General features: G+C 41.9%; 2 protein-coding genes and 1 pseudogene across 3 annotated transcripts; all 3 read right to left on the bottom strand.

Moving 5' to 3' along the window:
- Window positions 1-17250: 17250 nt before the first annotated feature.
- POLR2M (RNA polymerase II subunit M) lies at window positions 17251-28129 on the bottom strand. Its single transcript, XM_012507462.2, has 4 exons — window positions 27805-28129; window positions 25410-26054; window positions 22598-22802; window positions 17251-20281 (listed from the first exon to the last, which is right to left on the bottom strand). Exons 1-4 carry the CDS (start codon window positions 27915-27917, stop codon window positions 20138-20140), a joined length of 1107 nt encoding a protein of 368 aa, XP_012362916.2. The 5' UTR covers window positions 27918-28129; the 3' UTR covers window positions 17251-20137.
- A 16068-nt stretch (window positions 28130-44197) lies between these two features.
- MYZAP (myocardial zonula adherens protein) lies at window positions 44198-137951 on the bottom strand. Of its 2 annotated transcripts, XM_003267027.2 has the most exons (13): window positions 137746-137951; window positions 125247-125333; window positions 111598-111753; window positions 108120-108212; window positions 103932-104045; window positions 99997-100149; window positions 97287-97412; window positions 96100-96228; window positions 91829-91908; window positions 90056-90161; window positions 67923-68006; window positions 54406-54506; window positions 44198-45161 (listed from the first exon to the last, which is right to left on the bottom strand). In XM_003267027.2, exons 1-13 carry the CDS (start codon window positions 137818-137820, stop codon window positions 45065-45067), a joined length of 1401 nt encoding a protein of 466 aa, XP_003267075.2. In that variant the 5' UTR covers window positions 137821-137951; the 3' UTR covers window positions 44198-45064. The 2 variants fall into 2 exon arrangements, with proteins under 2 accessions (XP_003267075.2, XP_030670337.1); XM_030814477.1 differs by lacking the exons at window positions 44198-45161; window positions 54406-54506; window positions 67923-68006 and adding an exon at window positions 83364-83445.
- On the bottom strand, window positions 60945-61001 carry LOC115835634 (annotated as a pseudogene).
- Window positions 137952-144179: the final 6228 nt, after the last annotated feature.

The raw sequence follows: 144179 nt of genomic DNA, 5'->3' as shown, positions 1-144179 counted from the left end.
TGATGATGCCCTGTGTGTTCACAAAGATAGTATTTATCAGCAGCTATCACTTAGACATTACAACCAGCAGCATTGAGTTAATTTAAGAGAATAAAAAAGAATACAGAATCCAGATTTTAGAATGTCTTACTTGCAGATTCCAACTTCCTGCTTATTCTTTTCTCCTAATGTTATGTAAGGCAAAGTTAGAATTGGCAATGGGATTTTTCACCATGGCCCATGTGCATTCTCTCCTCTCCCTCTCCCTCATGCACACTGTCTTCTTTTGAAAACCTAAAATAAAATGACTTTAAAGTAAAGGAAACCAGGCCCTCTGTCAAAACTCACTTCCTAAAGTTTCTGCAGAGTAAGACACCTGGGAGAACATTCTAAAGATAGATTATATGATGTCCTTTTCCTTCGTGTGAAAGTGGCAAAAGACAACATGATTCTATTTTTTAGCTAACCAGATGGGGATATTTTTCATCAGCTGCACAAAAGAAAGCATGTACTAAAAGTTTCTCCTTTCCAAAACTAAATGAATTTTATCCAAATTGTTAAAGTACCTAGAACCCAAAAAAAGGGGGGACATGAATAAATGAAATTTGCATGAACATTCAAAAGAGCCCAGTGCATCTGAAGGTTGGTCCAAGCTACGATCAGATGGGGAGTTAAGACCAGCAAGGGGTCAACACTATTTATCCTCTGCTGTTCACCATGTTAATCAAAAAGAATTAAATCTGTTTTGAACTCCAACATAAAGTGAAGAAAAAGTTTGCTACAGATGTGAAAAACCACTAATGATACTACACAGTATCTTCTGGAAACTGTGAACAGATTAATTAGAAGATGTAACCTAAAGGAAAATCTCCTGTTTACTTGATTAAATCATAAAATTCACAGACTCACATAATACAACCAGAAAGGTGGCTTCCTAGCACAAAGTAGCCATTCAATAAATGTTTATCGGCTTTTCAATGAATATCTAGTCCAGCATTTCTACATTAATAGCTATCACATAAAACTGAATCTCCAGGCAAATACATTTGGGAAATACTGAGTGAAATAAAGTTAAGCAGGCTTTTTACTCTAGGACCTCTCAAACCTTTAATAAGCTAAGGTGATTTGGAATTACCATGGGAGAGTGGGTGAAAAGGGGCAGATATTATGCTGTATTTCCCAAACCCATCTGATCCCCAAATTCCGTTTTTCTCAAGATTTCTGTTTTAAGAGACACATTTTGGAACACATTGACCAGGTTCAACTCCTTCATTTTAGAAACTGGACAATGCAAATTCCAAGAAGTAAAGTGACTTGGCCAAGCACTGAATTTGCTAACAGCAAAGCAAGAATTCTGCCCCACCCCCTCAAGCTGTCACCTCCCCTCCCACACCCTTCCCCACCACCCAATATATCTTGATTCCTAGCCCAATAGCCCAGGACTTTTCTCCTCAGAGCACTTTTGTTGCTCTCCTGCTAATAGATTTATTTTTACTTCAAGTTTAGCCTAAAGGAAATACACTTTTAAAGCCAACAGTGGAGGTAATGCAGCATTACCTGGTGATGTGCCATGATAATTCTAGCACTGTGTGGTCTCTTTTGAGTATGGATGATCAAGTTACCTTTGTGAAGGTGAGCAGGGGCAAGTAGAATTCATGTTTCCACAGCACCCTTCCATTACACTTCCCTATTTTTAACTATTAGGGTTTCCCCCTACACTGTTCATTTTAAGAGGTCAAGGAATTACCTCTACAGTCTATCACATGATATGTTCATGTTCGTGAACATCCATGGAATGAATGAATGACCTAATGAACTAACCAACAAGCTGTTTGGTTAGTAGTGTTGAACTCTTGGGCTCTTGCTTTTAAAGGACTTCTCAGCTCTTTGAAGGAAAGAATGACTAAACATCAACACCAGAAGATGGAAGAGAAAACGATTTCTGTTTCCAAAGAAGATCCAGGCTGAGATAAAGGGGCTGGGCAAAGGAGCCCAGGCCGGATGACCCCAAGCCAACTCACAGGAGGTAATTTACTTTGGCGGTTTCCCAAAAAGAGTAACCAAAATAGAAACAATGCGGTCAGTTAGATAAAAGTTTGCAAATTGCTTTGTTTCTTATATTGTCCATACTTTTTAAATCTAGAATTTAGTTGGTGGGGAGACGTAATTAGGATATGTATCTAAAGTCGACAGTAAGTAATTTGGTAAATTACCTTGTTGGGAACGACTACTCTTGGAAGAAACGCTGAGCGCACAATTCAGATAGCGCCCTCTGGTGGTGAAAGCCCACAGTGGAGCGTGGCCTATGGAAATTCCTGGATGGCCACTGTCTCTTCTTAGTCCCGGATTGTGCCAATATTAATTTTATTTCAGATTTTTGACTGGAGGAGGAAATTCCTTTTAACATTAATAACTTGCACAATGCCTCCATATATAAATTCTTCTGGCAAGAAATGCGTGGGTCAAATCTGAAGACCTCTTCTGTTTGGGCTCTGGATGTGTCAAGCCAAAAATTCTTGAAAAATAAAGGTGGTTAAAAGCAGTTAGGCCAAATGCAGTGGTGGCTCAGGACCATCATCCCAGCACTTTGGGAGGCTGTGGTGGAAAGACCACTTGAGCCCAAGAGTTCAACACCAGCCTGCGCAACAGAGCAAGAACCTGTCTCTATCCAAAAAAAAAAAAAAAATTAATTAACCGGGTGTGGTAGCTTGTTCCTGCAGTCCCAGCTACTCAGGAGGCTGAAGCAGAAAGATTGCTCTAGCCCAGGAGTTTCAGGATGCAGTGAGCTATGATCACACCATTGCACTCCAGTCTGGGCCACAGAGCAGAAGACCCTGTTTCAAAAAAAAAAAAAAAAGCATTTAAGAAATTTGTGCATCATCCTACTAATCTCAATTAAGTGATCATTTTCTAAGGGTAAGTGCCTTTTTTTCCTTTCTTTTTAAGAATCAAGATAACATGAAGGGAACAGAGACACACACACACTCATGAACTCAACCCAGGTATGTGTTTCTGGGATCCAGAGAGGGGGCGGTTCCAAGAGAAGGAATGTGGCAGGACCTCCTGATGAAAAAACCCATCTGGGACTTGAGAAATCTGGATTCAATTCTTGGCTCCATTGCGAGCTCACCGCATAATTAAGGGGGCAGATCGGCTAATCTCTCTGTCCTTCACTTTGTCCTCTTTAAAATGATAGTATCTGGCCTCTCCCCTCTTCTTAGGAATGCCATGTCAGCAGATGCTGGGACTGGAACGTGGGGCCGCAAAGGCCAATTAGCTGTAGGCAGCAGGGAGCTGTGCCCAGCCCCTCCTGCCCCAGCCTGTCCCGCAAATTAATGTCTTTGGTCACACAGGGTCTGCCTGAGAGAGTGTGAATGAATTTCAGACAACTCACAGCTCTTCCTTTCAGATGATGAGGCAAAATAGCATTTCTTTTGTGCAGCACAAATTTTGTTTCATTGCATAAAATTACTATCGCCATCATGAAAAGAAGACATAATTAGGTTCATGCAGAGAAGGACCTATTACAGAAGAAGCATTTGCCCAAGAGTCAGGAAATCTGGGTTCTGTCCTGGTTGTGACAGCTGGGTGACCTTGGACACATCCACTAATAATAAGTACTGTTTGCCAGGGGCTTACGATATGCTGGGCAACAGATGAATATGAACTCATGTATTTGATGTGTCTGGCATGTATACAGTGAGTGCTCAGTAAATGTTCGCTATTAGTATGATCATCTCATTTAATTTCCTAATAACCTTATGAGATAGGTCTTATTTTTATTCCCACTATGTAGATGGGAAAACTGAGGGTCAGGGAAGTGGCTGCTCTAATGTGCCACCTAGATCCCCTTCAGGAATAAAGAATCTAATCCCTCAGCTGCTGGGAGTGCTGCCAGAGAATGGCCCTCAGCTGTCAGCCCTCTTTGAGGATTGCTTCAGCTGAAGACAGCTGGCTCCCCCGAGGACACCCATCCTCCCAGGGGCAGTCCACAGCCAGTGACGGATCATGCATGGTAGAAAGGCCTGGCTTCCTGTATTCATTTTGTTGGGCTGCCATAACAAATTACCACAAACTGGTTGGTTTAAAACAACAGGCTGGGCGCAGTGGCTCACGCCTGTAATCCCAACACTTTGGGAGGCCGAGGTGGGCGGATCATGAGGTCAGGAAATCAAGACCATCCTGGCTAACACGGTGAAACTCCCTCTCTACTAAAAATACAAAAAAAAAAAAAAAAATTAACTGGGCATGGTGGCGGGCGCCTGTAGTCCCAGCTACTTGGGAGGCTGAGGCAGGAGAATGGTGTGAACCTGGGAGACGGAGCTTGCAGTGAGCCGAGATCGCAGCACTGCACTCCAGCCTGGGCTGACAAAGCGAGACTCAGTCTCAAAATAAATAAACAAATAAATACATAAAACAACAGAAATGTGCTCCCTTGCAGTTGTGGTAACTGGAAGGCTAAAATCAAGATGTCAGCAAGAACCTGGTTGGCTCCTTCTGGAGGCTCTGAGGGGAAGTCAGTTCTATGATTCTCTCCTAGCATTTGGTGGCTGCAGGCAATTCTCTGCGTTCTTTGGCATTACATGCATCACTCCCATCTCTGCTCCTGTCTCCCCTGGCCTTCTCCCCTGCACATCTGAGGGTCCAATCTCCCTCTCCTTTCTCTTATGAGGACACCAGTCATTGGATTTAGGGCTCACTCTAAGTACAGGATCATCTGATCTTAACCTCCTTCATTTAATTACATTTGCAAAGACCAAATAAGCTCACATCCACAGGTACTGAGGGCTGGGACTAGGATGTATCTTTCCGGGGCCTCTGTTCAACCCACTACACCCCTGACAGGGAAACTGAACTGAAGGGCTGCCCAAGCTCCAGACCTCCCTGTGAGGTTGCCTGAGTCCTTTGTTGAGACCTCATCACAGCCCAGTGAGGCACCCCAGCTTCTCCCTTGCCCAATTCTGCTTATTCTTCCCTTTCACAGGTGTTTCAGGAGCTCTGCCTGATAAGTGTCTTGCACACGAATCTCCATCTCGCTGTCTGCCATCTTCGCATACCTTTCAAAATCCCCCTAAACTTCAATCTGTGACCCATATACTTTTTAAATTCTTCTGCATTCTAATTCAAGTCTGCATTATTCTATAGGTACCTCTGGCCAGATATTACCAATTTCTCCATTTCCCAGATGTCCTTAATTTTCCTGCTTCCTTCCTTTGCAAATGCTGTGTCTACCCATCTCTCCATCATCCATCCATATCCTACCCCCCGGTTCAAGAACTGGCTCTGACCCTCTCTTTCATGGCGTCTTCCTGGCCCCATGCTTGTGATTGATGCCATTGGTGCTCTCTTTGTCCTGTGGTCCTGTCTACTTCGGATAAGGATGCTGTGTGCTTGTGGCAGCTCTAGAAGGTCTGCGAGGGCAGGATTTGAGTCCAGCATGGTCTGCTGCACGTGAGGCCCAACCTACTTACCTGCCATGGTGCCTCCCAGGGCTCTGTCGCTGGTCCTTTTCTCTTCCTGCTCTGTGCTCTCCCTGGGCAGCTTTTTTTTTTTTTTTTTTTTTCTGAGAAGGAGTCTCGCTCTGTCCCATAGGCTGAAGTGCAGTGACACAATCTCGGCTCACTGCAACCTCTGCCTCCTGGGTTCAAGCGATTCTCCTGCCTCAGCCTCCCAAGTAGCTAGGAGTATAGGTGTGTGCCACCACGCCCAGCTAATTTTGTATATTTTTAGTAGAGATGGGATTTCACCATGTTGGCCAGTCTGGTCTCAAACTCCTGACCTCAGGTGATCCGCCCGCCTCGGCCTCCCAAAGTGCTGGGATTATAGGTGTGAGCCACTGCGCCTGGCCTCCCTGGGCATCTCATCGATGGGTTCACCACCTTCTTTTATGAAGGAGCCTCATCCTAAGTCACCAGTCACCACCTTTCTCCCACAAGTCAGGCTTGCCTTGCCAGTGGCCCCCTAGACCTGCCTGCAAGATCTCCTGCAGGACCACCACAGGTACTCCAAAGCTGAGTGCCCATGTCATCACCTCAGGCATATTCTCATCCTGTGAACTCCATTCCTTCCACTCTAGCTTCCAAACTTAGGAACCACAGTGTGACAGGACAACACTCATTACCGAAGGAAATGTCCAGGTCTTCCTCTGCGAATGCTGTGGCTTCTGTGACATATGAACTGGGATCAGTCTTGAGAACCAAAGGGCAAAGCCATGCCTTATGGAGGGGTTCTAGGTGGGCAACCTGACTCTTCTGTTCTCTTCCATAAAGCAGTGAATCAGAGTCAGGAGGTGGGCGGGAAGATGTTAAGATGGAACCCACCTCACAGGCTGGAAGCCAGAGGAGTAACAGTTGTTTATGTTAAGACTGTCTCATCCTTGCAACAAGCCTACGAAGGCAATACTATGATGATTATTCCCCCCGTTCAGACAGAGGAGGTTTAGAGCAGTTAAGGAACTCGCTCAGCGTAGCCCTGTGAGTAAGGGGTGGGTTTGAGCTGCTGGCATGGGCCGGTGCCTAAGTGCAGGGCTGGTGCTACTGGTGAGGCAGTGGCGGCAGAAGGCACAGTCTAAGATCAGGGAGGGTGAGCTATGGAGGGGCTCTACCCTGGGCTGTTTCTGTGCTTCTTGCCTTCTGTTTCCCCTGTTCTCCCTGATCATGAAGGAGAATACCTGTGAGAGCTGCAGCCAGTCACAGTGCTGCTGTCAGGACCAAAGGAAAGGTCCGCCCAGGGCCCAGTGTGAGGGCCTTGGTGATATGCTCTGGGTTTCTTCCCCACCCCATCCTCGCCAGCCCTCTGTGAAAGCCAGGCACTAACTGCCTGGAATTCTAACAAACAGCACAACAGCAAAGGCTGCTCAGGAAATGAAAAAGGGTGCTTGACTTAGAGAAAAACAGGCCCAGGCCTTAAGAGGGTGTGACTTCAAGAAAGCCCCTGCCTCACTAGCCCTGAGTTTCCTTCTCTGGAGAATGCTGAGATAAAATACCTATGTCAGGGCAGGCATAAGAACCAAGAGAAACCACAGATGCAAAATCATGCCCTCCACAACGAATTGCCAGGTACGTGGGAGGGGGTCACTCCACACGGAAGCGAACAGGCCCTCAGGGACATGCAGATGTGGCCCTCCAAGCTTGCCCTTCTTCTGCTCCAACTGCTCATTGTCTCCTCTCATTTCATTCATTCATTCATTCATTCAGTTATCAAACATTATTAAATGGCCTACTATGTGTCTAGCACTATTCTAGCCTGGACATGTAGCAATAAACACATAAACATCCCTGCACTCATATTCTAGTGGGGGATCTTAGACAATAAACAAACAGAAAAACACACAATTCTATGAAGACACATAAAGCAGTAGGGGGCTGTGTTATATTCCTTGTTATACCTGATAAGGTGACATTTGAACTGATCCTTGTAGGAAAGGAGGAAACCAGCCCCCCTTATATTTGGGGAGGGAATGTTCAAGGCAGCTGCATTTAAGAAATACATGTCATAAAACCGTAGATCATGCCATACATAGCGATTCTTCTAAGGAACGTGAGCAAAGTAAATTGAAAACCTTCTGGAAAGGACTCACCATTCTAGATGGCTTTAAGAATATTCATGATTCATGGGAAGAGGTCAAAATATCAACATCAACAGGAATTTGGAAGAAGTTGTGCCAGTTGTGCACAAACCCTTAGGCAGGAACACTCTTGCCATGTTCTGGCAGCAGCAAGGAGGCCCATGTGGGTGGGGCCGAGTGATACTGTCAGAGGTGCTGGAAGCGGGGGCATGTGGAGTCTTGTAAGTCACGATAAAGACTTTAGCTTTGATTCTGAGTCAGATGGGAGCCACAGTGGAGGGCTCAGGGCAGAGAAATGACCTGATCTGACTTCTGGCTTTACAACGCATGCTGGCTGCCATGATGAGACCTCGCTGTCATGTGGGCAAGGGCTGGAACAGGGAGGCCAGATCAGAAGCCCCTGCGATTGGTCCAGGCAACAGAGCACGGTAGTTTATTTGAGCATCAGATTCCATTTTTCTCAGGATTTTTGTTTTAAGACACATATTTTGGGAGATACTAACTAGGTGCAATCCTTCGTTTTAGAAAGTAAAACACTCAAATCCCAAGAAATGAAGTGACTTGGCTAATACCAAAGCAAGAACTCTGCCACCATCTTTACCACCACCACCACTGTCACCACTACCCCATTCTATCCCCTGATTCCTAACCCAAGAGCTTCCAACTCTCCTCAGAACACTTTTGTTGCAGTTGAGTTCAGAGATGAGGTCTGAACTAGAGACAAAAGTTTGGGAGTCATCAAATATAAATGGTATTTAAAACCACGAGGCTGGATGAGGTCACCAAAGGAGTGAGCATGGTAGAGAAGATGCGAGAATCCTGAGGATTTCAATGTTTAGTGATTGTGAAGATGAGAAGGAATCTGCAACGGAGACTAAGAGGAAGTGGCTGTTGAATACAGGCATATCTTAGAGATAACATGGATTCAATTCCAGACCACGGCAATAAAGCAAATATCACAATAAGGCAAGTCACACAAATTTTTTTTGTTTCCCAGTGCATATAAAAGTTATCTTTGGCCGGGCTCCGTGGCTCACGCCTGTAATCCCAGCACTTTCGGAGGCCGAGGTGGGCGGATCACGAGGTCAGGAGATCGAGACCATCCTGGCTAACACAGTGAAACCCCGTCTCTACTAAAAATACAAAAAAATTAGCCAGACGAGGTGGCAGGCGCCTGTAGTCCCAGCTACTCGGGAGGCTGAGGCAGGAGAATGGCGTGAACCCCGGGGGGCGGAACCTGCAGTGAGCCGAGATCGCGCCACTGCACTCCAGCCTGGGGGACAGCAAGACTCTGTCTCAAAAAAAAAAAAAAAAGTTATCTTTACACTATGCTGTAGTCTATTAACTCTGTAATAGCATTATGTCTAAAAAGTATATACCCTAATTTTTAAATACTTTATTGCTAAAAAGTGCTAACAATTATAATTTAGCCTTCAGCAGATTATCATCTTTTTGCTGGTGGAGGGTCTTGCCTCAGTGTTGATGGCTGCTGACTCATCAGGGTTGTGATCGCTGAAGGGTGAGGTGACTTTGGCAATTTCTCAAAACAAGACAACAATGAAGACTGCTACATCAATTGACTCTTCCTTTCACCAAAGATTTCCCTGTAGCATGTGATATTGTTTGACATTATTTTACCCACAGAACTTCTTTCCAAATTGGGATCAATCCTCTAAAACCCTGCCATGTCTTAATCAACTAAGTTTATGAAATATTCTAAATCCTGCTGGGCGTGGTGGCTCACACCTGTAAACCCAACAATGTAAGAGGCCAAGGCGGGTGGATCCCTTAAGTCCAGGAGTTCAAGACCAGACTGGGCAACACGGCGAAACCCCATCTCTACTAAATACAAGAAAATTAACCAGGCATGGTGATGCGCACCTGTAATCCAAGCTACTCGCAGGGTGCTGAGGTGGGAGGATTGCTTGAGCCTGGGAGGTCAAGGCTTCAGTGAGCTATGATCCTGCCACTGCACTCCAGCCTGTGTGACAGAGTGAGACACCCCCCCCAAAAAAAAATTCTAAATCCTTTGTTGTCATTTCAACAATATTCACAGCATATTCACCAGGAGTAGATTCTACCTCAAGAAATCATTTTCTTTGTTCTGCCACAGGAAGCGACTTTTCATCATTTCAAGTTCTGAAATGATGGCAAATGAAAACAACTGCTTCATGAGATGGCAGCAATTCAGTACCATCTTCAGGCTCCACTTCTAATTCTAGAACTAGAATTTCTTCTAACAGAATTAATAGAATTAGTTCTTGCCATTTCCATCACATTTGCATTTTATTCCTCCACTAAAGTCTTGAACCCCTCAAAGTCATGCATGGGAGTTGGAATCAACTTCTTCCAAACTCCCATTAATGTTGATTTTTTACCTCTTCCCATGAATCACGAATATTCTTAATGGCATCTAGAATGGTGAGTCCTTTCTAGAAGATTTTCTATTTACTTTGCCCAAATTCATCAGAGGAATCACTATGTATGGCACTATCCATAGCCTTACGACATGTATTTCTTGAATTGTAAGACTTGGAAGCAGAAATTACACCTTGATCCATGGGCTGCTGAATGAATGTTGTGTTAGCAGGCATGAAAACAACATTAATCTCTTTATACATCTCCATCAGAGCTCTTGAGTGACTAGGTGCATTGTCATTGAGCAGTAATATTTTGAAAACAATCTTTTATTCTGAGTAGTAGTTCTCAACAGTATGCTTAAAATATTCAGTAAACTATGTTGTAAACAGATGTGCTATCATCTAGGCTTTGTTTTTCCATTTACAGAACACAGGCAAAGTACAACTAGCATAATCTTTCAGAACCCTAGGATTTTCAGAATGGTAAACGAGCAATGGCTTCAAATTGAAGTCACCCCTGCATTAACCCCTAGGGGGGAACAAAGTCATCTCGTCCTTTAAAGCTTGGAAGCCAGGCATTGACTTCACCTCTCTCTTTTTTTTTCTTTTTTTTCTTTTTTTTTGAGACGGAGTCTCACTCTGTCGCCCAGGCTGGAGTGCAGTGGCATGATCTCAGCTCGCTGCAAGCTCCACCACCCGGGCTCGTGCAATTCTCCTGCCTCAGCCTCCGGAGTAGCTGGGACTACAGGCAACCACCACCACGCCCGGAGAATTTTTTTGTATTTTTAGTGGAGACGGGGTTTCACCACGTTAGCCAGGATGGTCTTGATCTCCTGACCTCGTGATCCACCCGCCTTGGCCTCCCAAAGTGCTGGGATTACAGGCGTGAGCCACCGCGCCCGGCCGACTTCACCTCTCTTGCTGTGAAAGTCCTAGATGGCATCTTCTTCCAATAGAAGGCGATTTTGTCTACATTGAAAATCTGTTTAGTGCAGCCACCTTCATCAAAGACCTTAGCTAGATCTTGTGGATAACTAGCTACATCTTCTACACTAGCACTTGCTGCTTCACCTTGCACTTATATGTTAATGGAGATGGCTTCTTTCCTTAAATCTCATGAAGCAACCTCTCCTAGCTTTAAACTTTTCTTCTGCAGCTTCCTCACCTTTCTTAGCCTTGAGTTGAAAAGAATTAGGGCCTTGCTCTGGATTAGGCTTTGGTTTAAGGAAATATTGTGGCTAGTTTGATCTTCTATCCAGACCACTACAACTTTCTCCATATTAGCAACAAGACTGTTTCACTTTCTTATCGTTTATTTGTATACTAGAGTAGCACTTTTAATTTCCCATCAAGAACTTTTCCTTTGCATTCACACTTTGGCTAACAGTTTTTTGCAAGGGGCCTAGTTTGGGCCTATCTAGCTTTCAATATATCTTCCTCACTAAACTTAATCATTTCTTTTTTTTTTTTTTTTTTTTTTTTTTTTTTTTTTTTTGAGATGGAGTCTCACTCTGTCACCCAGGCTGGAATGCAATGGTGGGATCTCGGCTCACTGCAACCTTTGCCTCCCAGGTTCAAGCGCGATTCTCCTGCCTCAGCCTCCTGAGTAGCTGGGATTACAGGCACCCGACACCATGCCCAGCTAATTTTTGAATTTTTAGTAGAGACGGGGTTTCACCATGTTGGCCAGGCTGGTCTCGAACTCCTGACCTCAGGTGATCTGCCCGCCTCGGCCTCCCAAAGTGCTGGGATTACAGGCATAAGCCACCGTGCCCGGCCAGCTTAATCATTTCTAGCTTTTGATTTAAAGTGAGAGACGTGCAACTCTTCCTCTCACTTTAACACTTAGAGGCCATTGTAGGGTTATTAATTGGCCTACATTCAGTATTGTTGTGTCTCAGGGAATAGGAAGACCCATGGAGAGGGAGAGAGTTGGGGGAATGGCCAGTGGGTGGGGCAGTCAGAACATACACATGTATTTATTTCTCAATTAAATTCCCTATCCGACAGGGGAATGGTTCATGGCACCTCAAAACAATTACAAAGGTAACATCAAAGATCATGGACAGACATAATAATAATAATGAAAACATTTGAAATATTGCAAGAATTACCAAAATGTGACAATGTGACACAGATACATGAAGTGAGCACATGTTGTTGGAAGAACTGGTGCCAACGTACTTGCTCGGCCCAGGGTTGCCACAAACCTTCAATTGGTTTAAAAAAAAAAAAAAAAAAAAGCCTTATCTGAGAAGCACAATCAAGGGAAGTACAATAAAATGAAGTATGCCTGTACCTCCCAGAAGTGGTTTTCCAGAAACCAGGGAAAAAATAATGTTTCATGGAAGAGGGGGATATCACCTACACCAAAAACTGCTGAAGGGTTAAGAAAAATGACTGGAAACTGATTATTGAACTTAGCAGCATGAAGGTCACTGGTGACCTTGACGAAAGCTTTTTCAGGAAAATGTTTGGAGCAAATACTTAAAATTTAAGTGGATGTGAGAGAAAATGGGAAGGGAGGAGCTGACAGTGTGATAGACAACTCTTCCAAATTATGCTTTCTTGCTACCCTTTGGCTGTTCAGGGCCCCTCCAGGCTGCTTCCTATCCTTGTCCTTCTCCTCTTTCATTTTCCATTTTCTCTCTTCTCTCCTACCACCCTCTACCCCGCAAAAAACTTGCCTGTTCCATTTACCATTGCTTTAAGCCCTACCTTCCTTCAGGAAAAAAATCATCTAATAAACTGATATGCACCGAGATATTGCTAAGAGTTGATTGATGCTAATTAGCCAGCTATACTGTTCAGACCCCAAGACTCTTGTTACCCTTGGATGCTGATAAAAGACTAAGACGTCTCAGAAGGACGGGTGAGAAGTTTCTGTAGGCTGATGGAAGTGGAACTGCCGAAGATGGAAAGGAAGAGGTGTGAAAATGGGCACATTCGAAACAGACCAAGCCAGGCAGTGAAAAGGAAAAATGGGTTCATGCTTATAAATAATGGGCAGCACATTACCCATGTTGAAGAAAATTGTAGTACCGGACCTAGATGCAGTGGTTATGACTATCTTTAAAAGCATCTATAGTTTTAAAATTAGAAACTAGATTTCTGGCACTGCGCTTTTTCAGTCATTTTGTAAACATGTGTTAATTAATTATGAGATGACTCCATATCAATCAAAGAGCATTGAACTAGGAAAGAAAAAAATTGGCTGGTCGGAACCAGCTGCCCAACCATAGCAAGTCTCCGTGCTTCTCTGTGCCTCAGTTTCTTCACTTACAGGGTTTGGAACAAATAACTAAGTTTCCTTCCTTCCCTAAAAACTGAAGATGTTAATTCAATGTAAGATTTGTTTTCTATTGCCAGTTACGGTGTTTCTAATGGTGCTTCATTTTTACCCCACTAAGAGTAACTAAAGGGGAGAAAAAAATCTTTTTTATTAAAAATCTAAATATCGACAGAAGATAGGCTTTCATTTTTACAACACAATCACTAGAAAAGCTATTTAATTCAATACAAATATATGTGGTACTGATTAGGAGAACGGATATATTTACTAGCAATATTTTCAGTCAAAATTTATAAGCACTGAGCTGAGTCTCCCTCTTTTAAGGAGTATTTCTGTATGCTCTAAATAAGGACTTGATTTACGACTCTAATTCTTTTGCCTTAATAATGTGAAATTTTTCCATATGAAGTCGGATCTCTCCTTAGCTCAATGTCCTAATTTCCCCTTGTCAAAATAGCTTTTTTAGGGAGTCCCTATTGTTCTCAGTTAATTTTAACACTAAATTAAAAGTTTCATATGGTGGTGATTTTAAAACATTTTACTTCATATGGCCAAATGTACCTTCTAAACTACTTCAATCATAATTGTTACCATCGTTACAATAAGGTTTTCATATAGAATCTCTTTTAGACCTCAAAATGCTCTATAAAGACCACACTTTGAAATTTTGTTCTCTTAAAACATACCTCATACATTAGATAAGGGGTCACTGACCTCATCTTACAGACTTAATAGTCATGAGAGTACATAACTTCCCACTGGATTCAAAGGAAATAGTGGTATTTAAATCCTAAATCTAATAATCTAATGCTATTCCAGTGGCTTACCCTCTTTTTTAAATTTTTTTGCCTTTTTTAAATTCCAAGTTTTCTAAAACCATCTGGGAAGTAATAAATCATATTTAATTGTTCAGGCTTTTATGCTGTACTTTCAGAATCGCGTCTGATTTGTGGTCTGGCTCTGGTTCAGTATTATCCAACGCTAGGTTTATTTCATCAGCCCAGTATCAAAGCTTCCTCACTTTAGCCAGAAATTAAAATAATAGCTTTAAGAAACTCCTCCACTCCACCCCCCTTTAGCAAGCAGCTAGCCAATAATGTGATTTGCCATATTTTTTAAATGACTATATGCTCCCCATAAAAGCTGGATATATAAACCTTTTATTTGGCACAGGCATTCCCAACTTTTTTTGTGCAAAGACAGAATTATTTTTGTCCTAACAACTTTAGTGTTACAAACTATGTCATTAAGCCTGGGAAGGCTAAACTGCCAGATTGACCTGGTCCTCTGAGTAAAGCCTATGACACTTTACTTTTCCTTATATCTCTTCTCCTGAAAAGTTTTATGCAGCTGACCATCAAGTAAGGAGGGAGAAGTGAAGATTCCAGCAGAGACTGAAATGATCACACAGCCGTAAGATGATTAAAAACAAAACACTGCAAATAAAAAAAATCATCAGAAGCAAAAAGCTCTCTTGTAGAATGTCACGGAGACCTGACAAACACCCCCAGAGTAATCTGAGCTCTTGTCTGGCATTAGCACGTGTTAACACCTGAATGCAGCCTTGATTTGTGGTATTCACCTGCAAGGCCATGCAGTCAAGGGCCTAAAATCTTGAGTGCTGGGTTCTTTTCTTGGCTGCCTCTGAGTGACCTTGAACAAATCACCTCAATCTCCCAGTTATAGGAAACGGAGATAATCCCACAAACTACCTTCCACATTAGCTCACAGCCTGGCTCCCCAGAGAATGCGATGTGGATTAGAGACAGGTCCTGTGAAAATGAAGAATTATCACTCCTATAGATAACTATTATATAATGAGATTAATCCTCATAACATCTTCCATGATTTAGGTTAAGCCCCAAGCTTTAGCGCTTCCTTCCTTCCCTGGACATAGTCACTTGAAAATTGAAGGCAAGAGTTCACAACTACTGCATTCATTCCATTTTCCCAGTTTAAACCTAAATGTGACTTTTTAAAAAATCCTTTCTCTTCCGTTTTTCCTCAGTCAAAACTACACAATACTTCAGGTAGTCACACTAAAACAGCATTCTGAATTTTCTATTTAACTCAAAGCAACCAAAAATAGTCATCGGCATAGAAAGAGTAAGTCTAATGTACTTTAGTCAAGGGCAAAGTTCCAAATCCCCTATCTCCTAAATTTCAATATATAGATTGTTAGAAAAGTTAATCAATGACAGAATATCAAACATATTTTTGAAAATGAATGAGAAAGAATTTGCACTACACCAAGGATTTTGTATGGAACATGACAAGCTGATTCTAAAATCTATATGAAAATCCAAAGGGCCAAAAATTCCCAAAGCACTTTGAAGAATAAGATGGCAGGCCTTGATCCAGCCTTATCATTAAGCTATCATAAACAAGGCAATGGAATATAAGCACAAATGGGTTAATGGAACTGAAGAAAGAATCCAGAAGGTAACGCAGACATATACAGATGCTTGATCTATGGCAGGAGTGCACGGAGGAGCAGCTGGGAATGACTGCGTTTGCACTCCGTAATGCTAGCACCAGGGCTGTCCAGAAGGACCCCTCCCTCACACACTCATGAATATCTTCCAGGTGGAATCAAAGACCTAACGTGAAAGGCAACATTATAAACCATTTTTTAATTATAAAGATTTTTAAAGATAAAAGATTATCTTCATGACTTCAGGACAGGAAAAGTCCTTAAAACAAGCCACAAAAGGCACTAAATGTAAAAGATAGATTTGCCATTAAAATTAAGAATTTATCAATCATCAAGAAGAGAATGAGGGCTGGATGTGGTGGATCATGCCTGTAATCTCAGCACTTTAGGAGGCTGAGGTGGATCACTTGAGCTCAGGAGTTTAAGACCAGCCTGAGCAATATAGTGAGACCCCATCTCTGAAAAAAAAAAAATAAGAGAATGAAAAATAATCCCCCAAAAGGAGAGGATATTTCCAACAAATATAGCCAACCAAATACCAATCTGATTGAATACCGAGGATCAGTCTCCAGAATATATCCTAAAAATCGGTGAGAAAAAAAACAGCTGACACAACACAATTGAAAAAGGAAAAACTCGTATGGAGTCCAGTGCAATGGTTCCTGCCTGTAAGGTCAGCTACCCAGGAGGCTGAGGCAGAAGTATCCCTTGAGCCTAGGAGTTAGAGGTTGCAGTCAGCTGTGATCACGCCACTGCACTCCAGCCCAGACCAGGCAACAGAACAACTCTGTCTCTTTAAAAAAAAAAAAAAAGACTTGAGTGAGCACTTTTCAAAAGAAGAAATCCAGTGCCCAATAAACATAAGAAAATGCTCATATGCCATTTCTAATCAGGGAAAGGTAAAATAAAACCACAATGAGGCCGGGTGTGGTGGTACACACTTGTAATCCCAGTACTTTGGGAGGCTGAGGCAGGTGGATCATGAGGTCAGGAGATTGAGACCATCCTTGCTAACACGGTGAAACCCCGTCTCTACTAAAAATACAAAAAATTAGCTGGACGTGGTGGCATGCACCTGTAGTCCCAGCTACTCGGGAGGCTGAGGTAGGAGAATCGTTTGAACACAGGAGGTGGAGGTTGCAGTGAGCCAAGATCACACCACTGAACTCCAGCCTGGGTGACAGAGCGAGACTCCATCTCAGAAGACAGAGAAAAAAAAAAAAACAAAAAAAACCACACACACACACACAATGAACATCTACTATATAAACATCATATTGGCTAAAATTAAAATCTGGCCACACCAAGTGTTGATGAATAAGCACTCCCATACATCATGGAAGCAGATGTGGGAATATAAAATTTTAAAGGTGTGCATACCTTATAACTGAGCAATTCCACTCCTAGGTACACATCGTATGGAAACATGTTTATGTACACAAAGATGCTCACTGAAGCATTACTTATAATAGCCAAAAAGTGAAAATCTCAAAGTACTCATCAAAGTGGAGTAATAGCAGTATTAATGAAATGGCACACTATACAGCAATGAATATGAATGAAACACACCACGTGACATGAATCTTATATGCAATGTTGAAAGACACCAAACACAACATATAGTATTATTCTATTTTTATGTAAGTCAAAAGTGAGCAAAACGTAAACCATATTGTTATACACATAACTGGTAAAATAATTATTAAAAGGACAGAGGGAGAATTACCATTAAGTCAGGATAGTTACCTGTGGGGGAAACAGAGTGTCAAGAGGGGACACACAGAGATTTTGGAGTGCTGGCAAGACCTCCTCTGCATCTAGTTTATGATTACACAGCTGTTGCTTTACCCATTAAACTCTGTTTTAAGTACTTATTTGTAAGTTATATTTCACAAAATTTAAAAGAACAAGGGAGAACCTGTGTACTACCAAATATTAACACCAATTAAAGCGGTAATTATTGACAGTATGGAAAAAACCCAGAAGGCCCAGAAATTGGCCTAAGACACAAAAGACACATAAGAATTTAATATTCTATAAAAATAGCATTACGAATCAGAGGGGAAATAGTTTCCCATACTGAACCAATTGGTAAACTCTTCGAAATAAAATCAAATCCCTACCTTATATAATATACCCAAATACATTTGAGATGGATTAAAAATTTCCTTTTCACCCCACACTTGTATTGATTTAGTTAATGTATATAAATAAAATTTAAATTCCTTTTAAAGACAGGTGTAAAAGTGAAATAAGAAAATACTAGAAGAAAATAAGGACATTTATCCATTCTTGGATTACAAAAATAGTTTCAAGCACATACACAAAGGTAGACTCCTAAAGAAAACAACTTCTACACTGAAATATCACAAACTATGTTAAATGACAAGGCTAAAAAAAGTTACAATATATGACAAAGGACGGACATTCTTAAGAACTTATAAGCCACAAAAAGAGCAAATTCTCCAAGCAAGTAACAGAAAAAATATGAATAAGCAATTCTCAAAAGAATGAATATAGCATGGCCAATAAACATGAAAAAAAACACAACCTTCACTAAGTAATAAAAACAAATACAAATTTTAAATGTAGTCCTTTTCTGTAATTATTCAACTTGCAAAGATTTTAAGTAGTAATTTTCAATTCTGAGTGTTGGATATATTGCTAATGGGAATGTAAATGAACATGATCTCTGCAGTGAGTAATATATATAAAGATTCTGAAAAACACTTTCACCTAACAATTTCATTTCTAGAGTGGTATCTTCTGGAAATAAGTCATTTTGTACAGATGTGATTAAGATGTTAATCATATCACCATTTACAGATTACATTATAATAAAAAATTGCTGAATAGGAAATCAATCTTAAAGTTATGGTATACCCATGAAATAAAATATCCTACAGCTGTCTAAAAAGCAAAATATTTAATATGGGAACATGTTGACAATATATAGAGCAGACTACAAAGCAATGTACATTACGATTTCATTTTTGAGAATATAAATGTATAACTATGCATAGAAAAAAAGCAAAAACACAACATCAAAATGTTAACAGAGGTTATCTCCCTAGATGGTAGGATTACAGGGAACTGTGTGTCCAGGCACATGAACTCTTCCATATCACCCAGCTTTCCAGAAATAACATCAAATTTTACGCTGTGAAATCATTTACTATTCGTTTTAAGAACTAAAATTAATGAGAATCTTAGATCAGTATACTTTTCACATTTGCTTGAGGGGGGTAAGGAATGAAAGCAATAACTACACCTGGAAGCAAATGTGAACAGTCTTTTTCAAAAAGAAAAAGTTGTATTTAATTAAGTCCCGGTAAAACACCACCTTAGCATTTGAAGTTCTAATTAGTTCTAATTGGTATTTTATTCTTCAATACTTTTAAAGACTCCAATATATTAGGCAAAGAATTTTTTGATAATGTAAGTTAATTTCTCTGGAGACAACCATATAATCCTCTAAAATGACATGAACGTTTATATATGAGACTAAAGTTTCTGCAGTCTATATATGCCTCTTTGGGGGGAAAAAGTAAAGTACTGACAATTCAATTGTAACAAAAAAAAAAAAAATGCTTTCCTTACCAAACATTAATGTTCTGTACATGAACCTATCATCCGTGACAGCAAGGAACTCAAGCCAGGTGATGCACAAGGCTGCACCCAGCTCAGTTAGTTTGGGCTTCTCCTGTACCAGATTTGCCTGAAGTAACATGAGGTTATTTAAAAAGACCTCCACCTAGGTTGCAGTGAGCCGAGATCGTGCACTGCACTCCAGCCTGGACGACAGGGCAAGACTCCATCTCAAAAAAAAAAAACAAAAAACACAAAATCAAACAAACAAACCAACAAAAAAACCCTCCACCTTCCAGCATCTACTCAAAAGGGAAGTCCTTCCTAATCAGAAGAGAGATAACATTCTTCCTCAGGGAAGACAGAAAAAGGAGAAGAGCATTTGTTAAGCATTCTCCATGCATGTCTTCCTAGGTATTTCACATCCAATGTCTCAATAACCCCATGCAAACATGCACACAATTCTTTAGACTGCTCCCTTCATTACCCAAAAAAGAAGGGAACTATGTCTTCCTAATTGATATTAGGTGCCTGGAACAACTAAGTATTTCACTGAAAGACATGTAATCAATGCTATTTGATAGGTAAGAATAAGGAAAAAAGCAAAGTTACCTCTTTTCATTTGGCTTAAAGAAAAAAAAGTATGTTCTACTATATACTAAAAGATCAGACCAATACACAATATATTGCAAAATTTTAATACCATGTGGTTAAACACATTATTCAAATATTAAACTTTTCAAGCACATGAAAGTCATCTTCTGAAAGACAAACTGGGCTTTTTTTTTTTATAACTACCTTTGTGTAACTTTATAAAATTACTTCCCTCAACAATATCTGACACTGATCTTGATACTAGTTAGAAAGTCTGATGTAAGATGATGACATCTCAACGTCAGTGATTTAGGAGATTATCTTCAGAATTCATCAGAGGACCAATCGTCATCTTCATCCCTTACTTCTCGGTATCTCCCTGAAGATTTCCCTTCTGGATTATAATTCCGCATTTTAATATTCAGTCTTTCAGCTAATTTTTGCGCTGCGAGCTTTGCTTGCATCTCCTTTAAAACAAAGAGCAAAGCAAAAAGTTACACGTTCACATCTCTTCCTTACAATTTTTCAATGGGAAGTTACCTAGAATCAGCAACAAGAGGGGCACTGACACCTCACTGAGTGCTCCCTTGGGCAATACGAGCCTGATGGCTGTGCCCTATCAGACACAACTGGGTAATGCTTCTGACAGCCACCAGCCTGCTACAGTTGAAGCTACTGAACTCCATTAATATACAACATTGCACTGAAATACACTCCTCTATGTAAGAAACTGAGTAATGAGCTTAGCACTACAATACTTATAAATACAGATGCATTAAATATGTGGGCACATGCACATGTATACACACTCACATAAAATTTGACCTATCAAATGTCAAAAATGACTAATGCTGGGGCCAGGCACGGTGGCTCACGCCTGTAATCCCAGCACTTTGGGAGGCTGAGGCAGGCGGATCACGAGGTCAGGAGATTGAGACCATCCTGGCTAACATGGTGAAACCTTGTCTCTACTAAAAATACAAAAAATTAGCCGGGCGTGGTGGTGGGTGCCTGCAGTCCCAGCTACTCGGGAGGCTGAGGCAGGAGAATGGCGTGAACCCGGGAGGCAGAGCTTGCAGTGAGCCGAGATTGCGCCACTGCACTCCAGCCTGGGTGACAGAACGAGACTCCGTCTCAAAAAAAAAAAAAAAAAAATGACTAATGCTGTCTAGATTTCTGCAACTGACAGAACCTTCTTCCCTAATAACAATCATGACTTCCAGACTTGGGAATTACATTTCAATTGCAAAATGAAAATCAAGAAATTAATACTAAAAAGCTGACTAGTCCTCTCCAAATAAAGTCCTACAGCAACTAGTATCCAATAAAAAGTCCAAGTAAATTTCAGACACCGGCAATGTATTTAAAAACTCCCAAGGACTTTACCACCAACTGATGGTAGGTGGCAATGTCATTCCTAATTCAGTTCTTCCCTTTTCTCATGCTTTCTTCAACTTCTTGATGTCCTCCTCTTCAAGCAATGAATATGGGTCAGTAAAAGTGGGAGCTATTACCACTACAATTTGTCTGCCAAAAAAAAAAATTTAAAAATGAAGGGTTTAATTCAACCTAAAAATATCTTAGGACGGGCGTTTAAGAGCTCAGAGACAATAAACACTTCCTCAATGCCACAGTCATAACTAGACAGTAATTTTAATGCACTGAGAGAAAGAAAAATGGGTTTTTTCAAAAAAAGCACCTTGAAAATGCCAATCCATGCCAAGGCTTTTATGAAAAGCCAAGGCAGATTAACGGCCTGTTTTGTTGTTTTTTTGAGACAGGGTCTCACTCTGTCACCCAGGTTATATAGAGTGCAGTGGTGCGACTGCAGCTCACTGCAGCCTCGACCTCCTGAGCTCAAGCAATCCTCCTACCTCAGCCCCACGGGTAGCTGAGACCACAGGTGCGTGCCCCAGTGCCCGGCTAATTTTTTGGTAAAGATGGAGTCTAGCTATGTTGCCCAGGCTGGTCTCGTACTCCTGAACAGCCTGGTGTTATACTAGTTGGTACACTAGTACCTGACTAAAATCTAGCTAATCAATACATAGGAAGTGAGACAGGATACTGTTCTCCTAGAGGCTAAAATTATTACTAAATACTTCTAAACTTTTCTATTCCCCTATGGTCCTTCACACTTATTTTCTCCCATCCCATTATTCTGTATACAAACTCTCAACATACATGTTTAAAGTTCAATGCAAAACACATGGAAACAAGTGCTATGCAAAATTGATTAAGTTGCCAAAAGCAGGAGATATTTCTCTCTTCACATGGGCCTGCGGATTATGCTCTGAAGCAGCGTCTCACTGTCTGCTGGCTATACAACATTATCCTCCCACTCCTTCTATGCTCTCCCCTGTACTGCAGGAGATGGAAGCCTGGGAACTACATTCTCCTCATTCTCTAACAAGGGGTCTGGGTTAGAGTCCACCACTGAGAAGCTGTCACATGAGTTTTACAAGGTGAAAGGGAGAGATGCGATGCTACTACTATCCTAACAGGAACAGGCAGGTACATGAGCTTTAAGACATGAAATTCTACAAGTCTCCCCACATTTCTTGGCAAATCACCACTTTAATGTTGAAGGTAGCTGTGATCATCTCTAGCTACTTCCTGCAGTTCTAGCAACTTTGTGACTCTCTGAAAACTAGTGGCATAGATCTGAGCTCATGGAAGCACCTAATCCCCTCTATTCCATTCCTTCCTCCTTGAACCTGGAGTAAATTCTAGCTTACGTAAGCAGCACACAACAAACAGACAAGAAAAGAAAATACTCTAAATACCTCATAATTCTGTTTCTGCTGTTTCTGAAGTGCCAAGGATTCTTCTATGGAGAGCAGCTGCGTGGGCATATGGTGAAGTGGTAGAAGCCGAGCTGCTGTGATGTCATCAAGATGCTGCTTATCCCTGCGCCGCCGCTCTTCTGAGGAAATAGGAGACCCACTCTTCTGACAATAACTAGATGAATCATTTTGTTGAAAAGGTAACCTGATGAAAGGAAAACTTGTGTTATACAATCAGACTATTTTATCTGTAGACACATTTAAAACATTCACACAAATGGCCTTTACCTTATCAATTAATTCTCCTCCAAAGGTAATAGTAAGTAATTTACCAGTATTCATTGCTCTAACAAATACGGGTGTGTTTGTGTGCATACAGGCTCTTTGCCTTTCCCTTCCTTATTCAAATCTTGTATTTCATCTGGAGTTTTTTTTTTTTTCATTTATTCAAAGAACATTCGCAAGAGGGCTTATTGCCCAGTAGAAAGAAATACACACGTAAAGTTTCAGTGCAATATAATACCAAAGGTACTGTGGCAGATAGCTCAACAAGATACACTGGAATATAAGGAAATGGCCAGTTCTAGTGGGAGACAGGGAGGCTGTAAGAAAAGCTTCGAAAAAGCTTTGAACAGTCTTGGAATAATAACTGCTTACCATGTAAATAAGGACAGAAGTGCATCCCAGCAAGGGGAGTGAGAGAAAGTACAGAAGGTAGACAGACTGAGCTTTTCTGGCTACACAGAAAAGACAGCTAGAAAGAGGGCTGGGAAGTAGGCTGGGCCCAGACTGCAATGAAGAGTTCTCCGTAACAAGTTCAGATTTCCATCTTACAAATTTCACTCTGGCAGCGGTGGAGATAGACTGGTAGTTAAGACTAGAGGTAGAAGGGGCCACAATTACAGCCCGAGAGAGATGACAGTTTTCACTTCGACAGAAGATGAAGAACAATTATAGAGATGAAGATCAAAGAAATAAGTAGGTCTTCATGGCTAGCAGATATGGAGATGAGAAAAATGGAAGACACCTTAGGGGAAGAAAAGCACGAAGGTGGTGACACTATTAGGGAATATGGAAATTACCTTGGAAAGAAACAGCAGTTCCACTTTGTACATGATTAAGCTGAGGTACCTGGGAACACCCAAGTGATCAAGTTTCATGGTTAACTGGCTATGCAAACCTAAAGTTCTGGGAAGATGTGGGATAGAGGTGGACAGGGGTCAGCCTCCAGCATCCAGGTGATACATGAAGCCAGAAGAGTATGCAGAAAGAAGAGCAGAAAGGACCCAAAGGACACTACCTGACCCCACCTTCCAACCTCCAAGCCACTTCTCACATGGAACCCTCTCAATCCCTATCTGTCCATGGCCTAAGGACTCCTCAAAGCCCTGCCTTTCCTGTTCTCCTCTAACTTATACAGGAGGTTCCCTGTCTCTTAAACTTCCTGAATTCTTGGTAGCCCTCATCACTATTCCCTTACCTCTCTCCCACTCCCAGCTAAATGAACATAATACAGAACTGAGATTAATGTATTCTTTGTTTTATTTATTGACTAGATGATGGTTCTAGTTTTCTAAAATGTCATCCTGGAAGTGAAGAAAGATACCCCACTGTACACAAGAGATTACTTGATCACATTAGTGTAGTATAATCCTGATTTTTCTATACAGCAGAAATAAAATGTTTTGAGGTTAAAATGAATGCTGGGGTAGAATTAAAGTCTAACAAAAAAGAAGCATGTTTTAGGTACTTTTCACTAGAGGTTTTCTGTTTTTCAAAGAAAGGTAGTAGTGATTTAACTTTGATGTTACATACTTGTAAATACAGTATAGGAAGGTACCAGTTACCTGAGTTGAATGTTACATTTGCTGGAAGTAAATAGCAATTATTTTCAAAAAGATTTTACTTTTCCTGAAATTTCAGAAACAAATTTATGGCAAGGAACTGGTAAGCAGAGTTTTTGCCTATCCTGCCTGAATCTATTTTCACAGTTTTTCAAACCTCTTCTCAGCTTCCTTCCCCCTGAAACTGTTATTATTATGTAGCTTAACTCTTTTCCAAGTGTGTAAACCTTGGGTCCTCGTCTAGCTCTTAAACTCCTTGAAGAACATGGTATTGTATTACATTATACATGTATACATTACAGTCATGTTTTTAAACTTGAGATTTAACATCAAAAAGGCAAAGGAGTTTAAGAATCTTGACTTAATTGTGTCCCCACAACACCTGCTGCCTGCTTACATACAGTGAGCATGCAAATAATTTTTGCTGGAAACTCATCAGCTCCTACAATTGCTTTACCCTTACTTCACAGACGAATCAGAGAGAGTACACTTTAATAGTACACTGTACACTAAAAAATGGTTCTGAAAAAAAGAAGTCATAATAAATTCTCTCCAACTCTGTGTTTATTATGAAATATTGGCTAAGCATCCTGAAATTTAATACTCCCCCATGCGCTATTTAAGATCTTGTCGATTATTTGGTTTCAAAACTAAATATTTTTCAACATGAATCTTCTACTCCAGCCAGGCTGGTCTCAGTGTTTCCACAATATGTTCTTTCCTAACTACAAGTAGTTCTCATACAAAGCCCACAGAACTTAGAGCATTCTCCTGACTTATTTAAGAGAAAAGGTCTTATTATATTGCCCAAGCTGGTCTACAACTCCTGGACTCAAGCTGTCTTCCCACCTCAGCCTCCTGAGTAGCCTGGGACTACAGGCAAGCACCACCACACCCAGTTTCTCATAACTTTTTGAGTTTAACAAATATCATGTTCCTGTTACAGGCCTGTTTCCGATGGTACTTACACATTGGTTTTAAATTTATGCAGCTGGGGCACTGGGTTTTTGGCTCGCATTTCTAGCACTTCCATGTAATGAGGTTTCTTCTGAGTCCCACTAGAAAGGCCTGTCAAGTTCTTAGTACTGGCGTTTTCTTCTGACTGTTGTTCACCTTGGTCTGCAATGGTGATCCTCTGTAACCTGTCAATAAACAGGTTGTCAAAGCTGCTGGAGGTATCTTCTGCTTGACTTGAAACACGATGCTGCGGGTGATGCTTAGTAGCTTCAGATGAAGGTGGTACCCTGTCTCTGCTGCTGGAAGCTGGGCCCTTATTCACTGTGTACTCAACCTCTGAAGTCTCTTCATCACCTTCAAGAGCAGGACGTCCAAGTCCCTGGTTTTGTGAGGTTTGAGATGACTTGATGTTATCTACAGAGGAACACCCAGGAACTAGTGATGAAGTATCAAGTATCGGGTCAGAATTCTGGGCCTTATCTGTACCCACATGAACTTCTGCAATTGCTTTTTGCCTTAGCTTACAGTCTAAACTAACAGGATGAAACAGTTCACTTTTTCTTCTAACTTCTTCACATTCTGCAATGGCAGCTTTCAGTTTGGCAAAAGAGTCAAAGATCTTTTTACCTTTGTCGGGCAATTTGCAAATGAATTTTCTGTCAAATGGAAAAGAATACTATTACATTACAGCCATTTTTTTAACTTGAGATATAACATTAAAAAGACAAAGCATTGTCTTCAAAGAAAAGCTGATTTTTAAGTCAAATATCTAATTTCTAACTGCACCAAAACAGGAATAAAACAAATAAAATGGTCATTATCCAAATAGTCCAAAAAACAAGGGAAATGCAGGAAGAACAGGGAATATATGCCTCATTTGTCTCAGCAAATTAGAATTTCGGCAAAAGTATTTTAAGCATATAATAATCACATAAGACATTCCAAGAACCAGAGTCATTAAAGTGCAATCTCCAAAATTTGGGAATGGGGTGGAGTGTGGGGATGGGCCTATTAGGTCAAAACTACTTTCATAATAATATTAAGATGTTATTTCCCTCTCATTTTCTCACATGGGTACAGTGGAGTTTTCCAGAGGCTACATGACATGTGATAACATCATTGTTCTAGAATAGAATGTGTGCTTGTGTATGCTTATGTTTTAAAGACTTCAGCTGTATTTCTGATAAGTAAATACATTTTGCTAGATAAAACACATAAAATAGCTCTTTGGGATGTCAATAATTCTTAAAGTACAACGGAGTCCTGAGACCAAAAAGTTAATTCACTGCTATACATTCAAAACCTGTTCTCACAAGGTCAAAACACGTGTCTTGATCTCAACCAATTATTTATTTGTCCCTTTTGCTGGATGACAGAGTTCCTTTTCTGATTCCCTTTTCTTTAACTATACAATAAATGGAGAGAAAAAATTACACCTTACGTCCTGTTTTTTGACACTACATTCATCCCCACAATTTCAACTATTAACAACACTCTACAGCTGAAATTCCTGTTTTCCATATTTTTCCAGGGTTCTCTCTTTCTTGAGCCTCATGACTACTTCTCCAGCTTTTAAGTGTTTGGTTTTCGATTAACCAAATGTCTGTCCTGCTCTCCTCTCAACTCTGCACACCCTAAGTAAAATCAACCTTGGATCTATTCTTCTCCCTGAATTTTCCTATTTTTGCTAGTGGTCTTCCATATAGATTGGAAACTTCAGCCATCTCTGTCAACTACATTTAAATTAGTCCATGATTAAAAATTCTCCCAATCCCTTCCTAGCTCACTTTCTTATAACTGTCTCGTGGGGAGCCTCTCTGAAAATATCCTTCTACTGTCTTCTGCTTTTTATTCCTTCAAACCATCTTTTGCAACAAGCTGCTGAACAAAGCTGCCTAAAAAACAAAATCACTTTTATCACGTGTCTCCCTTGCTAAAATCCGTTAAATCAGCCAGCTGAATAAAGGTCGAACTTTCCCGGCCTAATAAACCCCTCTTCATATCCCACTCTTCCCATTTCCTACGGTGCCTGTAAGCATAGAATCCAGAGATGAAGCTGACAATTTGTTATGGGTTAGGGGTGCGGGCGACAAAAGGGTTTAGAATGCAGACTCATGGAACCACCACAGTCCCCGGGTAAATAAAACCAACGAGGGGCTACTAACTCCCTGCAACGCTAGGTAGCCGTTCAGTCCGAGCCATCCTCGCAGGCATACGTGACTGGCCAGGAAGAGGCACAGCTCTGCGGCAGCAAGCCCTCCGTCCACTCGCCCGCAGGACTGAAGCGAATGTGACTGAGTCAAGGTCACCTTCCAGGGAAGGGAACAGAGTGCGGGAGGGGAGGGGAGCGCCCAGGGAGCTCGAGCTGAAGGAGCCTGGCGGAGACTCCGCGGAACGCCAGCTTACTCGTTGCGCAAAAGTCTCTCCTGGCGCTTCAACATTTCCCGCAGCTCCACCAAACTCCGCTGCCCCAAGTCCTCGGGAGCTTGGGGCTCGAAGCCGCGGGGCAGCGAGGACATTCTGCGCGGGCTGAGGCTGGCGCGGCGGCGGGCACTCGGCTTCCTCGGCAGGCCCCGCTGCTAGCGCCGGATCCGCGGACGGCGGTGACTCCGGGGCACGAGCGGGAGTCGCCATTTTCCCGGAAGAACGAGGTCTTCTTCGAGCCGAATCGAGCTTTATTGAAATACCGGAAACAAACACGGACAGGGAGAAGGGGGAGTCCGCAGGAGCGCTAAAGGGCGGAAGTTACGTCAGATGACGCCGGCGCCTCGGGTTGGCGCCTTTTCTCCTTGTGTGAGCATTCATGCGGTCATCTGCTGTTCATCGGTTTATACACAGTGTTCAGCGCCGGCGTGACTTCACCAAGCACTATGTGTTAGTCAACAAATAGCCACGTCCTCTGTTATATTTGGGGTTTACAGAGTTGGCGGGGGGACGGGGGGAGGGAGAATCAAATTATAATATAATAGTAACGTTGGGATGGGCACCTGGGAAGGTATCTCTGAGAAGTGAAATTCAAGTCGAAACTTGAAAGATGAGTTGGCCATTAATAAGGTAGAGGAAAGTGCGGGACAGGATTTGGTAGACTCCGGCCTGTGCCTGGTGCCTCCTAACTCAGCTTAGCGATGTCCTGAAATTGTTAAAGTTGGAAGATTCCTTAGAATCAGCTATTCTTCTTGGGTCTCAATGCATTTGGAGAAGGACCTCATTTGTGGCACTGCCTCAAGCATTGTTAAGACATTTGGTGTTTCTGGCTTCTGCCTGCTAGGTGCTATGGCACTCCCAAGTCATTGCAACGATCCAAAATGTCTCCTCCAACATAACATTTCCAAAGGCCCACAAGAGGTGATGAGGGAGTGGGAGCAGCTGTACAAACTGGTTGAGGACCTTTTCTAATTTTCTACTTTGCCTATAGAAAAACAGAGGCATGAAAACTGAAATAAATATTCCCAGCACACAAAACCAGTAAGTGACAGCACCAGATTTCAAACCCAAAAGCCCAGCCCCTTTGCCAACACACCAATTTGAAAATCCCCTTCTTCACTTTAGGCCTATTTCCAAATGTGTAAAATTGTTGAAAAGACTTCCCCCTTCCTCCCCCAGCTGTTGAGAAGAAGGCAGCTTAATAGGTATTGGACACAGCTTTTACCTTCTTGTTATAGTTCAGCTACCAGAGGTGCATCCCAATGGAAAGAGTAGGAAGACATGCAGTCACAGCAGATGTCACTTGGGAGGTTTGAACACCCCCATAACCTCCAAAACCACCGCCCTCCCCCGATTTTTTGATATAGGAAATTGAAGTTGTCTCAATCCTGTGTAAGATGCTATATAAACACAAGCAGCTCTGTCCCAAAGAGACAGAAGATCTAGGTAAACTCCAAAGCTATTCCAGGGAGCACAATTGCAACCATGTATCTATCCCCCCAATCTGGTCCATTCTGATCAGATTCATTAATATATCAAAATAAGTTTTCTCTGTATAAGACTTGCTTTCAAGGACGTTAATAACCCGCTCCAGCATTGGCTGAATGAGAAATAGGTAAGGTCCTCGAGTCAGGTGGTTGTCTGTGGTACTGACAGAAAAAAAAAAGACTCCGTAAAATGTTGAAGAGATGTATTCTGTGCCAAATATGAGTGACTATGGCCCATGACACAGCCCTCAGGAGATCCTGAGAACACGTGCCTAAGGTGGTCGGTGCACAGCTTGGTTTTATACATTTTAGGGAGACATGAGAAATCAATCAAATACATTTAAGATAAACATTGGCTTAATCCAGAAAGCTGGGACAACTCAAAGCAGAGCGGGTATGGGGCAAGATGGGCTCCCAAGTTATAGGTAAATTTAATTTTTTTTCTGATTGGCAATTGATCTAAAGGAATGTCTAGGTTACCATAAGAAGTTGTGGAGACCGAAGTTTTATCATGCAAATGAAGCCTCCAATTAGCAGGCTTCAGAGAAAAGAAGCTGTAAGTGTTTATTATCAGACTCAAGGTATGTGTTGATATTAAATGCTATGCAGCTTTTCCTGGACTCTAAAAGAAAGAAGGGCATAATGAGGCATGTCTGACCTCCCCTTCCCATGATGGCCTAAGCCAGTCTTTTAGGTTAAATTTGGAGGACCCTGGACTAGAGGAGGAAGTCCAGCTCATCATGTTCAAATAACAAAAAAAAGCAATGTGGAAGGCTGGGGCTAGATCTAGCAGGGCTTTGTAGACCAGGATATGGAGTTTAGATTTTACCCTAAAAGAAATGGGAAGGCACACGTGGTAGACAGCCTCTAGGATGGCCCCCAGTGTCCCACTCCAATGTAATCCTCTCCCATGGAATGTTGACTGGACTTAACTGACTCACTTCTAATAAATATGGTAGAAGTGATGAGCATCGCTTCCCAGATTAGGGAATAAAAGATTTGAAAAGACAGTTTGCCAAAGAAGATATATAAGTGAAAAATAAGCACATGAAAGAGGACCAGTGTTATTAGCCATTAGGAAAATGCAAATTAAAAACACATGGAGAAGCTGGGCATGGTGGTTCATGCCTGTAATCCCAGTTACTCAGGAGGCTGAGGTGGGAGGATTGCTTCTGCCCAGAAGTTCAAGACCAGCCTGGGCACCAAAGCAAGGTTCTATATCCAAGAAAAAAGAAATAATAAAATCACAATGAGATATTAGTACATGCCTACCAGAAAGACTGACCATTCCAAGTGTTGTAAAGGATGTAGAGCAACTGGAACTTTGATACACTGCTAATGGGAATGCAAAATAGTACAACCTCTTTGGAAACCAGTTTGGCAGTTTCTTAAAATATACCATTTGACCCAGCCATTCTTCTGCTAGGTATTTACCTAAGAGAAACAGGTAAATGAAAGCATATATTAATAGAAAGGCTTGCACATAAGTGTCATTACAGCTTTATTTGTAATAGCCCAAAACTTGACACAATCCATTAGTAGGTAAATGGATAAACATGTTGTAGTCTGTCTATATAATTGAATACTCTGGTACATGCAACAACTCTGATGAATCTCAATTATACTGAGAAAGAGGCCAAGAAAAAATTACACGCTGTATGACTCCATTTACATAAAATTGTAAAAAATACTAACTCATCTATAGTGACGGAAAGCAGATCAGTGATTATCGGATGTTGTGGGGTGGCAGGGATAGGCTGGGAGGAAGGATGGCAAAGAGGCAGGAGGAAACATTTGGGAGTGAAAGGGATGCTCAGTACCTTAATTGTGGTGATGGTTATATGGGTGTATTCATTTGATAAGTCAAAACTTACTTCTAGAGATAAAAAGAGAAAATTTAAAAAACTTATTGCACTGTATACTTTAAATATGTCCAGTGTATGGCATGTCAGTTATACCCCAATAAAGCAGTTAAAAGCTGCCCCCAGCTTCCACCTGCCTTCTTTTTTCAGACATACGCTTCCTAAAAGAATTGTCCACATTCTCTGACTCCATTTCTTCACCATCTTGCAAGCACCATGGATCCCTTCATGGCTGTCAGATTCAAGGAATATGTCTTAGTCCTTCCCCTTCTCACAGCATCTGACCCTGTTGAGCACTTTCTCCTTCTTAAAACTCTCTCTTACCATAAATTCCAAGGTACCAATCTCTCCAGGCTTTTAAGCACAGGAGTCTTTTGGGGTTTTGCTCTGGGACTAGAATTAGAGTCAGGGTAAAGGCCTTACCACCTGAATGTCTCAAAGGTTTCTCAGTCTCAACCTGTCCAAAACTGAATTTGTATTTCTCTCCTTCAACCCTCTCTTCCTCTCTTAAATTCTGACCTTTTTTTTCTTTTTTGAGACGGGTCTTGCTCTGTTGCACAGGCTGGAGTGCAGTGGTATGATGTCGGCACACTGTAACCTCAGCCTTTTTGGCTCAAACAATCCTTCCACCTCAGCCTCCATCCCAGGTAGCTGGGACTACAGGTGTGTGTCCCACACCCTGCTAAATTTTTTTAAAATTTTTTTGTAGGGACAGGGTTTTGCCATGTTGCCGATGCTAGTCTTGAACTCCTGGGTTCAAGTGATCCGCCCGCCTCGGCCTCCCAAACTGCTGAGATTACAGGCATGAGCCACCACGCCCAGCCTTTTTTTCTTTAAGAAATTTAATTTTGCTTCCTTCACTTGGATTACTAATGTGGGAGACATTAGTGTCAATGTACAAAGTCTGAAAGTGTTCAACTTCACACTTGTTGGGCCTCTCAGCATGAGAGATGGCCTGACCCCCACATGGGGATTGCTGGAGGATGAGGGGGTGGGGCTGTTATGGGGCAATGCAGAAGCATGTCCAGCCTCTATGCCTAGACTTGGCCATAGTGACAGTGGGCCAAGTTGGGGGGGTATGCAGGCAGCAGAGTGATGATTAGTGGGGAGTTAGTACCAAAAGGGCATTTAAAGGAGAGGCTACCCAGAGATTTGGACCATATGAAGTCAGTGGGAATAAAGATCAACAACAAGGGAGCCGAACAGCATCATTCTTTTGGAAAAACTAAGACTTCATTGATGACCAGACTTTAGGGTTAGAGAGCTGACTGAGGAGGGGAGGAAGCTAGCTTTTGCTTTGGCCCTACTGTGTGCCTGGCCTTTTAATTACATTTTATTAATTTTATATAATTGTTGCAACAAATAGACCAATGGAACAAAATACAGAACACCAAAATAGACCCATGCATGTATGGGAACTTGATTTAAGATTTAAGATTAGTGAGGAAAGAGTGAATTTTCATAAATAGTGCTAGAGAGATTGGTTGTGTATATGGGAAAAAGTATTAATATAAATAGTTTCCTACTTTCAACAGACATGAGGATTAATTCGAGAGGAATTAACTACTATTTAAAATTGAAAAATAATGTTTACAGAAAAACATTTTAATGATCACAAGTTTAGGAAGGATTTCTTAAGACACATTTTACAAACTTTACAGGAAATAATTTGTAAATTAACTACATTAAGGCAAAAACTTCTGTAGTGTAGAAGGGTAAAGGCTATTATACATATAAACAGCAAGCTGGCATCCAGAATACAAAAACTCACACTTTACAAAAAGAATTCTTATACATCAATAAGCAAAACAAGTCAGAAAAAAAAAAGGAAAAATACAAATAGTTCACAGAAGAGGAAACTGGAAAAACCAGAAAACATGCTTTAAAAAAGGATCCTCAACTTCAGAGAAATGCAAAGTAAAAAAATCTAAAAAATTCCAAACTCTTTCTGATTGGAGAAACAGGAGCTCATGTGTTACAGAGACTGAACTGGCAGAAACACTTAGGAAAGATATGCAGTCACATCTAGTAAATTGGAAGACGTGCCTACTCTGCAATCCAACACACAGCCTTTATGTACTAGCTTTCCTAAGGAAACTCTGTGTATGTACCAAAGAAGACGTGTGTCAGAACATTCATTGCCACATTGTTTATAGTGGTAGCAAAAATTGAAAACTATATCAATTAAAATGAAGGAACAAAACCTACAGATATCAACAAGGTTTAATCTCCAAAACCTAAGGTTAAGTGAAAAAAGCAAGTTGCAGAACAATACCATTTATTTTAAGATGAATAACATGCAAATTAATACTGTATATTTCTTTTCTTTGTCAGATTTATTGATACAGTTTACATGTAGTAAAATCCCCCTTTTTTAGTGTACAGGTCTGAGTTTCGACAAATGCATACAGTTCTGCGACGACCACCATAATCATGATATAGAACAGTTCTATCATCCCCCGCAAAATGTAGTCAGCCTCTCCACTGAACCCCTATCCCTGGCAACTACTGGTTTGCCCTCTGTCCTAGAGTTTTGCCTTTTCCAGAATGTCATATAAGTAGAATCATACAGTAGCCTTTTGAATCTGGCTTCTTTCACTTAGCATAATGGTTTTGAGATTCATCTATGCCACTGCAGGTATCAGTAACCTGATCCTTTTTATTGCTAAGTAGTGTTGTATTCTATAGGTGCAGTACTCCATTGTAGGGGTTTGTTTATACATTAAACAGTTGAAGGGTATTTTAGTTGCTTTAAGTTATTGCTGATTATGAATCAAGTCACTATAAACTTTGTGTATAGATTTTTGCATGAACATAAGCTTCCGTTTCACTTGGGAGTGGGATAACTAGGTCATAGGGTAAATGAATGTTTCTAAGAATCTATCAAATTGTTTACAAAGTATCTATACCATTTTGCACTCCACCAGCAATGTCTGAGGGTTCCAGTTGCTCAACATCTTCATTGACACTTGGGTTTTGTTTTTGTTCTTTGCATTTTTTTTTTTTTTTTTTTTGAGATGTAGTCTTGCTCTGTCACCCAGTCTGGAGTGCAGTGGCATGATCTTGGCTCACTGCAACCTCCGCTTCCCGGGTTTAAGTGATTGTCCTGCCTCAGCCTCCCGAGTAGCTAGGACTATAGGTGCACACCACCACCGCCGGCTAATTTTTTGTAATTTTAGTAGAGACAGGGTTTTGCCATGTTGGCCAGGCTGGTCTTAAACTCCTGGCCTCAAGGGATCTGCCCACCTCATCCTCCCAGAGTGCTGGGATTACAGGCGTGATCCACCACGCCCAGCCTGTTTTTGGTTTTGTTATGTTTTGTTTAATTTTAGCCACCAGCCTTCTTGCTCAGGTGCTCAGGCTGGGCTATTTAAGAAAGATTACAGAACTTGCACCAAACATTTTTTATGGTATCAATCATGTTTGTAAAGGAGTGTGGAGTACATTTTCTCCGTGAACAAGTGATACGATCTATGAGAGCTGAGGGGAGTTGGCTGGAAAGGAAGAGATGGGAACCAAGGGTCATAAAGAAGTATGAAGCAAATTCTATTTTCTTTCATGATTTTTCTTGGAAGCATCCATTTGAGAATGGGACACACTGATTTTTTTCTCTTTTTTGAGACAGAGTCTCCCTCTGTCACCCAGGCTGACGTGCAGTGGCACAATCATAGCTCACTGCAGTCTCAAACTCCTGGGCTCAAAGGTTACTCCTGCTTCAACCTCCCAAGTAGCTGGGACTACTGGTGTGCACCACCATGCCCAGCTGATTTGTGTGTGTGTGTGTAGAGAGAGATGGGGTCTGGCTATGTCGCCCAGGGCTGGTCTGGAACTCCTGGGCTCATATGATCCTCCCATCTTGGCCTCCCAAAGTGCTGAGATGACAGATGTAAACCTCCATGCTTAGTCACATTCTGAATTTTTAAACAAACCAAAACAATGGCCATAGCTAATGAAAAATTACTTATGAATGGTACACAGAGGACTTTATTGAACAATAATGGCTGACATCTGTGTGTCATTTTACAAAACCATCCCTTCCAATCAGTCCCCCAAACTGCCTTCTCACACTTTGCAGGGGAAGAGACAAGAGCTAGGGCCTCCTGACTTGTTTGCCTAGGGGCTACATTCACCACACTACCCCATGTGGCCCTCAGTGCAGAGCTTCACAGAGAAGTGACAGGAGCCTGGCTGGTGAGGAATGAGGAACCAAGGGAAGGAACTGGAATTGGGTATGAGAAAAACAGTGAAAAAAAGGAAAGAGAAAGGAATTGGTAAAGAGGGAGACGAAAAAGTGGAAGGGGCAATAAGAGGAATCACGTTTCTCTGCACAGAAATCAGAAACATAAAGCTCTAAACATAAGTCCTTAGGAAGTCACAGATACATTTTTTGTTTCCCTTCCAGCTCTAAAATTCCATACTTCTACAAAATGCCACATTTCGCCTCTTTATATTTCACTGTGATCCCATGGCAACAAAAGATTTTCCTCAGCTACCCATGGGTTTAGGCCGTAAAGTGCCTGCACTCCACACTAAAAGTAAATTCTTGCATTAGTTATCCAAGTTGTTTGAAATGAGGAACCAAATTTTTAGCTCGTATCTCCCTTTTTATCAGCAAATAGTAATTTAAAGCCATTTGCCTGGGCTATGGTTCCCGGGTGACAGACTATGGCCTATTAAAATTAATCCTGACAGAAGATCCTTGCTGCTTTCTCCAAGCCCATTCAGGCCATTGGTTTATGAACAGGATGAACAGACGGCCCATCCCAGAGGGGTTGAGGGAGGAAGCACGTTAAAATGGCTGCCTGCATCTTTGTTTGCTCAGCTGCCTGGAAAAACTAGGACTAAGGGAAATGGGATTAATCAAGGGGGCAGTTGCCCATGGGAAAAAAAAAAATACAAAGACTGTGGTGAGAAAATCTCAGCCAAGTAAGGTTCAAGTTGGTGGAAAAGAACCCTTTTCTGTTAATACCGTCACATGGCTGAAGTGTTTTTTAGTGACGAATCTCCCATTTCAGGCCACCACTGTGTTTTATGATCTTGATAGTGTGGGAAGACATAGTTTTTTAAATTATTAAATGTTTGGTACTCTGAAATTTCATGTAAGTTTACTTTTTAATGAATAAATTTAATGAAGATTGCTGGTTAGATATGTGACCAACTGAATTTTGATTAATAAAACTTTGTAAGATTTTTAAATATGAAAAAACTCACAAATTGGGAAAAAAAATCCTTGAAAGAGCACATGATCTTTGACACAGACTATATAGACATTGTAGCTAAGGCCCCTCCTCTCAGTTAAAGACATAAAATCTTAAACAAGATTAAAAATATCTTCCCCTCTCCTTGACTTATTTTCCTTCCCTTTGACACATTGAGTGAAATTCCACCAATAAGAAGATTATATGGTGAACAAAGATCTTCCTTTGAGAACATAAATGATCTATTAGTCATTTACATGTGAGTATTGTTTAGTTCCAAAAGGCTTCCTCATAACAGCCTAGCTGAGGTGATGACCTACACTCAAACAGTGAAATTTGTTCAGAAGGGAAAGGGAGAAAATGGAGAGAATTTTGAGTAATCTGAGAAGAACACACCAGACAGACTATTACATCAGTGAGTTTAGGATAATAGGAAGACCCCAGAGTACTCATCTCTAGGATTTGGAGAGTATGTAGGGCAGGAAAGTAGGAGGATATCAAAGCCAAACTTTGCTTAGAATTGGTTCAAATTCTATGCTGGAGGGCAGAGTGTCCTACACTTAAATGGGCCTCACTGAATGTAAGTCTGGCTATAAAAATTATTTAATTCATAAAATATCAGATAAACTATGTTTACACTTCCTTTGCGGTGGAAGAAAGATAGTCTGCACATATATTTATAAGAAAACAGAAAAGGAGGAGTGAGGTAATTTGCAAAGTCACTACAGGATGAGATTTCATAAGATCCTTTCAGGTTTCACCAAGGAGGTAGTTGTATTTTTAGTGGATGGAAAGAACCGATTTCTGCTACAGTGTCAGCACACCATGGCTCTCACTATTTGGAGTCTGATGTACATCAGAGGCCATGAAATAAATAAACCAGTGATCAGCAGCAAGCTAGAGTTAGAGAAAACCAACTAACCCCTCTCCTCTCACTAGACCTGGCCAAAGGCAGTGTCTGGTCACCTTTAATTTCCATCTTACATGAGAAAGAACACAGCTCTGAAAATCATCAACATTGGGGATATGGAGAAGAGTAAGGGATGTCCATGAAATATATAGAAGAATTATTCAGGAAAAAAAAATCCTCAGTAATTTTCTTCTTGAAAATTGGGAGGAGATAATAGTCAAGCATAGTGTATAGGACAATAAAAGCAATCCAGATGAGAGAATGGAGGTGGTGGTAGTAAAATTTGTCAACCCTCAACAATGTTTTTATGGGGCAGGGTTTGTGGACCACTAACTTTGTGGCAAGTCAGTTAACTCTTCTGAACCTCAGCTTCCTCCTACTTAAAATGAGAGTATTGAACCAAAGTCCAAAATGCCTCTCAACACTTAAGTTATATGATTCTAGGATGATGAATGTTATAATACATTCTCTGGCAACATCTGCATCTATTTAAGCTCATAAATGTTGAGAAGAAATATTTGGTATGCAGTCAAACCAGGAAGCAAGTAGCTGCCTTTAAATAAATGCTCACCCAACATTGCTGGAGCCCCAGGCTTATCAGCCTTTGCTGGACTCCCATAGTTGTGCATGTCTTGCAGCCCTGGATAATGTTTCCCATCACCTAGAATTCTTGGGCTCCATTTAATTTTTATATCTAATGGATGACAGCTCTGAGTAATTTAAAATTGTTTATAAGGTTAAAAAAAGTGAAGTTGTCAAAATAGTAGAAGACAGGCAAACTATTGTGAATGATGTGGAAGGGCATCACCTCAAGCAGACTGAAGAAAGTTAGTATGAAGGAATACTAATACTCTTCATAATATACAGAAAGAAAAACATTAGATAATGCAAGTCAGGGGTGGCAAATTGTGGGTCTTTGGCCACATTCAAACTACAGATGGGTGTGTTTGGCAGCACAGTGTTTTTCAGACTTAGCAATTTGAGTGACTTTAGGATAGGCATGTTCTTATAGCCCAGGGAAGCATCCTCCCCTGCTCACATCAGCTACTGGTCCCATTATCCTACCCTTCTCACCTGTAGGCAAACTTCTTGGGTACCAGGGCATTTGAATTTGGGTGCAGGAGGCAAGTGTAAATAAAACACTTAGCCCAACTCTTTTATTTTCTGAGGCTGCAATTAATACCATAGAAACTTCCTAGATTACTAGTAGAAGATACATACTTGTTACAGGAAAGCATTCTTTACTTCTCCATCTCAAAGTTTTTATAAGGCCTTCTGTGTTTTAAGAATCCTCGCAAAAAATAAAAACTTTCACATTTAAAGCAATTTTAAAAAGAATCCTCACAAATGGTTCTCAGATAATTCATGAATTAATGTTCCTCCAGATTATAAACTTCATCAAGATTACAACTTTTTTTTAGAATCAACTGTAAAAATTGAATTTTTTTTTTTATTTCTACCTTAGCATGCCCTTCTGTGAGGACTCAGTCTTTTTGGAGGAAATAATTCCTTTGTTTTATAGTCAGAGATGCTCTAGTCAAAAGATATAATCCTGTCATTTGGAACAATTCCTAAAGAATTGTTTGCAACCATCTCAAACCACATATAGGCATAGTTTTCAAAGCTTGATTAAACACTTTTATCTATTTTTAAAAAGCCATTTTAAAAACATCAAAGAATATTATGAATCTTTATGATTATCATAGAAAAATTAGCATCTTTACAGCTACATTTTATGCTCTAAATTTCATATTGGGGATTTTGTAACAAAAAAAGGATCAACTTAAGACAGCTCTATTTTCCTTCCCTTTAACACCCCAAAAATGTTTACATAAATTTGTGGGCACCATAAAGATATTTTGTTTTAAGGTTGGGCTACAAAGTGATCAGTTAAGTTTTTTTTGTTGTTGTTTTTTGTTTTTCAGTCTGAGTGTGCTTTGTTTAGGAGGTAGCAAGTTAAGAGGAAAGGGGAGAATTAAAATATTTGCAAGATGTCATTAATCTCCAGCAAGAGCCTAGAGTTGTTTTTTTCCCCCCACTTCATTTCAGAACTAATCCAGCTTTCTGTTATTTGGCTCAGAAAAGTCTTAAATCTGTAATAAGAGAGTAACTTCCTGTTCTCAAGAGTATGGCTGCCAAAGAAAACATTTACAAGAAAAGTCCCAGGGCCAAAAAATTGCCTACTAATTATTTCTCAACCCCCCTCCCATGCCTAAATCAGGAAGGTGAATCCTGTAAATGCTCTATGTTAAAACTTGAAAAATTAAGAGAAAACCGTCAAGAACCGTTTGCCATTTATTTATAATTTATTGCATTCAGATTACATCAAGTTTATGGCCCTTGGGCACAAATGAATGTTTCTTATAATATTTTGTTTGGAATCCCACAAAGATTATACTATACCTTTACCAAAATACACTATGGAGGTTTTTCCCAGTCCCTTTAAAGCTAAGGAAGAGAAGAGCAGTCGCTGACATCCAGGAGCCAACCTAGTGCTCCCAGCTTGGGCTGCAGTGTTGCTAGGAGCTGGCCTGACACAGCAAGGGCTTGATGTTATCCTTGGTGACCTGTCTATTCAATGCAGTCCCAAGGAAAATCCCAACAGCCATTTTGTAGAAATTGACAGACTGTAAAATTCATATAGAAATGCAAAGGACCTAGAATAGCCCAATCAACTTAGAAAAACATAATTAGAGAGCCTATGCTACCTGACTTCATGGCCAATGATAAAGCTACAGCAAACAAGACAGCACAGTATTAGTGTCAAGATAAGCAACTAGATCCCAATATAACAGTATAGAGAGTATAGAAATAGATTTATGCATATATGGCCAATTTATTTTCAACAATGGTACAAGGGCAATTCAGTGGAAAATGGGTAGTCTTTTCAACAAACAGTGCTAAAACAATTAGATATCTGCATGCAAAAACAAAAGGCAACTATATTTTTCACACCATGTATTAGTTATCTAATCCTGCCTAACGAATTACCCCAAGCTTTAGCAGCACTCACCTTCTGGTCTCTTTGCTTCTGTTCTCTCTTTTTTAGCAACACATCTTTAGTCTCCCTTTTAGGCCTTTCTTTCCCTGACAAAGTAAAATAGATTATTCTTAAATTCACATCTAAACGAAAGGAGATACAGTTTATTTAACCTCCTGCTTATCCAGTGGCATTTCCCTCACTCCTGTTGGTCTTCTGCACAATTCCATTCGCTAGTATTCATTAAATCTCTGTGTCCAATAAGAAGAAATCCTTGGGTTTGCAAATATTCTTGGTGCAATACTGGCTTCCCAATAATTACTAGTAATAGTAGCAGGGATCAATTATTGGCATGTCTCTGATGAACTGCTAGGAAATTTGTCAATGCTATCCCATGATCTGTGCAGCAAGCCTGGGTGGGGGATGCAATTCCATTTACTTCATCGAAAAGGCTGCATCCTGGGGCACGGAGCCGCAGAGTGCTATAGTGACCTGACCAAGGAGGTATTGTGATTTAATGGCAGACCTGGGATTGACTCCAGGCCTCCCACCTGTGTTCTGAAATCAGACAAGTCTGAGTGGTTTCAGACAATTTTCACATCTTTTTGAGTTTCAATTTCCTTATCCATGAAATGGTGGTGATAACATCTTCCAGGCAGGACTGTTGTAAAGACTCAGTGTATGTGTGCTGTGTCCAGCTCAGTAACTCCTGGTATTCTTTACTTCCCCAAAGCCGAGGCTTTTTCTGGAATACTACTCATTTGTAGGTTTCTTCGTGCTTATCAAGGTTTACAGTGGCTTCCCTCCAAATGACTAGTGTACCCCTTATGGGACATGGCCCCTGAGGAGTTTATGTCACTGGAGAGATAATAAATGGACACAAAGATTGGTCATGAGATGTAAAATTAAAGAAGGGGCTGAAAATAAGTTCCCCTGGGATTCAGAGATGGGGAAGATCAGGAGGGCCTGGACTTGCTGGAAAAGATTTTGGAGACAGCAAGGGTCTCGAGGTGCATGTCTTTGTCTTCCAAGCACCTGGCATGTGCTGGGTGAACTGGACTGGCCCTCTCAGTCTGGCTGTCAAGAAGAGCACCATGGCCCAGTGGGGCCTGAGCCAGGACCCATTCCTGTCACCTCCACTTCTTGCCCTGGTGACCACCCTAGAGTTCCTGGAGTAGGCAGATGGCATTCACTGGGAAGAAAGTGGGTGCTCAGAGTGCACACATGGACCGGCTCAGGAGTCAGCCTTGGTTGGTGCACCCTCCAAGCACTTCCCAAATGTTGATCCTCTCTCCCAGGCTATCCCTGAAATAGGGGGCATGCCCCACTCAGAGTCAAACTGCATCTTAGGCATGTGGCCTGAGTGACAGGCTCTTGATGCTGGCTCACTAAGTGGCAGGCCATCTCTGATTCCTGGATCCTGAGGAACACTTGCTCCTTCTGAGTCCATCCAGTTTCCTGTCGGCTGCCCAGGCACTCTCTGGGCCCTAGGGACACCTCCAGGCCCACAGCTCACACCTGCATGTCCCTGAGTTCTGATACCCACAGGCAATATGCTGAAGGAACTTTGTTCACCACCTGTTTGGGGGGCAGATCTGCCTAAAGAAAGCCATGTTATACACTCTGTTTCTCATTCCTCATGTTGGCAAAAGAGTCAGGAAGTCACATTCTCAGCCTGTTAGTGAGAATTTCAATGAATTCAAATTTCCATAGGCCATACTGGGCCATATGCACCAAAAGACTTAAAGTGTGCACACCTTTTGACCAGACAATTCCTCTAGGAATTGATCCTGAGAAAATAATCAGGCAAGTGTGCAAAAACGTGTGCACAAGATGGTTCATCAGAGGACTGCTGAAGAAAAGTAAAGACAACATCCAAAATTCCAACACTAAGGGATGGGTCAAATAAGTTATGGCACATCAAAAAATGGAATCCAATTACCTATAAGAAGCAATGGTGTAGATTATATATATAGTATATATATACTTTTTGCTTACTTTATGTATATGTATATATTTCTATGTATAATACATATATATACTTTTTGCTTACTTTATATGTGTATATATATACTTTATACATATACATATAGCATATATACATATACATATATACACATATATATACATATATACGTGTATATATAAAGTAAGCAAATTTGCTATACATATAAAGTAAGCAAACACTATATATATAAAGTATATATATAAAGCAAACTATATAAAATGTGTATATATTTGTATATATATTTATATATATATAAAGTAAGCAAAAAGGGGCTACAAAAGTATGTAATGATAATGGGTAGCATATATTAAGTGCTTATCATGTGCCAAGCACTATTCTAAGAACCATGCAGGCATTAACTCATTTACTCTTCACACCAACTCCATTAGGAAAGAACTCTCACAGTTCCAATTTTACAGGCCCTCAGACAGGTTTGTGACTTACTCACATGCACACTAGTGACTAAGCTCAGGTAGCTGACTCGAGTGTTCCCACGTTCTTAAAAATCACACGATTCCGCTTCTCAGTATAGTGTTATATTTATTTTAAAAACAAAATGGGGGGGGTGTGTTTTAAAAGTCTGGAAGCACTGGAATGAAAATATTAATTGGAAGATTATAGGATGTTGTTTTTATTTTTTAAAAACCCTTTACACACACTGCTGCTTTCCATTTCAGGGAGATAAATTTACTATGAAATGTTAGAGTTCATTCTCCCAATTTTATGTAATACCCCTGCTCATGAAGAGGTTGATGAATGTCAGTCCTTTAGACGGAGGGTTGGGGGGCACTAGAGTTAATGTTAACAAAGGATCTGGAAGGATTATCTCTCAGTTTCTTTCAGTTTCAGTCTGTACAATTTAGGAACTCTCTTTAATAGTCTTCTTGAGTAGTTCAAATCATGTTTAGAGTTTTCCATATGTTGAAGATATATTTTAAAATACAAAGGCCCGAGCTGTAGAATGGTCCCTGGTATTCTTTAAATTTAAAATTACTAAGTTTTTCTTTTCCTTGCTTGTTTTAAGAGAGAGAGAAAGAAGTGAATGTGGAAGTATTGGCAGAGTAGTTTTCATTTCTACCTTGGTCTCATTAAAATTGACATTTTTTAAGTCATTGCATTTCACTTAGAAACTACTTCCAGACCAGTTTCTCCAGGGGGATGGGCTCCCAGAACCCTCTGCCTCTCTCTGAGTCCAGCTTCCCTATCTCCTGGTCCTAAGGACAGCTTTTTCTCTAAGTGCTCCTCCTTGGTGGCTGCCACAGAGCATGGTTTTTTGCTGCTAGAATACCTCCAGTGGTGAGACTCAACCAGCAATCAGCAGTGCTCTAAAACCTCCAGAATGACAGCAATCACTGCCTATGTGCCTGGCAGTGCCCAGTCCCTATGTGGGAATGACCTCATGTGGCACTCACATCAGCCTATCAAGTAGGTGTGATGATCCGAGGTTTTTAAAGGATGAAACTAACATTCAGAGAGTTTTGATGACTTGCCCAAGGTCCCACAGACAGTGTTTAAATACAAATTTCGCTCCCAAATGCACATTTTCCTCTTAGCATGATTCTGACTCACAGTGATTTATCTAACTGAGTTGCTTTGCTTTCTTACTTTTTTATTTCTTTGGTTTTTTGGAAGAGGAGACAGTAAGGGGTGGGAGGTGTGAGGAAAGGTTTAAAAGTAAAATCTATTTTTGTACTTTGTGATCATTAATGTACCTTGCTTTTTCCACATGATGTATTAACTAAATTTCAGGAATTAAAAAGACAGGCCCCCCGCCCTCCCCCTGACACACAGAGTCAATCTTATGGCTTACAGATGCTTGTATGGATTATACTGCCTGGAAGATCATGTGATCTGACTTTGACACTCATTCCAGAGCCTGATATGCTCTCTGCCCCTTCTACATGGTCATGGATGAAACACAGAGACAACATTAGTAGAACAAAATATATGGTATTTATTAAACACATGTGACATAGGTTATAATATCAAAGTAGAGCATGCATGAACAGATGATTCATTCGTTTAACAAAAACACCAATTGATACTGAAATCATTAAATGATTAAATTTCCATGACATATAAAATTCTCTTTAAGTTAAAGTGAGAAAGAAAAAAAAATCGCAAGTTGAATAAATACAGTGATTTCAGCTGGTCCAATGAAAGCATAAGGCACAAATTAAACCAAGGGACTAGCGCATCGGAATGAAGCTTGTCTGGCCCACACAAGTCTCTCACAGCGGCTCCCACGACCCTGCACAGATGCTTGGGACCAAGAGGAAAGAGCACCTGCAGGCTGGGAACCCTCCCTTCCAGGTTCAAGTTTTGGCTGGGTGCCCATGCTCCTTGTGGACAGGCCTCTCTGTACTAGAGAAACGCTGCCTCTAATACTTTTACGGGTAAACAAAACCTTCATGCTCTATCAAACGATCCTGGCATGAATAACATGAAACTTCAAATTAATGTCCTTTTCCCTCCCAACAAACATCTAGCAAATAAAATACATTGTGAGGGAATCCTCCTGATAGGATTTCAGTGTCTACAAAGAAAACAAATGATGACGCAGTACAGCAGGGTATGCCGGGTGGGTGTCTGAAATATGACCTTGTATATCCCTCTCTTACCTGCTCACTCCGCCTTCACTTTCCTTCCTGTCTTAGAAGTGGATCAGAGCCTCAGCGATTTCCATTCCAGCTTACACTGTGTATAGGGGAAACAACAGTCACCCTTCCCAAAGGATTTGAAGCCACAGGGTTCCAGAGCTTTTGTCCATCTGTAAAAAGTGTATGCCTCTGAGTGCCTAAGTCAGAGTTTTCTTCATGGTTAACTCCAGGACTCTTGTGTATGGGGTGTAGTTCCTAGAAGGCATCACAATTTCACGAGTCCTGCCTGTTTGGCTGAGAAATGAGAAAAGGCAGGTCAGGAAAATGAAACAAAACCCCCCATATGCTTCACATGGTAAGACAACTCTAGAAAATGGTGTTTAAGTGCTTAAAAATAAAAAGACAATAATGCAGCTTAATATTTCATTTAAATATTACAAACAGGCCCTGCAATGGACTTTATGTTTTCCCAAATTCATATTTTGAAATCCTAACCTCTAAGGTGATGTATTAGGAGGTGGGGCCTTTGGGAGGTGATTAGGTCAGGAGGGTGGAGCCCTCATGAATGGGATTAGTGGCCTTATAAGAGAGGCCCCAGGCCCAGCGTGGTGGCTCATGCCTGTAATCCCAGCACTTTGGAAGGCCGAGGCAGGGGGATCAACTGAAGTCGGGAATTCATGACCAGCCTGACCAACACGGAGAAACCCTGTCTCTACTAAAAATACAACATTAGCCGGGCATGGTGGCACATGCCTGTAATCCCAGCTACTCAGGAGGCTGAGGCAGAAGAATCGCTTGAACCCGGGAGGCAGAGTTTGCAGTGAGCCAAGTTCATGCCACTGCACTCCAGCCTGGGCAACAAGAGCTAAATTCCGTCTCAAAAAAAAAAGGAGAGAGGCCCCAGAAATATTCATCATCATCTCTTCTGCTATGTGAGGACACAGCAAGAAGACACTATACATGAACCAGAAAGCAAGTCCTCGCCAGACACTGGATCTGCTGGCACCTTGGTCTTAGACATCCCAGCCTTCGGAACTGTGAGAAATAAATTTCTGTTGTTTATAAGCTAACTAGTTTATGGTACTTTGTTATGGCAGCCGGAACAGACTACAACAGGTTAAAAATAAAAAAGTTATTTTTAACAACCTGTAAAGGTTGTACTAGGCATCCATCGTTCAGAAAAATATGAAACATGCATTCAAGGGACTTGTCACCTGGTGGGAAAGATATGTACATAAAAAAATTTCATGTACTGTGTTAGGAACTATAACAGAGACATAACAGCTGTGCTGGGCATTCTTCTTTTGTCATTCAGCCTTTCTCTCCTTCTCCACCCTACTCTGTGGCCCGGAAAAGTCAGCATCAAGGGGCTCCCTTGCCCTTCAAATTCAGTTCCTTTTGGCCTACTGCAAGGTGGTAGCAGGGCATCAGGGAATGAGAGGACAAAGAGGTCAGGACATTTTCCCCTTCCCAGCCAGGCTGCAGCTTGGTAGTTGGCGGCATCCCTCTACCAGGGCCCATAGCTACAGCTCCCCAACTTGTTCTCTTCCCCAGCTTTCTCCCCTGCCTCCTCAGGCAAGGGTGGTAACAGCTTCCACTGTCGCTAGCTCCAGAGCTTACCACTGTCCCTTGTTTATTTCCCTTAAAGTTGCCCAAACATCCACAACAGTCCCTTCAACTAACTCTCAAGCCTCCCTTCCTGCCATGACCTGAACAAAATAAGCATAAACACATGGTGGGAAAATTGAGGGCAGAACAATTTAGCACCACCAGGAAATTCACATCGGGAAATTCACACAGAGAAGGTGAATCTTGAAGGATGCCTAGCATTCATCAAGTGGACAAAGCGGGGATGGGAACTCCAGGAAGAAGGGGCAGTATGTGTAAGGCAGAGATGGGTGAGCACACAGTTTGTGGATGTGGAACTGCAAACCGTGTGCTCCTTTGGAACGACTGGAAAAAAGAGTTCACAATGGAGAGTGGCAGAAGATGAGGCCTGGTGGAGAAGGGTTCCATGTCCCTGGCTAAGGAGTTCAGAAGGGGACAGGGAACTACAGCATGTTTTTAAGGAGGGCCATGATCTGCTCATATTTTTATTCTAGCAAGATTCCTCTGGTACTATCAAGGGTTGACTAGGGAAGGATTATTCTGAAAGCAGGTCAGTTAGAAAATTCTTACTCTTCAGGAGGTGAAAGAGAGATCATGAGAACTTGAATTCTGATGGAAGCACTTGATGGGAAGTGGCAGGGAGATTTTAGGGAGACATTTGGGAGTTATAGTTAACAGGATTGGGTGACTAAGACATCCCATTTCTTTTACCTCCTGGACACATAACACATAACTCAACTACATTTCCCAGCTTCTCTTGCCATTAGGTGGACCATGTGGCTAAACAGGCAGAAATGACTTCTACTACTTCCAGATTTAACCCATAAAAATCTACATAATCCCCCATGCTGTCTTTCTCTGTCTTCCCTTTTATGTAGAGCATACAGGTGGAGAATCCAGGAGGACTCCAAAGCTCAGGCAGGGTCGCTAGATGGAGGAATTCCTGGGTTCCTGAAAGACTGTGGAGTGAAACGTATACCAAACGGCCTTAAACTGTGACATGGGAAATTAATCTTTACCATGCTAAGCCACCAAGATCTATGGGTTCTTTCAAATGTCTACATTCCTTATCCCAACCAACACAATGACAAAATGTGTACATGAAGCCTAAGAGTCGAATCCCTTTCCCCTAACTTCCCATATCCAGTCATTCACCAGGTGATAGAGGATGTATTAAAAGCGTGGCAGGGGGTGTATTTTAAACTTTCCATGTCTCCCCCCAGGAGATTCTCCATATTCTCCACCCAATCCCCATATACACCTTGAACATCACTATTATAGAGGCTTCTGACACCTCCATAGCTTTTTTTTTTTTTTGAGACCGAATCTCTGTCTCTTGCCCAGGCTGGAGTGCAATGGCATGATCTCAGCTCATTGCAACCTCTGCCTCCCAGGCTCAAGCAATTCTCCTGCCTCAGCCTCCCAAGTAGCTGGGATTACAGGCATGTGCCATGACCATCTGGCTAATTTTTGTATTTTTAGTAGAGACAGAGTTTCACCATGTTGGCCAGTCTGGTCTTGAACTCCTGGCCTCAAATGATCCACCCAACTAGGCCTCCCAAAGTGCTGGGATTACAGGCGTGAGCCATTGCACCAAGCCTCTATAGCATCTTACTGCACTTATTGGTCTACACATTTGTGTCCACTGCTAGGTATAATTTCTTTAAGGGTGAAAGCCACATCTCCATCATCTCCATGAATCCAGCAGCTCACAGAAGCCAGCCACAGAGCTATAACCCCACATATGAATTACAAAGGAAACCAAAGGTTGGAGGAGTTTCAAGAAGTAAGTGGTCCCAGTGTCACCTGCCACAGAGAGCAATCCATGAGACCTGGTGATCCAGGAGGCCCCAGTGACCTGACCAGGCAGTTTACTAGAGTGCCAGGGGCAGAAGCCAGATGGCTATTTGTGCCAACTCCTGTGAAAATTCCACATAACAGAAACAGTCTCCAGTGACGATATCCTGAAACCCCATAAAATGCAGAAATATTTATAAAGGTGAACCTTCTAGGGTTCAAAAACAGGTTCTCATATCCCGATCTTTTAAAAAAGAAGTGGGGTATTTTATTTTGTTGATCACTAGGAAACAACAGGATTTCAAGAACACAAATAACCTCAACCACAAAACTGAAACCCAACCATTTGCCTTAACACATTTAGGCTATTGTTAACCTTTTATTAATCAATAAAGGGGCAGTTCCCCTGGGGAAAACAATAGCAGAATCAGCAAATAAAGCTTTGACAAAAAGCTACTTTGTGTTCTGGTCTTTGCAACAGAAATACGAAAATATAAGCATTTTAAAGCACTTACTACGTGCTGAGCACTTATGATCATGGGGAATATTTTTCATCAAATTGTACCTATTAAGACATAATTGATGAAAACCAAGTTTGCTGGTTTGCTGGAAACCAAGTTTCACTACAGGGAAGAATAAAGAAAAGTCACTTTTCCTTTCGTTTTTGTTTTTTCATTTTTCTTTGAAAATGAAGGCTAGATGACCTGAACTTGTTCTCAATGGCTTTAATTAACATATATCAAAGTTTTCAAACTAAACTCCTGAGTCTTTAAATGTACACATACATTTGTGTGTGTGTATATGTGTGTGTGTGTAAACTCCTGAACCCACAGTGAGTCCCCTCTCACCCCTTCCCTTTCCCTCTCTCTTTACGAAGAGTTCCTTGGTCACTAGAAATTTATGGAAAACAAAGATTAGATGAAGGAGGGGAAGAATTTGAGGAGGAGAAAGTGAGGCAGAGAGATGGTACTGGGTAGCTTAGACAGTCTCAGGCAGGCTGGCAGCAGGAGGAATGGGAAAGAAGGAGTCAAGTCATGAAAGAAAAGAACAGCACAGTATGAGTGAGTGAGTCAAGGAGCAAAACAATTCTCTGACTCAGAAGTGACTGCAATATACTGAGTTTAGGTAGCTGGGAAAGCAGTGGCTCTAGCCACAGAAATATGAAAAGGTGGGGCACTTCCACTGGACATTCTATGCCTGTTACTTCACTTAATCCTCTCGACAAGCTTCCAAAGGGATTGCCACCAAAATCATCCTTTTCAAGATGAGAATCAAGGAGGGTAGGAATTTGCGAAAGCTGCAGATACAGCAGGAGGCAGACTCAGGACCCAAACCCAGGTCTAACTTCCAAGCCAGGATTCTTACTCACTCCTAAGAGGAGTGGCTTTGAAGAAAGAGATGGCGCACTCGGCCATGCAACGGCAAGTATGAAGACCAAGCAGACACCAGCTGGGAGTGCCCAGAAGGCTGTGGGAAACAAGGACTTGTATTCAAGAGAAAGGTTCACACTTCTGTGGCTCAGCCACAGAGAGGAGAGGTGAAGCTGTGAGACTGGATGCAATCTTTGCAGGAAGTACTGGAACCAAGATAGAGCCATGTGGACTACCATGGGAGGGTCCTGGAGGAGGAAAAGAAGCCATCAAAGAAGCTGGAGAAGGACAGAGCAGGGAGATAGGTGGAGAACCAGGAGAGAAAAGTCCTGCAAGGGTAAGAAATAGGCTGAGGAATCCTTCCTTTCTTCTTAGGAAGGATTGCCGAATGCTACAGAGAGATGGCTCCATTCAACAAATATTGAGTGCCTAGTATGTGCCAAGCACTGCTCTAAGGAGGTCCCAGGGAGAATGCAATTAGTGAAACAGATGAAAATCCCTGCCCTCATGGAGCTCATATTCTAGTGAAGAGACAGAGAGAGAGAGAAAAAACACACACACTCACACAAAAAGAGGTAAAACATAAGCAGGAATCACTTCATCCAAGGCCTTTATTAAATAAATCATGTGATAACACTGATCACCTGCCTACGTTCCTCACTTGGTATGTATCTTTCACTTATTCACCCAACAAATGTTTATTGAGCATCAACTAAATGCATTTTTTTTTTTGAGACGGAGTTTCACTCTTGTTGGCCAGGATGGAGTACAATGGTGCGATCTTAGCTCAACACAACCTCCGCCTCTTGGGTTCAAGCGATTCTCCTGCCTCAGCTTCCTGAGTAGCTGGGATTACAGGCATCTGTCACCACACCTGGCTAATTTTTTATTTTTAGTAGAGTCGGGGTTTCTCCATGTTGGTCAGGCTGGTCTCAAACTCCTGACCTCAGGTGATCCGCCCGCCTCAGCCTCCCAAAGTGCTAGGATTACAGGTGTGAGGCACCACGCCTGGCAACTAAATGCAATTTTTTTTTCCACGCAAGACAAAAAAAAAGTAGAGCAGCTCTAAAAATGCTATTAGCAGTAGCACAGCATGTAACACTTGCAGTTGTACAGATGAGTGAGTAGGAGAAGCCATGCTATTCTACAATGAGACAAGTGCCCCATGCCTGCAGCATGCAGGGGCCGCTCTCAGGTCTTTGCTGACAGAGACCTTATCAATCACTGGGCCTCCCAGAGTTTTACACAGTGTCTAGAGGGGGTGTCTAGAGAGTTTAACTGAAGAGCCCAATGCATACTGAAGCACTATATACTTGATCAGGCTATCAATCCATTTCATAAAATCAATGATTACCACCAATAAAAAGTTAATGAAATCATCTTAGCATACTCAAATTTATTTATATTTTATACAGTGTTCTACACAAAAAATCAGTTTGGGTTTAGTTAATATTAATAGTAATAGCTATTAGTTATTAAGTGCTTAACTCTGGTCCAGTTACCATGCTAAAATGCTTTCATTTTTATTTTTATTTATTTGAGATGGGGTCTTATTCTGTCGCCCAGGCCCAGGCTGGAGTGCAGGGGTGTGATCTTGGCTCACTGCAACCTTTGCCTCCTGGGTTCAAGCTATTCTCCTGTCTCAGCCTCCCGAGTAGCTGGGATTACAGGTGCACACCACCACGCCCGGCTAATTTTTTGTATTTTAGTACAGACAGGGTTTCACCAAGTTGCCCAGGCTGGTCTTGAACTCCAGAGCTCAGGCAATCTACCACCTTGGCCTCCCAAAGTGCTTAGGATTACAGGTGTGAGCCACCATGCCTGGCCTATTTTTTTATTTATTTCTTTTTTTTTTTTTTTTTGGTAGAGATAAGGTCTTGCTATGTGGCTTAGGCTGGTCTTGAACTCCTAGCTTCAAGGGATTCTCCTGCCTTGGCCTCCCAAAGTGCTGGCAATACAGGTGTGACCCACCATACCCAGTCTCTAAATGCTTTATGTACACATTTTCATTTAATCTTCAAAGCAACCCAATGAGGTTTGATATTATCCCCTTCATTCTTATTTTAAAGATGAAAGAGTTGAGGCTTTAGAGAGATGAAGTAACTTGCCCAAGGCTGAGCTCAGCTAGCAGCTGGCTGGGCAGGGAACTGGACAGCCTGAGCTTCCCTGACTGTCCCACACTGATGAATTCCTTGTAGGAGAAGAACAGGGAGTAAGAACAAAACACTTCTGCATAACTCAGGCTTAATTCAATGCTTGTATTGGTCTAAAATATTCTAGAGAAAAAAATCTAAAAAATATTCTGGACAATACCATGAATCTTTTATTAATTAGATGCAAATTTGGGGTCCAAGTATGACCCAGGAATTTTGTTAGAACATACACACCACCATTTAGTAGCTCTCCATTTATTACATATTTTCAAACTACACGTGTACTGCACCAAGACTCAAGAAGGCCTGGTTCTAATTCTGGCTATGTGGCTTCCAGTGAATCACTTAATCTCTCTGAGCCCCAATTCTGGTATCCATAAAACATGGGGATTAACTAGACCGGGAGTTCCAATTTGTTTTTGCCCATAGAGCTATTTATTCAAACAGAATCTTACTTGGAATCCAACAGACAAAACAAACTAAAAGTTGACTTTCTCAGGTTGTTTTGGGGAGGAAGAAGGGTCCCACGGGCCAGCCCCTCACTAACCCTCCTCATCCCCCCGGGCATCCAGAGGCCTCTCCAGGAGCCCCAGCTCAGAGTAAGGCAGTTCCAAGAAGTGCAGGTGGAAGGGCACTGCCCTGAGTTACTGAAAGATCCTGGGCTCCTCCCCACCCAGACTTGCCTGGCGCCTTTCACATAGTAGGCACTTAATAAATATTTGTGAGGAAACGAATGAAATATTATTCTGCCTTTTCGGAAACAAGGATATGTAGTTTTCATTTCCTCTGCTGATTGACCTAGGTAGTTAAACTGCTAAGATGGATCCTGGGGGAAACCAAATGTTACATTTATGGAAAAGCTGCTTTTAGATACTGAAGTGGCTTCCAAGTTCACCATGGCCATAAGTTAAGGGTCTGTCAGCACTTCCATTATGAAAACCGCTTTGTGGTTTCATAACTTAGCCATAAAAGTTTGCTTCAGGCTATACTTGGGCATTCAAGTTGAAAAGCTTGTTTTAAGCCAAAATGTGGGAATTAGAAAACAAACAATTTATTGGTTTCAGACATAGTTTTGTACCGTCTTAGCCAAACAAGATTTATTATGTGGGCAATTAGAGTGGACTAGGCCACTTGGCTTTTAAAAAATACAAAAAGGGGGGAAATGGCCAAATTTTTTATATTTCAAAAAGGTCTCTGAACACAATTGATCATTCTTTTTGGTTATATTTTCATACAGGAAAATATATCTCATTATGATGAGATCCAGAGTCTATATATATATATTCAACATTTTCTGCTAATTATATCAGAAAGATAAAAAATGCCTTTTTACTAGAAGGCAAGCAATGTAATTGAGGACATTGTCAAAGAAAGAACCTAATGCTGCTTTTGGTAAATTCTTTGAGAATGGCAAGTGATTCATTTTAATTAACAAAAATGACAATGCCAGTAATAAATAAAAATTAATAAAGTAAGGAAAGGAAGCCTTATTGTACAATGTTAGAGCTGGTGGAGACCTGAGAAGTTACCTAGTCAAATCACTGACTTTACAAGTTGAGAAACTGAGGCCCCATTGAAGACCTGTCTGAAGGCATCCTGCTGCTGGCTGATAGGACAAGAACCAGGTATTCCACACCCCAGCTTGGTGATCGGCTCGTCACTACTTCCCACCAGCTGTAACCACTCAAGATTCCAGGATTCGACATTTTTCTAGACTACTATGTCCAGCAAAGCACACACAAGTGCCCCTGTTCACACAAGAATCCACCCTCCTGCACACAGGATACCAGGCATTTTGTGACTTTGATGACCTAAATCACAAGTCACATGTCATTAGCATCTTTGCTGTAAACTTGTTTTATGTCCTCTTGAGGCCAGGCACAGTTGTGAGCACCTGGAAATGGTGCGTTAGTTATCAGAGGCAGGTTACTGTGTTACAGGCTCTAACGTCACCAGGAAGAGACACAAGCGTGGAAGCAGCTTAACAATGAACAGGTCAGTCCTCTAGCTCAGGAATGTAACTGAACAAACCAGGTTATAGTTATCACATATCTGCTGATGACTCAAGCAGATCAGGTATTTATGAACTGGATCCAGTGCTTGACAATACCCTGTTACAGTACTGAGGAACAGATGAATTTTGTTCAAGGTTTAGATCCTCCCTCTTGTATATCACTAAAGCACCTTGGATGCCCCTCTCACACCGTTATAAATGTCTACCTACATACCTGTCTCTCCCTCCAGACTGTGCTCTGGGGCAAGAACCAAATCTCATTCCTCTCTGTTTCATAACTGTCTGGCACAGGGAAGGTACTAACAGCATTAGTTGAATGAATGAAGGAAGGAAGGAAGGAACAAATGTATGCACTCACTGACAGGGCCCATCTCTCTCTAAATGGCTTCCCCAGGTCTCTCCTTTGCTGACCCCTCCACCCTGCACAATGCCTCTGTTCCTACAGAAACCAGTCAAGCCCCTCAGCAGCCACCACTTGGCTTTGCAGAAATATTTTTGATAGGAAGAATGCAATTCTGCTAAGAACAGCCCAGTAAAGTATTTTCTTCAGCCAAAGAGGAATTTAAATTTAAAAAAATCAGGAAATTCCTAAATACCTGGGTAGAAGATCACAGCCCACTCCAATCTCTCTGGTTTCCACTTCGGTCTTGGCCTGGGTTTCTATTAAATAGTCCAACCTGCTTTGTAGTTCATTATTCTGGAGATGAGAAAAAAAGTTACTTTCAGTAAGTCAAATATGTTCCCCCCAGATATGCATGATACAATTTATATGTATTATCTGATTTTGCCCCATGACATGGGCAACTATCACAATGTATTTACAGAGCATCACTTACACAATAGTTGTTGAAGAAATAGATTGACCGAATGCATACAAATGGCTTTCTATGCATGTACAGACATGTGCATCCAGTTTTACATAAATGAAAACAAAATATTGTAATCTATGTTATAATCTGCTTTTTCAGCCACTAATTTGTTGTAGCTATCTTTCCATCTTTATTAGTTTTCTTTTTATGTCAACAAACTATTTTAACTCATTAATAGTATTCCATTGTATGGATACATTATTTAACTAGTCTCTTATTGATGGGCATTTAGATATTTATCACGTTTTTGCCATTATAAATAAGGTGCAGCCCAACTTTTAACACCTCCTCATTAAACTATAAAATGAGCAAGTCTGTTAATTTAATTTAACAGTGGGAAATACCTCTATAACTTAATTAGTATTTCGTAGGTGTGGAAAATTCAGAATCTCACACATATAAAGTAGAACAAGCTCCTTGGGATTAAAATTCACATTCTGAAAAGTTTTTTTTCTTTCGGCCACAGCCAAACATTACATAAGTTAAAGATTAGATGCTCAGCAATTGGAAATTTGCCTTATGGGGGAAATGAAGGACAAAGAAGCAAGAGATACTGAAATGAACATAGACAAAGAAGTCGAAGATACTGAAATGAAAATAGACAAAGTGCTGGTGCCTGAAATCTGAAGGGCAAAAACACCAAAAAAAAAAAAAAAATTCAGAAAGAAGTGAACAGTGATCTCTGCGTATTGAGATTCTGGGATGCTTTTTAAAAAGTCCTTCTATATATTTTTCAGTAACACCAGACTAAATGTTCATGAAGCAGTGATCATATCTATCTTCCTGGTTGTATTCTGAAAGCATGGCATGCAGCAGATACAAAATAAATATTTGCTGAATAAATAAATTTATAAATGATTTTACAATGAGCATTTTATTTGCATAACTAGAAATGAAACCGTTTGTTCTTTTCTTCTTTAAGTTGGAGCTGAAGCTGAGGCACTATTCTAAGACACTAGGTAACACAAGTAAGTTTAAAAGTTCTATGGAGACAGAAGCTCATTTGTTTTGAAAGAAAGAATGTGGGTTAAACATTCAGTAGCTCCCGCTCTGAAAGGTTGATACCAAGAAGCAAAGTATCAGTTCCTGTGAAAATTCATGTTCTGTACAATCTAAAAGTCAATGAATCCCTTCTGATAAATAAGAAATGGTGTAAAGGAAGAGAATGCTTTCCAGATTCCTTAGCAGATGACACGCTATGACAGATCGATGGGCTCTGAATCTATCACCTCATCCCCAGTATGGAAGAATGGTGCTGGCTTATTCCCAGAGAGTCATCAGCATTCTCACACACACACACACACACACACACACACGCATGCACACACGTGCAGAGAGAGAGAGAGAGAGCTTTCCCAGCAATGTCTGGACTCTCCAATTTATAAGAAAAGAGAAAGGCAGAAGATGCCTGCCTTTGCCGGATGCTCCAGTAATACCATCGCCTTATCCCTTCTTAGTGTAAAGACTTTAATCATAAGGATTTCACAGCATGCTGGGTCTAATACCTATAGGTAGGGGGCCTAAAAGACAAGGTTAGCAAATATGCCGCAACTGATACACAGTGAATAGTGGACAAGTGACCCCAAATCCTTTGTTCTATTTCATGGGAACTCTGTGTGTGCACAACAGACACCCATAGAAACAGAAATAAAAAATGTATACTCATGAGAATATAATGCAATCAGTAGAAAAATTATTGTATATCTACTATACATCAGGCAGTGAAATTAGGTAAGGGAAGAGTTAGAAGTTAGAGAAATATGGCATGATTTGCAACCCTTGAGGAGCTTGGTCTTGGGGGAATACAGATAACTGAGCAGCAAATAATAGAACGATGTGCTAAGTAACATTACAGGGGGATCCACAGAATATTAAGAGGGAACTCAGAGGGGACATCTGACTCAAAATGGGGAAAGGGGTGGAGTTTCTGGAGTTAGGCAAGGGAAAGAGAGTAAGAAAAAGCAAATGAGATGAGTATTCCAGAATTGTGGAAACACACTAGGTTGAGAAAAGGCACCTTATTGCATTACACAGGTGTGTAGAAGTTAGTTAGGAAAGGCTATGTATGCCACTACAAGAAGTTAGAAATCAATCTTACAATAGCAAGGTCAGCACCAGAATTTATTTTAATCACCTGGCTCCCAAGTGAAAGTTGGATTGGAGGAAAATAAGACTAAAGACAGCAGGAAGGCCACTGCAATTATTCAGCTAAAGAGTGGGGGCTGCACTTGCAGTAGAGAGGAGTATGCACTCAACACGCTGATCCTGCTGCAAGTCACAGCTGTACATTCTGAATAACAGATTAAAAACAACTAATGAGATCTCTAGAGAAGTGAACAAAGACAGGCAAGTTTTGGAGATGAGGTGAAACTTGAAGCATGTGGCAAGTAGTTCTCTGTATTCTCTGTGTTTTATTATTTTTCTTTTTGCTGGCAGCTTTGCCCTGAGAGCAGCACAGTCACGGTGGTGGCAGTACAGATATAGTAAAATATTAACAGAAAGATCATCTTTCTGGGGGAAGAAACCAGGAGAAGGATGCCAGGGCTACAAACAGTAGGGGAGAAGGCAAAAGAGGAGAGTCAGAGTTGGGGGAAAACACTAAATTCTTGTATATAGACTCAGTTCAAGTCTCTGGTAGACCACTGAACCATGCATGTCTGGAGAAAACTGAAAGAAGTTTTCAGCTAATGTTTAAAGAACTGATCTGAGATCTGCCATCACCGTCACAGAGAAGCAGGATGTAGTTGGGTCTGGCTAAATTCATTGCCTTTTAAAACAAGAACCCAACAAAGCACTCACAATGTCCAGCTTATAATCCAAAATTATGTGACATACAAAGAGTCAGGAAAATATTACCCATTCCTAAGGGAAAAGAGAATCAACAGACACCAATCCTGATATAATTCTGATGTTGGAATTTTCAGACAAAGACTTTAATGCAGCCATCATAACAATGATCAGTGAGACAAAGAAAAATATGCTTACAATTAATGAAGTAGTAAAAAAGAAATAGAGAATATAAAAAAGAACTAAATGAAAATTTTAGAACAGGAAAATACAATACCTGAATTTTTTTTTAAAAAGTCACTAGATGGACTTAAGACTAAAGATGGTAAAGGAAAAAGTCAGTAAACTTTAAGATACATTAATATAAATTATCCAATTGAAAGTAAATGAACAAAAGACTGAAAATAATAAATGGAGCACTGTGGAACTGTGAAGCAATTTGAAAAGCCTAACATACGGGTTTTTTAATCAAAGAAAGAGAGGAGAGGAAAACTAAAGCAGAAAATTACTGTAAAACATAATAGCTGATAACTCCCCAAATTTAGTGAAAGACATAAATTTACAAATTCAAGAAGCTCAGTAAACCCCAAACAGGACAAATTCAAAGAGAAACACATTACAGTTAGACTTCTGAAAACCACAAATGAAGAAAAATCTTGAAAGCAACCTGTTACATATAGGGGCATAATCATTTGAATTACTACAGACATCTCATTAAAAACCATGGAACCCAGAAACAATGAGTACCAAGAGAAATAAACTGGCAACTTAGAGCTCTATATCTTTCAATAATGAAGGCGAAATAAAAACCTTACTTTTAGATAAAAATAGCTAAGAGAATGTTTTACCACCTGGCCTGCACTACACAAAATTCTAAATGAAAGTTCTTCAGGCTGAAGAGAGACGACATCAGAGAGAAACTCAGACCTTCAGAAATAGAGTATATATGAAAGAATCTAGTTTCTCGTAATTTCTTTAAAGTACATATGATCGTTAAAGCAAAAATAATAACAATGTATCATGGTTTTATAATGTATACAGATACAATACATATAAAAATTATAACCACAGGCACAGCAGTAAATGAACATATATCATTGCAAGACTTCTACATTTTACAAGAAATGGTACAATATTATCTCTAGGTGGACAGTGAACAGCTAATGATGTATACTGCAATATCCAGAGTAACCACCAACATATTAGAGAAAAGAGATACAGCAAAAATGCCAATGGATAACTTAAAATGGTATTTTTAAAAAATTGAAATAATCCAAAAGGCAAAAAGGAAGAACAAAACAAACAAGCAAGCAAAATAAGCAAAACAAACCAGAAGGAACAAACAGAAAACAAATAATGAAATGGTAGCTCTAAATCCAATCATATAAATATAATTAAATATTAATAAACTACATACTCCAATTAAATGGCAGAGACTATAACAATGTATAAAAAAGCAAGTCCCAACTATTGTCTATAAGAGATGTACTTTAAATACAGAGATACAAATCAGTTGAAAGTAAGTGGCTGGAATAATATATATCGCGTAAACAGTAATGGCTACATTAATATCAGTTAAAATAGATATCAAGACAAAGAGTATTAACAAAGGTAGGGACCAACATTTCATATTGTAAAGATCAATTCATCATCAAGACATAACAAAAATGTGTATATACCTAGTAACAGAGTTTCAAAATACATAAAGTAAAAACAAAGAAAGAAAGAGACAGCCTAAAACCATGGTAAGGGATTATAACACCTTTCTCTCGGCAATTGATAGGACAATTACACAAAATCCAAGAAAAATGTCAGTTATCTAAACAATATTATCAACCACCTAAACCCAATTGGTATTTGTAGAACATACACAACAGCAAAATATATATTTTTTCACAAAAATTTAATTAAAACTATATGCTGAGCCATAAAATAAGTCCCAATAAATTAAAAGTTAAAACCATACAAGCTGTGTTCTCTGACTATAAAAGTATTAAATTAGAAATAAAAATAAGATATGAACAAAAATTTCAACTATTTGGAAATTAAATAACCTGCTCCTAAATAATCCATAAATCAAAGAAAAATCTCAAGGGAAATTAGGAAATATTTTGAACTGGATGATAATAAAAGTACAGTATATCAAAGCTTGTGGGATGCAGGTGAAGCAGAGATTAGAAGGACATTTATAGCTTTAAAGGTTTATATTAAAAAAGAAGAAAGGTCTAAAATCAGTGACCTAAGTTCTACCTCAAGAAGCTACAAAAAGAAGAGCTAAGTAATCCCGAAATAATTAGAAGGAAGTAATGAACATCAGGGCAAAAGCCATTAAAATAGAAAGCAGACACTCAATGGAGAAAATCACCAAAGCCAAAAGCTATTTTAATTATTTTTAAACATCAACGAAAATTGATAACCCACTATCTGGTCAAAGAAGAGAAAGAGAAAGACAGACAGAGACACAGAGTGCATTAAATAGGGAGAGAAAGAGGGTACAAATAATCAATATCAGAAATTAAAGAGACATTAAAAGTAAAGAACTGGGCATCTGTGTAGAAAAAAAGAGTATTGATACCTTTACTTCACACAAAACCCAAAAATCAACTTAAAATGGATCATCTAAATAAAAAAGTAAAAACTATAAAATTCTTAGGGGAAACCACAGGAGAAAATATTTGTGACCTTGTAGTAGGCAAATATTTCTTAGGACACAAAACACACAAATCATAAAAGAAATAAATGGTTAATTGAAAACCAAAAATAAAAAATCTCTTCAACAGGGCCTGGCATGGTGGCTTATGTCTATAATCCCAGTACTTTGGGAGCCCGAGATGGGCAGATCACTTGAGCTCAGGAGTTTGAGACCAGCCCGGGCAATGTGGTGAAACCCATCTCTACTAAAAACACAAAAATTAGCCAAGCATGGTGGCATGCACCTGCAGTCCCAGCTACTCAGGAGGCTGAGAGGTAGGAGGATAGCTTAAGCCCAGGAGGTCGAGGCTGCATTGAGCCAAGATTGCACCAGTGTACTCCAGCTTGGGTGACTGCACAAGACCCCACTGCAAAAAACAACAACAACAGCAATAACAACAACAAAAAAAATATATGTATATATATATATGTATGTATCTTCAACAGATATCATTAAGAAAACAAAAAAGTAAGTCACAGGATGGGAGAAAATGTTCATAGTACATATATCTGACAAAGGACCTGAATCCAGAATATATAAAGAACTCTTCCAACTCAATAGTAAGAAAACTAAAAGCTCAATAAAATAATGGACTAAAGATTGGAACAGACACTTCAAAAGATGAAACTTATAAATGGCAAAAAGCATATGAAAAGATTCTCGAAAAGAAGAAAAGATGCTCAGCATCACCAGTTGACAAGGAAATGCACATTAAAACCCCACGAGACAGCACTCTATATCCCCTAGCATGGCTCAATTTATTTTCTTTTGTTTTTATTTTTATTTGGGGGGCTTTCAAAGCCAGAAAACCTGCTAGACAAATTCTAAAAGAGCTATAACACTGAATGGCTAAATTTAAAAGGTTGGCAATACTAGGTCTGGGTTAGGATATGGAGACACTGGTACACTGAAACTGCTGGAAAATTAAAATACTACAACCCCTTTGAAAAACTGACGGTCTCTTAAAAAGTTAAACTTACACCTCCTCTTACAACCCAGCTATTCCACTACCAGGAATTTACCCAAGAAGAATTAAAACTATGTTCACATAGTGAGTTGTACTGTAATGCTCACTGCATTCACAATAGCCCCGAGCTGGAAACAACTCAAATGTATTTTGTCAGCTGAATGAATAAACCGCGATATATTCATACAATGGAATACCACTCTGCAACAAAACGGAAGGCATACAACTTAGATGAGCCTCAAATCGTTATGCTGAGTGAAAGAAGCTGAACGCAGAAGAGGGCATGCTATATGATTCCATTTCTAGAAATGGAAATCATACAGTGGATTCCCACTAAATGGATATCTGTAGTGACCAAAAGTGATAAAAAGTGACTCACCACCTCCAAAAAAAAAAGATGAGGAATTGCCTAGGGATGAATGGAAAGCTGGGTTGCAAAGTGAAACAGAGAATCTTTGGTGGGGTGATAGAAATTCTATCTTGATTGCAGTGGTTATTTCATGGGTATAAACACTGTCAAAACTCCGTGGATTATACGCTTAAACAGAAACACTTACTTATGTAAGTTAATAAATAACAGAGACTTATTTATGTAAGTTAATAAATAACTAAGTTGATAAGGTAAAAAATAAAAGATGATGAGAGCCTGAACATGGGCAGTAAGAGGAGAGTTAGAGAGTGTGGGGCAGATTTAAGAAAAACCTTTAAAAATTAAATTAATGGATTTGATACAATAAATCAAGAGTATCTGCTTCTTAGTCTTGCAGAATATGACTACAGTGGAACGACAAAGAATAGCCTCAGACTGCTGCCTGGACTGTGCTACAAAAAAGATTGCTTCTGGGATTGAGAAGCAAATTCCATGGTTCTCCTGCTTTCAAACACCACCCCCTTGTGTTTATATGTGTAACAAATACCAGCCCGATGGCTTGGGAGGCACATGTGCCTTTCACGAAGGGAGAAAATGTGCAGCACCTCTGGACATTTTTTGGAAATTATGTCATGAATGTTTGGCGGTCACCTCCCCCACCATTTCCCTCAGGCCCAGAGGTGTGGGCAGCTCGGGGGCTGTAGCACATACACTGAACGTGTGTTCCATAAAATGCATGTGGGGAGCCCAGTGCCTGGTGCTGCCCCTCCAACATTACACAGAAAAATTAATAATAGTCCCAGGAATGCATAACAGACACACTGAGAGGCTCAGGTGCTACACAACACACATTAAATGCAGGATGGACAAAACCAAGATATTTGACTCCTTTCCTCTGACTTTTGAATTGAGCTGTAAGTGTAGTATATCCGACAGAGAAAAGTGTAACGAAATCTGTTCAGAGTTTCAGAAAGCTTATGAAGATAAATGCTTGCAATGTTATTTTAAGAACAGTTTCTATATTGGAAATGGAGAATATTTCTTCTTCTCCAGAAGTTGAGCTAATAAAAAAATTGTTTGAAAAAAAGAAAAAGAAAAAAGAATGGGCATATTTTTGTTATCAGGAAGATTTTCTTTTTCACCTTTATTTTAGAATCAGAGGGCACATGTGCAGGTTGGTGACAAAGGTATATTGTGGGATGCTGAGGTGTGGGGTATGACTGAGCCCATCACCCAGGTAATAAGCATAGTACCTAATAAGTAGTTTTTCAGACCTTTTCCCCCTCCCTCTTTCTCGCATCTAGTAATCCCCAGTGTTTATCGTTCCCATGTTTATGTCCACTGAACACCGCATGTTCTCACTTATCAGCGGAATCAGGAAGATTTTAAACTGGTAGATGAAAATATAGTCTGACAGGGCCAGGCTAGAGCAAGCTTTCAGGAGTCTGCTGTGTCGTTTGGATTTGGGGCAGCGGGAGGAGGGAGTTCAAAATCTAATGAGTTTAAACCCAGGTAAGCACAAATGATGAATCCAGGGACTAAAATAATCCATATTCTCTGTTTTAAAAGAAAAGAAGGGTTCTAGAGTGTCAGCCGTGACCTAGGAAAGGGTCTGTCCTTTTCTCTGAGCCAAGGATCAGGTAGAGGGTGTTCCCTTAACTGTTTGTCTAGGATCCTAATATGATTTCAACATTTCAACAAAGTTTTCAAACATTAAAAATGGTAATAATCTCAGAGTTGATCTAAGCCTTCTCCCTTTTTTAAAGATGAAGTAACTGAGCCCAGGTTGTTGGTGGCATGATTTGCCCAAGGTCATGCACAGATAATGGCAGAATGTGAGTCAGAACCGAAGTCTCCAAAAGGTTGAGTAATTAAGAAACAATTAACATTTGTCCATCTTTTGCACTGTGCCAAGCACAATTCTAAGTGTTTTGTATCTATTATTTAATCATAAAAAATTTCTTTCAAGTGGGAGGGATTATCCCCATTTCACAAATGGTGAAACTGATGCTCAGAGGGGTAGAATTACCTGCCCAGAGTTACTCTGCTTGTAAGCAGAGGTGTCAGGGTAAAAACGCAAAGCCCTTAGGTATAACTGCAGGGTTATATAATACTAATGGTGCGCTAGTAGATTTTTGACAATAAAATCCCTAGGTTAAAAAGCTCTGATTGTGACATATGTCAATTTCTGTGGTGTAAAGACCTCCTCCACAGCTAATTGCAAGTGACCAACATGACATCCCCGAATGGAGACCTGAGAAGTGATGCATGGCTTCTGCTTTCATTAACCAGTATGAAGCAGCTCCAGCACAGCGCTGGATATGTCATGCAGTCCTGAACCGTAGCTCAAGAAGGAGAACAGCTAAAATGTTCTTGGGGAACAGCTAGGAACTGGACTAACTGAGGACATGTGTAAGAGCCAAGGCTCTTCAGTCTGAAACTAAGGGTTGCTTCTTTAAAACCAACAGCATTGTGGCTAAGAGGAGCACAGGCATGATCAATAAATCCCCAAATACTGCCTGGGCATGGAGCCAGAACAAATAATAGGAGTAATGACATCATACAAGACCATCAGCTTATGACACTTAAACTCTAAGACTTGATATGAATCCCAAACACCTATGAATTCTGGAAATATCAGGGGCAACTGCTAAAAGAAGCTGAAATATTGCCAGCCTATAAGATTCACATCCAGCCTCACCCTCCCAGGATGAACCTTTCAGGTTGCTGCAGGCAAAGGACTTTTGGGCCCTACGGCCTGCTAGTAGGACCTGGCCTGTCCAAGCCCTGCTCATGTTCACCTAAAGGTGAAATTCTCTTTGTTAAATTATCACACAGCTGAGTTTGATGACAGTCTCCAACTTTGAGGATGAGCAAAAGAGAAAGAGTGATTCATTATGGGACATAGCTATAAATCTAAAATATTTATCAATGACAATAAAAGAGTCCCTGCGACCCAGGCAATTAAAGAAACAGTAACACATATGGCATTTACCAGGAGCCAGGTACTTTTCTAATCACTTAAGTATTAACAAATTTAATCATCATAACAACTCTATGGAGAGGATGCCATTTCACAGAGAGAGTTCCTGTTTACCAATAAGCCAACTAAGGCATAGGACAACTAACTTGCTCAATATCACATCACTACTAAGTGGCAGAGCTGAGATTTGTACGCAGGTAGTCTGAGTCCGGAGTCTGCAATTGAGCTCTTAACAAATGTAGCTACTTATTAATAAGATGGGGAGCTACCAGATTTATCTACCAAAACTTTTGTGGTTTCTTTTAGGAGGTATTAATTAGTTATCTATTTAAAAGTTTTCTGTGTTATGTTAGAAAGAATAACAAAAGAACATGTAAGTTAGGTCACCCCAGGACTTCAGGGCCTGGAGAAGGACTGCTCAGCATCCGTGCCGTAGGGCAATCAGGTGGAGAGTTGGGAAGCAATGTGGCAGCATTAGCGATCATCCACAATTAGCAAGGAACAGCGTCAGCAGAGTGTGTGTAAATGATCAACTAGTCTGAGAGCCAAAGAAGAAAACCAAGTATTTGAATGTCACCTCTGATCTCCTAGGAGAGGAGATCTCTACATGGCCTAGCTGTGTATGATGAAATATTGATAAAGAATGCATATGTTTTTAATAGTGCTAAAGACAGTGATAAGGAGTCCTGTGTTTGAATCACCTTGGAAGAAGCCACTGAGGGTCCTGTGACCCAACCAAGAACCTATGTAACCCACATCCTCTAATCTTAGCAATTTGGAGAAGGTATCCTTTCTCTTTTGGATCTGAAAGATGACTGCACCTGTCTGAAAGGTGTCAAAATGATGTTAGCCCTAAGAAAATATTGAAAGAAGTAAAACAATGGCCCCAGGAAGGTTTAAAAAAAAAAAAAACAAGAACAGAAACAATGACAAAATAAATTAAAACCCATGATATTTAGTATTTTAGAATAGGTTTAAGTCTAAATGTATTATCAAATCTTGTCATTATGCAACTTATTTTGTATATATTGTCTGCTGTTTAAGGTGGATGTGTGAAGTGGCCAAAAGCAATTAGCCATAATAAATTTGTATTGGAATTTAAATAGTTTCAGGGAATTTAATCAATCAAATTGATAATCATTATTGATATGCTCAAAAAAACTGGTTTTCAAAGTCTTGCTTATTAGATAGACATAGCTAACGCTGCCACCCACCCCCCTACATCCTCTGGGCATTCCTGTTTCCTAACAGGCCACTGGTGATTCTTCATCTGGGGGCTTCCTTTGACCACTAGAGTCTAACTGGCTCTGCCAAGGGCAGGCTACAACTGCCACAATCCCCCAGAGCAGGCCTCAGCCAATGACTAATGGGGAGTTAGTGGATAAATGCCCCAGCTTTCTGGCCTTTCAGTAAGGAAAGCTCAGGCCCACTTCCACACCATCTCCCAGAGATCCCCAGCAGGAGTGAGCCTCAGCTGTCCTCAGGGCAACCTCCTTGATATGGCACCGCTGTTGGCTCTCTTCCCTTCCCTGTCTCATTTTCCCCATTCCCCTAGTGGGGCTTCCTGAGATCGCCTCCCAGATAAACTATCTGGACTCCACATTTCAAGGTCTGGAGCAACCCACACTAAGGTAAGAGATGAGTTTAATACACTGAGCATAAACAAACACAGCTATTTCTAAGATTACTCCCCATGTGCAATATTCCCTTGGACATTTAAGAATCTGCCAGCAGGAGAGCTTGCTTTAGCAGCACAGCCAGAGGTGGGGGTGGGGGGCACTGTCTTGGGGGACCTTCTGCCTCTCCTGTCAGTCTGTCTTTCCTCTCTCCTGTGACTGCCCTCTCTTTGGACACATGGGCTTCCACTAGGGCACTCATTTTCTGACTCTTACTGGGGAAGGTGTGCTTCCTCCCAAAGGGAGCTGCGATTTCAGAAAGGCATCTTAGAAACAGAAATGTTCATTCACAAGGCTGGCACTGAGCCAGTGACTGTGGAGGGGAAGACAGGAGTGGAAATGGGGAAAATACCCATTTACTCAGCTTCAAAAGACAGAGACTCTTGGGCTTTGAATCTGGTACCAGGCCCCTATGGGCCACGAGGGACTTCCGATTATCACTGCTGTAAGGCACCCCCTAAAAAACAGAGTAAACGAAGGCTCAGCTCACCACCCACTCAAACGTGGTGGTTCAGAGCTTAGGCTCTGGATCTGGGCTTACCCATCTCTACTGTAACCTTGGGCAGACTTCCTAATGTCCTCGAGCCTCAGTTTCCCTATCTATAAAAGGGGGAAAATATCATCTAACTCAGAGGGCGTCCTTTTCAATAAAGAGGGAACAACAATAATATGTTTAAAATTATTGAGTGCTTAGTACATGCCAGGCACCTTCTATACATTCTCATTTCACTGTCACCCACACATAGCACAGTTATGATCCCTCCTTTATAATGATAAGAAACTTCCCCCACATCACCCAGCTGATAAGAAGCAGATCCAGGGTTCACACTTGGGTAAGTTGGATTCCACTCTTAACTTCTGTGTTACACAGAACATATCCAAAGTAACTAACAGTGCCCAACACACAGCAGGGCTTAATCAAAGTTTTTTCTCTTTCCTCTTACTTTATCATTGTCTGCTGGGCTCTCTCACTGGGGAAGGGCTATAACGAGGAACACAGACAAGGACAAGTGCTTGGCAAACCAGCTTTTCACGAGTCTCAAAAGGCAAAGGCTCAATGCCAAGCTCTTAATAAAAAACCTTCAGAGTAAATAGACTTTGACTTCTCCTTGTAAGGTTCTTCCAACCCCATAATTTTCTTCTCTGGAACCTATACAAAATCCCCCAATGACTTTCGAAAAGCCAGAAAGTCAAGAATACTAAGCATCTGAAAGTTTCAGGTAAAATTAAGTCCCCTCTAACACATCTTCACTCGCTGTGATAGGAGAGCACTGGATTTAGGAGTCTTTCAGCCTGGCTCTGACATTTATTAAGCTGGGCAACCTTGAGCAAAACCACCTGTCTTCTCTGTGCCTCTGTTTTCTCATGTATTAATACAGAGATAATAATCTTAGTCTTGCCTTTCTTAAAGTTGCAGAGAGAATAGTGTAAGGAATGTATATGAACATATCTCACAAATTATAAAGCACTGGACAAATGTGGGGAATTATTAGTGCTAATCAACAGCTTATCAGGCTTGCTAGGATGATTCTTTAATAAGAAAAACTAGAGCCAAAAAGCAGAAGTCAGCAGCAAGTGGAATGAGGGGAGTCCGATGGTAAAGGAAAAACAGCTGTCAGAACCTCATTTTCAAGGCTGGCACTTAGCCCTCAATCAATTTTATAAGGCTGGGAAATAGCCATATTTTTAATTAAGTGTCAGCGGTAGGCTTAGCAACGTAAAATTTAATGGTAGGGAAGACACCAACTTAAAGAAACACAGATTCTTACCTCTCCTTCTAAGAAAGATATCTTTTCTAAAAGCTGCAGTATTAAGAGCTGTTTCTGTTGCAACTTTTTCTTTAATGATTCAATCTAGAAAGAAAGGGATGGAAAATTGTTAATCAAAAATGTACAATTGTATAAGTACAGGTTTATCAACTGGAATAGATGCCCTTGGTTTTCATTTACTTTTATTTCTATTTCTATTTTTCCTCATTTCCAGTGGGGCTGGATGGTTTTCACTGAAACAGCCTGCATACTGATTCTCTGTGTTTCATGGAACAGTATTAACATGAGACGCTCCATGACAGGGGGATTCTGTGAACAGGTGAGCTTGGGGCACCAGACATGATTTTGGAGTCACAGCTCATTAGCTTTGATTAATCCAACATTTCCACACTGATTTTGCTGTGTAACCCTTTAAAACATCCAGTAGATCTTCCAGAGAACATGCTTTGGGAAATGTAGATACAACTCTCCAAAAAATGATTATTCAGCTTGAATTTATAGGGCAGGCTGCATTTCAAACATTTGGCTGTGTTATTCAATGCATTCATGTTTATTCAACCAAGTGTCAAAAGTTGGTTTGAAAAAAGGATCATTAGAAGTCTCATTAAAAGTGTTGAAATTCAGAGAACCAAAGACTCACGTGGCCCAGAGTAAGCAAGAAAGGCTTCCTAAAGAGACCCATCTTTGTTTTTGTAATATATTATATCTTAGACTACTCTTTGTTTTCCAATCATACATCATGTCTCCCTAAACAAACCATAGCTTCCCTGAAGGCAGGAACCACAGTACTCTGTACCAGGCCATGTTATGCATAATAGTGGAAACAGTATATAGGATCATTAATAACACATTAACTTTCCAAAAATCCTGTATATTAAATTTGTGTGCTCACAAAATTATTTTAAAAAATCACTCTGAGGCCGAGCACAGTAGTTCACTCCTATGATCCCAGCACTTTGGGAGGCCAAGGGAGGGCGATTGCTTGAGCCTAGGAGTTCAAGACCAGTCTGGGCAACATAGTGAGACCCTGTCTCTACAAAAAATCAAAAACTTAGCTGGGTGTGGTGGTGTGTCCCTGTAGTCCCAGCCACTTGGGAGACTGAGGTGGGAGGATTGCTTGAGCCCAGGAGGTCAAGGTAGAAGTCAGCTATGATGGTGCCACTGCACCCTAGCCTGGGTGACAAAGTGAGACCCTGTCTCAAAACAAAACAAATTTTAAAATCCTTCTCAGTGCAAAATGACACCATTCCTATGGAAGTGAATCTAGCAGTATCTAGAAAAAGTACATATGCATTAACCCTTTGACTCAGCAATTCCATTTTTAGGAATAGATGCCAAAGATACACTGGCCAAAATATGAAATGATATGAACAAAGGATTTTTGTTATTTTAGGAAACACAAAACGGAACTCCATCAATACGTGACTGGTTATACAAACCATGGTATGATGGAGGTCTATGTAACCTTCCAAAAAATGCAGAAGATCTCAAAAAACACTGACGAAGTGTATGGCAAGGTAGACAGTATACTCGCTTTGATGTAAAACAGGTGGGGACACATGAATGCATATGTATTTGCAAAAGAAACACTGCAAAGACAAAATAAACCCTAATTATTAATAAACAGTTACCAATAGGGAAAGGGAAGAACTCAGGTGAAGGAGACAGAATAACATAAGTTATTACATAGGTTTAACTTTGAAACCTTGTTACATAGGTTTAACTTTGAAAGCATATTTTATAGATTCAAAAAATAAAATGAAGTCAAAAAGAAAAAAGTGAACCCTAAAATCTGAGAACAAACTGAATTGAAGAAACGATGTATATCAAATTGGTGCGAATTTTTTTTTTATTTTTATTATACTTTAGGTTCTAGGGTATGTGTGCACAATGTGCAGGTTTGTTACATATGTATACATGTGCCATGTTGGTGTGCTGCATCCCTTAACTCGTCATTTATATTAGGTATATCTCCTAATGCTATCCCTCCCCCCTCCCCCAACCCCATGACAGGCCATGGTGTGTGATGTCCCCCTTCCTATGTGGTGAGAAGTAATAATCCAAGTGTTGTTAGAATACAGTAATGTGACTCAATATTCTTAGTGGATTATTAAAGATAAATAGAGCTACAAAGTAATCTCTCATTCACTGAGAAGATTGTTAGTAGTAATACTGAAGTTATTTTGAAACCCTTTGATATATATTGTAGTATCACCATGTTTGGAACCAAGATTTTTACTGTAAGAGAAAGCAATACAAGTATGAAATCAAAGAAGTAAAGTTTTGTTCAATTTAAAATGACAATATCAGTATGAATTCATAATTTTTATTTTCTTTTGTAAAATATGTATCCCTACTCTATCTACTGAGAAAACTTGGAAACAATAAGAACATAATATGTGCAGATTGTGGTCTCTAAATAGCATTCCCCACTAAAAAAACACAGGACATCTTGGTGGAATGGCTCATTTCAGGGGACAAAAAAATAAACCAGATGGACCTGAGATACCTTGTTATGCCTGAAAACAAGGACATGAGGTGTCTCCCCTTGGGCCAAGGATGGAACATTCTGAACATCAAAAATAATAATGAGTGTAATTGAGTAAAACACATGAAATAGATAGATATTAAAGAACATGAGTATTATATTTCTTTAAAAAAAAAACAGTAACAGCTCACTGGACTCCAATGGATGTAAAAAAAGGCATCAACTCCTTACTTGGAAAGCAGTTTGGAGGAAAAAATAAAGCATCTGTCTTGCCTTCTTTGTTCAGACTGCATTTTGAGATTCTAAAAAGCCCTAGTTTTACTTGACAGAATAATTCCAGTTAATCAATGGCCAAGGAATGACAGAATTAGAAAATCACAATTTTGCAATTTCTATGAAATAATGGCTTCAAGCATCCATCATCAGTAGATTAAACCGTGATGGTAAAAGCTGATGAAAAAAACATTCGATCATGTTTTGGGCTGTCACCACTTGACTCCATTATCAGCCTTGGCATCACCCAAGGTGGAACAACCAGGCATTATACACCCCAGAAGTGATACACGATGAAACACACAGCATCACCCATGAAGTGTTCTTGCCTTTCCGAAAAGTTGAAACTTGATCTAATCAAGCTTCTAGAGCTAACAAGGACAAAAAAAGTCAATTCCAGAATGTGAACATTTTTACAAGACAACTGATTCAGTTCTTAGGTAGGAATAAAAGTAGTCGGGAGAGATGGGGGCAGCAATGCTCTAGATTAGGAGACTTTAGAAACATAACTAAATGTAAACACCATGTATGCTGATTGGAACAAAGCATCAGAAGAAAAGACACTTTGGAACATGTTATTGCAGGTTGGTATTTAATAATAGCAAGGAATTATCATTAATATTGTTAGGTGTGATGATGGTGTTATAAGTATGTAAGAAAAAGTCCATATGTTCAGAGATGCACGGTGAAGTGTATAGGAAACATATGCAGAATGTCTGGGATTTGCTTTAAAATACTGCACAAGAGGGGAAAAAAGAGGTAAGGAGTAGCTAAAGCAAGTATGGCCAAATCTTGCTATTTGCTGAACCTGGGTAATGTAGAGGGCTCCATCAATTATTCTCTCTGTTCTGCGTGCATTTGGCATTTTCATTATCAAATATTTTAAATTTTACATGGTTTCAAAAAATGTAATCCTCTGACATGAAAAGTAAACCATACAAAATAGAACAGAAACACCCGTAAGAAAAAATGTCCAATGTTAATAATAATTAAAGACATTACCAATTAAAAACAGCAATGGTTACCCTTGACTATGTATTAAATTTGCCTAAAACTATTGACTAAAGAAATGAGTATTGGCAGGGCTGGGAGGGACAGCTCCTCTCCTGTGTTGCAGGTGGCATTGTGAATTAGTATGACCCTTCAGGCAATTTAGCAATAAATATTAAGAGCCATAAAGCTGTTCATACCCTTTGATCCACTAATCCCTCTCCTGGGAATTTATCCTAAGGATATAATTCAAACATAGGAAAAAGCTCTATATATAAAGATGTTCTTGCTCCCATTATTTATAATAGAGAGAAAATGGAAATAACCTTAATGTCTAGCACTAAAGGAATGGGTAATAAATTATGAAATATCAATTTGATGGAGTATATTACACAAACACTAAAAACAAATATACTGCAAAATGGAAAGTTTACAAAAAGCCTCAAGGGATAGAAAAGCAAAAGTTTACAATGATGAAAGTAAAAGCTGGAAGAGAAATTGGATAAATGAAATACTTCTGGGGTTGTGGTAGGGTTAAAGTTTGTTTCGTGTAAACTTCCTTCCATTTTTGTAGAAATAGTTTCCAAAAATTACTGTCATGGTGTGCCTTTTTCATTCCTTTTTATAGTATTAAGATTGTTACAGTTAACTTTTAAAATCTTTAAACGAAAGGCAAAATGGAACTAAAAGGTTCCAAGAAAGTCAGGGGTAATATTTAATCAAATGATGTAAAAAGTGATTTCAAATACACTCGTTTCACTATCTCTGAAGAAATCAGAATGGCTTGTGAGGCAAGGAAAGCAAGAGAGGTGGTTTTAAAACACCTTAATGAGCAGCTCATAGTAAGATATTGAGAGGATCCTACTGGTCACTGTCCCCTAGATTGTAGTTTAAAAAATAAATCAGTGAATGGTTAATACATCACCTAGAGAGAGTGCTGTAGGGAGAAGGTCTCTAGAATTCTCATGAGAGAGCAGAGGGCTGATGGCAGTCTGGAGAGACACTTGGTTCTGGGGAGAAGGAGCTGGACAGGAGTAGGACTTGAGGGTGCTGCAGCTTCTAACAAGGCTCATGGTTTTCAGCAATGGTGCCCCAAGAAGCAAATATGCTACTGTGCTAAATGAATGCTGTCTGTGCAGATTTGCTTTTATCCTGGAACATCCTTACAGAAACATCTTTTCTAGTATATTCTGTGATCTGAATTGACTTGTTCAGTTAAGAGCACAAAGGATGCTAAGGCTGGCAGAGTCAGTGCACTGCTGGCCCCAAGGGGTGCCAACCTTGAATCCCAACTTAGTCTCCCCAGTGGTCTCCCCTGAAGAACCTTCCACGCCTTTCCAAAGTGACGCACTCAGCTTCTAAAATAAGTAGACTCACATGATCCTGGGTTTGATAGCCTCCTAGGAACATCTGACTCTCAAGCCTTTGGTTCTTTTTTTACAATCTTTAAGTCACACACTTGTGTGGCTGGTATTATTTCTGACTACTAACTTCAAAGAACTTTGAAATATTGTCTCTTGTAGCACCTAGCACATGACAAACACTCAAAAGGTAGCTACTGTTATATGATTACTGATGTTTCTCCTTTCCCAGACTGTGAGCTTCCCAAGAGTAAAGACCTTGATCATCTTTATATTCTCAGATAACAAATGAATGAATCAACAAATCCATCCAGCCATTCCTAAACAATCCATCCCATAGACTTCAGAGGAAAAATTGTCTGGATCAGATGCTTGGAGGCCCAGTTGGGCCAAGATGATCTTGCTAAACACATGTCCCCAGAGCAACCCCCAAATGAGGAGCTACTCCAAAATCCAGGGTACCATATAGCTGGTATGCAAGAAATCCATTAGGCACCTTTGCTCTCACTTCTTGATGCATTAAATGTTTAAGTTTGACCTTCAATTTACAAAGCTGCATTTAGTTCTAGCTGTCACCAGGTGGTGGTAAATGACGCAAGTTACTAGGCTCAAATCAGGGCATTAAGAACTGAGAAATTAGAAGCACTCATTTTCTGGATCTCACCTATTTGATTTATACAAGAACAGAATCTTGCAACAGCTAAATTTAAATATGAAATAGTAGGCCCCCTTATAGAACAAGGGGAAAAACACATTTTCATAAAATCTGGGACCTTTTAACTGATGTTTGTTAATAGCATTTTTTCTAATTTTTGTTTTGATGAGTATGTTTCTTTGTAACTCAGACTAAATATGTGAATATGTGCCTTGCAGCCCCATCAATCATGTAGGATGTTAGTCTCTTAGAATGCAGGCCAGTTTGATATTTAAGGAGGGAGGGGAAATAAAAGTTCTTTTAGTTTCTTAAAACTGATCATGGCTTTTTTTTTTTTTTTCACATTAGCTACAATCGAGTTACCTGCATAGGTGGTTTGCGCTAAGTAATCATCCTTAACCATAGCCACACGCTGGAATCCCATGGAGGGAGCTTTTACAAAATACAGATGCTCTGGCACCAGAAATGCAGAATATCTCACTCTCCCAATTAAAAACTCCCTACGCTTTTAATGTTCAAACTCACTAGCATGGCACGGGAGGCCCTTCCGCTGTGCTCCCTATTTTCCCACTTTAATTTCATGCCCATCCTGTCCCTGCAATGAACCCTATATTCAGGACACTCCATCCTCTCAGCACTGCATGAACACACTATGGTCCCGCCTCCAGGACTTTGCACACACAGGCTGGTGGCTCCATTAGGAATGCCTCCCTACCCTTCATCCCCGTTTCCACCCGAAAAACTGCTGCTGTCACAATCTACCCACAGTCACCTAGGCCAGCGCTTTCCAAGTCCTCCAGGCTGGCCTTGTGTCCCCCTCCTCTGTGATAGCTCAGCCTTTGAACCACCCCTGTTAGGACACATCACAGTTACTGCCATCCTTGGTTGACTTTTTTCCCTTGTAGTAGACCCCAAACCCACAGGGAACAAGTGTTTAGTGCATCAATTATCTCATATAAAAGATAACTTCTCTCAGGAACTGAAATCACCTTTGCCAATCTGCACATTTAAATAAAAACTGCTTTAGAAACAGATCACTATAGTTAAAAAAAAAAAGTCCCCCCAATATGTTTTGAAAAGAGCTTATATGTCAACCAGACCCAAGTGAAATTGTACAAAAATGTAGTATGGTTCTGTTATGGATTCAGTGAGGAATCCACAGCTGGAAGTTGTGAGGCTTCTCAACTTCCTGGAATTTCTTCCCATTAGTAACATGTACAGTCTATTTCACATCAGAGGACAGAAAATGAGATGGCTCTAGCATTGTAGTCATGTGAGTAGCACTCAATTGTGCAAGACTCATGAAACATAACTCAGTATTGAACTTGGAGAGAAATTAATGAAGAAAACACAGCAGCAAGTAAGTATTAAATACCAGACAGCGCTTGACATGGGCTGTTGGGGTATTTTCTTTCACCAGCTGGAAAAAGATAACAAACATGAAAAATGCCTTATGTAAAACAGGAAACACACCAATACAGAGCATACAAAAGGTGCACATCACTTTGATTACGTACTGGGAGTGTCATGTGTATAATCAACTCCTCCTCCTGCCCCCTCTTACTGATAATAGGAGGTAGGTTAAAACTGACGACACACTTAGCAGTTTCCCACTAAAACAAAGGAAAACCAGCCATGATGGTAACAGAAGATGTCACACTAAAACTTGATCAATCTCTCACAAATGAAAGGCTAGCCAAAGGAGGGGAACCATTAAAATAATTAACTGGGAGGCCATTAGGCTGAGGTGGCTCCAGTGCCTTGGGTTCTGACCTAAGCAAACTGAAACCCATCTCAGAATGAATCGTCACAGCTTAGGAAAATGAAATTTAAATTTAACCAATCAGAAAACACCAACTAACCTCTAAATAGGGACCTTTTTTTTTTTTTTTAGACAGCGTCTCCCTCTGTAACCCAGGCTGTAGCATAGTGGTACAATCATAGCTCACTGCAGCCTCAAACTCCTGGGCTCAATGAGTCCTCCCACCTCAGCCTCCCAAGGAGCTAGGATTACAGGTGTGATCAACTGTGCCTGGCTAATTTTTTAATCTTTTGTAGAGACAGGGTCTCGCTATGTTACTTAGGCTGTTTTCAAACCCCTGGCCTCAATCAATCCTCTTGCCTCAGCCTCCCGAAGTGCTGGGATTACAGATGCGGCCTAAGTAGGGACTTTCTGCTTTAACCAATCAAATATTTTCCTTGTCTTGCTTCCATAAACGCCTATTAAAGTTTTTCTCTCAAGCCCCCTAGGTGAAGCCCTCAATTGCATGTGGCCTGGTGCTGCCTGCTCAAATAAACTCTTCAAAAATAGAAAACGAAAAACAAAACTGATGGTCACATTTAATCAAACTGTTTAAATCTTATAAGGAAAATGGAATTCAGTATTTTAAATCCACATTAAGTTTATTTTATTTGAACATTTATTTGACATTATTGTTTATTTTATTTAAAATTTGTTTTATTTTGTTTTCATTTTAAATAAATGAAGCCTGAGTGAGCTCTAGAAAATTCCATCCCTGACCTAGTCAGTTCACCATTTCCCTGGATTTCTATGGGGGAACTTCAAGCTATTTCCTTGTGAAATTGTCAAATTTTCAAATAATGTAATGGCATAAACTTCCCCTGAAATAAACATTTTAAATTATTTTATTTGAAATTTGTTTATAATGTTTTCATTTCATTGTTTTCAAAATCAGAGTGTCGGGGCTGTGTGTGCTTGCACACATCGCAAAACTCAACCACAGGTTAATAAATATACCAAAGCTCCCCAGCCAGCCACCATCCCCAACACCCCTGCTTTGTTATTCCTTCTCGTGGGCCCTCATTTATAGACATTCTACTTAAAACGGCTTTAACGAAAGAATAGTTCATTTTCACATTGAAAATGTTATCAAAGATGTATAACTGCCAATCAAAGCATCTAATCAAAACGAGATTACTAGGGCTATGAATTCTAGGTCAAAATAGAGGAATATGATACTTTATTGTGAGTTCTTACAGCCTTTCCAGGGGAAATTGATGCCATCACATTATTTGAAAATTTGAAAATTTTCAAGGAAATACTTTGAAGATCCCCATTATTGTTTTCAAAACCCCTAGAAATCCAGGGAAATGGTGAACTGACTGGGTCAGGGACAGAACCTTCTAGAGCTCACTCGGGCTTCAGCCGTTGTCTCCCTCTGCCTGCTCTTTTCCTGACAGTGCCATGTCTTTAACCCAGTCTCTTGATCCCTCTATGATCTGGCAAACCATTGTTTCCATTTCCCTTAACAAAAGAGGAATTATGTCTGATCCCCACATACCCACTGTGACTATGAGAATAATTGATATTTTACACTCTTCCTCAGAAAAAGTGTTTTATTTTTGCATAGCATTCCTTAATTCTGTTTTGGAAGTCCTGCAACATTGTAATTTCATAGTTACTATATTTTTTAAAGTGCATTCTCTTTGATAAAACCACCACAAAATGTAAGAATAAAAAGAATAAAGCTCAGCCTCTTTTTAACAACAAAAAAAAATAATGCATAGAGAAATATGACAAGATCAGAATCTGCCCTGCACTAATGCAGCATGAAAGAAGAGTTTAATAAGGATGAAGAAAATGGTACATTATCTCATTTGGGGGGATGTAAGGGAAATGAATTAAGGCCACAACAAAATGAAACTGAAAAATTGCTAAATGAAGCACTGAGTGGGGAAAATGAAAAATCAATGAAGGAATGGAGGGAAAAAGGTACATTTTTCATCTTCATGATGCTTGATTGGGTTTGTGGAAATTCATTTTCAATTAATGTGTCTTGTGGCATTCAGCCAGGCTAGATATGAACATGGCACATATTTTGATCAATTTTTTCCTATTAAGTTTGAAGTAATATATAATAATAGAACTATACCATTCAAAAGGATCGGTTGCAACTGGGTTCTGAGGTAAAATAATGTAATTTGGTTTGATTTCTATCTTATATTAAAGATAACCCAACTTCTCCAAAAGGAGAGGAGGAGCACTCTGGCTCCCCCGGGTACCCAAACATGACTTGGCTGTACAAATGTCAGGGAAGGACAGTTAAACTGCTTCCCAATCTGAGCACGTTCTCTGAGAAGGAAGAAAGGAGGAGTGTGCAAGCTACCAGGAACTTTGCTGGCTTCGCTCATGATTCTCAGAAACAACCCTATGTGGTTATCCCCACCAGACCATGAAACGCAGGTGCCAAGACTTTCATCATTCATTCATTCCCTTCACAATCATCCGGATGCTCATAGGGCTGAGATTAAGACCCAAGTAAGCATCTGTGAGGGCAAGGCCCAGGCTGTCCTATTCACACCACACCCTGTTCAGAGGTTTGCTTGCTTCCATCCTCCCAGTGATGACAACCTATGGCTGCAAAGCTGCCCTGGAGAGTTGGCAGGGCTGGGAGGAAGGTTGACATGTGATATCTTCTGTCACAAAGGATCTGCTGGGGCCCTAATTCTTTAGGCTGTTCTTTTTTTCCCTCTATGATTCAAGAGGAGGCAGATGGAATGGAGATGGGGAAGAAGCTTATTTACCCCTGTGCTTTTCTTGATGAATTCAGTTTCAGAGACAAAACACCAAATCCTGAACAGGAGTGTCCAGGGAGAGAACTGCTTCAAAATCATGTAATACATATATATGGAAGCCCCTAGCTCCACATCTGGCACAAAGCTGATGCTAAAAAATTGCATTTTGGAAGCTCTTCCTAAAGTTCAAGTGCATGGAAAGTGAACACTCTCTAGCACTAGCCAGGGCTCTCCTTGGAGCCTTCTTGCTGTCCTCCGTGCTCCTCTCCCCTCCTATTCACCCAGCATCCCCTGGCCAGAGGTACCACTCTGGAGCTCAGATCTGATCAGGCAATGGGGAGCCATTGAGGAATTATGAGCAGAGTGATGAAAGACATCCTTCTTGGCTTGGTGCTAATAAACCATCACAATTGGTGTCAAACTATATTTCTACCCTCTTCATTTCTCACTCCCTCGTACCATCCAAACTAGATGAATGCTCTGTGAACTCACCCTGTACTTTCTGGTCTGCATGTTTTTGCTTTTATTTATTCTATATCTTGTCTGACATGTCCACCCATTCAATCTCTGCCCAGAAAAATTCAACCCATCCTACAAGGCCTGGTCACACACTACCTCCTCCCTAAAGACTCTCCACCCACATCAGAATTAGTTTGTACTGGCAGGAACTGTGCTAAGCATTTAGCACACATCACATCAGTCAATCCTTACAACTACCTCTTGAGGAGGTAATGTTATGACCATTCCCGTATTATTGATAAGGAAACTGAATCTTGGAGAGGATAATTTGCTCAAGATACAAAGCCTAGTCAGTAGCAGAGGCAGGATGCAAAAGCAGACTGAATTTACTCAAAGCCTATGAACTTAACACTAAGTTTCCCAGCTTCTGTGTTTCCAGCACCAATGCATTCTGCCTCAAGTTCAAATGAGTTTACATGTCAGCCAGAAGGTCCTCTGAGAGCAGGAAATCATGTCCATTTTTGCACTCAGGCTCATAAGAGGCTCTTCTTAAATGTGTACCAACTGTCCCATAAGCTCCCCATAAATTGTACCTGGCTCCTCCTCATCCTTATTCCCACTCTTAAGCCCAAGGAATGGGTTTCCTTCAGTCTTCAGCAGAGGGGCAGGAAAACAGCATTGTTCAAAGACAATGGCACAGGGGAAACAACTCCAGCTTAACAAAAGTGACATGAAAAAAATCAGTATGGCAATGCTATTAGAGAAAGAAGCTTTCCGTGAGCCAAAAATAAAAGGAGTCCTATTCATATGATACACAAAAATAAATTCTACACGGATCATTATTTGTCCAACAAATATTTATTGAGCAACTATCATTTGCCAGTGACTATCCCAGGTGTTAGAGATACAACCACAAACAAAATAGATACAAGTCCCTGCCCTCATGGGACTTACATTCTAGTGGAAGGAAACAGGCAACAGACAAAATATACATGCAAAACAGATAAATAAAGTGCATGACATATTATTGGATGATAAGTGCTATGGAGAAAAACAGAGTAAGAAAGAGGATAGAGGGGACGGATGTGCAGGTTGTAATTGAAGACCTAAAGATGAACAATTAAACTTCAAAACTATTACAGAAACTATCTTTGCGTCAAACAAGACACACAACACAGCCAAAAAGATTAACTTTACTTCTGCCAACATTAAAAACTTACATATTATAAAAGATACCACAAACAAAAAACATTGACTAGGAGAAGATAATGGCACCCAAATAGTTTTCCATAAATGATTAATATTGATAAGATGTAGAGTTCCTAAAAGTCAGCTGGAAAAAAGAAAAACAGCCTAATATAAAAATGTGCAAATGATATGAACAACCATTTCATAAAGGAGGAAACTTGAATGGCCAATAAGCTTAAGAAAAGTTTCTCAACCTCACAAGTTTCAATAAGTAGTAATCAGGCTGACGCAAATTAAGATGAAAACAATGAGATGCCATTTCCTAACTGGCCAAAATTATAGTCCACACAGTGCCGAGTGGTGGTGAGCATTTGGAAAATCTGCCCTCTCACATGTGACTGGTGGAAAGGTATGTGCACTGTGGGCAGCGATTGGGCAACATCTAGAAAAGGTGAAATTGTGCCAATCCCATGCCCTAGCAATTCCTCCTCTAAGTATACTTCCTAGTTAGAGAAGCCTGGAGACATGTTGGTATTGTTTGTAAAAGAATAAAAATGTCTATGAATAGGATAAATAAGTTACAATATATTCAAATAAAAGAATATTAGCCATTGAAATGAATAATCCAGATCTATATGGAATAACAGCAAAAAGAAAACTGAGAAATAAGTTGCAAAATATGTACAATTTATTTTTAATATTATAAATTAAAATTTATGTAAAATTTAAAACACAAACTAAGCCACATACTAATTTTTTATATATATACACACAGTAAAATCATCAAGGCATGGCCTAGAGACCAAATTGCCTCTGAAGAAGAAGAGAGGGTGAAAGAAGGAAAAGGAACAGAATCAGGGACAGGTAAAAAGAAAACCTCTTCTTTATCTGTGATGTGTTCTTTTATTTAAAAAAAAAAATCAGAAACAAATGTGCCAAAATGGCAACATTGGTTAATCCTAGAAGAGCGTACGTGGATTTTTTGTTTTTATCATTCTCTACAACTTTTTGCAATTTAAATTTTTTTCCAATTAAAAGTAACAAGAAGAAAACAACAAAGGCTGGCTTTGGAGTCACAGATCTGGGTATGTAGCGCAGCACCGTCATTATTTGCTGAGAGACTGCCAGCTACTTATTTTTTAAGACTCTAAGCCTCAGCTTCCCATGCTTAAAAAACTGGGCAAATAATACCTTCCAGAGATGATTGACATGGGAATGTGACATCCATATGCATAGCCTTGGAATGAGAGAAGCATTTGTGACTGGTAGTGACCCAAACATGAATTACTTAGCCTCACATAGTTTCTATGGCCAGAAACTGGGCACCAGGTGTCTGAGAAACAGTTTAAAGTCAATTAGAACAATTTCAATAAAGAGAACATAGGTTCAATGACATGTCCGAAGAAAATAGCTTTTCCCTTGAAAAGACAATTTGTATTGTGAATACAGTAACGAATACCTGTCATAGAATGAACCTGCTTTTTTTAATAATACATGTAATACATACAGGAAAAAGGCTGCCACAGTTGTGCTCTGATACCTTCTAAAAATTGACATTTTAGATAAAGTGTCTAAGATTTTAAAATAAATAAGTGAATAATACCATGCTAAACACTAGAATTAGAAACTATAACATTGTCATTTATGATAAATCACTCCTGCCTCAAACTTTTGAGTAGCACCTCCTTTGGGTGGGGCGTGAGTGGCCATGAGACAGAGCTGTAGCCTTGGAGTCCAAGGCTAAGGATCCAGTTAAGGGAGGAAAGCGGTGGCGGGGCAGGATTTGAGCACATGACTCAGGTTCGACAAGCAGTAAGTCAAGTTCACACCATATCACAGTACAGGCAGGAAAGAGGTGAATTGAGGGGCACCAGCAAAGGCAGACAAGAGCAGGTTGAGGTAGGTCCTGCAATGCAAGGAACCCAGATCTAAGAAGATCAACAATGAGCCTAGGACCCAGGCCCAGGGCCAAGTGCAGGAGGCGTGGAGGGCATCCACTTAGGAGGCACTCTCAGGCTATGCAGTACTCTAGGAACCTCACTCACTATCTGCTCCAGAATAAGGCCTGCCTGGCCTCCAGGTACTGTTCATAGCCCAAAAGAGAAAAGAAACTCTAAAAGCAGAAGAAAGCACACCACCTTGAAAGTGGGACTCACAGGAGTGACCCATTTTCTCTAAAGGTCATTGCATTCTCTTAATTATTTCCTTTTTTAAAACTTGGCAATGAATCAATGCTGCTAGAACAAATGCCAGTGACTTTTCCACCAGAGACTTAAAAAAACATTACAGCAATAAAGGTATCCCTGAAAAACAGTGTAGGTAAAAACACTAAGCTAACATCCAGATGAGATTCTCAAATCTGCCTCTGTCTCCCTAGTGGAAGTCTGAAGATACAGCATCGTATCTGGGGATCTGTGTCTAAACACAGCACCATGCACAGGTGAACAATATTAACAGTTAATTACTAATGTGGAAAAGTATTCATCTGCTTCTTTCCCATCCCCTGCCTCCTTGCTTAAGCTGGGCAGAAGCATCTAAACGAAAGCCAAGGCAAATATTAGCAAGAAAGCATCTTCATGCCTGCTTTGCCATGAAGGAGTGATAGGCGTGGAGAACTAGCCAACGTCTGAGGTACACTGGGCCTCTGAACGCACTCACTCCACGAGCCCAGTCTCCCAGCTTATGTAGACTCATGCCACCCATTGCTATGACTGCAGCTACTACTGCTAGTTCTCAGCAAAACTGTCATGTTCTAATAAAACACCAATGCCTGCAGCAATCTCAAGAAAGACCTCTATAAAAATAAAACATACATGAAGGATGTTTCAGTTCAACATATTTCAGCCAAATAGATTTCTCTTTATCAGATACACTCCTTTTCGTGAAGTTGGTTGAACCAATTCAGGCAAAATGCTGATGGTGACAGAAGCAAGCTAAACTCCTCTTAGAAGAGTCCTAAGATGAGTATTGATATCCATTCAGGAAGGACACCTTCAGGGCCACCTCCCATATACAAATAGAACCAAACCACATAGACACCTGGCTGCTCCTGTACTTTCTGGGGGGTGATCTGGTGGGAGCACCTCCTGCCCAGAGCACTAACATTCTTCAAGCTCTCTTCCCATCTCCTTAGCAGATGTCTTTGGCAGCTTTTCCATAAGTAAGGATTCATCTTTCAAGCCTCCACCTGGAACTTTCTGAATGGGTTTTTCAGTAGTCTTTTTCATTGCAGTTCCTTCTTCGACGTCTACTCAAGTTCCTAAAAATACTCTGTGGATCTGTGAGTTCTCTTGACTCTGCAGTTTGAGGCTGTACAAGTCAGGGTGACAGTGTGTGGGTGTTTTCACAAACAAGAGCCCCACATGGTCAAATTTTCCTTTCAATAGTATGTCCTTCCCGTTTTGTTCATTGGCTCATCATAGATAAATACCACCTCTTCCCAGCAGAGAGTGTACAAGTGTTCTTCTAATCACGAACAAGAAACGAATCGCTTCCAACCCAGAGCAGACTACCAATTTATCATCTTCCAAAGAGCCGGAGACTAAATCTGGAGAAGAGCTCGTGCGACATGATCTGGAGACAGTTCAATTGAGTGGATTAGGTTTGTGGGCTCGGTGCTATGGCTCCTTTCCCCTACCCCCATTTGGCTAATTACCAATTATGAGAAGTACGTGAAATCCTCTAAACATAGGGCATTTAGCAAAATGTACTTTTGTGTGTTGCACATTTCAGCACACCACACAACAGTTTTGAATTAAATTGTGTGCCAGCAAATGACTGAACCATGTAAAAAGGGAAGATACTTGCGATGAAGCAAATTTAAATTTTAAAAATTGCTTTTTATATAAATGTTCTTGTGAAGAGACTGATGGCTAAGCTAGAAAACAGCACAGAGCACAAAAGAGAAGAGAGAAGTATACCCAAAGATTGAATGTGGCCAACAAGACTCCCAAAGGGAAAGATGAAGGGCAGCCCTGTGCATTGCTCTGGAAATCAACATAGCTACTTTTGCTTTTAGTTCACTTAACTTTAGGTATACACAGCAGAGTCCATTTACAGGTGGTAATAATAACAGCCACTAATATTTATTATTTCTTATGATCCAATTAACATTCTGTGCATTTTATACATGTCATCTCATTTAACTCTTACAAAAAATTGGGTAGATACTATTATTAACCCTATTTTATAGACAAGGAAACTAGTAACTTTTCAAAGGTCCACAACTAGTAGATGCAGGTTTGTCTGATGCTAAAGTCCATGCTCATTGCTATTTTTCTAGACCATCTTTTGTTGTAGACACATAAAGGTCTCTAACTGGGTGCATGTGGATTTAGGGACTAGTAATGTAAAGCCTTGTTTGGCCAACTGGCTAGAGAGCCAGATACTCAAAGCTTCAACTCTCTGAAGAGTTATTACTCATCTATTATTCTCCCTGACCCAGTTTGTTTCCCCCAAGGAACTGCTGCATTATGACTACAGCATCACTCTTTAAAAAAAACCTAAGAGATGACCATTAAATACTTTGAAAATCATTCCTTAGGAATCGCAATTAATATTCTGCTTTGCCTTGAACTTGAGAAGTGGTCATTGCTAATATAATTATTTCACCAAGATTTTTTTTCTTCTCTTTCTAAAGGGGTACCACGTGGCCAAGTGTAACGTCTTCTGTATAGACAGAAGTGAATAATTTAAAGCAGGGCGAGGCAGACACGTGCATACACGCACAGTTGGAAGACGATCCATGAGAATCGCTCTTAGTCTCTGTTAGTGGCAGTCCAGCTTTCAAGGACTTAGGTGGATTGGATTCTGTCCCTTTAAGTTTCTATTATCTATTTAACAAGCATACCTCCTCCCACCTTAGTAACATCTCTCTAGATGGGTCTAAATAGCCTTTGGGAAGTTTGTATTATCTGTATACCACCAGGCCAGTACAGCTATTAAGATTAGGCTGTCAGGCCAGGTGTAGTGGCTCACACCTGTAATCCCAACACTTTGAGAGGCCAAGATGGGAAGATTTCTAGAGGCCAGGAGTTGGAAGACCAGCTGAACAACATAGCAAAATCCTGTCTCTATAAATAATAATAATAATAATAATAATAATACAAAAATTAGCTGGGCGTGGGTGCACGTGCCTATAGTCCCATCTACTTGGGAGGTTGAGTGGGGAGGATCACTTGAGCCCAGGAGTTGGAGGCTGCAGGAAGGTATGATTGCACCACTGCACTCCAGCCTGAGAAACAGGGCAAGACTTTGTCTCTAAAACAAAATAAAAAACAAAAAAAGAGTGAGCTGTCACAGAATCCTCCCAGGACCAGGGGCTGGCAAGAAGTGAAGGTCCCCTGACAGTGCCCAGAGAGTCACAGACTTGGGTGCTCCTGGTCCCTGGTGACTGTCTCCCTGGCTTGCTTTCTGTTGAGCCCTTCCTATTGAGTTCACCAGCAGCTTCCCGCCTCAGGCATAGGAGCTTCTGAGGGATGCTGGCCAAATGCATGAACCCGAAACCCAGCAAGGAGAGTCAGGCCACCGCTCTGATAATCCAGGACAGCGATTCTCAATCCTGGATGCATATTAGAATCACTTGTAGAGTTTTTAAAATGAAACAAAACCCAGTGCTCAGTCTGCCTCCATCCCATCTGCCAGGTTCAGGCAAGTCTTAAAGCTCCCCAGGTGATTCCAATGTGCAGCTTGGGTGGAGAAGCACTAATGAGAAAATCAATTCCTTGCACCTTTGCACTTATTAAACATCTCAATTATAGCAAAGTGGGGTAGAGTGCAATTGCTTTCAGCAAAAGAAGTCTAAAGAAAATGCCTCCTCTGCAAATGAAAAGAAACTCCCTTCAGACCCTGTTGGAAGAAACATTTCCTATATCACAAATGGCAAAGGGAAATCAAAAGAAAGACATGATAAAATGAAAGGATGCCTAATGGCTGCACTGGGAAATAGCTAAAAAAAAAAAAAAAAAAAAAAAAAAAAACCTCTTAAGAAATTACTGTTTATTCAGCTGAACAATATCCCTGCCCATTGGCAAAAATGTAAACCCACCCTCTTGGAAGGCAAATAATTTATTTTTTCCTTCAGATCACTTTCCCCTTGGCAGGAGAGCTGCTTTGGTTGGCAGCAGGTGAGCCATGGTGAGAGCAGGTAAAGAGGGTGTGAATGACTCTGTGGACTGAAGAAGTCACACTCAAAGATGTGTAAGCAGAGGGGCACTGTGGGGGCCTCAGGATGCTCTCTTACTTTTTACACTCCTCCCAGCTCTCCCAGTGCCTTTCCTGGCAATCTAAAGAATGCAGCTTGATTCAGGACCAAAGACCAATCCCAACAAAGCTTTTCAACAGGACAATAAAGGCCAAAGGCAAGACTACCCTGGAACTCGGGTGACACCAGTGGGTAAGATCCGTGCCAGCAGGGCCCATGTCTGCATGACTCCCCACTGTGTACCCAGCCCCAGCATGAAGCAGGTGCTGGTGGGTATCTGCTGAATGGATGAATGAATGAATTTCCCCTTGAGGGCTTTTTATTTCCAATCCCTTGGCATTTTTCTGTATTTTCTGGCTATAAGAGGCACACGTGGGGCTTTTTTGGCTTTGTTTTTTCATTTTTATCAAAGCCAGAATCAGCTGGAAGAACTAGTGATGGGGGAGATACCCAACCCCCTGACATCCATAACAGGAGACTTAATTCAGAAGAAAGACCTAGCCTAGTGAGAGGTACTTGGTCCCATATTTCACAGAAGACGTTTTGTGTTGTCTTTTCTCAATGAACTTGACCACGTAAGATAGGTACTAATCCTTCATTTCAAAAGGGCTCACCCCACCATGAGCCCTTCTTGCATAGTACAAGTCCTACTGTCTCCCACCATGGAAATCAAGTCATTATTAAGCTAAGGATGACAAAACTTGGGCCAGTTACTTTTTATTATTTGTTATTTTATTATTTATTATTACCATGATAGAATGATACTCCACTAAGGTGAGAAGAAACATGTTGCTTAACATTTTAGGATTCCCAAGGATCTCAGTAGTAATACCTGGATATTTTGAGCTAAACAAAAGAAGCTCATCATTTAAAAAAACTAAGCTTCCTCATGGACATTATGGCCAATATGATACCAACAATGGATGGAGACGAGACTCCCATCCATGGTGAAAGTGAGGCTATGATGAAGACGAGCTTCCAGACCCATGTGAGGGAAGAAAAAGGGTCCCTAATATCTGCTACACTTAAAGGCTGCCTATATGCCTGGGGAGCCAGAGTTCACAGATGAAAACATACTTCTCTTCTAGAGTCAGAGTTCAAGATTCATTTCAGAAGTGGCCAGTTCAGTAGTCGGGATTTTTCAAAATTTGCTCCAAGTGATCTGAAGTGATTTAGTTATGACTTTGCTGATTTTGCTCATTATGCAACATAATGATAAGGCTGAGCTCACAAAAACAGGCACAGCATAGTAAACAATAGAGAATTCTTTATATGATGAACAGTTCACTGAAGTCACCAGACTTCCTCCACACAGTCTTTAAGGTTACAGAACACAGAATTTGAGGAGGAACACTAGAGAACTTCTAAATCAACTTCTTACTTTGTAAAGAATGTACCCATGATGAAGGGCTAAATGCCTTACCAGTGCAGCCAGTATTAGAAATGTTTTGTTTTGAATGAAGAGCTGCAATTTGCCTTTGAAAGTGACACTTTGAAAGTGTCACCCAGTGGTTCTGGCCTGGCCTTGCTTCACAGTACAAAATAAAGACATATTCCCTCATGTTTTCTAAGATGTGAGTTCAGCTCCCATCTCTCCTTGGGCATGACTTCCCCAGTTCCCTGAATTATTCAGGTTCTCAACTCCTTTCCAATGTGGTCTTGTTCTTCTGAATGTGCTCATCTGTCCATGCCCCTTGACCATGTTTCTAACTTTTAAAAAAATATATTCACATAAATGGCTATGGCAATTGAGATTTTAAGCTATTCTTTTCTTATGTAAGTTAATGTAGTATGCTGGGCAAACACAAACTTTCTAAATCAGGCAGTAAAAATTATTAGGAATAAAAAGTGTCTCTCTCTCTATTTGTTGTTGGTGGTGGTGGTGGTGGTGGTCTACATTCACTGTTGAAACCCAGCCAGCCCCTATGGGGTGCTAACTCTGATGGCATCCTAAATTTTAGCTGGTGATTTCTTTCCAATGACTGGGCCTTCCAGACCACAGACCACATCAAAGCTTAGAGAAGCTTATCTGGAAGATATGAAATCACAGGTAGAAAAAAGCAAAGCATGGACAGTGATCTTTATATGCATCCCTACACACACACATATACATATGTATACACATATGTATATATGTATGCACATATGTATGTGTGTGTGTATGTATGTGTACTCCTTCACTCCCTTCAAATTGGTATGTTTGTTATATTCTGGAAGTAAGTTAGGAAACAGAGAATTCTAAACTTCTTTGAAAGTGTCTTCTAAAAAAACAATGTCTCTGATTCTGGTACAGCCTTAACCTCTTACAGGTAAGGGTTTAAATGAATCAGAAGCCAACCAGTATGAGGTTTTATTCAATAGTTCCCTAATGATTAGATACAAGAATGACACAGACACCCCCCTGTGGTGAGGTGAGAGAAATGTAGTGCTCACAGTTAAGAGACTCACATGGGGGAAAATAAGGGATGCCCTTGCCCCAGACTTCGTGGGTGTGAAATTCAAAAGCAGGAAAACTATGCCCCAACAGCCAAGGCTCACTGAGATGCTAATTGTGGCAAAGTGATGCTTTTCCTTGGAAAACACACTCCTGGCATCTACCTAGTGTTGACGATAGGGCAGGATCTCCCTCCCCATTACTGTCATGGGCAGTGCTCCTGCCTGGATGCACGAAAGGATTGCAAAGGTGTGTGCATGGCTTCCTCTGCTATTCCACTGCTCCCCAGAAACTTGTGTGTGAACCAATATAAGATGTACATGATTCAACACAGTATAACTGCACTTCTCGTTTGCGGACAAACTTTTATCTAATGTATATGTTTATCCTACACACAATAAATAAGATGTCCCTTCCCATACTCACAATTCTCTGATCTTAACCCCACAACATTAATATCCCCAATATCTTAGAGACTAATAAAATAGATACATTTTAAATCTTCCATTTGTCTGTCATGTACATGAATTATTTATTAGAAGTAGATATGCTTTTAATTTTAATAATTCATTAATAAAACATAACTTTTTAAAGTAGTACTTTAATATAAGTAATATAAGGAAAATGTTTTTTCATTTTTCCACTGCCAACCAAATGTTTAATTAAATTGAAACCTTTTCTTTTCTTTGCAAGTTAGAGAATTAGACTCAAGGGAATTCTTATAACCCTGTTAGTACTAACTGCTCTTTTTCTATCAGATTTTTCCATCGGGTTTTTTTAATTGAGCAAGAAGAAAACTACAATAATATGTGATTAGCTTTACAGAGCACGGACTTTCTTCTTTGGAACATCACCACAAGAGAGGCGGATTATATTGACACAAATTAAAAAAAAATTTGTTCCTCTTAGAGAAATAGAAATGTTCAACTTACCCGTTTTTTCATTTAGAAAAGAATAGTAAACTATGCCCATACAGTAAATGTATAGCTTGGTTTCCTGTTACAGAGACAGTTAGGAGAGAAAGGATGGTGGCAAAGGAAAAGGAAGAAGAAACAGGACTGGGAGAAGAGAATGAGGAAGGAGGGAGAAAAAAAGAGAGAAACAGACAAGGAAAGGGAATGAAAGACAAACCCAGAAAAGGATAAAGGACAAGAATGGTAGCCGAGAGAGACAGACAGACGGCTGTGGAGGCAGTGCAGGGACCTGGGCTAAGTTCACCCTTCCCATCACCCCCTTGGGTCCCCCTGAGCTGTGGGTACCCACTCAGGCTATCACTGTCCTTTCACAGTGGGTGAGCTTATGAACTGTACTTTCCAGCTTTCTTAACTGTAACCCTTTGACCTGAGGAAACCCCTCTTTTAGGGGCATCATCGTCATCAGTCCATGGGGCACATGTGGGGAAATCCCACTCTGGGCCTAGATGGCAGTGGCCTGAGCACCTCGGCTTGTGAGCCACAGGAAATGGAAAGGCAAGGCAGACTTGTTCTGGGGATGCTTCCCCACCACAGGAAGCAATCCCAGGCCTGTGACCTTTTGCAGATGCTTACCTCCTCGACCATCTGCTTGACTTTCTTCTGCTGGCAATGCACCATGTCATCTAGGTGTCTGATCCGCTCACGGAGGCTGGCTGATGCCTCCTCCAACTGCTGATACCTAACACAAATAGGAGAAAAAAGCAAATGAGTCCTAAACCAAAGCAGCAACAGCAGTAGCAACAGTCACAGCTTTAAAGAACATTGCCAAGAAGGCCAGGCATGGCGGCTCATGCCTGTAATCCCAACACTTCAAGAGGCCGAGGCAGGAGGACTGCTTGAGGCCAGGAGTTTGAGACCAGCCTGGGCAACATGCCGAGACCCCCATCTCCACAAAAATAAATAAATAAAAATAGAAAACATGTATCTTTTGGGGAAGGTTTGGTAAAAAAAAAAAAAAACTGTAAATTTAAAAAAAATTTAAAAATACTGCCAAGAACAAGAAATCAAACCCTAAGATCCATTCTTCTTACTTTATGTGATGACCACACAAAGTAGTGTGATTACTAACAAACTACCACACCAGAGGAGCACAGGACTATTTTTCAAGTTCCCATTTGCAAGTTTTATCCCATATAAGGATGATTATTTTCCAGGGACTGAGAGATAATTTTTTTGCACCATTTACAGATCTGAGAAGCTCTCTGTTTTGGGGGGTTAGTAACATATTGGAACATCCAGTAAATTACTTTGATGGGGGTACGGGGAAGAAGGGGTCCAGCAACACAATAAAATATCTGAAATCAATGGCAGGGTACCGAAAAGTCTAGAATCACTGTTGCTCTCCATATCCTTTATTTTTGGCAAATGTGGGACAAGCTGAAAGACCTTCTCTACATCCAAACAGAGCAAGCCACATCACAAAACATTTCATACTTTTGTTTTACAACAGCACAACTTATTCTCCAACATTGCTTGGACTCTTCAGTTCTCTGGGGCCGCTGGGGCTGGGCACCAGAGGAAAGGTCTGGTGGTCTAGTTCCCGTGCCCCATCTCTGCCTCAGCACTATGTTAATGACTAGCAAGCCTCCTATAACTTTGAAAACTCTGAAATTGCAAATGAGGAAGGAAAAATGGGTATTTTTTCAGCACATACTATTTGGCAGGCAGCAAGCCCAACAGTTCTCTTAACAATAGCAACCTAGTGAGATGGGCACTGTTATCACCGTCATACCCATCTCCACCGTTTAAAGATGAATTTCCATGTGGCACAAGCATGACTCAGGGAGGTTAAGTCACTTGCCCAAAACATTCAAATCATCTCAACCTTGTTTTCCTTCACTAGAGACCCCTGAATGGCCTCTCTGCATTTTGATTTCTAGAAGAGACAGCGTACTATTCCGTGTTTTTCATGTAGGGCTTTATATACTCACTGCCATAGGATAATGCAAGGTTTTACTAAGCAAAGTTTGGAAACAAAGAAAGATGTTTTAAAACTGGTTTCCAAAGCAAATGGTATTAGTCACAGTTGATGAGTTTTCTCATCAACAAGGTGTATCCTGTGGAGTTCAAGGCGATGGAGAACATTAATAGACTGAACTTTTGCACTTGTGAAAGTATTTGATGTGTTCCACTACACTAACAACCAGCCATGATCTGCAAGATGTGGCTGGAGGCTTCCAAAGAAACTTGTTCCATATTGGAAACTCTCAGCCCAATGTTATGTATGCTTAAGTCTGTAATAAGGGACAACCACACAAATGAAAATGCAAGGGTCAAATGAGGTCATAAAAACACAGCGTGTCCACAACCTAAATCCATTACAAGACCAAAGGCATTACATCTCACCTTTCCTTGTCAGAATCAGTTAACTCCCCAGACATTTCTGTTTCATGTTCTAGGAGTTGAAGTTGCAGTTGATGACGTTCCTAAAACAAACAGAAACTGATATTTTAATCAATGGATCCCAAGTTCGACAGAGAATGTCTATTTAGCAATTCTAGCACTAAGGAGTCCAAGTCTACATGACAGCCCCTAGGTTTTACACACTTGCTCAGCAAAGTCCAAACAAGGCTCAAAACTGCCAAGTCTGTTGTTGTGTATTTATAGATCTATTTATGGGTCAGAGACAAACATCCCAAATAAAACCATTCGAGATTCATTTTCCAAAGTATTCCATCAGCCCAGGCACAGTGAAAATTTATAGCTCCAAATAATGATAATCAATACTTTAAATTGGTGGCTTGTGATACTGCAAAATTCTTTATTATTTTCTGAATCATCAAGAAAAGAGGCTCTGGAATTCTGGCAATATCCTATATTCTAACCTGTGGTGTTTACACAGGTGTATTCACTTGTAAAAATATGTTGTGATCAGAAAAATGGCCCTCCAAAGATGTCCATGTCCTGATTCCTGAATCCTATGTGTTATCTTACATGGAGAAAGGAACTCTGCAGATGTGATTAAGTTAAGGATCTTAAAATGGGGAGATCCTGGGTTATCCAGTTGGGCCCTTCTAAGGAGGAGGCAGCAGGGTTAGAATCAGAGGGAAGGAGCCTGGAAGATGCTCTGCTACTGCCTCTGAAGCTGCAGGAGGGGGCCACAAGCTGAGGAGTACAGGTGGCCTCCAGAAGTTAGAGAAGGCAGGGAAGTGCATTCCCTTCTAGAGCTTCCAAAAGGAATCCAGCTCTGCCAACACCGGGATTTTAGGACTTCTGACCTCCAGGAATGTAACATAATATATTTGTGTTGTTTTAAGCCACTAACCTTGTGGAAATTTGCTATGGTAGCAATAGGAAACATACGTGCACCAAGCTGTGCACTTTGTACACTTTGCTATATATATGTATATTTAGAGGTTTGCCCAAAAAAGGAGTCTGGAATCATTTCTTTGGACAAAGCTGAAAAATGTTCATAAAAACATGGTTCCCGTCATAACTGAAATTGCACTAAAAATACATTACAGATGTTAGCGTTAACAAATTTCCTTAAAATGGAAGTTTATCAAATCCCACTCACTAACTGGGAGATTATTTTACTTTAGGTCCTTCTCTAAGAACTAATGTTCCTCATCTTTATGTTCAGAAATTCCACCCAGCAAACTCTTACTAGCTACATAGATTCCAAACCTCTTTTCTACCAAATTATTAAAAGCAAATCTTTGAAAATTTAACTGCCACAACTTCTGAAGCTGTAAGCAGTGGTATATCAAGAGGTAGGCCAAAGGGGTGGGGAAGCAGTCCACCTTGAGCAGGAAGAATATATTATCTCTGAAATATTTTAAATAACAAAGGTAGATCAACTTTGACTGGGGTTTTGTTACTGTTTTTAAATCTCTACAGCAAATGCACATTCTTATGGCCTGGCCTGAGCAGAACATTCCTCCTGCCCCTATGTGGTTGGAAGTTTTACATTAAGCCCTGAAATAACAGTGATAAAAGCTTTCACAAGTGAATGCCTCCCTCCAAAAAAAAAAAAAGAAAGAAAGAAAGAAAAAGGCTGTCATAAAGTAGAGCAAGTTCTAACTTACAGCACACTTTTAAAATTTGTTTTAAATTGAGGTTCAATAAATCTTAAGTGCACACTGCACAATTATTCTTACATTTGTAAACACCTGTGAAACCACTGCCCAGATTAAGGTATAGACTATTTTCTGTTCCCCAGAAGGGTGCCTGGTAGAGAACACTCCTTCAAAGATTTTTACTGATCAGAAAAAAAAGGTGTTTGAAATACAATGCCCAACAAGAGAAACAGTAAACTAAGATATACGGCAGAGAAGCCATTCAAAAGCACATGGTTTGTCCTTGAGCAAAATCCAAAACTGACAGCAGGATACGTACACTGCCACAGCCCTGCCTAGGGACATGCCGTTCACGTAGTGTGAGACAGGGATTTGGCCAGATTCCTGCTCTCAAAGATTTATCCCTGAAAAGGAAACAGCGTAAATTGGCCTATCTAATCTCAGTTCAATAAATAGAGCATTTCTCTGGCCTAAATGGAAAGGAAGATTTAGAGAAAGGACAATAAATTTCCAATCACTAAAGAAGAAGCCAACACCACTTGGGGAAGGTTTTGTGTTTCCTAAATGCTGGCAGGGAGGGCTGGCCTTACCAGCTTCCTGGCTCTACCTGTTCACCCCACATGAGGGTTCCATATGAAAATCAGTTGTGAACGACAAGAAACTTTCAGAACCTCAAGAGTACAATGAAGATAAGCATAAAATGGGTTGAGCTAAAGACAACCTGACTCTGAGGGCAGACACCTAGGCAACCTCGTAACAAAGTAAAAATCATAGCCACAAATGATTGAACCCTTACTATAAACGAGGAACCATGCTTAGCACTTGGCGTGGATTTTTCTCATTTATTGCCCACAAAAGCCCTAAGAATAAGAAGTTACCATTATCAGCATTTTATAGAAGTGGAGACTGAGTTTGGAAAAATCAAGTAACTGCAAAAAAACTAGAAAGAGACACAAGATTCAAACCCCCAGGCTGTCTGATTCTAAAGCCTATGTTCGTAATCACCACCTGTGGTCTCTCTGTATGATGGCGTCTCCCCAGACCACCCCGCTATGCTGCCTGCTCACCTTGCTTCTTTATGCTGCAGGAAAACCTGCCGCCCAGAGAGACAGCATCTGAGTTAACTGGCATCTTCTGCTGTTATAGGAGGTCAGTAATGTGGGAGGAAGCTCACCCAAGTTCTTTTTTTTTTTTTTTTTTTTTTTTGAGATGGAGTTTCACTCTTGTTGCCCAGGCTGAAGTGCAATGGCACGATCTTGGCTCACTGCAACCTCCACCTCTCAGGTTCAAGCAATTCTACTGCCTCAGCCTCTTGAGTAGCTGGGATTACAGGCAAGCCACCACACCAGGCTAATTTTTTATATTTTTAGCAGAGATGGGGTTTCACCATGTTGGCCAGGCTGGTTTCGAACTAGTTCACCCAATTCTAGAAAGCCCCCTTGTTGCCCAAACTTCACCACCACCCGCTCTGGTCAATACTAATGTTAGTCCTGACTAAGCCAATCATCTACTCTTCAATAAAAGATGGAATTCTGTTTTCCCAGGGAGTAGAAGTGAGATTGTAATTGACTCTTTAGTTTGCCCAAGTCTCTCCCAATTAAAAAGCTAAAAAGCTAAAAAGAAGCACCCAGTGAGCTCTGAAGCTCCAGAGAACTGAATTTAATGCAGTTCCCATAGTGGTGACACCTCACCTTGTGAGGGGACAGTAGAGGGGCTTATGCTGCAAACACCTGAGGTAAAGCAACCTCTTCTAAGCATCGCATGAAGCCTGATAGTGACCTTGCTCTCACTGTCCCTCCTCTGCCTCCATCATCAGATTGGAGATTCTCGGCATCCCGAATGAGTCACAGGGTGCTAATAATGTCAGGGTCTTGGCAGGTCACTGCTCTCTGCAAACTCATATGCAGCCAGGGAGCCACCAGAAATCAGCCACAGCCTTGGCCCTGAACTCCTGGGTCCAGAAGTCAGCCGTCACCTGCTAAAGGTCACCCATCCTTTCTCTTCCTTCTCTTCCTTCCTTTCCTCTTTCGTTTCTCCCACCACTTCCTCCCTTTCCTCCACTTCCTACTTAATTCCTGGCTTCTTCTCTTTCTCTAGACAGGCTTCATTATCCTAGCTGAGCTCCCGCCTTCCTCAGGTCCCCCCACCCCACTCATCAGCCTGCTTACGACACCTAGAGAAATGGGGCCTCCCCACTCCCTCAAGTCCCCAGCGTGTCAAGGAAAAGCCAACCCTTGAGACACAAGCCCCAGAAACAACAGGGTTGTTGTGTTGATGTAACACCTAAATAGGGCTTGATAATTCAGTGGATAAACTAAGCTTATGCCTGGGGCACCAGCAAAGCCAGGCTGCTAAAATATTAATTTTTCTAAAGAATCTCACAAGTAATATTTTTAAAAGCATTAAAATAGTTACCATGGGAAAAATGAGAACTTTGTTGGACTTTCTTATACTTTATTTTATAGCTTTGTCTTTTTTTTTTTTTAATCACAAATTTGGGAGGTGAGAGGAATCCATATCCAGGGCTTCTCGTATCTCAGATGGACCTGCAGGGAAAAGTTTGGGCAAGTGGGCAATAGGCCCAACGCTGTGTCCTACCTTTTCCATGCGCTCAATCAGCCTGTCCAGCTCCCCGATCCTCTGGTCTTTCTCCTCTAGGCTGATCTCTGCCGCTTGCATCTTTTTATTGGCTTCTTCAATTGCTTTCAGAAAACTATTGGTTTCTTCCTGCAAAAGAAATATACTCTCGTAAGTACAGGCATGGAGTACCGAGGCTACTCACCGGGATCCAAGCAGCTCTGGCCTTGCTAGATCATGATTTCTCTTTAAAACATGACCTTGGAACCTGAAAGTGTCTCACAGATCATGAACTCAACCTCATGGTTCTGGTTCTCACCTATGAATAAAGATATATCGTGTGGCTGGTTAATGGGCCTCACTACTTTTTTTTCTATTTTTTCCCTTGAGTTTTTATAGCCAAAAGGTGTAAAAGAGGCCTACAAATGTTTGATAACATTGAGTAGGTGCTCAGAATGTCATTGTATTAACCAGAAGTGTTAAGGGAATTAGAACCAGATCTGGAATTGAATGCAGAATTCTCAGATCCTTCTCCCATAATGCAATGCATCAGCTCATTACTAATAAAAAAATCTTGTCAATCATCAGAACATGTATTAAGCCTCTAAGGACACAGATGAACCAGACATGGAGTCCCTGCCTTCAGGAACTTATAATCTCCTGGAAAAGACAAGATGTGAGATGCACAGCCCCACTCTAATGGCAGGTATAAAAGAATTCCACAGTAAAAGCAGAGAGAGAGTGAGCTTCCTAAGGACAGCTAATACTTTTGGCTCCATGACCGGGAGAAACTGCATGCATGGAGAGGGTGGCATTTAAGGTTTTTAGGGAGCTTAGGCAAGAGCAAGGACAGGGAAGGAGGAAATTTCAGGTAGAGAGAAGCAAATGGAGGGAGGGAGGGCACAGCTGTGGGCAAGCCCAGGGTTTGCTTAGATGCTGGCAAATTGTCAGATGAGCTAGAAAAAGGTGTGTATTTAGAGACAGAGACAAGGGGCTATTCTGAGCAGGGACAGGGATGAATAAAGGCAGAGGGGAAGAGGGGAAGAGGGGAGGGGAGTGAATGAGCAGAAGAATAATTCCTTGATCCCTTACCCACGGCCGAGTCCACTAACCCACCTCTAAGAATAAACACTACTACGTAAACATCACCAATAATAATGAACCAACAACTCCCTGTTAGTTAACATCGGCAGCTACAACACACACACCAGAAGAGCCTCCTTCTCGGCACTGTGCTTCCTCTGTTCTTCCTGCAGCTTCTCTTCATACTGGCTGTACAGCTTCTTGGTCATCTCTCGCATCACCTCAGCATTGGCTTCTTGGGACGATTCCACCTACAAAGAGACTCATTTCAGAATGACAGCTTTTGCAGGGCCCAGGAGAATTGGCAGCTTCCAGTCTGTGCATTTCATGTGGGGACTCACAGAGGCAGTGAGCCCATCCACTGGGTTCTGCAGCAGAGAGACGCAGCAGGACCTAACAGGGAAAGGGAGGAAGAGAGGTGAGCAGAGCCACAGAAAAATAAAAAGTGGCATTTCACATGAATTTTGGGGGCATTCTCAGGACAAAGGTATGTTCCACATGAGTGACTTTTTCAAAAGGTAGAAACTTATTTCTCTAAGCAATCTCATCAGTTGCATTGGCCAAGGCAATTTCTAGGTAAGACCAGCTAAGCTCAAAGGAGAAATCTGGACTCACCCTTTCCACACGTTTGTCCTTTCCTAAACGTTGCTTTTGGAAACATTCCAACCTAGCGTGGGGAACACTAAGCTGGCACCCCTAGTGCTGAAGCAGGCGTGGCTTAGGAGGTGAGAAAAAGTCAGTGGAGTTGCAGGTGGGCAGGGCTTAGGTTGGTGGTGGCTGGTGCTTCCTGTTTGCCAGGCCACGTCCTCACACACAGACTTCCTGCTATTGATTTTATGCTGCAGAAGGTTTGCGGTCATCCCCTCCTTCCAGGTTATTGCCTATTGCAGAGAGCTGAGTTTGCTGCATACCTAAACTCTGGAAAAGGGAGGCATTCTTCAAACTCAATAGGTTACATGATGTTTATTTCCAAGATGTGACAGGTCTCTCTTGACACCCTTGACTTCTCCCTTCTCATCAGTGGGCAAGTGTTGGCACCATGAAGTCCCAAAGTGGAAAATCCTGAGCAGAGCTTATGACCAGCTGAGAGAGACCCTGTGTGCTGTGAGCTCCATTTGCAGTGCACGCACAGCTTGCTGGAAGGGCTCTGTCCCTGGAGGCCCATTCACTCTGCATCCAGGTCATGTAACATACCCTGAGTTCCTGAAGCTTTTTTTTTTTTTTTTCAATTTGGGGAGTAAAATATGAGAGTAGGAAAAATCTGTTTAACTCCACTGTCAAGATGAAAACAAGCATCAGTCTCTTAAACAGGCAACTGTGGGCTGGAGTTAAGGCCCTGGACTCCAGGGAAGCAGCCAGATTGCCAAGCAGCCTAATGATGTCCCCAGATGCCTGGTGACAGGCCACCTCTGGAACCAAAACGACTGAACAGGACACTCACATAGAGTGGACACTCAATAAATATTTGTGGAATGAATGATTGAATAAATCCCCTAAGCTGAAAAAAAATACTTAAATCAGCAATTTCAGGCTTTTTTAGTAATATAAACTTTTTTCACCCCCAAAGTAACTCTTACTGAGAAAGGCAATATATAGAAAAGAAGAACTGCCCTATTAGAAGTGAACATAGAGAGGAGATGATCTGTTCCATGTCTGTGGCAGGTCAGGTGAACTGGCAGCAGATCCCCAGGGCGGCAATACAGAGACTGGGCGGCGGACTGGCAGCCCCTCCTCCCCACCCAGCCCACCCCTGTGAAGGGGCCCACACTTCCCAGTTTGTCTCCCTAACTAAATTACCAATGGTACGAACTTTCACTCCCTCACATATTCTGCTTTGAGCAATAAACTATGTGGATACGCTACCCATAAGATAGCCTAAGTCTCTGCAGAGCAAAATTTTCAAACCACAGACTTACATAAAAAGGAATTCATCCAAGATACAATTTATTAAGTGCCCTCCAGGAGCCATTCATGGATCTGCTCCTGTCACCAGGTAAGAAGTCTATCCAGGGTTTAAATTTGGGAGGGCCACTAATGCCTCTAGGGCATTAGAAGTCCAGCTAAGGAATGCTCCCAGCCTAGGGGGCCAAATGGGACATTCCCCAGTGCCCCTAGTCACCCACCAATTTTCTTCTTGAGAAAATTGTACTTGGGGTACAGCCCAAGTACCAGCTAATTGTGTGCCCCTCAGCTCTTTATTGTCAAGCCAAACAGAAAGGCCTTGAGACCTCAAAGAAAATCTATACAGTGAAGAGAGAGATCTCCAAGGCTTCTGACATCCCAGATCTGTGGGCATCCCAAGCGTCTTCTCAGTAACATAACAACAGCACCACAGTGAGTGTCTAAAGAGCCCTTGAGGCCACCGGAAGCCAAGAAAGGCATGCCCAATAGGGGCATTTATGGAGCAGCCCCAATCTGGGCCGAGCATGGTGGCTCATGCCTATAATCCCAGCACTTTGGGAGGCCAAGGCAGGTGGATCACCTGAGGTCAGGAGTTCGAGACCAGCCTGGCCAACATGGTGAAACCCCTTCTGTATTAAAAATGCAAAAATTAGCTGGGTATGGTGTCACATGCCTGTAATTCCAGCTACTCAGGAGGCTGAGACACAAGAACTGCTTGAACCCGGGAGGTGGAGGTTGCAGTGAGCCATGATTGCGCCACTGCACTCCAGCCTGGGTGACAGAGCGAAACTCTGTCTCAAAAAAAAAAAAAAAAAATCCAATGAAGAAGAGAATGGAGAAAAGGAAATGGAAAGGTTGAAGATGGGAAGAGAAAAGGGAGAAGTGAAGCGGAGAAAGGTTCATAGAAAATAAATCTAGGCTTTCATACTCCACCTTCATTTTCAGCAGCTGGTTTTCAACTTGTGCTACCTCCAACTGCCTCTGCTTTTCCCTCAGCTTGTCCATGGATGCTTCATACGTCTGCTGCAGATTTCTGATTTGATCCTTAATGTTGCTGTTTTCCAAAGTCACATCCACAAGGGTTTTCTGTGAGGATAAAAATAAAAACAAAACCAGATCGGGTGGCGTGAAAACACATGGGCTGCGCCATGCGCTGGGGCATCCCCTTATCATTAACCACTGGGGTAGCTGTCCTAGGCTACAGCAGCTGCCAGTCTGGGACCCTGTGTTATGAGGGACTGCGGGTCTCCCATGGTGGCCAAGAGGTCTGCCCCTGTAGCTTGGTGGGACTGAAAGCCTCTCCCATACCATCCCATAGCTGCTGTCAACACCACTTGCCACTGCTTAGGATGGATGGAAATGGATTAAAATGAAGTCCTTCCAAGGAAAAGTGTTATAATACATCATTTCACATGGGAAAAAAAACAGATTTAAAAATAGTAAACATAGTACAATCCCATTTTGAAAAATATGTATAAGCATTGGTTCAAATATATGTTTATGCACTGGGGGGAAAAGACTAGGAAGAAATCCGAAAGATAGTTTTCACTATGTGATAGGGCTATGGATATCTATTTTCTTATTTATTTTTTCTGTATTTTCCAAATTGCCACAATGAAATCAGAAAACAAAATATGAGCTTTATAGAATAGAAATATTCCTCTTTTTATTCTTTTTCTTTTTTGTTGTTGTTTTTGAGACAGATCCTCACTCTGTCGCCCAGACTGGAGTGCAGTGGCGCGATCTCGGCTCACTGCAACCTCCGCCTCCCAGGTTCAAGCGATTCTCCTGCCTCAGCCTCCCAGGTAGCTGGGACTACAGGTGCCTGCCACCACACCTGGCTAATTTTTGTATTTTTAGTGGAGATGGGGTTTCACCATATTGGCCAGGCTGGTCTCGAACTCCTGACCTTGTGATCCACCTGATTCGGCCTCCCAAAGTGCTGGGATTCCAGGCATGAGCCACCACGCCCGGCCTCCTCTTTTTCTTAAAAGAGCTATCCCTCTGCGCTCCTAGACTGCCTGCCAGGATAGTGACAACATGACTGAGAATACTCGCATACCTGCAAACATTTCACCTTCCTCCCTTAGGCAGAGAAGGGAAGTAATACAGAAGTACTAAGGAACAGAATTTGGTAATGCAGACAAGTGATTTTTGCTCCAGGCCACACTGAAGCAAGGATGTTTAAATCAATAGTGTTGGCCATGCGTGATGGCTCATGACTGTAATCCCAGCACTTTGGGAGGCCGAAGTGGGAGGAGCACCTGAGCCTGGAGTTCAAGACTAGCCTGGGCAACTACAAAAAAAATTTAAAAACCAGCTAGACATAGTTGTGTGTACCTGTAGCCCCAGCTCCCCAGGAGGCTGAGGCATGAGTATCACTTGAGCCTAGGAGGTTGAGGCTGTAGTGAACTATGATCACACTGCTGCACTCCAGCCTGGACAACAGAAAAAGACCCCATCTCTAAAAATATAATAAAAAAGAAAAAAAAATGGTGTTGCTATTTACTGCTTTGGTTTCTACTTGGTTAACTCTCCTTAGAGATAAATGGCCTCCACAGAATCCCTGCCGTTGGAAAGGTGTCTTCTACTATGTCCTCAGTCATCTACAACTTCACATTAGAAGATGTGAAAACCCTGGTGTTGGGCACTGTTTCTAACGCCTCTGTGCTCTTATCTAGATGATCAGTCTCTGAAGCTTCTTCAATTCCTCAGCCTCTACTTTGGACAATATAAGCCTTTCACTCCTAAACCTACTTGAATCAAGAAAAAGAATTTCTGAAGGAGGTGATTAGATACTAAAGGAAATACTGAAGCCATTTGGAAGCATGGAGGCACAGAACATTTGAGCTTCAAGGGGCTTTAGAAACCACCTAGGCCAGCCACCCACTCCCCCAGCCCCACTGACTTCACAGATTCTACTCTTATATCCATACAAAAACCTACACTCTGGCCCAAGAGACCAGGATTCTTCTAATCCTGGCTCTGTCACTAGGTAGGCATCTTGCTCATGTCATTTTTCTCTGTTGGCCTCAGTTTGTTGATTCATAAAACAAAGGGATTAGAGATCCTCTCAGTTCTTTCTAGCTCTGACATTCTATGGAATCAAACCAAGGGTCTGGTCTCCCTGTCAGTAATAATGAAAGTGGATAGAGTGGGCCAGTGGAAGAGGCTGGGATCTTGCATGAGGAAGAAGCCAGCTCTCTTCAGACTCGGTCCACCAGGTACCCGAGTGGTCCTCAGCATCAGTGCCTAACACCATGCATCAGCCCTCTTCCTCTAGCAGGTTGAGTTTCCTGCTGTGACATGGCTTCTCCTTCTCCTTCTCCTCCTCCTCCCCCCGCACCTCCCCTCCCCTCCCCCTCCCCTTCCCCTCCCCCTCCCCTCTCTCTTTGTCTCTCTCTTTCTCTTTCTCTGAGCGGTTTTAGCTATAAGGCTCCTTTGGCTGTCCAGGACTAAGAGTCTGCACGATAACTAGGAACCAGTCAAGGTGCCTGGGTCAGAGCTGGCCCAGCTCAAACAGCTGACCTCTGCAGTAAATGCCAGAGTGTTGGCCAGATGGCAAAGCAGAAGAATTGCCAGAAAATACTGGCAAATATATTTTTTTTTCTGGGAAGAAAAACCAGAGATGTAGTACAAATACCAACTAAGTCTGAACTCAGGTGAGATAAAGCCCTTGCTGGTGGGCTGGGAATGAGACGGCATCCAAAAGGGGAGGAAGGGAGCCTTGGCAAGCCCCCCCGACCACAGGAGGAAGGAAAACAAGGGCTACTGAGCAAACTAGACCCAGTGGGGCTTGGCCTGAGGCCAGGGGAAAGCTGGCATACACTCAAGAGAGCCAGGAAAAGGGTGGGACTCAGAGGCCCCACCAGAAATGGGCATCGCAGACAAACCCAAACACGAGGCCACCCGGACCCACTCCAGGACAGTGGCCGAGACTTGCTGTTGTCATTGCTGCCATACCAACTGTTATCAGAGAATTAGGGGAAGTGGAGAATCCCAACATGAAAATGTATTTATCTAATAAATTACTTATATAGAACCAGAAAGGATTTGAAATAGCTTTTGGAACTTTTGAGAGGAGGGTAAAAAGATAAGAGCCAAATAAATTTGGAGGAGAGGTAAAAACTATTGTCCATATATTTGGAAATGAAGACCAAGGGAAGCTATTTCAAATACATATAATGCTTTGTTTTGAACATATTCAAGTTAATTTGCATGTTAGGGGACTTGTAAGAGTAAGAATGGGAAGCACTTGAATGGTTAGCTCCTAGTAAATCAAATCAACCAAGAAAACAATCCCTCAAAGTGAGATAACAACATACATTTTCACAAATAGAAGATACTGGGTCTTTCTGTTTCCCTGTCTGCTACTACAAGATGTGGAATATCCACGATTCTTTCTGATACAAAATAATTTCTAATTATAAAAAAGTGTTTACAGGCCTTTTTTATATTGCTTGCCATGAAGGAGTACAGATTGTCTTTGGTGAAGTCTCTGTTATTCTGTGATTAGGTGGCACTTCCTGTGGCACTGGGGCTGGAGGAAGAGGGCTGATGTGCAGGGTTAGGCACTGATGCTGAGAACCACTCGGGTATATGGTGGAGCAAGCGACATCTCTCACACTAAACTCAGGGTCTAAATTCCCTTTTCAGTGAGAGCAAAAACAAAGCCTTAGAGTCTCAGCTTGGAAATGCTTCCTTCAGTTTCCTTCACTGTCTTCTGGGCACAGTCTTTACAGTGGTTCTGCTTAAAGAATTCTGAATGATGAGATGAGGATGTTCTGTGACTTATTTTTCTACAAAGGCACAGGCCCCACTCCTGATTAAGCTGGGTTGCCCTGTCACAGCAGTAAGCAGATGAGTACCTGCAGGCCAATGGAATCCGACGCCAAGGCTGAGTTCATGGCATTAAAACTATCCAGGGCAGACGACTGGGTTTGGATGTGATTCTCCAGATACTCCTGCTGAGCATGGGAAACCTGGACAGATCGAGGAGACAGTCACACAAAATCAATCCCTACACGTTCATGACAATCTTCAGCTAGGCTGGAACTTTCTTCTGTTAGAAGCCACATCTACTTCAACAATATCTAAAGTAAAGCTTTAAATTAAAAGTCAACATCTGCATGACCCAGAGAGAAGGGCAAGAATCATCTTCCTTTGGATAGTGTTTACTCACAGACCCTCGCTTAGCCCTCTCAACAACACTGTGCAGGAGTCAGAACCTTGTCCTCTGCAAGGAAGAAAACAATCAGAGAGGTTATGTGATTTGCTCACTGTCAAACAGCTCAGAAGTGGCACTCCTAGAACTAGAACCCAGTTGAAATAACTTCTGCAACCACCTTGCTCTTTGAGGTCACCATGGAGAGAATATGCTTTGGTCTCACTCAATTCTCAAGAGTTGTTTTTGTAATCCCACCACTTTGGGAGGCCAAGGCAGTCGGATCACCTGAGGTCAAGAGTTCGAGACCAGCCTGGCCAACGTGGTGAAACGCCATCTCTACTAAAAATACAAAAATTAGCCAGGCATGGTGGCGCACGCTTGTAATCCCAGCTTCATGGAAGGCTGAGGCAGGCAAATCGCTTGAACCCGGGAGGCTGAGGTTGCAGTGAGCCAAGGTTGCAGTGAGCCAAGGTTGCAGTGAGCTGAGATGGCGCCATTGCACTCCAGCCTGGGTGACAACAGCGAAACTCCATCTCATTAAAAAAAAAAAAAAAAAAAAAAAAAAAAAGAGTTGTTTTGTTGCTGCTGTTGTTGCTGCTGTCTTTGTTGGGTGTGTGTGTTTAACATGTCTGAGTCAGAAGCCAGTCTTGACCTAGATATTGGCAAGAGGCTAGATACAATTAGGACTGAGGATAGAAGTCCCCAGGAAGGCCCCCCATGTGGCCTCTGGGAGCAGCAGAAAGCAGCCCCGGCACAGCAGAGCAGGAGGTGCACTCTGGGGAGTGGAGACAAAATCGAAGCAGCAAGCCAGGCCCAAGAGCATGTGGCAGCTTTGTGTTCAGCAGTGTGTTTCAATAGCAATAATTTAGCAATCTTAATCTGGCTGCAGTAGGTAGGATGGCATGGAGAAGGAGGAGACCTGTAGGCAGACAGACATGGTTTCTGGGACAATTCTAGCATGAGAAAATGAGGATGTGTAGGAGATGGTGATGGAAAGCAAGGAGCAGAGTCTTGTTTATGCATCTATTGCAAATCCAATTCTTTGGCTTTGATGACAGTCGTTGGTGTCTGACAGTCATGGCAGAACGACTTTCCATAAGCAGGTGAGAATTTCACAAATGTCCTCCCACATGCCAGTGGGAATGGGCTGGGTAGATATGTTTATGTAGCCCCACTCCTATAATCAAGAAAGGGGGAAGGGAGACACATTTACATAGCCCCACTCCTATAATCAAGGTAGTAGGTGTTACTTAGGCACTCAATCTCACAGCCCAGCCATAAATTGAACTCTAATGCATGACCATTGTAACTGCCCTTCTTTCCCACAGATATTAATTCTCATGGAAGGTATGTCATATAGACAGGGACTTTTATCTTTGGGATTATTAATAACAAATATTTTTAAATGTCCACAAGCTTTAGCTTGGCTAAACTAGAGGAAGGTTATTTTTCTTAAATTTTTGAGTAGGTAATACACTCACATGGTGCAAACATTTAAAAAGTATAAAGTTACTTTATATTTTTATAAAAAGTTACCACCGTGCTCAGTTACCACCCTGCCCATCCCTGCCTCCCAATTAGAAACAGTTGTTAGTTACTTTCTGCATTATCCTTTTAGTAACTTTTTGTGCACATACAGAACAATCCTAACATGTTTATCTTCTCTTCCTGTTTTATACAAATGGTAGCAAAATTTTCCTACATATTTTCTTGCATCTTGCTTTTTTTCACCATCTACATCTTTCTGTATCTCCCCTTCAAGGGCTTACTTGCTTTTTTTGTTTTTTGTTTTTTTAAACTGCATATATTCTATTGTAGAGATACATAATTTATCTCACTTTCCCTTTTTTTTTTTTTTTTAAACAGGATCTCACTCTGTCACCCAGACTGGAGTGCAATGGCACAATCTCAGCTCACTGCAACCTGTGCCTCCCAGGCTCAAGTGGTTCTCCTGCCTCAGCCTACTGAGTAGCTAGGATTACAGGCCTGAACCACCATACCCGGCTAATTTTTGTATTTTTAGTAGAGACAGGGTTTCACCACATTGGCCAGGCTGGTCTCGAACTCCTGACCTCAAGTGATCCACCTGCCTCGGCCTCCCAAAGTGCTGGGATTATAAGCGTGAGCCACCATGCCTGGCCACTTTCCCCTTCTTAATAGACATTTAGGTTTCCATTTGTTTTACTATTACAAACAATGCTGCAATAATTAAGTCTATCCTTATGTCTTTCCTCATATGTGAGAGTCTATCTGTAGAATAAATGCTAGGAATACAATTGCTGGGTCAAAGGATCTAAGATCTGTAATTTTGATCGATAATGCTGAATTGTTCTCTATAAGACTAATAGCAAATTGCATTTTCATCAGCAACCCCCTTGTTTGCCCACAGGCCTGTGAACAATGTCCTGACCCACTCTTGCACTTTGGTGGGTCTAATAGATAAAAATTATATCATGGGATGGTTTTAACCTGCGTTTCTCTTACGATGAAGTGAGGCAGAGCATCCTGTCATACACAAAAGAGCTCTCCATCTTTCCTTTAGTATACATTACCTGTTACAAATCTTTTGCCTATTTTTATGAGTTGTAGCCTTTTTCTTCTTGATTCGTGGGGGATCTTTCAATATTCAGAAAATGAGCCTATTATCTGTGATATGAAGGACAAATAATTTTTCCTAGTCATTTGACTTTGACATTTTTACCAGCAGGAGTTTCTCATTTTAAAGCTGTCAAAGTTACCAGTCTTTCTTTTCATGGTTTTGGGATTTTATGTCATAATAAGAAAAGGCATTCCCTTACCCCAAGGGTATAAATGAATTCACACATATTTTTCTTCTGGCACTTTTGGGTTTTATTTTTCACATTTAAATCTTTGATACATTTGGAATTTAGCCAGGTATAAGACTTCCAACAGCACATAAGTTTTCCCAATAGCACATATTGACTAGTCCATTTTCCTTCCTTTTTTGAGATGCTACATTTATCATGTATAGGGGTACATTTCTGGAGTACTTTTTATTGATGTTTGTCTATTTATGTGCCACTATGATACTGTTTCATTGTCTGAGGCTTTTTCACTTTCTTTCAACATTTAATAAGGCTACTCCCTCTCATTGCTCTTTTTTCCCATTATTTTCCCAATCTTTTTATTTATTTTCTATATAAACCTTAGAATCACCTACTCCACTTATAAAAAACAAAATCTGTTGGTCTTTTTATTGTGTCATATTAAATTGGTACAGTAATGTGAATCTTATGATGCTGAATCTTCCTTTCTAAGCACACGGTGTTTCTTCCCGCTGATTATAGTTGACTCCTAGGTATGTAGTATTTTTCTGTTGATGATATTTTGAGAATTTTTTGTATATTGAAACCTCTTTGTATATTATATATTAATTTTATATCCTCTGTGTGTGTGCATATAACATTTTACACCCTGCTACAAATAACAAATTCTTTATTTGTTTGTAGTAGTTTTTCTTTCATCATTTCATGTTCACTTGAGCTTTCCAGGTATACAATCATATAGTTTGTAAACAGTGATAGTTTTACATCTACCTATGCCATTTTTAAACCTATATGTTTATTTCTTTTGTTTGGCTAGTATGTCAAGAACAATGTTAAATAAGAATAGTGATAGCTGGCGTCCTTGTTTTGCTCCTGACTTTGGTGAGAATGCTTTGAATATGAATAAGATTATTCTTACCATAAAAATTTCCCTTTAGGTAATAAATTTCATTCTGTGATAAAATTTTCTCAGTTTATTTAAAATACAATTCTATTGATAAAGAACACGAGATACTCTAATATCTTTAGGCGCTAGCCGCTGAGGGACCACTCTGAGCTCTGCCATGCCTCCCTATCTCCAAGCAACTGAGATAATGACTTACTGATAGCTCCTGGGTGAGCTGTCGAATCTTCTGTCTCATCTCATCATAGTCTCCATACATTCGCTTTCTCACCTTTTCCAAAGTGGCTCTCACCTGTAGCCCACAAAGATAGTAGTTAGAGATCAAGCCACAACATCTTCATACAAGATTTCTAAAACTTTTAAGAAACTCTAAAGAAAGAAGGAACCCAGCTGGGCGCGGTGGCTCAAGCCTGTAGTCCCAGCACTTTGGGAGGCCGAGGCAGGCGGATCACAAGGTCAGGAGATCGAGACCACCCTGGCTGACATGGTGAAACCCCGTCTCTACTAAAAATACAGAAAATTAGCCAGGCGTGGTGGTGGGGACCTGTAGTCCCAGCTACTCGGGAGGCTGAGGCAGGAGAATTACGTGAACCCGGGAGGCGGAGCTTGCAGTGAGCCAAGATCATGCCACTGCACTCCAGCCTGGATGACAGAGCAAGACTCCATCTCAAAAAACAAAAACAAAAAAAAAAAAGAAAAAGAAAGAAGGACCCCACATAAAAATAATCTTAAGAACAAGACAGGAAATTAAGGGAGAAGGTCACCCCCAACAACCAGTTAGAAACTAGTTAGGAATTATCCAAATAATTTATATATATATATAATTTTATTATGTATATATTTTATATACATAATAAAATATGTAGGCATATATTAATATAGAATATATTAATATATGCTAATATTATATATTAATTACATAAAATTATATATAATTACACATAACTATCATAATAAATATTAATTAGCCAAATTAACTCTGAAGAAAAAATGGTTTGTTGAAATTCACCTATCACCCTCAAATGACATTTGGGCAGTTTTGCCCTTTTCCTATCACGTGTTTTTACAAGTAGAATGTGTTTTAACACTCATGGCTAAGAGGACCAAAGAAACCAAAAAGCAACCTCTAACTTTCCCTCTATCTGCTCTGACTGCCAAAGAGCAACTAAATATCTGGAATGGAAGCAAGTAAAATATGAACCCTGGGGAGCCCATAAATTTGAAAGTCAGCTCCTCAGTAATCACCAATAACACGCAAGGCAGTAAATATAACAAAAGTTCAAGTGATCCCCAAAACCCTTGTTTACACAAACGCTGTTCAAGTTTCTCTACAGTACTACTTTCAGAGGGCTAGCAGGACCTTAAAAACTTTAAAAACACAACAAAAGACCTTACAAACAGTCCCTGTCTCCTCCCTTCTTCTGGTGTCCCTAGGATGGGGAAAGTACTCAGGAATCCTCAGATAGGGCAGGAAGTCTCAAGGGAGTTTTCTCCAGCACACTCCAGAATTTCTGTTTTAGGAAAGGCCTAAAGATAGCAGTTTGGTTAGAATTTAAGTGTTTAAGACATAGTATTGGAAGGCTTAATTTTGAAGCACATTGTTTTAAATTAGACAGCATGTTTATTAGGGGTTACCAGATATTGGTGGAGATTTGAGGGAAGGGAGAGTCAAGACCCCCAGACTTCCCCATATGAATTCTAAAAATAGAGTCTACTTTCTTGCCATGAAGTACAAACATTTTGGGAAAATGAGGTTAAAAGTACAACTTTTCATTCTAGGCAGGCAGAACGGCTTTCATGTCTGGCCCTGAGCTGGCTCTTGTGCTGCTCCCAGTGGTGAGTGGGTGGAATCTTGAGCTGCGTGTCCCTCCCAAAGGCAAATACTGCAACGACCAGGCCAGGGATGGAACTGAAGCCACCTATGGCAGGAGGGACCTGAAAGTTAGTTTTAAGTTGCAGATCACAGTGGAGGGTGGTAATTCCAGGTCACGTGACTTTGGCACATGTCTTCCACGGCTCAGGATTAGCCAACATCTCCTCCTGTCTTTGTATTGAGCAATTTGGAACTCTGGACTCTGTTTAGAAGGTTACTAAGGGAGGAGCCATGCCTCTGGAGCATTTAAATGAGGAAGGTCTATGTATTTCCTTGAGAAAAAAATACAAGAAAGTTAAAATGTCTGAGCTATTCTTAACAGGAAATTCAGGAATTGAATATTCTGAATGGTTAAAAATTATGTCTGGAGGCCAGGCACAGTAGCTTACACCTGTAATCCCAGGACTTTGGGAAACTGAGGTGGGAGGTTCACTTGAGTCCAGGAGTTTCAGACCAGCCCGGGCATCATGGCAAAACCCCATCTCTACAAAAAATTATCTGAGGGGTGGCACCCACCTGCAGTCCCAGATGCTTGGGAAGCTGAGGCAGGAGGATCACTTGAGGCTGGGGAGGTAGAGGCTGCAATGAGCTGTGATTGTGCCACTGCACTCCAGCCTGGATGACAGAGTGAGACCCTGTCTCAAAAATATACAATAAAATAAATTTTAAAAATTATGTTTGAAAGGTGGGATAACTAGGAGTTTGAGGTTGGTGGCTGTCATATACATTATGTATATGCGTGTTAATTTTTCTGGCTTTTCCTCATATTTTCTGCTAAGCATTTATTATTTTTTAAATTCAACAAGAAATGTTACTTTTAAAAACTCACACAAAAGCGAAGACATCGTGAATTTGCATCTTATCTGAAAACCCACAAAATAAAATGGGGCTCACAGAGCTATGTTTTTAACCTTAGGTATCAAAGCCCAGCCAACCCCCACAATCTCAACATGAGGACTGAAGCCTGCACAGAGCAAAACTGACTTGCTGGGCCAGACACAGAGCTGGAGCTCGAAGCAAGGTCTGTGAGCTCACAGGCCTGGGTTGACTCCCTGGCCCCACACTGCTTCTTACAAGCACTTTCTAAGCCACAGGTCTGTAATGTGAGTCCATTAGTGTCAGAGCAGCCCATCTCCTCTTCCATATAAGCTGGGTGGTTTGGTCAAGAGGGGAATTAGTCAATCTAGTGGAACACAGGATGGAATGAAAAGAAATGGAGAGAGAGAGAAGAAGAAAATACTCCAAAATGTTAACAATTGCTCTAGTTGAATGGTGAGATTATGAGTGATTTTCTTCATACATGTTTGTATTTCCCAAATTTTTTCAAAAGAACATGTAATTTAAAAGACAGGAAATAAACTATTAAATACAAGGAAATGGCATTGATTGGCTTGGTTGGACAAAGTCTATTGTGGTTGACTTCCTAGCATTTGTGATTGATCTGAATCAGCCACAGTCTTCCTATTCCTCTTGCCCGGGATGAATTTGGGACTGTTAAGTGTAATATAGAAAAACCACTCAAGAGCCTCCAAACCCTACATGGAAGGAGGAAGCCATCTGCTCTCGTGAGTATACTTACCTAGTAACATCCATCCAGCAGAAGCTCAACCTTTCCTTCCTTGCAGATTTACATCTGTACTTTAACATTACCATGAAGATACACAGAAACACTTCCAGCCAAAATGATAACACTAAGAATTCTCTCAAAATGCCTTATTACATTCACTTCAATGCTTCCAACTCCATTCTCTTGCATGCTACAAAAAGAATACAGATGGGGGGCAAAAACTCTTAAATGGCTCACATCTTTGATGTAGTTCATCTCTTCTTTCAGCTGACTGGTGGACCACCCATACACCACCATTTCTTTCTGCTGATTTTGATCTGATCTTCGCACCACACCATAAACAACACCCTGAGGAAGTTTCCTGGTAGGTTCTCCATTGCTCAGGTCAAGATGCTAAAAGAAAGTAGGAAAAGAGAAAAAGAAAAATGACTCTTTAGGCCTCATGCAAACAGTTGTAACAATGGGCCCACTGTGTATGATTATGCAAATTGTGCCCAGCACTCATTGCCTGGCAGTGGAGATGGAGGGAGCAAAAATCCCACCTGGTCTCTGTTCGCCAAGGTGATTTAGCATAGGCTTGGGCTGCATTTACCCCAGAGAAAGAGCACCCTTTGCTAATGTCTATAAGGGCCTGCCCACTCATCTAGGAGTAATTCCCACAAAGATACCAGATGGACTTGCGTTGTCCTAGTAAGAAGAGCAAGCATTTGAAACCTCATGCTCTTAATAATGCTGTCTTTCCCCTTATCCCAGTTTCTCCATATGACTTCAACCTCATCACTAAATACAATGCACAAAGTTGAGGCTGGCGGTCAACTAGTAGCCAAACTGTCCTCTGAGGGTAAGGCTGGTCCTGGGGCCAAGTTCTGAGAAAAGGGGGTAGTGTTAGTACATAACTTGTTGTGACCATTCATGAAATATTTCTGAAAAGCCAGGAAGAGGTGGTGTGACTTCAGCCCAAAAGGATCCTCCCAGTCCTGTTGGCTGGTTCTTAATTCTTTCAGTTAAAGTTTTGGTCATTGCTGAAATGCAAATACCCTTGAGAAACAGTAACATGTCCAAGCCTTAACACACTTTTATAGAATGAAGGCTTAGCAAGCAGGAAAGGGGGAAATTAAGATTTGTTGAGCACCTACTATAGGCTAGAAATATTCCTAAGCACATTTAATGTTCACAACCACTCTATGACACAGCAATTGTCCTTTCTGTCCTTTCCACTTCATAGCTGAGAAAACTGAAGTTCAGTGAGGTTAGGCAACTTGCTTATGGACACACACCTACATTTAAGCCTGGCTCTGTGATTCTGTCTGACATTAGGCACCTCCCCATACTGCAGGCTATGTTTAGATGCAGGGGGACAGAGTAGGGGCCTCCACAACACGGAAGGGACAGAAGTAAGAAAAAATCCAGGATCAAGGACTGGGACTTCAGACAAACTGGCCTTCTCCCAGTTTTCCCTGGGGCTGACCCAGGTACCTCGACAATCCCACAGCACAGAAACCCAAATTCCATAAGGGTAATTCTGCTGTCCTGCTAACTTTTCAACTGCCTTTACAAAGAGATTCTTGCCATGTATTCACACACACACACACGCACAAAACAAAACAAAACAAAACAAAAAAGAAACACTTTTTTTTTGAGATGGAGTTTCACTCTGTCACCCAGGCTGGAATGTAGTGGTGTGATCTTGGCTCACTGCAACCTCCACCTCCCAGGTTCAAGTGATTCTCCTGCCTCAGTCTTCCAAGTAGCTGGAATTACAAGTGTATACCACCACATGGGCTAATTTTTGTATTTTGTTTGTTTGTTTTTGAGACAGAGTCTCACTCTGCCGCCAGGTTGGAGCGCAGTGGCGCAATCTCGGCTCACTGCAAACTCCACCTCCCAGATTCAACCAATTCTCCTACCTCAGCCTCCTGGGTAGCTGGGACTAGAAGCACGCCACCACGCCCAACTAATTTTTGTATTTTCAGTAGAGACGGGGTTTCACCATGTTGGCCAGGATGGTCTCGATCTCTTGACCTTGTGATCCGCCCATCTCGGCCCCCCAAAGTGCTGGGATCACAGGCGTGAGCCACTGTGCCCAGCCAATTTTTGTATTTTTAGTACAGACAAGGTTTCACCATCTTGGCCAGATTGGTCTCAAATTCCTGACCTCAAGTGATCTGCCTGCTTTGGCCTCCCCAAGTGGTGGGATTACAAGCATGAGCCACCTTGCCTGGTCCACAAAATATTTTTTAACACGCAAAACTTTAATTTGCATTTGAAAATCATTCATTGTGGCAGAACAGTAAGTACTTTATGATCCCATTCATTCAGAGTTTGCAAAATCAAAGAAAGGTCTACAAAGCTATGTGATGATGATTAACCTTACAGGTCTCTAAGGAAGGAACCGTGGGTGGGGTAGGGGAGCCAGAGATCAGGATGACTTTTGCCTTTTTCTTTATACCTTTCTATATTGCTTGCTTTTTGTTTTGTTTTGCTTTGTTTCAATGTAAGCTTTTTAAAAAGTCAGAAAATACTACAACCATTGCTTCTTGTCCTTCTTCCCACACTTGGGAAGAGATGGGATGCAAGGGGCTGTGATTCCTTGTACTTGCTTCTGGTAAACGCTTTCCCCTGAGTCCCTTACAGCTGGGTCCCAAAGGCACTGATGTTATCCTTACATTTGTGCTTAAGTTTGGGTAACTGAGCTGTTAAATGGTTTGCAGCAGAGTCACAAGCTGGCATTAAGTTATCCCCAATTTACTGGACATATAACCAGGAAGAGGAAAAGCTCTAATGAAACGCCCCAAATACCAGGAAACAAAAGCAAGATCTTTCAGTCATGGACTCCACCCAGTTACTAAAAAACAAGCCGATGACAACACAAGGCTTTGGTGAAATGCATTTCTGCAAAGCAAAGGCTTTCAGAGGTGGACTGGCTTGCAGGAAAACTCAGGTGGCCGGACACAGAGGATCCTGCCCCTGGCCCAGGCAGGGAGATGAGGCCGCCACGGAGTGGGGAAAACACAAGCAATGCCAGGAACAATGAGGTCTGTGGAATACTCCCGAGTGGCCCAGGTCTCAAAGTTGTACACACAGAAAGAGATCAAGATACACTGAGTGAAAAATCGTAAATTTCAAATTTTCATTTTTTGTTTTAAGACTGTGTGTTTGTGTATGTAAAACATCTAGAAGGATGGAATCCAGATCCCTAACGATAGTTTCCTCAGGAAAATGAGATTTCACTTTTTCCTTTATGTTCTTTTGTAGACTTTGAATGTTTTTTGGCAAAAAGAAAAAAGCATTATGTTTGAATTGATCATTTGTGTAAATGTCAGGGTCTAAATAAAAGGCCCCCAGGAAGGGCATGGCCCCAGGACTCTACCCGCTGGGGAGCAGGGCCATCAGCACTGGCCACGCCAGGGCAGAGGACTCCTGAGGCAGCCCAGGGAGCTGATGGTCCCTGACAGGAAAAGTGAAGAAGAAAGTTACTGAAGAAAGAGGAGGGGGAAGAAATTTGTTGTCAGCTGATTTTATTATATATAATATATAGTAAAAGATATGTTTTCTTTAATCCTCACAATGACCCTACTGTGTAAATAGTATGACTTCTCTTATTCCAGGGTAACAGCCTGCAAGTGCCTGCCTATGTCTTTCCAAAATGGAGTTCTTTTTTCACTACAATGCTACAGTCAGGAGAGGAACTGGAACTCACGTCTCCATGTAGCATCCCAGGGTCTCCAGCCGTAGGAAGCCAAGAGCCTGCCTTCAGGTCCCAGGGCCATTTGGAAGAGGCAGGCCCAGGATGGGGGGCTCTTTCCACTTCCCCCGCCCATCCCCAACCCCACACCTGCCTCACTGCCTCCCTTCTGTTCCTTTAAGAGCCAGTCTCCTTCTTGTTTCAAGGTAGTCACACGTGCTATTCCCTTGATCTGCACTGCTGGGCTGAAATGTCGCTTCCTCAAGAATCAAGAACGCCTTCCCTGACCCTTCAGACCCCTGAGGCCTTCTCGGTCCACTCTCACAGCACTTCCCCACAACACTCACCACAGCTGCAGCCCAGCGACTATCGTTGTACGTCAGTATCCTTGTGTAGGGAAGGCCTGCTTCCCTATCAACTGTAAATTCCAGCAAGTCCAGGGCCTACTTTGTCTTCTTTTCCACCGTAATTCCCAGATCTAACAGTGACTGACGTGCAATGAGTCTCTCAATAAATATTTGCTGAATGAATAGGGAACTTTAGAAGTTGGGAGAGGTCTGGGAATTACTCAGGGTACATAAATATGGTCCAAATGAAGCAATTACCTGTTATTCTTCTTAGATGGAGGAACAGACAGTTAATGTTTACCCCAGTCACAGCATGTATACCCAGAAAAGCTGCTAGGAGCAGAGATGGCTATCATTTTTATAAAATGTCAGTATGCTTTTGGTCAAAAACTGAACACAGGGAAAAAAGAAAAAAGCTGATAGGTTGAGCAAGATGTTTGTGGCTAAATTTCTCTCCTCTTGTATCCTTTAAAATACCTCCCAATAAGAAGAGTATTGATGTTTAGGCAGAAGAGCATTATGATGATATTAAGAAACAGTCTCTTTTTAGAGAAACATGCTGAGATACAAATGATGTATATTTATTTCCTTATACAGCGTGGATGTAGATGAGGCAGGATTTGCCATGTATTGAGGTTGCCGGTGCTGGAGAAATGACCAATGACTCATTACACGATCCAGTCTCATTTTGTATGTTTGAAACTCTCCAAAATTAAGTTTTTTAAAACCTCCTTATGGCCAGACACGGTGGCTCATGCTTACAATCCCAGCACTTTGGGAGGCCAAGGCAGGCAGACTGCTTGAGCCCAAGCATTTGAGACCAGCCTGGGCAACATGGTGAAAATCCATCTCTGCAAAAAATGCAAAAATTAGCTGGGTGTGGTGGTGTGTGCCTGTAGTCCCAGCTTCTTGGGAGGCTAAGGTGGGAAGATCGCTTGAGCCCAGGAGGTTGAGGCTACAGTAAGCCATGATCATACCACTACACTCCAGCCTGGGCGACAGAGCAAGACCCTATCTCAAGAAAATTAAATTAAATTTAAATAAAAATCAAAAGCCTCTTTATAATGCTACTTGGTATTAAAAAAACAAAATTTAAAAAATGTACTCTAGACCTATTAAAAGCCTCCTGGGCAAGAAACAATACTAGACAAAATCTGCTTGAAAATAAAAGGCCTGGCCAGGTGTGGTGGCTCACGCCTATAATCCCAGTACTTTGGGAGGCCGAGGCGGGTAGATCACAAGGTCAGAAGATCAAGACCATCCTAGCTAACACGGTGAAACGCCATCTCTACTAAAAATACAAAAAAATTAGCCGGGCATGGTGGCGGGCGCCTGCAGTCCCAGCTACTCGGGAGGCTGAGGCAGGAGAACGGCAGGAACCCAGGAGGTGGAGCTTGCAGTGAGCCGAGATCACGCCATTGCACTCCAGCCTGGGCGACAGAGCGAGACTCTGTCTCAAAAAAAAAAAAAAAAAAAAAAGAAAAGACTTAATAAATGTGTAGAATAAAAAGAAAGTTATTACAAAGAAGGAAAATTGACTGAAAGGGCATTCCATACTCCCAACACATACGCAGAATCTCTGGATTAAGCTGTTCCCTGTGAGTACTCACAGCTTAAAATCTACCTACAGGCCCCATACTACGGCTGACCTCCCTAAAGATACATCTGGCAGCCAGTGTCTTAGAAAGAAAGAGCAGCTACAGAAAACTAACTCCAGCCTAAATTCTTCTCCTGAGGGATTTACTGGCCATTGAAGAGTCTGGGTTAACAAGGCCAATGATTATTGTCCAAACCTTAAATGAGAAGATAGGATCCTACAATGCAACAAGCTCCACAAAGCCAGGGACTACATGTGCCTTATTCACTGCTCTATCTCTGGTACCCAGCATAAATAGATGCTCCATAAATACATTTTGAAGGGAAAAAGAAAGATGGAATATTTGGAGTATACAGTCATCCTTGACATGGAGGATTAATCTGTGCCAAAAAAGAAAATCCCTTGGTCAATCAGCGTTCTTAGGGGAAACAAGAGCAGAAACGCAGCTCAACATACACCAAATTGACAATAGCAGACTAATACAGCCAGTCCCCTGCCCCACCGGCCAGGAGGGGCAGCTGATCACACATCCTGGCTGCCAATATGATTGAGAAGGGCCATAATGTGACTCGTGTGACTCCCAGACTGGAAGCCAAGTTATTTCCAAAACTTCTTACTTCAGACTTCTTTTCTCCAGCCAGAGGGCAGCAGCTAACCTGGGACTGCTGAGCACAGAGCCACTGGGTTCCCTGCCCATCTTGCAGGCAGAGGCTGGCACTTCAGGAATGTGCTCTGGCTTGTCCAACCTGTGTGTCTATCTCAGCAAATTATTTGGCCCAGGTCATTACTCATACTTGACACTGTTTTGTTTTCTTGGACAAAAATGAACATTACCTCTGAGCCCGAAGGGCCTTTCCACAGCCTGGGAAATAAATATTCTCAGAAAAACTGAAACCTTTGGCTTATCAAAATACTTGGCCAGGCACAGTTGTGTATGCTTGTAGTCCCAGCTACTTGAGAGGCTGAGACAGGAGGAATACTTGAGCCCAGGTGTTCAAGGCAATCATGTGCTATGATTGCACCTGGGAATAGCCACTGTGCTCCAGCCTGGATGACATAGTGAGACCCTGTTTCTAAAAAATAAAACTAATTTAGTTATTTCTGACAGTCTCACAGACTGAATAGTGCCTACTTCCTAAGTAAACTCAGGAGAAAAGATCACTTTCAAAGCTGAAGATGAGAAGGAAAAGGAAAGCTTCTAGCCAAGCAGAAGTCCCAAAGACAGTGGCATTTGTAATGATAGCAGCCTGATAGGAGTACTAGTGTACAGCTAGTGTACAGCTTCGATGCAGACTAGTGTGCAGCTAGTGTACAGCTTCAACGCAGACAATAGTTGCTTAGGCCTAATAACCCCCACGGAAAAGGGAAGAATACATGGGAGAAAAAAAAATCAGGAACTGCTTTTCTGGAACCCAGGGGTATAGTACACACCTTAGGTAACCTTGACTGATAAAATGTAAATATCCTAAAGAGAGTTTCTCTGATAGGAGAAAGCACGCAAGTCAATGTTCCCATGGCAACATGGCCCGTCACAGACCTGAGTTGGAATTGCAAATCCACTATCTACTAGCTGCGTGCCCCTGAGAAAGTTACTGTCTGTACTTTAAAGAGCTTCAGGGTCCTTAACAGTAAAATGGGGATCATACCACCAATTTCAGTGGGCAGTCTAAGGAACACACGGAATAAAATACACAAAACACCTAGCGTGCTAACAGCATACTAGTAGATACGGGGAGTTTCTAGTATTGGTGGTGTAGTTTCTTTACATTTTTGAGTACATGGGTTCCTACTCAACTCTACATGTCTACCTGAATGAGTCTGTCTGTCTGTCCACCCTCTTCTTGGTCTTTTTGCTGTTCTCATTACAGTTGTCAAATTGGCTCTGACAGCGAAATAGTCACCCCCAAAGTGGCCTTGGTTTCTCTTCATGGGGAGTGAATCACAAAGTCTCAGAAGGTTAGAAAAATGGAAAAGAGTTGTATAGTCCAGTGGGTTTTCAGACACTATTCCCAGTTCCTCCTCCGTGTCTGACAAGGTTGTAGGGTGAAGAGTTGGGGGCCTGCTGGAGGCAGCCAACATAGCCCTGATCTTATTTCACCTCCACCCACTGCACCTTGACTGCTTTACCAATAGAACTTCCACATTTACCAACGTGAATAAAGGAATGTTTGGAAAAACGCTGGCTCTAGACTAACATTTCTATTTGCTAGAAGAAGCAACAAAGACCCCTAGAGATGACCTGACTGGCCCAACCACCACAGGGGTTCATGAGGAAGCCGGGACTCAAACCCTAGGTCTCTCCCCATCCTCCAGGGGCTGTTATCTCTGAGGGGCACACGGAGTCCCTGGTGTGCTGTCACAAAGGGCAGCCCGGCCCCCACCTGAAGCTCTGAATCATGGCAGCACACTCGCTCACTTGGCAACAGCCCGCGAGGTTGTATAAACAGTCACGCCAAGGACGAGAACTCAGCAGGCTTATTCATCCAAGGCTTTTAAAGGAAAGAGGACTATAAAACCTACTGGCAAGGACTTCCTCGTTTTCAATATTTTATTGGGTTATGAAAGTTCCCAACTCTACATCCATACCCACGCATCTGCTCTCTCTCTCACTCAGCATTCTCAAAGATCTAGAGAGAAAACAACTTCTTTAAAAACAACAGGTCACTGAAGGACACCTCCAAAGCTGGGATGTTAATAGCTATTTAAAACAGTATCTGCCTCAAGCTATTTTATCTATTTGCAAAGGACTTTACCATCATAAAGACTCAGAATCAACTCAAATCAGATTCCCTAAAATTCAAGTGTGCAGTGAGGCCCTGATTCAATATGCTAAGTCTGCAATAGCTGGTGTGGGTTCTGTCTCTGTGTATGTGTGTCCCTGCATATACACATAGGAATCTGTTGCACATGACTATGGATGAGAATATGGATACATAAATTCACAGAGTTCTTTGAAAACAATAGGTACTTAATTTCAAAACTATTACCAATTTTAATTTGAATGTTCAGCATGTTTATAAACATTATATTCTACATTTATCAATTTCTTAACACGTAATTTGTGCCCACAAACTAATCAACATCCTCCCTCCCATATTATTAATGATTTTTAATGTTCAATATTCAAATAAAAGCCCACAGCTAATTCATCTGAGTTGTTACAATAATTCAAGGTGATTTCCTCAGAGAACCTGTTATGGGTTGAATAGTGTTCCCCAAAAAGATATGCTGGAGTCCTAACCCCCAGTACCCAGGAATTTGACCTTATATGGAGAGCAGGTCAAGTTAAGATAAAGCCATTAGACTGGGCCCTATTGGTGTCCCTATAAAAAGGGGAAAATCTGGACACAGAGACATGAAAATGCCATGTGAAGATTGGAGTGATGCTGCCACAAGGCAAGGATTACCAAGAGCTACCAGCAGCTGGAAGAGGCAAAGAAGAATTCTCCCCCTGGAGCCTTCAGAGCGGGCACCACCAGCACCTTGATCCCAGATGTCTGAACTCCAGAACTGTGACAGAATACATTCTTGAAGCCATCTCGTTTTTCATGCTTTGTTGTGGCAGCCCTAGGAAGCTAATATAAAACTCAATCATCGTAATCAACAAGCATTCATTAAGCACCTACTATGTGCAAGGCAGAGACCTAGGCTTTGGGAAGAGAGAATAAAAAGACTCAATCTCATTTTTCTCTGTGTGTGTATGTGCCTACATATATGTTATACAAAATTTTGCAAAAATATATATCTATGCCTATGTGGAGTTCTTAGCAGCACATGGCTAGGTGCCAAGTGAAAGGGGCAGCCTGGGTGTCCTGTAGGTTAAGGGAAGAGTGACCACCACAGCACATGGAAGTCAGGGAAGTTATCAGAAGGGAAGTGGGCCTTTAGCTGAGCCTTGAAGGACAGGGAAGACTTGGATAAACTGAGACATGGCAGGGAAGGGACTCCAAGCATGGCTAGGGCCTCAGCAAGGGTTATGAGGAGGGAAGAGATGCTATGTGCTTGGAAAATAAAGACAGGCAGCTTCAGGCAGGAGAATAACTCCAGAAGGTCTAAGGGGGTAAAAACAGAGACCCAGGGCCACTGGGTTTGGCATTCAAAGGGAAGAGATTCAGCGTTTAGTCATTACCTCTTTAATCCATATTATAAACCAGACACTGTGGTGCGCATTTTGCATATATTAGCTCATTTACAATTTGAAACCAGGCATCGTCATGTCTACTTTAAAGATGAGGAAGCTGTGCATTTGGGAGCTCATCTGTGGTCAGCATAAAGCAGTCTCGGGGCAGTTGATGTCTCCTGAAGGACTAAAAGGAACAGGCAGCCAGGACATCTGCCTTAGGGCTAGGAAACCTCCAAATATACCCCACAAACCCTTGACTCCATAAGAAGGTGCTGACTCTGTTGTAATTGCATCAAGCAGCCTCCAAACACACCTTTGTGGAAATGGGCAAAATACGCCATCCACAACACACCCACATTAGGAGTAATTCCTTTCTCCAATGACTGGAGAACAGCAGACGGAAGAATGGCCCAACTGGCAGCAGCCTCTATGCATGGCCAGCTGTCCCATGGCATCATGGCATCCCCGCAATATTAAACACCTTCCAGAACAGTGTGAAAGACTAAGGAAGGCCCAGGCTGCCCTCAGTCATGTGCAGCTCTAACAGGGCCCTGGAAATCCTTGAGAAGTCTCACTTCAACAGAAGTCAGTCGGGCCATTTACAACTTTCTACTCACATATCTGAGCCAGCTCCAATCCCCTGGCCTTTGCACACAGAAGACGCCCCTTCAAAGGAACCAAAGTCATGTGATCAGGGAGGGTCATCCAGAGTTTTGGCGTCTTGCAATTCCATGGGTTCCAAGGAGGGGAAGCCATGTTGAAACCACATCCAAGGAAGTGGCCCCTACAGAGTCTCCTCACCGGTGCATGGCCCTGGCCCTCAGTGACTCATGCCAGGAACCTGGTCAGGACATGGTGATGAAATCACTCAGAGCAGCCTCCCAGTTACCCCTAGAAACTTCAAGGGCTGCCACCACCCAAGGACTTTATCCCTAGGGAAACAACAGCCCCACCCTCCTCCCCTCTACGCCAGTTCTTCTGCAGTGAGTCACCAATGTGCCACACAGAGGCACCTAGACTGCATGCCTAGTCCATCTGGTGTAAGAAGTATCCTGGTGCATATGCTATCCCAGCAGTGCCTGTCCTGTGCTCCTCAGGGCCTTGGAGTTCTCAAGCAACCACAGGAGGGTGTCTGGGGGCTGAGGGGCAAAGGGAGACTGGGAGGACTTGGGCCCCCGTTAGCACCACTTTTGCTTGGTTTGCATATGAGGGCTCAGTAAAACATTTTGATTTTTTTTAAAAAAGAGGGTCCTACTGACAAGTTTGAAAAGCACTATTCAAGACAAATAGGCAAACTGGCACACAATTTGTTGACTCCACTCGACACAGCTAAACACACGAGGCTCCTTCCTTGGGATTACTTGATTCTTCTTCAGTGGTTACGGACCCTCCAGGGTCCTCCAGCCCCTACCGCCCCAGTTTTGGCACTCAGAAACCTTTCACATACATCTCCTAAGGCATGAAGCTTGGGTCTAACTCCAAAAGACCATATTCCCCAATTCCTCTACCGTCTGTACCAAAAGGCACAGCCACCAGGCCCTTGTCCTGTCCCTCACTCCAGTTTAGGCCACTTCTTCAAAAAGTGTTCTAAGCAGCTCTGAGCACCTGGACACAGCCCAGGCCCATGTCTTGGACCAAGCCATCAACTCTAAAAGGGACAGGCAGGGAGAGGAGCAGTGAGGACAGAAGGGGACACTCCCTAGTGACAGATGGCCCCACTCAATCCTGCTCATCAGCAGGGGTGCAGTGGCTGAAGCCTGACCACTTCCACTCTCTGCTTAGGACTTTTACTCCCAAACTTTGTCTTTGGAGAATGTTCAAAGCTACAGAGAAGCTGAAAGAGCCACTCAACTACATGACCATAGTACCATTATCACAAGAAAATTAACATTTATTCAACAATATGTAATATATAGTTCATATACAAAATTGTATAGTCATCCCAGTGTATCTTTTATATAATTTTTTTTTGCCAAGATCTAATCCAGGTTCACTCATTACATTTAATGTTATGTCTCTTTAGTCTCTTATCTGCAACAAATTCTCATCTTTTTTAAAAATAACATTGAATTTACTGAAAAATTCAGGCCAATTGTTCTGTAGAATGTCCCACATTTTGGTTTTCTGTTTCCTTATTATTAGATTCAGTTAAACAAGTTTGGCATGAATATTACATATGTGATGTTGTGCACCTCTTAGCTGAATCACCTCAGAAGTCATGTAACATCAGCTCGTCCCACTATTGGTGAAGTTAGGTTGGATTACTTGGTTGAAATGCTGGCTGCCTGCCTACTCCACTGTGAAGGTACTGTCCCTTTAGAATCAGTAATCCATTGGAGTGATACTTTGAGAATATCCTACAATAATCTTTCATCAATTTATTTTTGCATCTATTGATGAGTATACCTGGAGGTTACAAAACAAAGATTTTCTGAACTTATTAGCTAGTGTTCTGTAAAAAAAAAAAAAAGGAGCCTTCCCTTTTTTATCCTCTCATCTTGCACCTCTCCTCCTCTTCTCCAATTATTACTATAAATATATGAATTTTTTTAAATATTTAATGTGTTATAACCCACGACTGTCATTATTCTTTTTGATGCTCCAGTTGGTCCCATTTTGGCCAGTGAAAGCCCATTCAAACTGGCTGCTAGGTCCTTTACTAGGACCCCATTCGTCTCTGAGTGGCACCTTATTTTCCAGAGGTCCCATATCCCCCTCATCTTTTCCCTTCTGCAACCCAGAACTAGCTGTTTTTCTGGATCTTTTTGGTGGAACTCATCCACTCTTTTTAGGCAGATCGGCAATTTTACTTCTTCTCACCTTTCTCTAGTCAGAACTCCATTTTCCTTTCTCTTTACTTCCTTTCCCTGGCATTCATCATTTGCATCAGCACAGGCAGCTCTCTGTCCTTGGTAGAAAGTGGGGAGGAGAGGGCAAGGAGAGACAGAGACCTACGGTAAACTTAGGGACATTATCAAACACTTAGCAGTCGATGAGAAGCTTTTTTATAGTTGACCACATTAGTGGTTAACTCCAAAGCAAGGCTTGTATTTCAAGAGGTCACTATGTCATGACTCCACTTATGAAATTTATATCATTTTATTTTGTTTTATTTTATAATCATATAAAATACATGCTCAAGAAAAAGTACTGCCTACTTCCTGGCACCCCTACCCATTCTTTTACTTTGTCTCCATCAGCACTTACCACCTCCTAACCTCTATAAAATGTACTTAATTATTTCATTTACTTCCATTCTTGTCCCACTAGAATATAAGTTCCGTGGATGACAGATTTGGTTTACTGCTTTGTTCACTACTATACTCCTACTGTCTGCAACAGTGCCTGGAATACAGTAGGTGCCCCATAATTATGAATGAGTAAAATGGGTCAGCCAGGACCACAGACCTAGAGGTCAGCAGGACCTCCTCTTTATCCTTTGAGCCTCCAACTTCACTGTCACCTCCCAAGCAGTCAGTTATCCCCTTCTCTGCGTTGCCAGATTCCGTCTTACAGGGCTGGATCCTAACACCTGAAATATCACATCATCATTGTCTCACCCAGAAAACTGCAAATTCCTCCAAGGCAAGGACATACTTATCTTCATGGCCTCAGCACTTAGCACAGGAGCTGGCACAAAAATGTTTGCCGAATGCCTCCTACCCCCAGCCAAGAAAGTGCCCTTTCCCCACACCATGCTGCCTGCCAGCCTTCCCTCTCTTCTGCGGGAGCAGGGCCCCCGGCTGCTGCTCCAAGCTGCTGAGAAAGGTTCCAACCCCGCCACCTGCTCACAATAGGCCCTTTGACGCAACTGGATTGGGCTGTTTCAGGAAAACCCACGTTCCCCACCACAGCACCTGTCACTAAGGCCAGTGTCCCTGCAGCTTGAAGGCAACACAAAGCCATAGTGTTCACCAAGAAACAAGAGCAGGGCACGTCGCTGGCAGAGCCGGCTAGGGAGAGCTCTCTGTCTTCTGGGAAGATGGGAGATGAGGTGGGAAGGTTGAGAGGGCCTTCTCCTCAACAGAGGTGCAGACACTCAGCCTCTGGGAATGGCCTGGTTAGGAGACGGGAGAGTGGGTTAAGGGTATAGAGGCTGGAACTTGTTGGGGCTTTGCCTCAGAGATACCTTACCTGCTCTTTTCTCTCAATCTTCTTTTCACTTTGCTCAGGAACTGGACTCTCAGGAGGTACGGTCAGCCGTAGTCTGCAAACATTTGCCTAGAAGACAGGGAAAGGAGAAGCCAGTTAGGAATCGGCATTTGGGGCAGAAAGAACCAGATGACCTTGGGCTTCTCACAGCCCGTTTCCCCTACTTCCAATGGGGAACATTGCCCTGATCATACAAGAGCCATACAGGAGATAAGGCCAGCCTTATCTTCACAGTACCAGGCCAGCCTGGTACAGCACAGGCACCCACCACCCTGGGGCTCAAAGAAGGAAACTACCAAATCACTTGATCTATTTCAAACATTTCTTTACCAATGGCTCAGGTTCCATAACAATATATATAGAATGATCTCATTTCATAAGTATAGGCAAAAATATAGTTAGAAGGAAAGAAGCCAAAATAAACACAGTGGATATCTCTATTGGGAAGGGAGGGTGCTTTCTACTTGCCTATATATTTAATTTTTCTACAATATACATGTACATGTTTAATCACAACCTTTTTCAAAAAAGTCCATATACCTACGTTCATAGCAGCATTATCCACAATAGCCAAAAGGTGGAAGCAACCCAAATGTCCATTGACAGATGAATGGATAAACAAAATATGATTTATACATACAATGGAATATTACCCAATATTAAAAAGGAAGGAAATTCTGACACATGCTACAACATGGAGAAACCTTGAAGACACTATGCTAAGTGAAATAAGCCAGTGGCAAAAAGACAAACACTGTATGATTCCACTTAGATGAGGTACCAGGAGTAATCAAAATCATAGAGACAGAAAGTGGAACTGTGGTGGACAGGGGGTAAGGATACAGGGAAAGTTAGTATTTAATGGGCATGGAATCCCAGTTTGGGAAGATGAAAAAAATCCTCGAGATAGATGGTGGTGCCAGTTGCACAACAGTGTGGATGCACTTAATGCCACTGAACTATACACTTAAAAGGGGTCAAAATGGTAAATCTCACAAGTACATTGCCACAATTAAAAAAAAAAAGCTGTCCCTGTTTGTTGGACACAGACTAAAAGCAAGACAGTTAGCTGGAAAGGCATAGGAGAAGAAAATATAATGCTTATGAGTTTTGGTAAGACATCTGACTCTTTAATTAGCTATGCCACCATGAATATTTGTCACTAGTCACTGAGATTCTCATGTCAGTTTATTAAAGGCTGCCAAAAAAGTTCACTGAAATATTGGATAAAGGTTCCTAAATGATTTTTTAAAGTCTAAATTGCACCATTTCTGTTAAAAATAAAAAAGCATTATACCATTCAGTGAGAGAAGCTACAACTTGTGTGATTTATCATATTCTGTTGACAAAGGGTGACTAGGAACAAAGTCATTTTCCTACTCAACAGAGGGAAAAATGGACTACTATAATCCGTAGTATGAGGAGACAATAACAGTAATAATAGTAATAGCTAACCATGTATAGGCACCTTCTAAGTGTTTTACAGTTATTTATTCATTTAACCCTCACCACAAACCTATGGTAAGAGATTCTCTTACCTGCCCCGTTTTTCAGATGAGGAAGCTAAGCCTCTGAAGGGTTACATGGCTGGGAAATGACAGAGCTGAGATTTGAACCCAGGCAGTCTCCTGGGCTTGCATTCTTAGCTCTTATACTCATGACCCCCATCACATGCCTGAAATGCCATATGGGCTCGATTCGCGGGAGTGCTGTTTGCTCCCTAGTATGGGTTGAATTGCATTCCCCTAAAATTCATCCATTGAAGTCCTGACTGCTTTCCTGGCATCTCAGAATGTGATCTTATTTGAAGACAGGGTCTTTATAGAGGTAATCAAGTAAAAATGAGATCATAAGCGTGGCCCTAAATCAAAATGACTGGTGTCCTTATAAGAGTGGGAAATTTGGGGACAGACACACATACAGGGTGATCATCATATAAACATTAAGATGACCCATCAACAGCCAAGGAGAAGGGCCTGGAACAGACAGTTCCTTCATAGACCTCAGAAGAAACTAACCTTGCCAACACCTTAATTTTGGGCCACTAACCTCCAGAACTGTGAGACAAGAAATTTCTGTTGTTTAACCCACTGGTGTTGTGGTACTTTTCATGGCACCCCTAGCAAACAAATCTTCTCCACCCCAACCCCAGTCTGGTTGGCAGGTTCACAGATCTGTACTGGTCCACAGGGTGGCCTCTGAGCAAAACCACCCTGCAGCCTAGAAGCCCAGGGCTGGAGGGAATGTCAAAAATCTCTTGAGTTCAACCTGCCCACCTATGAAGAAAGCCAACACCCAAAAATGTACCTGACAGGTGGCACCAGCCTGTTCATTTTCCATGAACAGGTTAGGGAGCCCAGGTTTGGGACCCATGTTAGCACTTCCACATACACCATTGCTGCCCTCCAAGGTATTGCATTTTGCTACCAGGCACCTCTAACTTCCTGATCTGAGCTTACACCAGAATTTCTACCTAATGGACCCAGGGTTGTCCTCGGACTGCAAAATAATTCGTCTTTCTCTAGACAGTCCTCCTGTCCCTTGAACCTCCTTTCTTCTGGACGAAACAACCCCAGTTCTTTAAATCACATGACTTGGTTTCAAGATCCCTCTCCATCCTCATCCTCCTCTTGGCAAGCATCATCCCCCAGGGACCCCAGAATCAGATGTGGCCTGACCCCCAGGGCTATCATTGCCTCTTGTGTGGCCAATTTTGCAAGCAACCTTCAAAGCTCACTGTCAGTCATGTTGGCCAAAAAGAAACCAAGCCATACTACCAGGTAGCTCTCTTTCCTGGTGGGCAACAACACTGATGGGAATCTTGAGTCCCTCCAGAGAAAGGCAACTCTCTGGCTCCAGGCCCCTCAGACTGGTTGAAACCAGTCTGACATTTGCACAAGCATCAAAGTGTAACTCAGACCACATAGACAATCCAAACCTGTGGTGCTTATCAGTCTCCTATTATGCTGGGTCTAGTCCATGCATAATTCTGCAAGGAAAAGGAAGTCCTTTTCTCCTGCACCACGCCCCACACACACACACACAGACACACACGAGTGTGCACACACGTACATATATGCCTATGCACACACACACACATACACAGGCTCCAACATCTACTAGCTGTGTGTCTATGGGAAAGTTACTTAATCTCTCTGAATCTCAAGGGTAAAATGGGATAAAAGGAGAGTGTCACATAGTAAGCCTCTATGAATATTAGATATTTTTATTTTTATTTGATTATTTATTTATTTTGAGACGGGGTCTTGCTCTGTCGCCCAGGCTGGAGTGCAGTGGTGCAATCATAGCACTGCAGCCTCAATCTCCTGGGCTCCAGTGATTCTCCAACCTCAGACCCCCAAATAGCTGGGACCACAGGCATGCGTCACCATGCCTGGCTTATTTTTTAATTTTTGTAGACACAGAGTCTTACTATGTTGCCCACGTGGGTCTCAGACACCTGGGCTCAAGCAATACTCCTGTCTCAGCCTCCAAATGTGTTGGGATTACAGGCATGAGCCACCGCACCCAGCCAGATATTTTTACTATTATCTAGATATTATCATCATTCTATATGCTTCAAAATGAAACAGACCTGCTTAGCCTCACAGCCCTGTTTCCATGAAAATAACAATTTGGTCAATGAATCAGAGACATTAACACTGTAAGTGATGACTTTCAGTTGGTTGATTATTTTAGAGGGGTAATCCTTAATGGTCATAATTTTCAGAAAGGGGGTCCCATGGGTCCAATCACTCAAAAGTGAGATGGTCCCTCCCCTGGCTTGAGCCCATTCTTCATCTGCCCATCTACATTCCTCAACACACTTCCTATGATGAGCTGGGCAACCCTTATATGAAGCTCTCATACTGAGCAATACCCTGAGGTATACAAAGCCACAAGGTAAACAGAATGCATAAAATAAAATGAACTTGTAAAATAAAACATACAACTTCAAAGACATTTGGCAGTTGCAGCAGGTGCTTGAGGCTACTGCAGCACCCTGTCTAAAGTTTACTCTTGTCAACAGAGGTGCTTTGATCAAAACATTAAGGAGCACAGCTAGTTTTTCTTTAATAAATACTGACCCACTGACGGACTGGCTGTTCAGGAGCAATTTAAACCCAGCTTAGAACAGAAACACACATCTTCCTTACAAGATAGCCAAATCTATGGTCATGGGGAAAAATGAAAGTTGCAGAACAAAACATTAAGAATAATCCCATTTTTATTTTTTAAATATACCCTGATAACTTGTGTAGATGTAGGGGGAAAACATTCTTAAGGAAACAGATTTCTGTGTTGGTGGCAATGATGTTAAGTATATGTAAGTTTTTGATTAAAATAATAATAGTAGTAATAGTAATAACAAAGACTGGGAGAAAATATGTCGGAAAGAGACAGATCCAGAAAGAGATTAATCCTTCCACAGGACTGCTTCAGGAGCGGCAAGGGGTACATTCTAAAGGTCTAAAAGGTACTCCGAATCCCTAACAGAAGCACTAAGGACAGTAACCCCTGAACCACCCATAAAGTTGTCCGAGTACAGTCTACCTCCCTCCATTCATTCACCTTTCGCAATCTCTCCATGGGAAAATCTCCCCCTGAGTAACATCAAAGCAGCACTCCTTACCTCCGAGCATTTGATGAGGCTGATCTCCATGGTCTCCTGAAACTCAGATACACAATCTCCAGAGCTGCCCCAGGCTTGGCAGTGCCTGAAAGGCAGGTAGGGCACTTTATTCCCAGGGGTTCCCAAAGCAGCTGGTTCAGGGCTTGTGTTATGAACAATGCAAAGAACTGCATCCTACCCTGAACACCACTGCTACCGAACCAGCTGTCCCTGGGGGCAAGGGTCCCTTCCAGGAGATCAAAGCAGGAAGCTGGACTCAGCATACTTTATTACTCAGTTACTGAGCACCCACTACTTGCGAAATATTTTAGGGACTATGAGGGTACCACAATGGCAAAAAAAAAAAAAAAAAAATAGCTGTGCCTCCAAGGAGTACATAATCTAGGAATATACCCAAACAAGGCAATCAAGAACACTTGGAATAACCAATACAAGGTGTAGAGAGACAGGATAGCTTTGTGGTTAAATCATAGTGGAAATGTACTTCCTGGCTTCCAATATTGGTTCTGACACCTACTAGCTTTGAGATCTTTGGAAAGCCACGTAGTCTTCAGTGCTTCCATTACCCTAGTTGTAAAACAGAGCTAACAATACTGTACCCACTTAGGAATGTTGTGAGGATTAAATTAGCTAATGTGTGTAAAGAGCTTAGGACAATTTCTGGCACGCATTAAGCACTCTGTAAGCATTCTTTATTATCATGGGAATATAGGAAGAAGAACACTAATCTTAATGGGAGGTGGGAGTATATGGGAAAGTCCCTCAGGAGGGACCCTCAGGATACCATTTGAGCTGGGTATAGAAGGACAGAAAGGACTTTACAGGTCAGTGAGGTTTGGAGAACCCACCATCTTAACAACAACAGACAGCTATCAGGCAAGACGTTCCAGTCTGTGCCAAACGCACAGATGTTGGAAAGTTCCAAGAATAAGAACCTGCAGCCTAAGCCTGGGTAGGAAAGGCAAACAGACAACCAGATAGGGGCTGAACTATCAATCTACGAATGCATGATAGAGAAGCACTGGCTCTAGTCAGAAGACAATGAGGAGCCATTCAAATCTTTGGAGGAAGAGACTAACATTCAAATCTGAGTACATTTCAATAATCCAACTGGTCATTTTTCAGTGCCTCCTGTGTTCCATGCACCACACAATGGATGGAAGGGAAAACACAGGGGGAGTGATCAAGTAAGCTTTGTACTGTCACCACTTTCAGAGCCCCTACAGTGCTTAGCACAGTATCAACACATGATGGGCGCTCGCTCAGTGTTGGGTTTTGTAGTTTTTTTAGGTTGAACTAAAACAAAGTAAGAATATACCTGAAACTCCCTGGAGTGCCTTGTACTTTCTTGAAACCAACCCCGCTGGGAGGGATATCAAGGGAGGGACAGGTAGCATTCAGGTTTCCTCCACAAGAAAAAGCACAACAAAACCCTTTTTGGCAACTCAGGGCCCCTGGGGAGCTACACGGGTCCCCTCGGGCCCTGTTTCTGACTCTTTTGTGGAGACGAGGGCCTGGGTCTCACTTAGGGGGTACTCTGCGGATCCAGTATCATCATGCTCTCAACTTTGGGCACCTTGGCTCACCCAGGGGAAAAATATCTATCTCAAATAAAAAGGGAGTGGAGAAGATGATTCAGGGAGGTGACAGGGGTTTGCCAAACAGTTTACAAACATGGATTTCCCTAAGGAAATTAGCCAAGTGCATTTACATTTCTCTCAGGCCTGTTCCACTTTGTGACTGTGGGTCCCTGCCCAGCTCCCCTTAATGATAAAAGGTGGGGCCCTTGTAAGTGGGGCTGGGGGGAACAGACCCCACACTCTCTGCTCAGCACAAGTATCAAATCCCAGGAGCCTGTAGCAGGCTGCATGCGGAACGGTGTATGCCCCATCTAGATTAGACCTCTTGGCTCTGCTGTGGCCCTGAACTTGCAGCCCAATTATCTACATCAGGGTGGGGCAAACTTTTTCTCTAGAGAGCCAGACAGTAAATATTTAGGTTTTGCAGGCCCCTGCAAAAACCATTCTTAGCTCAGAGGCATACAAAACATTCCTGCTCTCTGTGGCTGTGTTCTGTACCAGGCACACAATGTGCCCCAAACGCCAAGATCCAAAGAGAAAACACAGGTGGATGAAGGCACACAAAGATGCCAGTGTGACTTGGAGTGTGAGGACTCCCCCGCCCTGCCCCACCACCACTCTGCCCTTCATCCCACAAGGCCCAAGGGACCTTTCTGCAACACTGTCCCAGGAGTGTCTACATTTCCAAGAAAGCTATAGAAGGGAGTAATGCTTAAAGAAATATTCTTAGCCTTCCTGCACATTAGAATCGCCTGGGAAGCTTCCTAAAAAATATTCATGCTTTTCTGTACTTTAAGATGTTCCCATTTAATTGGTTTGGGATGAGGCCTCGACATGGCTATTTTAAGCCTCCCAGTGGTTCTGTGTATAACTGGTTGAGAACCACTGACTGAACCAAAGGGATGAAGCTCCAACTGTGCAGCAGGATGAGGCAACTCGAATATTTGGAGGACTTCCCAGAACTGTCAAACTCCTCACCTGGGCCAGCATTCCCATGTATTTGTCACCCATTTCCTGCCCAGGTGGGTCAGAGGTGAGGGGATGGATTTAACCCAAAGCTTCTCTTCCTGTTTTTCCATTTGCCAATTCAATGTTAACCGTGGCTCCTCTAAGTAGGACCTGGTGATATTTCTGTTTTTGAGTGCCTATTCCACCAGGCCTGGGGAGGGGTGGTTCCTAAGCCCTGTCTTCCAGTAGGTAATCATAGGTAACGCAAGTAATGGTGGCATGCACAGGCCTCTAGGGGAACACGAGAAGGAGGGTTGAGGTTTCAGGGCAGGCTTCCTAGAGGAGACAACCCTTATCAGAGGAGAAACATGAAGAAAAGCAAAGAGGCAAGGAACAGCATTGAAAGCTCAGGGGAATGGCAAACGATTCAGAATATCTGAGAAGAGTACATATAGAGAGGGGAAACAGGACAGGCACGGGCCAAACCAGAGGGCCTGGATGCTACACTAAGGAGTGTGAACTTTTTCCTGGCAGTACTGAGGAGGCTCTTGAAGCAGACAAGTCAGGAGACTAGATTTAGCATTTTAGAAAGATCACCCTGGCCTTTAAGAGTGAAAAAGAGCCAGGAGTGTGGTTGACACTTAGGAACTATCACTCACCAAAGAGGGAAAGAGGTAAACACCACCGTATTGCTCTTCTATGTGCTGCAGAAGTACTGGAACTCCGTAAGACCATAAGGCATGATAAGTGCTGAGAAGTATCTTGGGTTGAAATATTTAACATGGTCTCTAGTTAGTCAGCCCTGGGCCCACAGCTCCTTGAACTCAATTAGACAAGAACATTTGAGGCTAATTGACTTCAAAGTCTTCCCCAGTGACCAGGGCTTAGTGACACCAGCCTCCAGGTCTCTTGTTCAGATATGGATGCACATCATAGGTAAACTACAACAGGGACCTCATATGCAGTGCTCCATCAGTGCTCCCAGAGACAAATGGGTCAAAATCACATTCCATATCCTTTGTAGAAAAGCCATGGGATCTCCATAAATGTCTAGGGGAAATCAAGTTTCCTTACGAGTCTCCAGAATTCAGGTCTGTTCATCCTATATCAAATAAGGCAAGATGAAAGATCAAAAGCATAGAGCTGGGCACTTCTTTTTCTGAGCCCACAGAGGTTTAAGCCCTGCCCTTAGCCCAGAGGACACCATGGTTCCAAACCCTCACAACTTAGCCCATCGGGGGCTGGCTCAGGAGGGCCCTGTGAGCAGCCAGCCTGTTTTCTGGGTGCAGCAGGATCCACCTCCCCTTCCCCAGTGGATGCTGCAGCCAGCTTCCTTCCACCAGATGTCAAGGGTCCCACAACATCTGGGTCCCTTCCTCAGGACCCATGGGATGATAGAGAGCTTATGTGCACAGATGTTCCTGTCTCCTGGAAAAGGGAAGTGCGGTAAACACCTGTCTATCATTCACAGGCCAGCTAAGGAGAATTCTTTACTTTCAGCCAGTCAGGCAGCAATGGGACATAGGAGAGGGACACATTAGCCAAGGAACAATGACTAGCAGGCCCATTCCAGTGTTCAACAGAGGAAGCCTTTGCCAAATAGAAATAAATATCAGCAAGGGCAGGCTAGGAGATAGTCCTATCCTGTGACCTTGTTGGTTTTGTTTTTTTTCTGTGCCAGTGAGGGGTCACGATACCAGCAACACCAGCCAACAGTCTTTTATTATCAAGAGAGCAAGGTGCTGGAGAAGATCCTTGACAGATCTATCATTCCACAGCCCGGGATCAGATCAGCTCAGCCAAAAATACTCGGCAGTAAGTATTGTGCCGAAAAGTCGGTTGTGTGGCCTGGTTGTGTGCTTTGTGGGGAAGCCACAAAGCAACACATGCCTTCCCCACAAAGCACACAACCCAGCCACACAACCAACCTTCCATTTCAAAGGCCCATTTAGCAAGACTAACTGGCATTTATAAAATTCATTTCAAAAGCAAGAAGCAAGGTCAATATTTTTAAAATTGTTTCCCCCCATTCCCCAAGGTCATCTTCTGGCTGTGGTTATTCTCCAGTCAATTTGTCTTCCTGCTGTTGCCATAGATAAAACTATTTTTAGTGCACAACTGGTTTGAAGGGAGTTTTTTTAATTTCACAACTTCTGCTGGTTGGCATCCATAAATGCCTTTCAGAGCTTTGTTTATCAGCTGACGGAAATTACTCTCTCCACCTGTTTGTTTTTTTTTCCTTGAGAGATGATTTCAGATAAGAAGGAAATACAAATTGCAGGTGGCAGCCACTGAACAAAGGCTAACTGGTGGCAGTCCAGCCAGCCACATAACCCTTGGCAGCTGGCTTGCAGGAGTCTCTGCTCAGTGTCAGCTGTCACCACCACTTCTGGTTGGCTTGAATATCTGGACCCACATAGGCTGGTTTCCCCTGCAGTTTCCAATTTGATGAGCTCTTTGGATGAACCAGAAATACAATTTTAATGGCTAACATGTTCAAGACCATCAGTTGTCCACCACCAGAGAGGAATAACAGAACAATACAGTATTTACTGAACAACTTTCAATGAAAGGTACACTTCCAATGATTATTTGGTCTACAATTTTATTTTCAGGACATCCTGTTCCTGCATTTCTAAACAATAGGCATTTTGTCCCAAAGCAGGTCCAATTTACCATCATGATAAAGTAGTCATGTGTCACTTAACCGTGGAGATGCATTCTGAGAAATGCATCATTTGATGATTTCTGTCGTTGCGTAATCATCATAGAGTGCACTTACACAAACCTAGATGGTATAGCCTACCACACACCTAGGCGATATGATATAGCCTACCATTCCAACCACTGTCATATATCCTGGCTGCTGTTGACTGAAATGTGTTTATGCAATACATGACTATATATGCCAAGTATTCCATTGAGATGGTTATTTCCTCCTTTCAGTATCCCAATAATGTCAATTCCCCTACAAATTCCACTCATCCTGCAAGATTAAACTCAAATATCACCAGTAGGCGGGGCGGGGTGGCTGATGCCTGTAATCCCAGCACTTTGGGAGGCCAAGGCAGTTGGATTACTTGAGGTCAGGAGTTCAAGACCAGGCTGGCCAACATGACAAAACCCTGTCTCCACTAAAAATACAAAAATTAGCCAAGCATGGTGGTGTGTGCCTGTAGTCCCAGCTACTCGGGAGGCTGAGGCAGGAGGACTGCTTGAACCTGGGAGGTGGAGGCTGCAGTGAGCCGAGATCGTGCCACAGCACTCCAGCCTGGATGACAAAGTGAGACTCTGTCTCAAAAAAACATACCTGTAGTGAGAGGCCTTCCCCTGATGCCTCAGGAAGAACCTTTATTTTAGCTTCTACAGAACTTTGTAAACTCTTCACCCCACTATAACCATCACCACTTTGTTTGATGTTAGTTTGGGACAATGTCTGCCTCTACAGGTAGGGCGGACCCCAATGCCAGCCCTTTACCACACAGAAAAAGGTTTATGAATATTCAATAAATCAATTAATCAACATCTCACAGCTTCCCACCACACACACGATCCCCAGCACACACACAGATAGTACCTGTAACATCTGCAAATCATGAGCAGAGCTAGAAACCATAAAGATGGGCAGAACCCTAGACCCTTTAGATACCTTCTTTCCAGAAACAAGTACCAGTGTACCCAGGACAGCCCTGCATGGCCTGATCCCGAGCCCTGAGTTCTCCAGTCCAAAATATGTCTGCCATTTTATTCAAAAGGCAAAGTCTTTTCAAGAGTGTCACAATGTGCCCGACACCAAAGCACCTACAATTAAAGAAATACTCCAAAGGAAATGGTTGACCCAAAATCTTCAGAAATGTTATTCGGTATAATAGTCACATTTGTATCAACCCACCGTATTAGGTTAGGTACCCCAACTAATCCCCACCTCTGGAAGGGAAGTTACAGAGAATTTCATGCAATTCATGCAGTCTGGTCACAGATATGATCCTCTCAGGGCTCAGGGTTAGCTTTTCAGTGACTTCATTCTTTCTCAGTTGCAATTGTGTTCAAATTGAGAAAGATTTCCATAGAAAAATATAAACACCCAACTTAGAGTAAGGCCAGGACTGTGGTTGGAAACCCCCTTGGACCCAATGTAGATCTTATTCTATGATGCTAATGATTGGACAACTGGAGTTCTGTCAACCTTGGGCATGAGCCGACTGATGGATTCTGGGGGGGGGAGTGTGCGCATGCACGTGTGTACACAACCTAAGTGTCTGGTAAGTGCACACACACACACACCCCTCAGAATCCATCAGTTGGCCCATGCCCAAGAGTAACACATCTTTCTTCTAGAGCTAAAGAAAGACAGCTTATAAGGTGACCACCACCACTCACTTAAGGCATGTAAAAGGAAACAAGCAGGTCCAAGACCTACACGCAGACAGGAGGACCAGCGAGGGTTTTGCTTTGGACTTAACCACCTGTTTAAATCTTGAGGAAACACGATAACTGAAGTCTCAATCAGAGCAAAGAGGTACCAAATGATAAGTATTGAATATTATGATAAATGGAAGAACTAAAAAGCCACAAGCCAAGCTCCTGGCAGTTGCTCTAAGGCGTTGACCCTGTTAGAAAGATGGAGCATTTCTTTTACAGAGCATCTGGAGAGATGGGAAAAGATGCCACAAAGATCAAAAAGAAACAGCACTTCCAAAGAGAAACCTTCCCTGGAGATGCTGTCCCGGGATTTCAGTGCTGCCATTGTCACTGTGCTAATATTTAAATCAGACAGAAGAAAGTGGTTTACATAAACCGGAGTCCCACACAGTCGGGCTCCTGGGCGGCCGGCTGCTGTTCTGGTTTGCACAGTGGTGCCCACCTTGGTTAACCCCACTCCAGAATTACCCTATCACTAGTGGACACAAGTGACCCCGTCTTTCTTTTAATTAATGGAAGAAGGAAAGTTTGAGTTTTAAATACATTCATTACTTTTGGGTCTCAAGGTAGGGACACTGCACAAATGTCTTCCTTGCTTTTTAAACTTGTGCCACCAATAAACTCGGCTTGACAGAGAGGCAGGAAGGAGAGGAAATCTCTGGGAATTCCATAAAGTCCCCTAAGCCCTCTCCTGCCAGCTGGTGGGCCCCCTGAAACCTCAAAAGGAAGGGTCACTGCCAGAGCCGGCACAGGACCTCAACTCACAGGGAGTTGAGCCTAGGGTGGGGCGTCGGGGCCAGGTGCTGGTTCCCGAGCTTTCCCATCCCTAGTCCCCTCTAGAGGGGGCGGCCGGAATGGGGGAACGGGACGGCGGCGGCTCCCGCCTCCAGCTACTCACCCTCCTGCTGGGCGCCCCGGGCGTCCTGGCGGCGCCGCCCGAGAGCAGGGTGACCGTGGACGTGGAGCGCAGCATCCCGCAGCGGCGGTCGGTAGCGGGCTGGACGCCGGCGTTCCTCCAGGGCCGAATAAGCGTGTGGGGCCCGCCCTGCGTGGGGGCGACGCGGGACGGCGCCAGCTACTTGCAGCTCCAGCTGCACCGCGAAGGCCCGGGGGTGGGGCCGGGGGTGGGGCCGGGGGCGGGGCCGGGCCGGGCCGGGCCGGGGCGGGGCCGAGCGCGCTCACCCGACCCGTCAGGCTGCATTTTCTCCCGAGGGCGCCGACCCGGTTAAAGTTGAGCACCATCCTCTCCCAGGGCGCTGCGCCCTCCCAGGGTCAGTCCCAGGACAAGAAGGAGCCCTGGACAGCCTGGACGCCCACGCCGTCTCTGTCCCCCGCAGAGTTGAAGTCCACCTGCCCATTCAGTCTCATGGGCAGGAGACCCCGGACTGCCCCCTACAGCCTCTGCACGCCCTCGGATCACTGGGACCCTCACCCCGTGTCATTCATTCAGTATTTCCTGAATGCCTATTATGCGGCACCGCCAGCAGCCAACCCAGTCGACTGGCTCTTGGCCTCGGAGAGTTTGCAGTCTGGTGGGGATGACAGGTGCCGTGCTATGGTAGAAGAGAAAATACCGTGTACTACAGGAGCACACAGCCAACCTCAGAGGAGGTGATGACTAAGCTAAGACCTGAAATGCAAGTAGGAGTGGGCCACATTGCCCATATTTATTCAATGATTACTGTGGGCTTGCCTGGCGAGCACTTTGCGTGTGTTACCTCATTTAATCCTCACCAGTGCCCTTTGAGGGAGTCACTGTTGTTACCTTGTATCCCCATTTTGCAGATGAAGACGTTGACTCACCTAGGGATTGAGCAACACAGCAGGTGCTCCACTGGCCGCTCAGTGGCAAAGGTAGTATATGAATCCCCCAGTCCAACCCTAGTGCCTTGCTTGTCCCCGTCTGCTGTCCCCTAGCAGAGGGAGGAGGGAGTCCCAGGCCCAAAGAACAAGCATGCACAAAGATGGAAGGAAAGCAAGGGAAGGTATAAAATATGTTTCAAGAATTGGAAGTATCACAGTGCACAGGGAAAACAGTGGAGAAGCAGCAGAAGGGAGCTGAGGACATCATGAGGAACCTGGGTGCTTAGCTGGAAATTTGGCCTTTATCTTGAAGACAAAGTGTTTTTCAGCAAGGAAAGACACAATCTCTGTCTACTGGTCCTTCAAAGCCCAGGTCAAGTACTGCCTCCCCACCGAGCTCTCCAGAAACCCCTTCCCCAAACACTCATGCTCAGGAACTTAGCAGCTCCGTGGGACCGTGTCTTCTGTTAGAGTTATCTATATGTGTGCCTGTACCCTGTCCTTCTGGAGGGCAGAGGCCAGGCCTTGACCCTCTCTGAATGCCCAATGGCACCAACAGGGAAGATGCTGAAAAAAAAATGTTGCTAAACAGAATTACAGTTGATCCCGTGGAACTCACTCCATTTGCAGATGAGGAAACTGAGGCCAGTGTATACAAGTGACTTTCCCAAAGTTGCACAGCCTGTTCTTCACCATCCCCATCATCATCCTCACAGCAGCTGTGCCTGTGTCCTCAGTGCTTTATGTGCATTTTCTCAACCAATTCTCACAATGCCCCACAAGGTGGGCTGCAGTTATCGCCCCTGTTTTGCAAATGAGGAAACTGAGGCCAGAGACATTAGGTTAATTGGTGAACAGCTGAGACTACACATCTAGTCTTCTAACCCAAGTCCTTCTGCTTTTCTGCTACACTCCTCTCTGCATCCTCCCATCCACCTATCCCTTCCAAAAAGGAAATTGTTCATGAGAGGTTCCTTCCCATTCCACTTCCACGAAGCCCTCTAATCTACCCAAGTCTTTTTCATATTGTTAACATCCTATTCACACTATGTTATAGCTCTTCACAAAAGCAGCAGACCGCTCACTAGCTTGTGAGCTCTGTGTAGAAGCTGGATCTTGTTAACATCTCTACCCGTCCAATATCTAGAGCAGGTAATTGACGTGTGGTATTGCACAGTAAATGTGGAAAGAATGAAGAAATGATATTACAGAGTAAGATTTCAACTCACTCATGGTCATGCAAAACAGAAACTAAGATCCTTGCCAACCCAGCTCCTAGGGTGGGCCAGGGACTCCAAGCAATTTGGCAGCTGAAGCAACAAGAATCCCAGGGTTGTCCCAGCCAGGCCATTTCCCCAAAGCTGGCTGACAATCGCCAAGGGCTGTGGGTGGTGTGTCCAAGCAGATGCCAGGCCCTGGCTTATGCCACAGCTCCTCCCTAATAGGCCAGCACTAGGAATCTGGTCATAAGGAACTGCAAGACAGAGGAGAGTGGGGAGCCCAGAAAGTGGGAAAGAAGGAAAATGGGAAGACAAGTAGGACTGAAATCAATGGAAAAGTGGATCTAGAGTGGAGAGGAAAAAGTAAAAAGTGAAGTCACGGTCACTGGTTTCTATTAATAGTTCTGAGAGAAGATGATTTTTAAAAAAAGATTGACTCTTTTCAAAAGAGGAATCAAAAGCTGAGAACTTCTTCCCAGTCAGAAGTCCTCCGGAGTCTGGGGACAAGAGTGGGGAAGAGGGCCAACGAGAGGAGAACAGGAATAAGGGTCTGGTGTAGAAGTTCTCCACATTCCCTTGCAACATGCCTCATCTACTCCAGACCCTCTGAGCATTGGTGATGAAGGGGTTGCTAGTGTTTGGGCTGGAGAGAACAGGAGCTATGACAAAACTGTCTTAGCTGTCATCCTTTTCTATCCACAGAAATAGCCACATAGGCCTAAGAGCAGTCCTGAATTTCTCTGCTAAAGCACAGGTGTGTAGAAAATTCCAGAAGTCTGTATAAGCACCCTTCATTTTCTTGTAATCAGTTACTGAATTTTACCTCCTTCTCCCATCCCAGTTCCTAGAATTATCTTTCATATCTTCTAGGTCTCTGCTTCTGAATTGTCTTTATTGCTTTCTGCTAAGCCCTTTCCAAATTCCACTGGCATCTTTAGTTGAGAGGCTTATGATAGGACCCTTTTCTCCAGCAAAGTCCTGAGCAGCAATGACTCATTATTTCTTGCACAAATGATCAAGAGTTAAATCACTGGACAAGAGCACACAGTAGATGAACCCAAGCAATGCTGGCCTTCCTGATATTTCGTGCCCTCTTCACTCTTATATCTCTGAAGCTTCGCTTTCTTTCTCTCCCATTCAGCTGTGACAGCATCCCGAAGTCCTGGCATATTCTCCCATTCTGCATGCCAAACAGACCAAACTTTCACAATAGAAAAAGGACACATTTCCAACCAAGGACAAGGGTAATACATTACAAATCCCCTCTGGATAAAGTAGAACAAGAAACACCCCATATTCACAGGTTGTCCGAGAAACAGGGAATGGGGCCTAGAGATAAGGAAGGCAGGCTGAGAGGAACCCAAAACCCCAGCCAAGTCACCCAGATACACAGCAGTTATAAGCCTGTCTAGACACAAGGGCTGGAACCACTTGCTGATCCACCCTGGGGAATACAAGCTCACTGGAAATCATTCTGTTGGCTTGCCAGTTAACCCAATGAACCAAAAGGCAACTGGCAGAGTAATAATAAGCCAATTCATGGAACAAATATGTACCAAGCACCTACTGTGTACTGAGCACTGGGTACTGAGGTGAGTAAGACAGCCCCTGTCTTCTAGGAGTTCACAATCAAACCAGGAAGAGAGATGTGCACTCAGCAAATAAAATGATAGCTAACACTTTTATATGGCACTTACTGTGTTCACAAAGCTTAAAATGCGTCAACACATTTAACTGTCGCAGCAACTCAGTGAGGAAAGTATTGTTATGTCCCTTACTTTGCAGATGAGAAAATGGAGCAGCAGGGAGGTTAAGTAACTTGCCCATGGTTCCAGCACTAGTAAGTGGTGTTGGGCTGTGGGGTCTGGGGTCCCTTCCTCTTAATAAGAGATTATCTTTTAATTGTTCTGAGGGGCTTTCTAGCTTACTAGGCTTTAGCCCACAGGTGCTGCATAGAGCTGGGTTTTGTTGTCAGGCCAGAAAGACTTGCACATAGGATACTTCAGACCATTTTCCCTGATTTCCACAGAAAAGATCTAGCTGTAGGATGGAGTTAAAGTTCACAGTCTTATTCTCCAGCCATGTTTTCTCAGCTAATCTGTAGGGAGGCTAAATAGTGTTACAAAAGAAGATAAAGTTTTCTTTTTTCTAAGTTCATTTAGCCAAAAGCTGTTCTAATTTTTAGATATACATCCCAGGGGTGTTTCAATGACAGTAGAGGATTCAACTCCCACGGTGCCGGAATCCTGCAATGATAGAACATTTACTGAAGTCCAGGAGGCTGTGGGCATCCCCACAGGCCAAGTGCTACCACCAAGTGTCCAGCGCATCCCCTCGAAACCCCATTAACTGAAGCTCTAGGCAGTCATAGGCATTTGCCATACACCGTCCTAGCTCTCCCCGGCGGTGGACATCTCCAGCCCTACCGAGATGACCCCCACTGCTGGCTGGGGGGCAGATGTCCGGGTGACAAGCCTTGCCCTAATTCACTGGTTTGCCATTTGTGATGTCCAATTATAACGCCTAGAATGCTCAGATGCAATCCCTATGACCGGGCATCTACATGCCTGTGCATCTTTTGTTCGGCAAAGAAAGCCTGTTGAAGAACAATTTCAAAGAGGTGGGAAATGCATAAAGCCTGAAGGGACAGGGTTCTCTTAATGTGCTGCTCAAAACAAAACAAAAATTTTGTAAACAGAAAACCTGACCAGAAAATACATTACAATAGCCACTAGGTGGAGACAGAGTATTGCTGAAGGGACAGCAAACAATAAGCTGAGTCTGAACTGTGGCCAGAAAGATGTGAAACTAAGCGGCAAAGTAGCCCAATATGAAATATTGAGGGCAACCCATGTGGTCAGTGTATTTATCGATACCACAGAAGCCAAAAGAAGAGCGGACATATATTCTCCCTCTAAAGAATACAGGTGACTTAAAAACGGTGCAGCAAACCAACATGGCACATGGATACGTATGTAACAAACCTGCACATTGTGCACATGTACCCTAAAACCTAAAGTATAATAATAAATATAATATATAATATAATAATAAAAATAAATAAAATAAATAAAATAAAATAAAAAAATAAAGCCACACACACAAAAAAAACGTTTCCCCCAGAACTTTACTGAAACAGCGCTGGAACAAGCAGCACTAGTTAACTAGGTAGTCTGGAACTGCCATAGTATTCACTGTAAGTAAAGGGAAACTGAAATTAATGAAGCAGACAAACCTCGCCCCAGGTCATGGCACCAGAAATGTTGATAGCTGATGTAATACCTTGGTTCTTATCTTCTTAGTTTAAAAGAATTTAAACAAGAAACACACAGTAAAAGAAGTACAGAATAATTTATTGCAAAAAAGAGAGAATATTTTGAAAATTAAGTGCAGAATAGACGACACAGTCTGAGAAAGAGATTCCAGGGCAGCCTGCTCATAAAATTGAGACAGCATTAATTATTGCTGGAGAAACCCTCTTTATGGGAGTTTTGCATGATTATTCATAAGAAGGTGGAAAGAAGTGTCACAGTAAGCATGTTCTGACTGGTCTTCTGGGTGCACAAGTGCAGTAGCTGTACACATCTGTGCATACATTGCATGTCTCATTAGCATCTTAAATCTCCACCCAGGAATGTGTTTTTTACTACTAAAATAAACAAAGGGTCACCTTGAAGACAGATAAAATCAAAATGCAAATGCTTTCTAGAAGTAAAAGTCCCTACTGAAGATAGCGGGTTTCAAATGACCCCAAGTGCTCCACATCTTAAAAGCTGCGCCGGTAAAGCTGGAAAACTATCTGTTCCTGACGTAACAGGTCCCATTGGTGGCTCTGAGCCACTGGCAAGCCAGGCCTGACTTGAGATGAGACTATTGATTTCAAGTGTAAAATGCCTAAATAGTCAGCAGCTTCAGGTTGCATTTTGGAGCTTGTCCACTTAAACGGGTTGATGAAAATGGCTCACAAGACTCACGCCTCGGAAATGGGGTTTTCTCCTTTGCTCTTAGCAGATTTTGTGCAATCCAATAATTAACCTTTCTGATGCCTAGACTTTCACATTCGTGAAAAAGGCGACTTCGAGAGTGACATTTCCAGGAAGCCACAGTCCTTGTCACAATCTGCAGAGCTCTGAAGCTGATCACAAGCAGGCCAGGTGGAAGATTTCTCTCTAAAACGGTTGAGTGCGTGCTCTGGCTAGAGAAAAAAGAGGGCTGCGTCACAATGGACAGTGTCTCGGACATCAGGAAAGTTTCCACAGCAGTTTAGGAAAGAAGGCAGTGCCCTGGGCTGCAGAAGACGTAATGCTCT

This window comes from Nomascus leucogenys, chromosome 6 (genome assembly GCF_006542625.1).
Source record: "Nomascus leucogenys isolate Asia chromosome 6, Asia_NLE_v1, whole genome shotgun sequence".
In the NCBI taxonomy this organism is placed as follows: Eukaryota; Metazoa; Chordata; class Mammalia; order Primates; family Hylobatidae; genus Nomascus; species Nomascus leucogenys.
Note: the sequence above shows the minus strand (reverse complement) of the source record. Positions and strands in the feature narration are given on the sequence as shown.

What these genes read in the sequence shown, in the direction of transcription:
- POLR2M (XM_012507462.2), bottom strand. Translation starts at nt 27,917, where the DNA reads ATGTCCTCGCTGCCCCGCGGCTTCGAGCCCCAAGCTCCCGAGGACTTG. An exon ending in GAGAGACTTTTGCGCAACGA is followed by an intron (nt 26,055 to 27,804) that starts GTAAGCTGGCGT and finishes TCCATTTGACAG; the next exon opens with AAAATTCATTTGCAAATTGC. An exon ending in CATAAATTTAAAACCAATGT is followed by an intron (nt 22,803 to 25,409) that starts GTAAGTACCATC and finishes TCCTTTCATCAG; the next exon opens with GTTACCTTTTCAACAAAATG.
- MYZAP (XM_003267027.2), bottom strand. Translation starts at nt 137,820, where the DNA reads ATGCTGCGCTCCACGTCCACGGTCACCCTGCTCTCGGGCGGCGCCGCC. An exon ending in AGATTGAGAGAAAAGAGCAG is followed by an intron (nt 111,754 to 125,246) that starts GTAAGGTATCTC and finishes ACTTTCTTTTAG; the next exon opens with CATCTTGACCTGAGCAATGG. An exon ending in CGGATTCCATTGGCCTGCAG is followed by an intron (nt 100,150 to 103,931) that starts GTACTCATCTGC and finishes TTATCCTCACAG; the next exon opens with AAAACCCTTGTGGATGTGAC.